The sequence below is a fragment of the Xenopus tropicalis genome, chromosome 10 (genome assembly GCF_000004195.4).
Source record: "Xenopus tropicalis strain Nigerian chromosome 10, UCB_Xtro_10.0, whole genome shotgun sequence".
NCBI lineage: Eukaryota > Metazoa > Chordata > Amphibia > Anura > Pipidae > Xenopus > Xenopus tropicalis.
The window spans coordinates 12,352,214-12,490,061 of NC_030686.2; the positions used below are offsets into that span (position 1 = coordinate 12,352,214).

The 137,848-nt window shown below is 42.2% G+C and overlaps 1 protein-coding gene across 3 annotated transcripts; it reads right to left on the minus strand.

The window, feature by feature from the left end:
- Positions 1-15,449: 15,449 nt before the first annotated feature.
- On the minus strand, positions 15,450-114,181 carry rims4 (regulating synaptic membrane exocytosis 4). Of its 3 annotated transcripts, XR_004220693.1 has the most exons (7): positions 113,763-114,181; positions 64,973-65,111; positions 32,817-32,929; positions 30,785-30,886; positions 24,092-24,231; positions 15,742-17,955; positions 15,450-15,550 (listed from the first exon to the last, which is right to left on the minus strand). XR_004220693.1 is itself a non-coding variant. In XM_031894810.1 (6 exons), the coding sequence occupies exons 1-6, from the start codon at positions 113,863-113,865 to the stop codon at positions 17,737-17,739; spliced, it is 813 nt and encodes a 270-aa protein (XP_031750670.1). In that variant the 5' UTR covers positions 113,866-114,181; the 3' UTR covers positions 15,450-17,736. The 3 variants fall into 3 exon arrangements, 2 of the variants coding, with proteins under 2 accessions (XP_031750670.1, XP_002938058.2); XM_031894810.1 differs by having other exon boundaries at positions 15,450-17,955; positions 64,973-65,108; XM_002938012.5 differs by having other exon boundaries at positions 15,450-17,955.
- Positions 114,182-137,848: the final 23,667 nt, after the last annotated feature.

The following is a 137,848-nucleotide window of genomic DNA, read 5'->3' on the forward strand; positions in this document are numbered from 1 at the left end:
ATGATCATTTAGATGTGATTAGCCAATCACAACACAAAATTAATTAAGTAAAAACAATTGGCAACCATTTAAAGAAAAAGCATGTGTTAGTAGCAGTATATATCCCTTTAGTATATAGTAGGATAGGTGATCTCAAAAAATGTCTGTATGTTATTTATTTATCATTGTTTACTTTTTATATTATTATTTTGTTATATATATAGTTTAATTTATTTTCCTATTTAGATCTCAATTTTACAAATAGTATATTTATGAAAATGTTTATTTGTTCATTATAGGAAAAGCTTGTTGATTTTAGAGTTTCTTATATTGTTTACTGAGTATAGTATATAACGACAATTTAGGTTATATAAATTGAAATACAATTTAAACATAACATGATACATCGTATTCAAAATTTAAGCCTTGCGGCTGTCTAGTATTGAGAAAGAAAATCCACTTTGTTTCTTTTTTTATAAGTGTATTAACAATGTTACCTCCTCTAGGATTTGGGAGGACCCTGTCAATACCTATAGCAGAAAAGTGTTGTAGAGATCTATTTGAACACTCATAGAAGTGTCTTGCTACTGGTGTATTAGATTTAGTATCCGTGATGTTCAGAACATGTTCACGGATTCTTTCTTTTAATCTTCTACTGGTCTGTCCTACGTATTGTTTCCCGCAATTTTTGCAAGTAAGAAGGTAAATCACATTTCTTGTATTGCAATTTATGAAGTGTTTGATTATATAAGTCTTATTTGTAGTTGTTGAAACAAATGTATCTGTTTTAGTCATAAATTTGCAAGTAATACATCTTTTTGCCCCACAGGTAAAGCATCCTTTTGTGGATAACCACGTTTTTTCTGGTACATTTTCTTGAATCATACTAGGTGACAATCTGTTTCCTATTGTTTCATTTCGCCTAGAGATAAATTTTATGCCATCATTCAAAATAGATCTAAAAATCGGGTCTGTCTTTAATATGGCTAAATTCTTGTCCACAATGTTTTTAATCTTATTGTATTGAGGACTATATGTAAGTACACATGACAAAGTATTGACGGTATCTTTAGTTTTTATTAAAGTAGATTGTGTATAATTTTCTGAAGGTTTATAGTCACTATCAGTAGATTTATACCTATTAAAGAGATGGTTTCTGTTTTTTGATGCTGCTCTTTTATATGCTGTATTGAGAATAGTAGGAGTATAACCTCTTTCTCTCAATCTTTTAAACAAATCTTTTGATTTTACTATGAAATCTTCTTCATCCGAGCATATTCTTCTTAATCTTAAAAATTGACTATATGGAATATTCTTAATTAAATGTTTAGGGTGATTAGATTTTGCATTCAAAATAGTGTTAGCTGAACACTGTTTTCGAAAGATGGTGGTCGTGATGTGTTTATTGTCCACAGATAGGTTTATATCTAAATAATTCAAAAAATCTTCATTAAATTCTGAGGTGAATTTCAAATTATACGTGTTAGTGTTAATAAAGGTGAGAAATTTCTCAAAGTGACCAAAGGTGCCTGACCATATAATAACAATATCATCTATGAAGCGTCCATAAAATTGGATATATTCATGGTACATGTTGTTATTATAGATATGTGTGTCTTCCCACCAACCTAAAAAGAGGTTTGCGTATGAGGGAGCAAATTTGGCTCCCATTGCCGTGCCTTGATTCTGTAAGTAATATTTCTTATTAAATAGGAAAAAATTGTGTGTCAACAAGAATTTAATAGCTTTTAGGATGAAGATTTTTAAGTTTTCATCTTATTTGAACCTCAATAAGTTTCTGACTGCACAGCGAGTTTGGGAGCTGCTAGCGAGTGTTGCATGTAAATTTAAGTGTATAGCAGGCGTTTAAAACAAAAAAGGCGTTTGAAACTTAAAAGGCACTATACAAGGGATTGCACTCGGGAGACTGTAAGTACCCAGTTGCAATATGAGTTGCAGTATGATTGCTGGTGTTACTCAGTGTGCATCTTGTCGCATGTATGTGGTCCTGGAGCAGCAGTTCCATGCAGCATTTACTTGTGAGAGATGCAGGTGGGTTTTCCTCTTGGAATCTGAGGTGCAGAATCTAAGGGGGGAACTGGCAGCACTGAGGGCAGCTGCAAACATGGGGGAGAACAGGAGGCTCACTGAGCAACCACTGGCAGGGGCCGGTGTAGTGGGGGGGGGAGAAGGGACAGTGGAGGTTAATGAGGGAGACAAATTTGTAACAGTTAAGAGGGGCAGTAGGGGACACAAGGGTAGGGGGGCTGGTTCAAAGCTTGTACAAACCAACAGATTTGCCGCGTTAGGTGAAGATGCTGGGGAAGGCAGCTCTGAGCTGGCGTGTATGGAGCAGGCTGACTCTCAGAGCACCCTGGGAGCCGGCACCTCTAATACAGGTGGGGGGAGTAGTGCTAGGAAGGGAAGGCAGGTTATAGTTGTAGGGGATTCAATTATTAGAAAGGTGGATAGGGTAATTTGTCGCAAAGACCCTACATGCCGAACTGTGTGTTGCTTGCCCGGTGCTAGGGTTCGGCATGTGGTGGAACGAGTGGACAGATTGTTGGGAGGGGCTGGGGAAGACCCGGCGGTCTTGGTACACATAGGTACCAATGACAAAGTTAGAGGAGGGGGGGAAGTCCTCAAGAACGATTTTAAAAAGCTAGGTGCGAAGTTGAGGGCGAGGACTTCCAAGGTAATTTTCTCAGAGATATTACCTGTGCCACGAGCAACATTAAGAAGGCAGCGGGAGCTTAGGGAGATTAATGCCCGGCTGAGAGATTGGTGCAGGGAGGAGGGCTTTGGGTTTCTCCAGAACTGGGCTGATTTCTCAATCGGCTACAGGCTCTTTGCCAGGGATGGGCTGCACCTCAATGATGATGGGGCAGCTGCTTTGGGGGAAAAGATGGCTAGAGGGTTGGAGGAGATTTTAAACTAGGAGTGGGGGGGGAGGGTGCAGCGGGAAATTCTGTGGTAGACAGGATAGATGAGGTAGTGGGCATAGTAAGGAAAATTGGGGGAGGAGACTTGCTTCGGGATACTGATAATGGCAGGGAGGCCCATAAGTTGTTTACACGTCATTCTCACGCCGGAACCAGTATTAAATGTATGTTTACCAATGCAAGGAGTCTGACTGGTAAAATGGGAGAGCTGGAGGTACTGGCGTTGGAGCGGAAATATGATGTGATTGGTGTTGCTGAAACTTGGTTGAATGAGTCTCATGACTGGGCTGTTAATATTGGGGGGTATACATTGTTTCGGAGGGACAGGGGCAATTGTCCTCCCCGAATCAGTCGTACTGGCTGATACATTATATAGCTTTAAGAAGGGGCTGGATGGATTCTTAGCAAGTGAGGGAATACACGGTTATGGGAGATAGCTCTTAGTACAAGTTGATACAGGGACTGGTCCGATTGCCATCTTGGAGTCAGGAAGGAATTTTTTCCCCTCTGAGGCAAATTAGAGAGGCTTCAGATGGGGTTTTTTGCCTTCCTCTGGATCAACTTGTAGTTAGGCAGGTTAGGTATAGGCATTATGGTTGAACTTGATGGACGTATGTCTTTTTTCAACCCAACTTACTATGTTACTATGTTACTGTAATGAGTAAGATGATATTTAACAGCCTCTATGCCCAGGGAGTGAGGAATACATGAGTATAGTGATACCACATCTATGGAGGCCCATTTATAGGTGCCCTTTTCCCATTTGAAATCTTTTAAAGTATGTATTAAATGACTACTATCTTTTAGATAACTTGGTAGTCTCAACACTAAAGGTTGTAGATACTATGGGTGAGATTTGACTTATACCCTTTTTCTTATGAGCATATGTATCCCCTTATTTTTTGTTCCAGTAATTATATCTTAGTTGGGATCAAGTACAGGTACTGTTTTATTATTACAGAGAAAAGGGAATCATATAACCATTAAATAAACCCAATAGGGCTGTTCTGCCCCCAATAAGGGGTAATTATATCTTAGTTGGGATCAAGTACAGGTACTGTTTTATTATTACAGAGAAAAGGGAATCATTTAACCATTAAATAAACCCAATAGGGCTGTTCTGCCCCAATAAGGGGTAATTATATCTTAGTTGGGATCAAGTACAGGTACTGTTTTATTATTACAGAGAAAAGGGAATCATTTTTAAAATTTAGAATTTTTGATTATAATGGAGTCTATTACCTTCATGTAATTTGGAGCTTTCTGGATAACGTGTTTCCATATAACGGATCTTATACCTGCACCTAATTTCTATGGGTTTATATTTAAGGCAGCTGCTGTTTTACTGTGAATATATTCATTTATAAAAGGCTCTTTTTTCCAGTGATGAAAATAAAATGTGCATCTGCTGAACACAGCGTCACTTGAGCAGAGAATACAGCAAGATTCCATCGTCAGGGGTTGCCTGGCAACTGATAACCTGGCACAAGGCATAGATAGTCAGCGAGGGCTAATAATATGAATAAACATTCAGTAAATCTCAATATTATTCCATATATTTAAGCCCCATTTAAATATACAGCAGAATCTAATAAAATATTTTGCTTCCAGATTCATGGAGGAATAAAAGTAAAGCATTGTCTTCTAATGTGGAACCTATTTTTGGCCTGTAGATGCAAGATCTCACAGTTCTGTAAGGGATATAGATAGACTGACAGATGGATAGATAGATAGATAGATAGATAGATAGATAGATAGATAGATAGATAGATAGACTGACAGATAGACTGACAGATAGATAGATAGACAGCCATATAGACAGATCAAATAGATAGACTGACAGAAAGATAGATGATAGACAGATGATAGATAGATAGATAGATATAGACTGACGATAGATAGATAGATAGATAGATAGATGATAAATAGATAGATAAACATATAGATAGATAGACAGACATATAGACAGATCAAAAAGATAGATAGATAGATAGATATAAAGATATATAGATAGATAGATAGACATATAGACAGATCAAATAGATAGATAGATAGATAGATAGATAGATAGATAGATAGATAGATGTAAAGATATATAGATAGATAGATAGATAGATAGATATAGATAGATAGATCAAATAGATAGATCAAATAGATAGATAGATACATATATAGATAGATAGATAGATAGATAGATGATAAATAGATAGATAAACATATAGATAGATAGACAGACATATAGACAGATCAAAAAGATAGATAGATAGATAGATAGATATAAAGATATATAGATAGATAGATAGACATATAGACAGATCAAATAGATAGATAGATAGATAGATAGATGTAAAGATATATATATATAGATAGATAGATCAAATAGATAGATCAAATAGATAGATAGATACATATATAGATAGATAGATAGATAGATATAAAGATACATAGATAGATAGATGATAGATAGATAGATAGATAGATCAAATAGATGATTGATAGATAGATAGATAGATAGATAGATAGATATAGATAGATAGATAGATAGATCAAATAGATAGATAGACAGACAGACAGACAGATAGATAGATAGACATATAGACAGATCAAATAGATGATAGATAGATAGATAAACATATAGATGGATAGATAGATAGATAGATAGATAAACATATAGATGGATAGATAGATAGATAGATAGATAGATAGATAGATAAACATATAGATGGATAGATAGATAGATAAACATATAGATGGATAGATAGATAAACATATAGATGGATCGATAGATAGACAGACAGACAGACAGACCAGTCCAACCCTGTGTAGGTAAGTTCACTTAGTAAGGGAACATAAAGACAATAAGCCCTGAAGATGACATGGACAGAAAATACTGGGGGAATAAACTTTCATCACAAAAAAATTGAATTCTTACTGTAAATCCCCTACCAAATCTAAATAAAAAGCCAACACTTTGTAGGAAAAAGTCTTTATTTTATTTTTGCAACTAGTATGAACAGTTCACCTCAAGATCGACAATAATTTCTGTATTTAATACATAGCTTCTGAAGTGAATCTACAGACAGTAAATAGTACATCGTGTGTCGTATCCCCATGTATACAAAGCGCAGCATCGAGCGAAATGTCCTGAATACTGCCGGCGGAACGTTAACATTGAACTACAGATTGATATGCACGGTACAATCTACTCTGAAGGCCGGAACTAGATCTACATGCACCTGACAATATTCATCGGTGGTTTGAAAAACAAAAAAAAAAGTCCCTTTGAAATAGTTCAAATGCCACTTTCTGTCAAAAAGTAGGAATTTTTTTCACATTTTTTTTTTAATTCAGAAAAAACGTTTTTTTTTTTTTTAAGGGCTACGTGAACGTTGTACTGTTTTATTTCATAATAAACTAAATATTAGTACAATTTTATAGATCTTGATTAAAAAAAAGGTGGCTTCAGAGTCACTTTTTCTAATGAAAATATTGAATTTTTTTTATTTAAATACAGTTTATTTTCTTTGGAACAAAGTCACTGACAGACAAAAACAGTATATATTTTTTAAAAAAAGCGTTTTCAAATATTATATGTGGCTTTTATAAAGTGTTTTGACCCCTGAGGCTCTTACAGATGGGGGTTAATGTATCTGGATATCACGGAGAGAGAAAAATAAAGTCAGATTTCATTGGTCGGTAATAGTAATGCTATTTACAATGTATATATATTTTCCAACAATCCAATGTAGTTTCATTGATTCAGACCAATGTATGGATTTGGGCTTTTTTAATGGATGAGATCCCAGAATCAACACATGGGGGGGTGATTTATCAACAGTCGAGTTTATTTTTTATCTCAAATCGAGTTTTTTTGAGTTATAGTTCGAAAACTCAAACGTCTGTGTATTTATTAAGTGCAAAAAACCCGAAAACTCGAATGTAAAAATTCGCCATCTTGCGTTTTCTATAGAAGTCAATGGGGGTTGTACAAAGCCGTATTCTTAAATGTGAATTTTTCGAGTCTTTAGAGCTCGTAAACGTGAAAAATTCGAGTTTTTCATTTGAACGGGTTTTCCTTATTAATAAATAAGCGACCATTCGATATGCGGGTTTATTCGTTTTAGAAAAATAAACTCGACTTCACAAACTCGAACATGAATAAATAAGCCCCGTGGTATCACTTATACCCAGCAGTGTTGGAGGAATGTTTAGAATGGCCGATCTATTATCAGATTAACCAAGAACAACCACTGGGGCATTAAGGAATACGACGCCATGCTCCTCTCTTTATATACATGTATACCAATGAAAGTCATCCGCCATCTTGCTTTCCCCTACCTATGGCCTTCCCCATTGCTAAAGTAGAAGATGATACTGATTTATGACTACTTTATCTATAAAGAACATCTCAGCAAAGGCTGCAGTCTGACTGCTGTGAGTGATATGTAACGTTCTACGCACAATGCAGGTCTAGGTGCCCATACTGTAAATAAAGCAAAGGGGAACCGTATCTAGTTCTACTGAAGTTCATTAAATCCTGACTATTGAATATAAAGTGCTTCCATGTTATATGAGATTTTACATTGATCAAGGGCCAAAATGGCATTTTTTCAAGTATTTATCGACACTCAGGATCTACAGATCCCAGAGAGACTGCTATTTTGAGCCTTGATAAATGCACAAGCCCTTGTTACTCGTTAGGTCTAATTTTAAGCTAATATTTCATGGCAGTTGGTTGGGTATGTACTGAGTTCATTTTAGCTTACAGATGTCCTTTTTCCCTTAATTCCATGGGCTAATGCTTCTGCCTCTCCAGGGTCGGACTGGGCCTCTGGGACACTGGGAAAATACCCGGTGGGCCAGGGCACTAGTGGGCCCCGATGGCCCAGACCCGATGCCTGTTGCTGCTTCCCTTGCCTCCCGATGTCCTTTCCTGATGCGTTTCACTTACACATGTTCAGGGGAGGACGTCGGGTGGGTAGTGGGGGCTCCTGCAGGGGGTTAAGGGGGGCAGCAGGGGCCCCTGTGGGTGATGCAGGTGATGCGGCCAGTGGGGGCACCTTGGGGGCTGTGGGGCCCCTGGGGCAACCCCTGTGCGTCTTCAGTTATCCAGTCAATCCAATATATGTTGGAATTTGGTCACAAGGGAGAGAAGTGGAAATTCAACACAAGGAAACTCTATATATATCCATCATATAAAATAAAACAGCCTCCCATACCAACTTGGAAGTGGCCTATTGACGTATGCAATAACAAGAAACACAGAAGCACTAAAAATACAGCTGCTTAAACAGCCAATCAAAACGAGCCTTCCAGGAGATCAACAATGCAGCCTGAGAATATGGAAGCCCTTCTCCTTCCAGTCTCAAACCTCGCTTTCTTTGAGCCTCAAACTGCGTGTTCTAGGCAACACTAAAATCTAGAACCTATGTATTTGCATTAAAAAAAGACTATAAAAAAACACATTCATGGGCAACTCATGGTGCAGTTAAAGAAGTAATAACTTTAAATTTACTGTAACTGGCCCCAGAAACTGTTGCTGATGCCAGTACAGCCAGATACATTAATTAATTAGCACTTATGCTGTATGTTCAGCCATACTGACATCTACTCAGGTAGCATATTGATAATTAATGGTTGGACTATCCTGCCAGAAGACCAGAAGATCTCCCAGTGGGCCCCAGCCAAAGACCATTTCCATCAGCCCTTTATTCCTACACAGTGTGTCTATATAGCATCTTCTACGTTTAACACTGTTTACACCTAATTGTTGTGAGGGTTTAAATGCCAGGTTTCCTGCTGAGCCCGAGCAAACCCAGTCCGACACCAACAATTAGAGCATCTTAGGTCTTTAAAGAGGCCTACAAAATGCTGAGCAGATTCAATGATCCATCATTTACGAGGACCATCTGCTTTGTCCCAAATGTTCACCAAGGAAGAGAGATGTTAACGTCACGCTAATTCCAAGTGACTCTTGCCTCATTAACGGTTTTCATTTTCTGCCAGTTAAAGTTTTCTTTTTTGTTTGAGCGTTGGAGAATAACTCCATACTCCAATACGACTGTCTCTAGTCCCTTCTTACCCCTTGCCTAGGAACGTGGGCAATTTGGATGCAGAATTCGAATCAGAATGATAGCAAGATACCTGATTTAGGGGAAATTGATTTTAACCTCTTTGTAGAAAAAATAGCTATGGCACTATGTTGGATGCAGGTATAGAAGCTATTTATGACTGTGTAAAAAAGATTATGAATAAGATAATAATAGGATAATAAGACTATAAATAAAGACTTATGGAAACGTTATAGTATCCCATTCATTTTTGGAAGAAGGAAAGTCATTTTGGCATTTTACGGCCAATAGATTCGCCACATTAGTGCCACCTAGAATGCTATATATATTCTGCAGAAAGCTTTACCATACCTGAGTAAAGAGCCCTAGAAGCTCCCTCTGTTTGTTTAAGATTGCAGTTGCCATTTTAGCTTGGTCTCAGTAGCTTTCGTGCTGCAGCTTTAGCTGCTGGTAGCTCAGATTACACAGAGTTGGAAGGGGGAGCAAATTCTGATGGGAGGGGGAGCACATTTTGATGAGAGGGGGAGAAGGGAGGGGAAGAGGGAGAGAGGAGAAAAATGAGCAGACACATTCCCCTGCCCTGAAGAATGCTTCTGAGAGAAGGAAATCTGACACTAAAGAACGTGTTCACAAAAGAAAAAAATAAATCCTGTGTTTCTTTTGATAGAGGACTATCAGGGTTTACTTAGTTTTTGCATTTCCTTCTCCTTTAAGCTACATGAGTAGCTAGTAGTGGACTGCTTAATGGAGGACTGGAGAAAATAATAAATGTTTATTTCATATGCCCAGCATTGGACTGGACACATAAGGGCCAATAAGACAGATATCAAGGGCTTGCTCTGACTAATAGAGCAGTATGTGCCAAATTACTGTATATAGGTGTTATTTAGGCCTATGGTGGAAACAAGGAAGGGCTTGATGGGAATGTTCTTTCTCTGGGATCCACTAGGAGCACTGCACTGATACCAGGGCAATGGAACTCTACCTGCCAACTTTTTAGTAGCCCAAATATCAGGGCAAACACTCTACAAAGGGTGACTTAGATGTTTTGGTTTGTTGAGCACTGGCGTCAGTGGCTGAATTCATGAACCTTTGCTCTAAAAGTGGAAAAATTACGCGGTACACGGGTCTTAATGGTTCCCCTAACAACGCTGGGTTCAACACGTTTCAAATGACCTTACAGAGAGCGAATATTCCTACCAAACAACAAGAGTAAAAACGAAGCCCGAGGTGAATCGTCAGGAAATCATGAGGTTGATTTACTCACATAGGAGCTAAATTGCACCTGGGGAGGTACGAAGATGTCACTGGTCGCCATGGGCAACTGCACTGATAACGTTTAGCTCCGATGTTAGGAAATGTAATGTTTTCATGCTCTGTATAAGTGTAAAGAAAATACATTCTGGTACCAATTAACACATTGGAACAAATATACGTGTGTCAGGTTAATGCATTGGTTGGAGCCCATCATGGAGAAAATGTCATGCCTTATTGCTTTATTAAACAACATGTCTGGGTTAAGCCCTTTAGTATCCAGAGAGGTTGACAAATCCCCTCGTGGAAATGGGGATAAAGTGATTCCGTGAAAAACTGCAAAAACATTTGTGGAGATACGAGACCCTGATTTACGTTTCAGGTCCATATGAGCATTTAACCATTTGCCATCTGGCGATGTAGAATCTACATTTCCGGGTCGGATTAACGTCTATGGGAAATAGCATCCAAAGCCGGCACGTAAAGGGATAAAGCCCCAACTGCCACACCATTTAAAAAGAAACTTTTTAAAAAAAAATTTAATCTCTGCCGTTCCAGAACGGAATGTGGCAGAAAAATCTGGCTTTGCAATACGGCAAGTAGGAATAAAGATAATTATTATTTATAAATAACCACATAGGGCACTAAAATAGCAAATCTAAGGTATCTAATTTCTCCTATTCTATCCCAGCATGCTTCAAAAATGCCATATCAACCGAGCCATAATAAATGTACATAGTGCGCAGGCTGCTGTATCGAAGCAATATGCCTAAGCCCTAACTGTCATCTCATTTTGGTACATAGAAGGATAAATACTTCAGTGCAAAAAAAGAAAAAAAAGAAGGAACATTTCAAAGACATTCAATGGAGAGAATAGAAAAATAAAACAACATAAAGTGCAATAAGAGTCTCATCTGCTGACACACAGTAACTCATATTTCATGCTAACATATGGGTCTAAGTGAGCATTTTGTGTTCAGCAATAAAACATATCCCGGTGCATTAAGACAATGGCTGCCAGATGCGCTTGCATTATTCAGGCGTTCAGGAGTTGGCAATTTTATATATTTATATATCAAAAAATATTTCAATATTGAAAGAATTGTGAATCGGATTAGGAGAGATTCTGTTTCCAAACAAAAGTGCCCAATCTACTTCATGGCGTTACAACCTTTTTTATAAACACGGCGCCTCTTTCATTAGTAAAAAATATTTATACTATTTTTTTTTATTAATATGGTATTTTCTGGTCCCTGTAGACCACATAGGTGTATCTTAATTACATCAATGTAATGGTTCATCCACAGGCTTAATGCAGTTAGCAAGATGAAGCCAATAGAACCTTCAAGAGAAGTTTCAACATCTCCAATAAGGTTATGCTATGGAAGGATTGGCTGACTGTAGCTCCATAGAGGCTACTGAAGTACAATCACCATCATTCTCACAGTTCAAAATGATGGGACTTGTAACGCTAGGAGAACTACTCAAGCACAAGGTGACTACCTCAACTCAACTGAAGAATCAGTTGGGGCATGTAACTATAGGAGAGCTACTCCACCACAAGGTGACGACCTCAACTCAACTCAAGGATCAGATGAAGCCACCAGAACATTGAAGAGAAGTTTCACCATCTCCAATAAGGTTATGCTATGGAAGAATTGGCTGATTTTATCTCCATAGAGGCTACTGAAGTACAATCACCATCATTCTCACGGTTAAAAATGCTGGGACTTGTAACTCTAGGAGAACTACTCCACCTCAAGGTGACTACCTCAACTCAAGGATCAGATGGAGCCACCAGAACATTCAAGAGAAGTTTCACCATCTCCAATAAGGTTATGCTATGGAAGGATTGGCTGACTGTAGCTCCATAGAGGCTACTGAAGTACAATCACCATCATTCTCACAGTTCAAAATGATGGGACTTGTAACTTTAGGAGAACTACTCAAGCACAAGGTGACTACCTCAACTCAACTGAAGAATCAGTTGGGGCATGTAACTATAGGAGAACTACTCCACCACAAGGTGACAACCTCAACTCAAGGAACAGATGGAGCCACCAAAACATTCAAGAGTAGTTTCACCATCTCCAATAAGGTTGTGCTATGGATGGATTGGCTCACTGTAGCTCCATAGAGGCTACTGAAGTACAATCACCATCATTCTCACAGCTAAAAATGCTGGGACTTGTAATTCTAGGAGAACTACTCAACCAGAAGATGACTACCTCCACTCAACTGAAGAATAAGATGGGGCATGTAACTATAGGAAAACTACTCCTGCTTGAAGGGAGTAGGGGTAGTAGGAAAACCTGCCTTTTGCAGTCTATGGTAGATGGATAGAGGAATGTCAGGGCGCAAGTTGGCTGACAAGTCTCCTAGACATAGTTACAGACAGGTTCAGGGTGACTGACCTCTATGTAGAGAGTCACAGCCAATCCAGAAGGCCACTCTGATGACCTACAAGTCGCCAAGTTGGTCATAAAGGGCTAGTATTATGTTTAGTGTCATGGCTATAACTGTTTGAGATATTTCACTAAACAGTCAGCTAATAATCAATTACGAGTCCCTCCTAAAACACTAACAATTCATTTTGGATTAAAGAATTTGCAGCAAAGTCAGTAATTTTAATGAAATGGAAAGGTTGACAGAATGGAGCCAACCCCCTGATTTCTGGATGTAGATCCTTCAAAACAGACTGGAAAATGTTTCAAACACCACATATTATAATAATATAATGTACAACATAAAACAGAGTGCAACAATAATTCAACTTTTTCACATGATGCCACAAGCTGTAACTACTACACTTGGCACGGCTCCATCAACACCGTGTTTGGCACATATTCTTTTCAATAAAATACCTATATATCACATTTTGTAGGCAATTGCCTTCTGGGATTATTCTGCTGTGGAAAGTTCTCGAGATGGTTGAACTAGGCTCGAACATACTCATCGCCCAAGTCTTGGCTCCAATGATTAAACAGGGAAAAGATAGAGGTTTCCTTTCTTAAATAGTTAAAGATCTATAAGAGAGACTCTATGCACCTCCAGTGGCAACTCATCGCCCAAGTCTTGGCTCCAATGATCAAACAGGGAAAAGATAGAGGTTTCCTTTCTTAAATCGTTAATGACCTATAAGAGAGACTCTATGCACCTCCAGTGGCAACTCATCGCCCAAGTCTTGGCTCCAATGATCAAACAGGGAAAAGATAGAGGTTTCATTTCTTAAATCATTAAAGACCTATAAGAGAGACCCTATGCACCTCCAGTGGCAACTCAGCGCCCAAGTCTTGGCTCCAATGATCAAACAGGGAAAAGATAGAGGTTTCCTTTCTTAAATCGTTAAAGATCTATAAGAGAGACTCTATGCACCTCCAGTGGCAACTCATCGCCCAAGTCTTGGCTCCAATGATCAAACAGGGAAAAGATAGAGGTTTCCTTTCTTAAATCGCTAAAGATCTATAAGAGAGACTCTATGCAGCTTCAATGGCAACTCATCGCCCAAGTCTTGGCTCCAATGATCAAACAGGGAAAAGATAGAGGTTTCATTTCTTAAATCATTAAAGACCTATAAGAGAGACACTATGCACCTCCAGTGGCAACTCATCGCCCAAGTCTTGGCTCCAATGATTAAACAGGGAAAAGATAGAGGTTTAATTTCTTAAATCATTAAAGACCTATAAGAGAGACTCTATGCACCTCCAGTGGCAACTCATCATCCAAGTCTTGGCTCCAATGATTAAACAGGGAAAAGATAGAGGTTTCCTTTCTTAAATCGTTAATGACCTATAAGAGAGACTCTATGCAGCTCCAGTGGCAACTCATTATATAAGAAGACAAGAAAATAATAGAATTTGAGCACTACATGTTCTAAGATATAAATACATGGTTCCACGTGTCTCATCATCTTGTTAGCCATGTAAGGGCATTGGAGTACAAAGGTAATTCTAAAATATGAATTTCATTCAATGTTCTACTTCTAAAGAACCTCCAAACGCCCTAGTATTCTGTATAATGGAAAGAAAGATTTTATTATGTGCTGAAAATGTGCATATTTACATATACACACGTGGGATCTGACATAACTTGACAGATACATTCTTCATAGCCAATCACAGAAGGGGCATTGTTGTCAAGAGAAAATGTTCAACCAGCTCCCACTCACATGAATAAATGCACATATACAGAGAAGTTATCTTGTGTGCACTGAGTTAATAACTTCTATATAAATATCTCTGTAAAAACAAAAAGTCAACATATAAATGATATATATTTGCTTTTAGGGGCATCTTATTCTTAATAAAAAAATAGTCTCTATCAGCTTAATGACTACCTTCTAGTTTCATGCATGTGTAATAGGCAAATACATCTACACATTCTCTATATTTCAATATTCTATCTGGTGTGAGTAGCACAGGCAATCAATACCGTTCTAACCTAGTCAGCTGGACTTGCTTATGCAATTTTCCTGCTGTCATTTGTGTTATTGGCCTAACATCCCTCGGAACAGCAGTAATTTATTGTAAATCTATGGCGAAATAGCAAAGATTTCTGGAAGCAATTGTTTCAGAGAAAGAAATCAGATGTAATAGTGTTGATACAATTAGCCCGATGAAGTTGTCGGAACGTTCACAAGAGGTTTAACCATCTCTGCTCTACCAGTAATAGTCTGCTATTGAAGGATAGGGAGCCGGTAGTTCCATTAAGGCTACTCTATTGTAAATCTATGATCTATCTAGATTTCTAGGTAGCTAGATTCCTGGAAGCAACTGTAATACAGAACAGAATCAGATGTAAAAGCTTTGATTCAGTTAGCTAGGTGAAACCACCAGAACGTTCAAGAGATGTTTCACCATCTATAATAAGGTTATGCTACTGAGGAATAGGCTGATTGTAGCGCTATAGAGGCTACTGGAATACAATCACCATCATTCTCACAGCTAAAGATAATGGGACTTGTATCTCTAGGACAAGGATCCCCAACCTTTTGTACCTGTGAGCCACATTCAAATGTAAAAAGAGTTGGAGAGCAACGCAAGCATTAATAATGTTCCTGGGATTACAAATAGAGGCTCTGATTGGTGATTTGGCAGTTCCTATGTGGACTGGCAGCCTACATGAGGCTCTTTTTGGCAGTACACCTGGTTTTTATGCAACCAAAACCTGCCCAAAAGCCAGAAATTCAAAAATAAACATCTGCTTGGGAGCAACATCCAAGGGACTGGTGAGCAACATGTTACTCTCTAGCCACTGTTTGGGGATCACTGACCTAGGAGAACTACTCAATCACAAGGTGACAACCTCAACTCAACTGAAGAATCAGAAGGAGCCACTAGAACATTCAATAGAAGTTTCACCATCTCCAATAAGGTTATGCTATAGAAGGATTGTAGCCCCATAGAGGCTACTGGAGTACAGTTCCCATCATTCTCACAGCTGAAGATACTGGGAGTTGTATCTCTAGGAGAACCACTCAACCACAAGGTGACAACCTCAACTCAACTGAAGAATCAGAAGGAGCCACTAGAACATTCAATAGAAGTTTCACCATCTCCAATAAGGTTATGCTATAGAAGGATTGTAGCTCCATAGAGGCTACTGGAGTACAGTTCCCATCATTCTCACAGCTGAAGATACTGGGAGTTGTATCTCTAGGAGAACTACTCAACCACAAGGTGACAACCTCAACTCAACTGAAGAACCAGAAGGAGCCACTAGAAAATTTAAGAGAAGTTTCACCAGCTCCAATAAGGTTATGCTATAGAAGGATTGTAGCTCCATAGAGGCTACTGGAGTACAGTTCCCATCATTCTCACAGCTGAAGATGCTGGGACTTGTATCTCTAGGAGAACTACTCAAGCACAAGCTGGTTGATAAAGATGACAACCTTGCACTCATGGCAACCTTGCTAATAGGTGAACTCAAGTATCCGAAACCTGAATCCTGATTAAATGACAATTAGAAACACATTATAACATGAAACATTTTGTTAAAGTTATGGATATCAAAGCATTCAGGGAGTTTAGCATAGTGCCAAAACCACATAGTCAAGTAAATAGAGTAGGATTCATGTCTATCAAACCATTAGGAACAGGAACATGTCAAATCACATTTTGTTGCACAAAAATTGATGCTAGAGAGAGATTGTAGTGCTTGTGCAAGGGCATCTACACACCTTATATAAGACTGAGACATTAAACTGAGCACATACAGAGAATAATAAACGCTCTGAAATATACACTCACCTATTTCTCCTATTCCTTTATACACAAACTATCATTTTGGTATTGGGTTTTTTTTTTTTTATTTATAAGTAGCAGCAAAAATATCAAACAAAGCTTTTTTTATCTATACATTTCCCTTGTGGAAGAAAATGCCTATAATGCAACTTGCCCCCTTCTATCAATGACCTCGGTGATGCGAGGACTGAAAAAATCTGATTATGTTATTCATGTGCACACACAGCAGAGAGAAATTATATTATGTTCTAAAACACGCTTTAAATATATATATATTCAAGATTTTCGGATAATTACATTTTTTTTTTCCTAATCGGCGATTCAAGTTTGTTTTTTTTTTTCACTATATAAATATTTAAACTTGTAACAAATCGAATGGGATCGTCTACAACACGGATCTATTCTAGAATTGGCACGTATCTCACTTGGGTGGGAAGAGACGTTGGTTACGGAACCCATTCACTGCTACTGGTACTGGAGTTCTACGGTAAAAACACTAGCGCTACTAGTATAGGTGTCTCCTAATGCTCACCTCATGCTCCGGAGTATTTCATAAAAGATTCTGCTGGTATACAATGGCTTAAATTCTATTGGTCAACAGCACTGGGTTAGCGCTTCCCTGATCAACGTACAGAACCTATTCTATTCTATGGACTATTCTAATTCAATGACGGTATAGGTTTACTCCCCACCCCCCCAAGTGATTTATCAACTGCATTAACCAAGTAGTAAAGACACTTCCTGGCAAGTTTGGCACAGTTTTCAAATCAATAAGATATATTCACTGTACAATAAATAAATAGCGCCCGCAGCAAAAGCGCCGCCGCTGGGATTCCCATTTTCCAGTTAAATCCTTTCCTTAGGCAATAGTTATAGGAATGTTTAAAAAGTTCTCAATAGAAAGCTATGAAAATACCTTCCTCTGCGATAAAAGATACCGTGACGTCTGCCGTTTCTCTATCTCAGATTTATGTTAATAGAAGACATCAAACGTGAGAATAGAGGTATTTGTATGATTTTTGTTTATAGACTCAGGGCACGGACCGAAGGTTACTTTCCTACGAAGGAATGAACCCCCCCTCTCTTTCTTATCCCCCCGCTCTCTCAATCCCTCTTGAAAGGTTGTTTGGTTACTTTCAATTTCCAGAAAAGCTGGTCAAACATGCAATATGTTCGAGGTCAGAGATCCAAACAAAACCTTGGTGGCGGCTTTTTAAAAAAAAAACACAAAGGTCATCTTGTTGACTATTAGGATCTCTCGCAGCAAGGTCCGACTGTGCTTTCCAAGGAAAGCTGCGAAGATTGGCGAAGAAGTGGGCCTGTGGATGGATCCACCATTGAGGAGGTCGGGAAAAGCTTGTACCAGCCAATAACCATGCTGGACAAATCCAGTTCTTCTAAAAGTATTCTTGACACTCCCATGAAATGCTTTCGCTCCATTCGGCCATAATTTCCCCATACCATCACCTATAAAAAACAATAAAATACATTAGTTAATGCACAGATAATTGTGAATGCTGACTGTGACTGACTAGTCATGTAAATGTTGCTCTGTGTCTTCAGGGCTGTTTTAATATACAGGTATAGGACCCATTATCCAGAATGCTCAGGACTAAGGGTATTCTGGATAAGGGGTCTTTCCGTAATTTGGATCTCCATACCTTAAGTCTACTAAAAAATTATTAATTAAAAACATTAATTAAACCCAATAGGATTGTTCTGCCCCCAATAAGGGGTAATTATATCTTAGTTGGGATCAAGTACAGGTACTGTTTTATTATTACAGAGAAAAGGCAATCATTTAACCATTAAATAAACCCAATAGGACTGTTCTGCCCCAATAAGGGGTAATTATATCTTAGTTGGGATCAAGTACAGGTACTGTTTTATTATTACAGAGAAAAGGGAATCATTTAACCATTAAATAAACCCAATAGGGCTGTTCTGCCCCCAATAAGGGGTAATTATATCTTAGTTGGGATCAAGTACAGGTACTGTTTTATTATTACAGAGAAAAGGGAATCATTTAACCATTAAATAAACCCAATAGGGCTGTTCTGCCCCCAATAAGGGGTAATTATATCTTAGTTGGGATCAAGTACAGGTACTGTTTTATTATTACAGAGAAAAGGGAATCATTTAACCATTAAATAAACCCAATAGGGCTGTTCTGCCCCCAATAAGGGGTAATTATATCTTAGTTGGGATCAAGTACAGGTACTGTTTTATTATTACAGAGAAAAGGGAATCATTTAACCATTAAATAAACCCAATAGGGCTGTTCTGCCCCAATAAGGGGTAATTATATCTTAGTTGGGATCAAGTACAGGTACTGTTTTATTATTACAGAGAAAAAGGAAATCAGTTTTAAAATTCTGAATTATTTGATTAAAATGAAGTCTATGGGAGACAGGCTTTCCGTAATTCGGAGCTTTCTGGATAATGGGTTTCTGGATAAGGGATCCCATACCTGTATAAGCAATAATGGAATATGCTGGGGGTAGCACCACCAGACTTTCCATATGGAATAACTTTTGAGAAGTAATTTTAATTACTTTGTCATCTTGGTATATGGTATCTTTACTGCAGAAGGTGGTGTCCTCATTTTGTCATTATAGTTTATCTTCTCTCATGGTTATTAGTCCATGGCGGCACACTTGGGCATCAGTAAGCACAGGTCATTGCTTCACTGCCTGCATTATTATACGGAACTTCACCTGATTAGTTCTATCATAGTTCTATCTTGGGGCACAAAGAAATCTTTGCTCTGTGCCCACTGGTACCAATAAGCAGCCCTTTATGTCTTTAAGCCAAAGGTTCTCAACATGTGGGTTGCGACCCCTTTGGGATTCAAACAAGCCTTTCACAGGGGTCGCCTAAGACCATCGGAAAACATGCATTTCCGACGGTCTTAGGAATAATTTTATGGTTGGGGGTCACCACAACATGAGGAACTGTATTAAAGGGTCAGCATTAGGAAGGTTGAGAACCACTTCTTTAAGCTCTCTCCGTGCACCCTAATTTGTAACCCCCTCTCTTTGTCGCTTCCTTTAGTTCTAAAGGGACATTGACTTGTTTCTAAAAATCATCATTATGCCATTACCAGGACCATATCTCCTGGGGTTCCCATTTTTCTTCCTGAATACCCTATTTTGTGAGACAGCTGTCCAAATTGTAGGCTCAGTTCACTTAAGGAACACTGAAGGTCAGGTTGGTGCACAGCAATAGCGCTCCCTAATGGATTGTTTCAGAAATTTTAAAAGGGCCATACCACCAAAAATAGGTTGTCCTAAGAATGATATCCTGACCGTAACCCTTTAAAATCACTTCTTCAGTGCTTCCACTAAAATTGCTTCCACTAAAATCAGACAGCAGATTAGTAAAGGAATGTATAAATGGAAACATATTTGGTGAATAAAAGTCATAACTGAAATAAATATTTGTAAAGCTCTATGTTTGCACGGCATTTTGGAGGAAGCAGAAAGAGGGCAGCACCTTGGGGCCCTCTGGGGTGCCCCAAGCTGGTACAATGTTCATAAGTGTAAGCTTGGGAGTGCAAGGGAATGTAGGCCACTGGGGAGCCCATAGGTTCTAGAGTACTCAATGTGGGACACTCTTACTCCACAGAAATTAATTGAGAGTGAGAGATGTTATCCATCCTACATATGCATTAAAAGGAAAGGTATCAGTGTCCCTTTAAAACCTGTAGCACTGCGGTACACAAGAACCTTGGATGAACCACTTGAGGCCTTCACAGCAAGGCCGGGCTTCAACCGAGGTTGTGCCAACAGCTACAGTGATGTAAGTGAAGCTCTGTAAGTTCTAGAACAGAATGTGATGGGCTAATTGCTTTCTGTGGAATGCGGTTTCAAATAAAATTATACACTGCTCCAAGTAAATGGGCCTGGCAGCCAACCGGGTCTGCAGATAAATGTATAGGAAGACGTATCTAACGGCGAGCTGGCAGCCGTCCACCAAATCAATAGGCACTTTTGAGAATCTCACTTATGTTTTATTATAGAAAAGGCGCTAGGCTCTCATCGACTCCTTTGTGCCGCGCAGATAATATAGCCTGGCGTGAAAGCTCTGATTCCTGCATCCATTTAATTTAGGATCTGCGGCAGCGAACGTGATGGATTTATCCGAACGTGCTGTTCTTTATTAACCATATTCAGTGTCTGGAAGTTCCAGGGTAAATAGAAATTCAGGTGAAGATACTGTCAGTTCTGGCTCATCAATTACAGAGGAAAAAATCGTGGAAATGGAAGCAAATTACACCCTGAATTTCCGCCAAACCACCTCCCAACATTTTGTATTATTGCAGCAAATTAAAAAAGATCTTTTTTTCTGAACAAAAAATGGCATACTGAAACACTAATTGAGGTCAAATGGAAAATGATAATTAGTAATGGGCTTATTTTAGCTTATCCTATTTCCATGTAATTAACTCTTTCCACATGTAACGCTGTAACTCTTTCCCTAACTGTGCCAGTTCTTTAAATATATCTCTTCTTTGCCCTTTAATATTCCCTTGTGCGTGGTGCTTGGATGCCGTGCCAAGTTATTAATGTGGAATAAATTCTGTTCATAGGCATCAGTAGCGCCAGAATCCACCAGCTACATTAGTCAGCAGAGCGTTAGTCAATACCAGGCCCGGACTGGCAATCTGTGGGTTCTGACAAATGCCAGAGGGGCTGCTGTAAGATGCCATAGGCAGTCAGTATTTATTGGGCTGGGGGGGCTGTTTGTGCCTCTGGGTACTGGGAATGCCAGGGGGGCTGTAAGGTGCCACAGACAGTCACTATTTATTGGGCTGGGGGGGGGCTGTTTGTACCTCTGGGTACTGGGAATGCCAGGGGGGCTGTAAGGTGCCACAGACAGTCACTATTTATTGGGCTGGGGGGGCTGTTTGTGCCTCTGGGTACTGGGAATGCCAGGGGGGCTGTAAGGTGCCATAGACAGTCACTATTTATTGGGCTGGGGGGGGGGCTGTTTGTGCCTCTGGGTACTGGGAATGCCAGGGGGGCTGTAAGGTGCCACAGACAGTCACTATTTATTGGGCTGGGGGGGGGGGCTGTTTGTGCCTCTGGGTACTGGGAATGCCAGGGGGGCTGTAAGGTGCCACAGACAGTCACTATTTATTGGGCTGGGGGGGCTGTTTGTGCCTCTGGGTACTGGGAATGCCAGGGGGGCTGTAAGGTGCCACAGACAGTCACTATTTATTGGGCTGGGGGGGGGGGCTGTTTGTGCCTCTGGGTACTGGGAATGCCAGGGGGGCTGTAAGGTGCCACAGACAGTCACTATTTATTGGGCTGGGGGGCTGTTTGTGCCTCTGGGTACTGGGAATGCCAGGGGGGCTGTAAGGTGCCACAGACAGTCACTATTTATTGGGCTGGGGGGCTGTTTGTGCCTCTGGGTACTGGGAATGCCAGGGGGGCTGTAAGGTGCCACAGACAGTCACTATTTATTGGGCTGGGGGGGCTGTTTGTGCCTCTGGGTACTGGGAATGCCAGGGGGGCTGTAAGGTGCCATAGACAGTCACTATTTATTGGGCTGGGGGGGGCTGTTTGTGCCTCTGGGTACTGGGAATGCCAGGGGGGCTGTAAGGTGCCACAGACAGTCACTATTTATTGGGCTGGGGGGGCTGTTTGTGCCTCTGGGTACTGGGAATGCCAGGGGGGCTGTAAGGTGCCACAGACAGTCACTATTTATTGGGCTGGGGGGGCTGTTTGTGCCTCTGGGTACTGGGAATGCCAGGGGGGCTGTAAGGTGCCACAGACAGTCACTATTTATTGGGCTGGGGGGGCTGTTTGTGCCTCTGGGTACTGGGAATGCCAGAGGGGCTGCTGTAAGGTGCCACAGACAGTCACTATTTATTGGGCTGGGGGGGGCTGTTTGTGCCTCTGGGTACTGGGAATGCCAGGGGGGCTGTAAGGTGCCACAGACAGTCACTATTTATTGGGCTGGGGGGGCTGTTTGTGCCTCTGGGTACTGGGAATGCCAGGGGGGCTGTAAGGTGCCATAGACAGTCACTATTTATTGGGCTGGTGGGGGGCTGTTTGTGCCTCTGGGTACTGGGAATGCCAGGGGGGCTGTAAGGTGCCACAGACAGTCACTATTTATTGGGCTGGGGGGGCTGTTTGTGCCTCTGGGTACTGGGAATGCCAGGGGGGCTGTAAGATGCCACATACAGTCACTATTTATTGGGCTGGGGGGGCTGTTTGTGCCTCTGGGTACTGGGAATGCCAGGGGGGCTGTAAGGTGCCACAGACAGTCACTATTTATTGGGCTGGGGGGGCTGTTTGTGCCTCTGGGTACTGGGAATGCCAGGGGGGCTGTAAGATGCCACAGATAGTCACTATTTATTGGGCTGGGGGGGCTGTTTGTGCCTCTGGGTACTGGGAATGCCAGGGGGGCTGTAAGGTGCCATAGACAGTCACTATTTATTGGGCTGGGGGGGCTGTTTGTGCCTCTGGGTACTGGGAATGCCAGGGGGGCTGTAAGGTGCCACAGACAGTCACTATTTATTGGGCTGGGGGGCTGTTTGTGCCTCTGGGTACTGGGAATGCCAGGGGGGCTGTAAGATGCCATAGACAGTCACTATTTATTGGGCTGGGGGGGGCTGTTTGTGCCTCTGGGTACTGGGAATGCCAGGGGGGCTGGAAGGTGCCACAGACAGTCACTATTTATTGGGCTGGGGGGGCTGTTTGTGCCTCTGGGTACTGGGAATGCCAGGGGGGCTGTAAGGTGCCACAGATAGTCACTATTTATTGGGCTGGGGGGCTGTTTGGGCCTCTGGGTACTGGGAATCCCTGGGCCTATGTTCAATCCTAGTCCAGACCTGGTCAGTAGAGCATTGAGCACTAATTTGAAGCTGTTCCTGTGGGTGCAAGTTCTTCAGCAGCCACTCTCTATTGCACCAAAGCAATAAGCTCCTAGAATTGAGGCTAACTCATTTGGTTCTGCACCCTTAGGGGGTTATGTAATGAAAGGCACTAAGTTTGCCCAGGAGCTGTAACCCATAGCAACCAATCAGCAGGTAGCATTAGTCACCTGTTTAAAAGCAAACATCTTATTGGTTGCTATGTGTTACTGCTACTGGGCAAATTTAGGGGGAGATTTACTAATCCACGAACGGTCCGAAGGCGTCCGAATGCGTTTTTTCGTAATGTTTGGTATTATTGTGACTTTTTCGTCGCCGTCGGGACTTTTTTGTATGTCCCGTGATTTTTTCGCCGCCGTTGCGACTTTTTCGTATATTTTTCGTGACTTTTTCGGCGCCGTCACGAAAAAATCGGATTGTTTTTTCCACCGTTTACTATCGCTCAATACGGAAAAATCACGGCGGCGACGAAATAGTCGCACAAAATACGATAAAGTCGCGACGGCGGCGAAAAAGTCGCGACAAATATGAAAAATTTTTACGGCGCTGAAAAAGTCGATTTTTTCCCTTTCGGGATTCGGATTTGTGGATTAGTAAATCTGCCCCTTAGTGTCTTATTACATATGGGGGTCAATGCTTCTTCGTTAATCCCTGGCAGGGTACTCAAGCAATATACATACACACAATACATATAAATGTAATATATATAATTGCACCTACCTGTAGTACTTTTCCTTGCGGGCTCTCTGTAAATAGAAGCACCTGATTATATAGCGGGTCTAATGATTTGCGGGCAACTTTTGTCTTCTTCTTTGCGATGCACACTCCATTCTCTAACAGGTAGACTTTTATATAAGCAGCTAGGAGACAAAAGAGAGTAGCGGATATACGTATTGATAGTATTCATTCCACTATATTTACACTGCACATACAGTCTTTTCTAGAATGCCCCATTTATTTATGTCACTTTATTCTAATAAAGTTCACATCATTTCTTAGTTCCTAGGAAGTTCAAGTTCTTAGTTATTTTTCTATTTTGTCTCTGCCCAGCCTGGAATTTCAGCTGGAGTTTGGCTGCTATGAGTTAGTGACCTAAATAACCCAGAGCTACTCTGAATAAGAGGTGGGATGTCTTTAAAGGGGAACTCCGGCTTCCAAACCAAAATTTGTTAAAGAGCCCCACACAACACAGAAACCCCTAATATCCCTATCATTATAATCTGTTCCTTCAAACAGTAGGAATAAATACCATTTTTATATGCTGAAATCCAGCTGCAAAACAGCTCTTCTCTTTCTGCATCATTTGAAATCCTGGCAGGGGAGGAGGGACTAAAACATTGATGTTACAAATTGTAACAACTTCTCCACAGCTTACAGACATGCAGGAACTACATAAACCATAATGCACTGCAATGGGATGTTCCTTTCCTTATTCCTCACGTGTGCAGCAGGGAATTGTGGGATTGGGAGGATGCAGGCTGAAGGCAGGTTGAGGACAGGCGACTACTGTTACTTTACGGTAGCCAGCCAGATCAGCAGGAGTGCCACAGGGGTGCACAGCACTAAATGATCCTGTACTTGTGGAATTCTCTTTCTGAATTGATAGTACCAGCAGATGCACAAAGTCATTTCAAGGAAGGGTTTTGCCTTTTTAGCAAGGGAGAAAATAAATAGATTGTAAGCTCTGCTCAGCTTTACCTCTTGTACTGATTACCAGTATACATTCATTCATTGTACAGCACTGCAGAATATGTAGGTGCTTTATAAATACATGTTAAGAATAGACAGTAACTGAAATTAACTCTCAGAGGCTGATTTACTGATTTTCAAATTTGATTATATTATTCCTTATCCTACATATCCTCTCCTCCATCCCCTGGGCCATCGCTGCTAAGGGATGACATGCATTTTTCCCCAACCAACATCATCGTTTGAGATGGAACAATCTCAATCTGGACCTCAAGAAAAGTTCACCATAAGCGAGGGGGTAGTTCACCCTAACTAGGGGTAGTTCACCCTAACTAGGGGGCACATTTACTAACCCACGAATGGGCCGAATGCGTCCGATTGCGTTTTTTTCGTAATGATCGGTAATTTTGCGATTTTTTTTTGGCGTCTTTACGATTTTTGCGTAAAAACGCAAGTTTTTTGTAGCCATTACGAAAGTTGCGCAAAGGCGCGACTTTGCGCGCAAGTGTTAACGCTACGAAAAAATCGCGACTTTGCGCAACTTTCGTAATGGCTATGAAAAACTCGCGTTTTTACGCAAAAATCATAAAGACGCCGGAAAACTCGCGTTTTTACGCAAAAATCGTAAAGACGCCGAAAAACTCGCGGTTTTACGCAAAAATCGTAAAGACGCTGAAAAAATCGCAAAAAATACGAAAAAGTCGCAAAATGTTCGTTTCCAATCGGAATTTTTCCAATTCGGATTCGAAATCGTGTCTTAGTAAATCAGCCCCTAGGTGTTGTTCACCCTAACTAGGGGTTGTTCACCCTAACTAGGGGTTGTTCACCCTAACTAGGGGTAGTTCACCCTAACTAGGGGTAGTTCACCCTAACTAGGGGTTGTTCACCCTAACTAGGGGTTGTTCACCCTAACTAGGGGTAGTTCACCCTAACTAGGGGTAGTTCACCCTAACTAGGGGTTGTTCACCCTAACTAGGGGTTGTTCACCCTAACTAGGGGTAGTTCACCCTAACTAGGGGTAGTTCACCCTAACTAGGGGTAGTTCACCCTAACTTTTAGTATGTTGTAGAGCGTCCTGTTTTCAGCAACTTTTTGATGGGCTTTTTTAATTAATTTTTTATTGTTTCTGAATTATTTGCCTTCTTGTGACTCATTCCAGCTTTCAAATGGGGGTCACTGACCCCGGCAGCCGAGAAACTATTGCTCTGCGAGGCTACAATTTTATTGTTATTGTTAGTTTTTATTCCTTATCTTTCCATTCAGGTCCTCTCTTATTCATGTACCAGTCTCCTGTTCACTACTGTCGGGTTGATAGGGTAACTTGGACTCTAGCAGCCTAATTGGAGAGATGTTGACCAAAATACAAAATAATAAAAAAAAAAAAAAAACTCAAAATAAAAAATGAAGGCCAGCTACAAATTATATCACTGCCTGCATGACGCTGAATGTTAATTCACAGGTCAACTATCCCATACAGTGCCCAACATCTCAGTCACGGGTTTGCTGGGACACATTAGCCACCTATGCATTGAGGTAGGTCTAAACTTGCTTTAAAAAATTTTTTTTATCCATTATCTCTGATATCTTTGGATATTGAACTAGGCCAGTGATCCCCAACCAGTGGCTCAGGGGCAACATGTTGCTCCCCAACCCCTTGGATGTTGCTCCCAGTGGCCTCAAAGTAGGTACTTATTTTTGAATTTCTGGCTTGGAGGCAAGTTTAGGTGCATAAAATGCCATAACAGAGCCTCTTGAAGGCTGCAGTCCACATTGAGGCTACCAAATAGCCAATCGTAGCTCTTATTTGGCACCCCGGGACTTTTGTTAAGGTTGGGTTCCCCTGCCCTAGATGAAACATCACTACAAGGCGGACATCTGCTCATTCACATCCATTTATTTGAAGAAGATTTTAAAAACAGCCGCAGCCTGCGCCCAATTTCCAATAATTCTACTGAGACGAAGCCCAAAGCTCCGTAATCTCCTGCGCGACGGATCTTGGCGAGCAGTTAAATCTTAATGAATAATTTATTCTCCTGCTTCGGTTTCTGCTCCGGAGGAGACCTTACGAGAGGCCTGATTATTAAAATGCGCAAGTCGGATGTCTCGGCGCATACAGTTTTACGCACTTGTTCATTTCATTTTAATTGCTTTTATATTACAGTTGGGTTATTTATTCAATAAACGCAATCATTTAGGTCTCTGGCCAACGGGTGAATTACAAGAGAGGGGGAATAGGAAACTGCCTACAGAGCCCCATTAATGCCCTCTCTCATAGCAACGACCCCTGTCCCCTAAATGGATCAGCGTTTGCTTCAATCCAGGTCAGGCTGTTGCCTGCAATCAATACTGATAAAGTCATCTGTCAGTGCCTATGAGCCTCCGAGCCTTCATCATGATGGAAAGCAGCAGATTTGCCCGTGCCAGTAAAGGTTTACCTACAAGGAAATTCTGACAGAATCAAATATATTTATTGATACGAATAGATCTGGCGTGACTTGGCTTCCTTTAGACATGGCACAACAAACGAATGGAATCATCGTAATGGTAGGATCCAGCCAATCACAACGGCCTGTTTCCTGTAATTGATATACAGAATAAAGAACGTCTATTGTAAAACAGAAGAATAGCTGAAGTCACCAAGGAGTTCTGTGACCTTTTATTAAAGACACAAGGCCACAGGGAGGGGAATGCCAGGGCTTATATTTGGCATTATTGGTCACATGACAGAAGTGACATTACAAAGGATATGTGTTACAGATTATTTGTGGCTTTTATGCATTATTTGCATTATTATTACTTGCCGCTGGCAATCACGTAAAGGCCTCAAGTGTAGGATTTAGAACTTTTAGACCTTCTTACCCCACCCCAATCTGTACAGGGCATGCCTTTCTATTTATCTGTCCAACCCTCCCACCCTGGGACATTTTGAGAGACTGGTAAAGAAGAACTATCAACCTTCCCATAATCTGTTGGAATTCACCTTTATTTATACCCCTAGTTGGGACTAAGCAAGGGAAGTGGCTTGGTCATAATGGGACTTGGCCTGGACATAATGGAAGGGGCCTGGGTATAGCAGGAAAGCCAAAAACATCTGAGATTTTGATCTTGGGCGATTAATATAACATTATAAAAGGTCATCTTGAAAGCATTCTGGAAACACTAAACTACTAAATTAACCACTACAAGTACAAACCTTCATTATTATTGGAGTGCCCTGTTTTAATCCTTGATAGACATATGAGAGGTTTATTCAGGTAACTACCTACAATGAGCACCCGATCTTTTCTAAAATTGGGTGTGCCATCTGCACACGTTAGAATACTGTAGCCGACCATGGCAAGCGAGCTCACTATCCGGCTAGTGATTTTGGTGAAGATTTAGGGGTTCTTTAAAGGGGCTTGTTAATGATTGTTATTATTAGTTGCATTGTACCCCCTCGTTTGTCAATACATTTTTAAAACAACAACAGAGGAACCAGGTAAAGTGACTCTCCCCCCTCCCCCCCAAGCAGGGATGTGAGACAGTGGCCTGCTGTGCCTGGGTGGCTAAAGGCAGCATAATCACCGTATCATTTCAAGTGGCCTTGAGCAAGATATCATGCAGAGCACACGTGCCGGATCTGCACAGGAGATTTGAATATAATAAATAGGTGATTATCTTAAGGCCCATGAATGAAGCATTTTCTATAAAAAGCCTCCTCATCCTCAGTGAATGGTTTTCTAGATAAGGCTCAGATGTGCCTCTCTAGCTGTTGGTGGATTACAGTCCCCTCTTGGGTTGCCGCTTTTTGTCAATGTTCTTACCAGCCAGCGTGTGAGGGGGGGGGGGCAATTATGTCAGGGTGGGGTTGTGATGCGAATGAGGGTGGGGCATGACATCGGTGGCCCATGGGTAGATGTGGAGCAAGGTGGGTTAGAAATGGAGCTGGGACAAGGGATAGGAGGTGGGACATGGGATAGGAGCTGGGACATGGGATAGGAGGTGGGACATGGGATAGGAGGTGGGACAAGGGATAGGAGGTGGGACATGGGATAGGAGCTGGGACATGGGATAGGAGCTGGGACATGGGATAGGAGCTGGGACATGGGATAGGAGCTGGGACATGGGATAGGAGGTGGGACATGGGATAGGAGGTGGGACAAGGGATAGGAGGTGGGACATGGGATAGGAGGTGGGACATGGGATAGGAGCTGGGACAAGGGATAGGAGGTGGGACATGGGATAGGAGGTGGGACATGGGATAGGAGGTGGGACATGGGATAGGAGCTGGGACAAGGGATAGGAGGTGGGACATGGGATAGGAGCTGGGACAAGGGATAGGAGGTGGGACATGGGATAGGAGGTGGGACATGGGATAGGAGCTGGGACAAGGGATAGGAGGTGGGACATGGGATAGGAGCTGGGACAAGGGATAGGAGGTGGGACATGGGATAGGAGGTGGGACATGGGATAGGAGCTGGGACAAGGGATAGGAGGTGGGACATGAGATAGGAGGTGGGACATGGGATAGGAGGTGGGACAAGGGATAGGAGGTGGGACATGGGATAGGAGGTGGGATATGGGATAGGAGCTGGGACAAGGGATAGGAGGTGGGACATGGGATAGGAGCTGGGACAAGGGATAGGAGGTGGGACATGGGATAGGAGGTGGGACATGGGATAGGAGCTGGGACAAGGGATAGGAGGTGGGACATGGGATAGGAGGTGGGACATGGGATAGGAGGTGGGACAAGGGATAGGAGGTGGGACACGGGATAGGAGCTGGGACATGGGATAGGAGCTGGGACAAAGGATAGGAGGTGGGACATGGGATAGGAGGTGGGACATGGGATAGGAGCTGGGACAAAGGATAGGAGGTGGGACATGGGATAAGAGGTGGGACATGGGATAGGAGCTGGGACAAAGGATAGGAGGTGGGACATGGGATAGGAGGTGGGACATGGGATAGGAGCTGGGACAAAGGATAGGAGGTGGGACATGGGATAGGAGGTGGGACAAGGGATAGGAGGTAGGACGAGGCAGATCAGAGGAGGACCGGGAGCAGAGGACAAGTTATTAGAAATTTACCAGCAACTACATTGCTGGCCCTGGCTAGTATTTTACTGGTTAGGCTGGGAAAATACCGGCTGGTTGGAAACTCTAGTTCCCATAAGCCTCGGAAGGAAAGTTTTGACTGTGGAACAAAGTGGTCTGACAATTTGGGGCTTCAAAGTTAAAGCTAAGGGGTAATTTACTTGAATTACTTGGAGCACTGGATTAAATGTCCTGTTTTCTACATTTTCTTTTATGTCACACAAATCGGTAGAGAGCCATGAATGCCGATTCTATATAAATATGTTCCAATTTTCACTTAAATGGCTGCCCCCATAGTGACACAGTAGCGTACGTGTATAAACTGCAGTAGCACTTCTGAGCCAAACACACGGGGAACAGTAAATTATATATAAATGCAAACAAACAATTTAATTTTTTTAGCAGTTACTGGTTGAGATAGTTATCATATTTGGGATTATGTAATAAAAGGTACTAAGTTTGCCCAGGAGCAGTAACCTATAGCAACCAATCAGCAGGTAGAATTTACTGGTCACTTGTTTAAAAGCAAACATCTAATTGGTTGCTATGGGTTACTGCTCCTGGGCAAACTTAGTGCCTTTTTATGACATAAGGATCAAAAATATACAGTGAAATAAAAGATCACAGAGCATCAGGCTGGCTAATCATGTACCTGGAGGAGTTTTAGATCCCGCCTTTGCCGTTAAACCTCGTGCCTGGATAATTTCCACTTCAAGTTGTCCATTTCTGTCTAATAAACCAATCTCAACATCCCCTGAAACAAAGAAGTATCAGTAAATTATTTGTTTTTAAATGTTTCTTTATCATACATTTGTTCTGAAGGAGAACTTACCTCCCTCCTCTTAATACCTCTATTTATTGAAGGAATATAAGCTAAAATACTAATAGCTAGTGAGAGATCCCTGTATGGGGAACAATGGGCTCTGGCTACAGACCAAGGCATGCATGGTAAGGCAGTTTAGTCAGACAAGAGCTAAAAAAAGTGTATAGTGTGTGTAGTTAAGAGTATAGAGAGAATAAAGAAATACTGTCCCTAAGATGGTGGCCTCCACAGAGGCCATGCCTGACAACATGGTGCCTGTTCCACAAGTGCCACTCTTTGGGCAAATATAGGCAGCAAATGGGGCTGGACTATTTAATATTGCTAATAATGAAAAACTATATGGGGGGGTTAGTTCTTCTTTGATCAAAGAATGTTCATGTATGCAGTAAACTCTTTGGCAACAAGTGAATCTCAATCTGATTTGAACACCCAAGCGCTGGGCTGATTTATTCAAGCCAATAATAAGATCATACTGCTGGCCTAGGAACACATATCAGCACATAAATGCAGTTGTTGCACAATGGGGGTCCATAGGCCTGCAGTGGGATCCAAATGTTGGCCTGAATGGCATGATTCTCAAACATGCCCCCCCAGGGGCCCCACATAAGGCTGCTGGCTCGAGAGGCAGAGATGTTCAGCTTATTGGCCCATGTATTGGGCACTTGGAAGGGTAGATTTGAAAATCCCACTGGGCAAGGGCCACATTGGCCCATGTATGGCCACCTTTAGAACATGACAAGTAAAAAAAAAAATATTATTACCAACTGCTTCTGTAGACTGAAGATCTGAAGTAAAGCTCCCCATACACAGGGCGATAGTAGCTGCCGATATCGGTCCCTCGGACTGATTCAACAGCTTATCGGCCCGTGTAGGGGCAGAAACGAGGGGCCTGCCCAACTGATATCTGGCCTGAAATTGGCCAGATATCGATCGGCCAGGTTAGAAAATTCAGACGGATCGGGGACTGCATCGGCTCTTTGATGCGGTCCCTGAATGGACTGCCCCATTGCCGCCAATATAATTTGATCCTTTGGCCCCAGGGCTCCCCAATATCGCCCACCCGTAGGTGGGGATATCGGGTGAAGATCCGCTCGCTTGGCGATCTCAACATGTATGGGGACCTTAAGGCTCCTAGGGAATCTGCTACCTAACCCTACACTATCTTTTACTCTACATTTGTTATCAGGCGGGCAGGGATGGATTTACTTGTATAAAGATCACTTTTATTCTCTCCTAGTGTAAAGGTCACTTCTACCCTTCTATGTTCTCTTTCACTCCTTCATCTAATGGACATTCTCCTTTAGCTTTAAGATTGAATGTTATTGTCATTGTAAGTAGTCTTCTGCTGGCCGTTATGATATATTTATATAGCATGCCAAAATCCTACTCTAAAAAAGACCTGAAGTGCATAGTCTTAGATTTTTACTGATTTTATTCGAATCACATTGCATAGGTTTTATATTCAGAATTTACAACCATAACGTCTTTTGGTTTGCCAAAATCAGTGCTTTTGATAACATTATCGATTTGTTCCTGTTTATTTTGTACAAAACAATAGAAGCAGACCTCTTTATAAATCCTTTACACAAAACATGAGCATTTCCATAATCGAGTCATTCTTCCCAAATGCCCATAATTAGAGGGGGCAGTGAGTAATGGTAAAACTTACTTAAAAGTGGGCAGAGTTTGGCAGTGCCAAGTTTAATTGGCATTCCCAATGCAGAATGTAGAAACAGAAGGCAGAAATCTGAAGGCAGTTAGCTTCCAGCAACCACTGACTGTTGGTGATTTCAGGGCAGCCAGAGTGGCACTGTACCACACCATTATCTATCAAAAAAATGGAGCACACTCCACCACTTACCCATTGATGTAGTTGCTAACGTTTGCCGGCCAACAAACTGAGCTGGACCCATGCCTGATAGGAAGTCCCCAAACTGGCCATCCGATGCCAAGCACATCCCACTGTAGTTTAAGCTGTAAAAGAGATAAAATAAAATTGTTTTTACATAAAACTAATGCAACTGATGTCCATAGTTACTGTAATTATATCTAGTGATCTAGAGGCTTGTTATTGGCCATGATCTCCTAAAACATTTCAAGATATCTACATATCTACCCCATGGGATTGAAATTAATTGAACTACGTGTGCTGCACAGAGGCTCGCAGCAATTCAGAAAGTTCAGGGTGTGAGGGTGCAAAATGCATAATGGTTGGGCCCATCTTTTGCCCTGTAGCACGCCTAGCACTTTGCAAATGACACCTTTAGTTTATGGTTGCAATGGACCACCGTCTACTGTATATCACTGATCCTCAACCAGTGGTTGCTCACCAACTCCTTGGATGTTGCTCCCAGTGGTCGCAAAGCAATAACTTATTATAGAATTCCTGACTTGTTGTCAAATTTTAGTTGCATAAACTGATAAACAGAGCCTCCGGCAGGCTGCCAGTCCACATAGGGACTACCAAATAGCCTATCACAGCCCATATTTGGTACCCCCAGGTACATTTTTCATGCTTTTGTTGCTCCCTACTCCTTTTATTTTTAATAGTGGCTCACAGGTAAAAAAGTTTGGGGACCCCTGCTCTATACGGACATTCTAACTAGAAATTGGGTAAAGTTTAAGGCGGCACTGAAATTTTGCTCACATACAGTGTAATGGGGACCTCTCCCCTCTGCTCCGTATATAAGTTTAAATGAGTGCATGGATGCGCACAGGGGGCACAAATGGACACGGCCTCAGGGTACCCCGATAACAAATCCGTCGCTGTCGAGATGATTGGAATGTGGCTTGAGTAGACCAGGGAACACGGAAATATCCTGATTATTCAGAGGGGAATGTTGGCAAGCACGCTGCACATTTTGGAAGAAGTTTATGATTTCATGAGAAATTAATAAGGAACAATTATTCCAGACACTGCCCATATGTAGCTCTGGCAGAGGTGTAGGTGTTCGGCTGGTTCTCAGGAGACACCCTCTTCCTTCCTAGCAGACACCTGCTGGCTGCCCAAACATATGGGCCCCACTGTTGATCAGCATAGCATATGCACAACGGCGCCTTCCTCCATTTATCTGCGCTTTCACTGCAGCTGTGCAGCAGATTTCCCTAATGAGCGCAGCACCGAGCGGAATAATGGGAATAGGAGACGTGTTGGATGACAAATCGCATGGCACGGTGCATTTTTTATTCCACAGACTGCCCCCTCCCAGGAATCATGGTGACTTTCATACACTACAAGACAGTAAGGATGAATAATAAATTCTTTTTGTCACATACGGCGTGTATATGGGCATACGCCCAAAGGGAAAGAGGTGGTAGAGACTTCAAAACTGCCTTAGGGCATTTACAAACATTCTTTTTTTTTGTCACGATTCATATTTTTTTTAACAAAAATACATGTTTTTTTCACCATTTATTATGTGACAAATCCAAAAGAAAAGATACACCATCTAAAAGCGGTCGATATCATGTAGAAGTCAATGGCAGATGTCCCTTTTTGCAACTAGAAAAGATATTTCTTTGCTTCATGGTTTTAGAGGTTTTTCATGGTTTTTTAACGATTGCATTTGTGCGACAATACAAAAAGGTTGCGGTTTTTCCACGTCTCTTTTTGTTTGTGCTTTTTTCAATACGGATCTTTTAATAAATGTCTAAATAAAAATACTCTAAAACCATGAAAATCAGAATGATAATCAATCTGTCCCAATAAGTTCCACCTTACAAAATATTTGGAAAAAAAACTAGGACCAAATGTACAACTAGACTGATCATTTCAGGACTGAACAAGTGGTGAGTTGCACTTTTATCCTCTATCGGGTTGTTCTGTACTGACAACACTCTGTTACCTTCCCAATAGATATGTCTAATAGGAATATTAAGAACTATAGGACTCATTTATGTCTGTAAGCGCAGTGGGCAACTTGTGCTTTTCCTTGCAGTTAGTTGTGCATAACACCATTTTTATTAAAGATACTTGAGGCAAAACACACTCCTTGGTCTCGATATAGTTGTGCTTGGCACCAGTAGGGTTGCCACCTAGTTGGTATTTTACTGGCCTAGCTGGAAAATTGCCAGCTAGGGCCAGTGCTGTTATTAAAAATTTACTGGCAATATGTCTGCTGGTAAATATGTAAGGGTGGCAACACTACCCTCTCTCAACTCTCTCTGAGGCAAATCACCCCCATTTATATAGAGATCTTTATATAGAGGCCAGTATCTGCCCTGCCCATTTCCCTGCTCCACCTGCCCATTTCCCCACCCATCCGCCCATTTCTCCTCCCCATCCATCCATTCCCATGCCTAGTTTGCCCATTTCCCTGCCCCAAATGATGACACTGCCTGCCTCCCCAACCAGTCAGTAATAAAAGGAAAGAAGGTAGCAACCCTAGGTGCAGCTCCCTCCTTCCTGCATTCCGGTCCAACTGTTGATGCAGGGAAGCTGACCAAGCAGAAATTCCATGGTTCCCTATGAACCGTGTCAGTAGTCATTGCTTTTGCGCCAAAAGAATAGAGTGCGCTTATCACTCGCACACTGATCACAGATATAATGCCAGTGAATGCCATCTAAAGCATGGCTTGATGTCACTAAGGCAGTGATCCCCAACCAGTGGCTCGTGAATAACATGTTGCTCCCCAACCCCTTGGATGTTCCTCCCATGGGCCTCAAAGTAGGTGCTCATTTTTAAAATTCTGACTTGTTTTTGGTTTGTACTGACAAACAGAGCCTCCTGTAGGCTGCCAGTTCACACTGGGTACCAAATAGCCAATCACAGCCCCTACTGGTCACCACCTAGTTGCTCCCCAACTTATTTTTACATATTTAAATGTTGTTCACAGGTAAAAAAGATTGGGGACCCGTGCACTAGGGGTTTAGCCAGCCAAACAGGGCAATATATGGCATTTTCCAATTATTCATTACTCAGCCTGTAGGTCTAATCAGTCTAATTGCTCATTGGTTGATATGGCTTATGGCACAGGACGAAATGCCCAATTGTTAGTAAATGAACACGAATTGTATTATCCTATGGTAATAAAATAAAAACCAGTTGGATTAGTGCACGAGGGATATAACCAAGCACAGGTCACACAATGCAGAGCGCTCGGCATGCCACCTACGTTCTGTCTGGCTTCATTTCATGCCGCCTTGCGTTAGAGATGTGTCATCAATAAAACCCTATTTACGTAAGTAGTCTGTTAAAGAGGGGCAATACAAATTACAGAAAAACCACTTGATTGGCAAATACTAATTAGCCGGACACGATTGGCAGGCTGCTTAGCAGAACACTTAGCGGCTCTCGGGGAGCGCACAAGTGTCAAGTGTTAAGATGTGTCTTAATCAGGGCCAAATTAATAGCCCCGGCGCTTGGCGTATATCCCAATCTTGTCAGCAAAAAGTACATAGTTCGGCCATCAGTGGAATGATTTGCTGAAGGGATGACGACTGGAGCATAGGATATAAGCTGTGCTTCCTACTTGCAGTGCCACAATACAGAGCTACAATATCAAAAAAAAATTGCAAATGTTCCAGATTCAGTATGGTTGGATAAAAATGGAACTCTTCACAAAAGATTTGGCCTAGTCTGGTGTGAATATATATATAGTAGTAACACGGAAAGAGACCAAAGATGGTGATACAGCAATGCCCACTATACCTCTCCAAATTATCTATTTAGTATCTAGTATAGTGCCAGTAGCAACACCATAGTATATACCCCTTCCCCAGACATCAATTTACTAGAGGGGTACCAATACCTGGCAAGGAGAATATTGCATCTAGTTCATTTCAGGAACCCGAGGTCCTATCCTGGGTTTTACTGGTGCAATAGATGGATCAGCAGTGAGCACACCCCCCGGAGCAGCAAATAACATATAGCAATAAATGGCACATAGCAGTGGTTCCCAAAGCGTTGGGCTGGCCCCTATGGAGAATTCCAATTCATCCCCATACACCTGGAATTCACAGCTTGAAGTTTAGTTAGGGTAAGATGAATGCTCCTATCAAAGGTTAGACACCCAAAAGGGACAACCACTACCATAGGGAATGGTATTTGATACACTTTCTGCTGTCTATTAATGAGACCAGTAAAGGCAAACTAAAGCTAAATGGAGGCTATAAATGCTGTAAAATATGTGTTGGTTCTGTACCAGCCCAAGGCAACCCCAGCCCTTTAGCAGGGAAGTTCTTTGCCCCCCAAAGATGCCCCAGTAGCCCCCCATCTTCTTTTCTGCTGATTCCCTGCCCATGCTCTGTGCTGCTGGCACTTACCTGAGCTTAGGGGCCCACTCACATTATACTGTATATATGGAATATAAATGTCACATTATAAGGATTAGTAATTAATTCAGATTCTCATTACACGGCAGCTCAGAAACCAGTGCAATTTGCAGCAGAATTTAATATTCAGCCCTGTAGCATCAGCATCTATGACATATGAACCTCATTTTCTGCTTGACAGTTTGTGACGTCCCCTAAGCTTAACTTTCCAACAGCTGCTCAGAGCTCACTGAGCATGTGCAGTGTCACTGACAAAATCCAATCCAACAAAATCCAAGATTTATTAGTTTTATAGAGATAATGAACCAAAATGCAGAGGCAGTATGTTAAGTACAGGTATGGGATCCATTATCTGGAAACATGTTATCCAGAAAGTTCTGAATTATGGAAGGGCCATCTCCCATAGACACCATTTTAAAGGACAACTATACCCCCAAAATGAATACTTAATCATCAGATAGTTTATATTATGTTATGTGGTCTATTAAAGAATCTTGCCAAACTGGAATATACCTGTATATATATCAGTAAATATTGTCCTTTTACATCCTTTTCCTTGAGCCGCCATTTAGTGATGGGCTGTGTGCTCCCTCAGAGATCAGCTGACAGGAAGTGATGCAGCTCTAACTGTAACAGGAAATAGTGTGGGAGCAAAAGACAGAATTATGTCCATTCATTGGCTGATGGGGCCTAGCATGTATGTGTGCCTTGGTTTGTTTGTGTGCACCATGAATCGTATGATCCCAGGGGGTGGCCCTTAATTCTTAAAATGGCAGTTTTCTATTTAGGATTACCCAATGGCACATTCTACCCCAGCTAAGATATAATTAATCCTTATAGGAGACAAAACAATGCTATTGGGTTTATTTCATGTTTAAATTATTTTTTAGTAGTTCTATGATATAAAGATCCAAATTACAGAAAGATCCCTTATCCAGAAAACGCCAGGTCCCAAGCATTCTGGATAATTGATCCCATACCTGTATATAAAAACACAGCATTTCTAGCCATATTAAATTTTAGGGTTTAGTTCTCCTTTAGGGGCCTTATTATTTTTTCATTCTTTATTTATATAGTGCAGAAAAAATTGTAATGTACAGCAATGAGACTGCAGACTACAACGCTATACCATATGGAGAAACACACAGGCAAATAAAATCTATATCCAAATAGCACAAACTCTATATATAAATGCAACGTTATATTTTATACCCGGAAAATACAGAAACAATAGTTATGTAGCGGCAGTTCCAATAAAACACTATTTATGTGGCAGTTAGGGTACGAGCAGCGAATAGAGATTTAGGGCTCACTAATTATTTCCCATTGTTGTTCGTGGAAAATAAAGTCCCCCGTGAAGTGCGCGTGTGACATGCGGAACATGCAAGGACGCAGCATGGGAAATCAAAATTAGCAATACTTATACAAAGCCAGCTCCCACCCCTCCCACCCAACCAGACAGCAGAATGACTGGTTGCCATGGAGATAAAAATGTCCACAAGAGGATGACGGTTAGCAATACAGCAGCGCTCAAAATGTGTGCCAGACGCACAAAAGGCGCCCAGGATGGGGGAGATTGGAGGGAAACGAATTCGCCACCGGGCTCCCAGTACAATTGCTTTAAGAGGGATTTGTGAACAATAGGGCACGCCTGAGAGTTGCAAAAATAAATATGGAGACGCCGGTGAATATGTGCCAACCGTGGGCCGCGCTGGCAAGGAATGAAAATATCAACAATAACGGTGTCACAGAAAACGTATTTCCTGGGCTGCCCATGGCGGGCTGTGAGAAGGAAATATACTAAGTAGGGCTTATAGTCGGTTTATTTAGCAGTATCAGGGGAGCAGGAAGGCTCAGAAGAATACAGCTATGGGATCCAGAATGCCCGGGAACTGGCCTGTATTTAGCCAAAGGGGTATTGCCATATTGTGGAAGTTCCCATGCACTCATGGAGAATAGAAAGCCTAAGGGCAGTGGCACAAGGGGAGATTAGTCGCCCGCAATAAATCTTCACTACCGCCGGTGTTCAATCTCCCCAAAATGCCATCCCACCGGCAAGAATGAAAATTACCTCTACTTTGGGCAACTTCAGAAAACCGAAGCGATGGGTATGACATTCCATTGGCGATTTACATTCTAGCCGGTGAGATGCATTTCAGGGAGATTAGTCGCCTTCGGTATCAAGTATTTATCTCCCCATGTGCCACTGCCCTAAGGGCGGGCGACTAATCTCCCTGAAATGCCATCCCACCGGCTAGAATGTAAATCGCCGGTGGCATGCCATACGTGGCGATTTGCCAAAGTCTCAGAAGTTGCCATGAGAGGAAACTTCTGCGATTTTGGGAAAATGCGGCACCACGTATGCCATCCCACCGGCGATTTACATTCTTGACGGTGGGATGGCATTTCGGGGAGATTAGTCACTCATGACAAGGGAGATTTGTCACGGGCGACTAATCTCCCCGTCTGTCACAGCCCTAAGCGTGAAGACACACAGAGCTACTTAGTAGCAACTATTTGTCACAGCTACAAAATGCCAAAAAATACCCTGCCATAGACAATACTGAGATTTGCCTCTGCTAAAACACACAGAGACAATTATCAGTAAATGATCAGTATTGTCTATTTTAGTAGCCGTGACAAGTAGCTGCTATGTGTCTTCACCCTTAAGGTCATAAATAGTGTATTTTCCTTTAGCAGGGACGTAACTATGTTCCATTTTCTTTGTACTCCTCACTTTTATGTTAGAGACTTGGAGTAGACTTGGCTTGGATAGAGTGGGAAGTAACACAAACAAAGGCAACTTCTCCCTTCTATGGCCCTGCGCGGGTGGGGGTTGAAAGGCTGTGGCAGGGCCTTTACTCCATTTTATTTTATTCAATATTATTTATTTATTTTGTTCCTTTTTTTTTCCTCTTTATCTTCTCCTGTTGTATCCATGTTGTCAGCCATTGTCTACATGACAATATGTATCTTGTAATTTTTGTTAAAAAGCTTTAATATGAAAAATTCAACTGATTAAAAAAAACCAAAAATATTGAATTGAAAAAATGGCTTTATTTTGCCTGGAACATCCCCCATTGACTTCTAAATATTTTTCTATTCAGCTCCTCTCCTATTCATGTACCAGTCTCTCATTCAAACCCCTCCCTGGTTGCTAATTTGGACCCTAGTAACCAGACAGCTGCTGAAATACCAAACTCGAGAGCTGCTGAACAGAAAGTAAAATAACTAAAAAAACCCACAAATAATAAAAAATTAAGACCAATTCCAAATTGTCTCAGAATATTACTCTCGACATCATACTAAAAGTAAACTCAAAGGTGAACCAATTTTTAAACCAAATTCGAATTGTGTGTTTGACCATTTTACATGTGTCGGGGGCAGGATACTAATTCAGCCACGGACTGGAGGTCACTTATACACCAACCACATGCAGTAACATAGTAAGTTGGGTTGAAAAAAGACATACGTCCATCACGTTCAACCATAATGCCTATATATAACCTGCCTAACTGCTAGTTGATCCAGAGGAAGGCAAAAAACCCCATCTGAAGCCTCTCTAATTTGCTGCAGAGGGGAAAAAATTCCTTCCTGACTCCAAGATGGCAATCGGACCAGTCCCTGGATCAACTTGTACTGAGAGCTATCACCCATAACCCTGTATTCCCTCACTTGTACTGAGAGCTATCCCCCATACCCCTGTATTCCCTCACTTGTACTGAGAGCTATCTCCCCTACCCCTGTATTCCCTCACTTGTACTGAGAGCTATCTCCCATACCCCTGTATTCCCTCACTTGTACTGAGAGCTATCTCCCCTACCCCTGTATTCCCTCACTTGTACTGAGAGCTATCTCCCCTACCCCTGTATTCCCTCACTTGTACTGAGAGCTATCTCCCCTACCCCTGTATTCCCTCACTTGTACTGAGAGCTATCCCCCCTACCCCTGTATTCCCTCACTTGTACTGAGAGCTATCTCCCCTACCCCTGTATTCCCTCACTTGTACTGAGAGCTATCTCCCCTACCCCTGTATTCCCTCACTTGTACTGAGAGCTATCTCCCCTACCCCTGTATTCCCTCACTTGTACTGAGAGCTATCCCCCCTACCCCTGTATTCCCTCACTTGTACTGAGAGCTATCTCCCCTACCCCTGTATTCCCTCACTTGTACTGAGAGCTATCTCCCATACCCCTGTATTCCCTCACTTGTACTGAGAGCTATCTCCCCTACCCCTGTATTCCCTCACTTGTACTGAGAGCTATCTCCCCTACCCCTGTATTCCCTCACTTGTACTGAGAGCTATCTCCCCTACCCCTGTATTCCCTCACTTGTACTGAGAGCTATCTCCCCTACCCCTGTATTCCCTCACTTGTACTGAGAGCTATCCCCCCTACCCCTGTATTCCCTCACTTGTACTGAGAGCTATCCCCCCTACCCCTGTATTCCCTCACTTGTACTGAGAGCTATCCCCCCTACCCCTGTATTCCCTCACTTGTACTGAGAGCTATCCCCCCTACCCCTGTATTCCCTCACTTGTACTGAGAGCTATCTCCCCTACCCCTGTATTCCCTCACTTGTACTGAGAGCTATCCCCCCTACCCCTGTATTCCCTCACTTGTACTGAGAGCTATCCCCCCTACCCCTGTATTCCCTCACTTGTACTGAGAGCTATCTCCCCTACCCCTGTATTCCCTCACTTGTACTGAGAGCTATCCCCCCTACCCCTGTATTCCCTCACTTGTACTGAGAGCTATCTCCCCTACCCCTGTATTCCCTCACTTGTACTGAGAGCTATCTCCCCTACCCCTGTATTCCCTCACTTGTACTGAGAGCTATCTCCCCTACCCCTGTATTCCCTCACTTGTACTGAGAGCTATCCCCCCTACCCCTGTATTCCCTCACTTGTACTGAGAGCTATCTCCCCTACCCCTGTATTCCCTCACTTGTACTGAGAGCTATCTCCCCTACCCCTGTATTCCCTCACTTGTACTGAGAGCTATCTCCCCTACCCCTGTATTCCCTCACTTGTACTGAGAGCTATCTCCCATACCCCTGTATTCCCTCACTTGTACTGAGAGCTATCTCCCATACCCCTGTATTCCCTCACTTGTACTGAGAGCTATCTCCCATACCCCTGTATTCCCTCACTTGTACTGAGAGCTATCCCCCCTACCCCTGTATTCCCTCACTTGTACTGAGAGCTATCTCCCCTACCCCTGTATTCCCTCACTTGTACTGAGAGCTATCTCCCCTACCCCTGTATTCCCTCACTTGTACTGAGAGCTATCCCCCCTACCCCTGTATTCCCTCACTTGTACTGAGAGCTATCCCCCCTACCCCTGTATTCCCTCACTTGTACTGAGAGCTATCTCCCCTACCCCTGTATTCCCTCACTTGTACTGAGAGCTATCTCCCATAACCCTGTATTCCCTCACTTGTACTGAGAGCTATCTCCCCTACCCCTGTATTCCCTCACTTGTACTGAGAGCTATCTCCCATAACCCTGTATTCCCTCACTTGCTAAGAAGCTGGGGGGGCAGCTGTATAATAAAAATCCACGGGCTTCTCAGCTTCAGCAATGGAACATCAATATTTACTTTACCCCAACTCTAAACGTGTAGCGCTGCCGTACAGTTTGTGCCAGTAACCTTTTATTTGATCTTTCGCAGAGATTCCGACTTGGATTTATTCTCAGGACGTTGCTTTTATTAATGTTCCCCCCTTAGCTTTTCTCTCCGTGACTTGTACCAGCAATTAGAAGCTCCATCAGATCCACCGCTTGTTAGACATTTCAGTGCTGTGAATAAATACCATATCAATGTCTATAAATGTATACTGTGATTAAGTGCCCTGAATTCCACATAATAGAAAGGACACTGAAGGCTCTCCTCTCCAGATAAATAATTAGATAATAGCGTTAAACAGACCCCTTTGCCAATAAAGCCTTTGCCTGGCCGGTCAGTAGGTAACAATAACATCCTGGATTCAGTGGGACAATCTAAACTAGTGAGCCAGCCAATAACTGCACTTTGTTTAGACAACTTGTTGAAGGTCAGGAGAAGATATATAAACTGTACTGTCTGCATAGGGAGCCATGTACAGAAGCAATATGAATTCACAGATAGGGTTGCGACCAAGCTGGTATGTGACCAGTCTAGCCAACAAATTGCCAGCTAGGGCTGATGCCAGTATAACAAATTTACTGGCATAATATATCTGCCGGTAACTTTGTAAGGGCAGCAACACTTCCTATGAATCCCTCCCTTCCCTTACCCTCTCCAAGGTGATTGTCCCCCTTTTTAACTAAAAGCATGCCTCTGCCCTGCCCATTTTCCACCCAGCCCACCCATTTCCCTGCCCACCTATTTCCCCACCCCATTATGTCACCAAGCCGCCCTAAATTATCATCACTGCCCGCCCCCCATGATATCATACAGATATGGTCTCAGAACGGAATCTTAGCCAACAGTAGGTATCACCAAAAAATTTAACTGCAGAGACGGCATTTAGTCTAAAACAATGCCAAAAATCTTATTGTTACCAACCTTTTCAGTACCACAGGCCACAAATCCAGTGTAAATCATGTTAAGGATCATTGGGAGGGTAATAGAAAATGTGCACCAGGTCTAGTAATCCATAACAACCAATCAGATATTTGCTATTAAGCAGGATATTGATACCTGCTACCTGCTGATTGGTTGCTACCTGTTATCAGAGGCCCGGGCCGGACTGGGGGGTGCAGGGCCCACCAGGGCTCCTGCCGGCCGCGTCTCCTGACCCCCCCCCGCAGGGTCCCCCAACCGACGTCCTCCCCTGAATGCGTTAATTTAACATGTCAGGGGAGGAACGGTCGGGCAGAGGGAGCTCCGGCAAGGGTTGGGTCTGCCCAGTCTGACCCTGTCAGAGCCATACAACCATGCCACCTTTAATTACGCTAATCTGGATGACTATGAAGGTTTCCAGAGGCATTTGGTGGTTTCTAGTTCAATGTGAGCTGAAGGAAGCAGTCTTTACATCTCTGATAGACTCCTTTTATTTATAAATGCAATTATTTCCTATATTATAGGTCATGGTTAGAAGCTGGTAGGTGCCATTAAACCATGGATTCTACCGGAAAATTTCTACCTTGGAAAACTGTGGCTGCCAATAAGAACCTCGATTCTACAATGTAAAACTCAATATTCAAGTTGGAAATATCTTCCATTTCACTGGCTCCCGTACCTGTACTTAAATACGTGGCCTATTTTCCGTTCTATTTTTACACCTCCAGCAAAATTTGATAAATCATCTAGTGTCACTTGGTTCTACAAATAGGAACTAATTTATTTTGTATTTATGTAAGGGTTGTTAAATATAGGAGCTAATACATCACTCCTGTCACTTCTGCTGAGTTCACATCTCTCTTGCCCTCGCCGTTCTCATTTCTATACCCAAGGCAGAAGACAATTAAGGTATATATCAGTGCGGGTAAGGAGGCTGCACACACATACTTATATATATCCATCCAGAATTAAAGATTTGTGCGTCAACTTCAATTACGCACTGGGATAAAAGCTCCCATCTGAGAGAGATTTAGGTTTCTCCAAGTCAGTATTGAATGGGATGTGTGATGGGTGGATGAAGAGTTTGTGTGCAACCTCGGCACAATGGATCCTGCTGACTGAAGGCTTTTTATTGCTGCCTGGCTGGCAAGTTCTCTAGAAGTTTCCACAAAGGGTTTTAAGGAAAATCTCAGAGGCTGCAATTCCGTCATGGAAATAAGAATTGTTTTGACATTTGCTAAATTGCCAATCGTCCCCTAAAAATCAACATAAATATCCATCATTAGTCTTAAAATGCCATAGTGGGCAGAGTTGTGGGTCTTGTAGGCCTGTCCCTCTTCCCCAATCCCTTTCTCTCCCATTTCTATTCTACTCTTCTCTTTATCTCTTTATCTAAATGTCTCCTTCCTCCCTTCATTTTCCCAGCCTGCTTCCCACTCTTCTCTCCCGTCCTTGCTCCCTTAGTGTTGATTTATGAAGCAAGTTGTGAAATCCACATTAAAAAACAATCTATATCAGCAAATTAAACACAAGTTGTGCTGGCACTTTGACAGTGGCAGTTTGGTTGGGAAATGCATCCTTTCTGCCACACAAATGCTCAGAAATGGCAGAATTATACAATTATTTAGGTAAAAATCAGTTGTGTGTAGGCACAACACACAAATAAAACCCTGGTAGTAACAACTCAATCTTTGCTCTGTGTACTTGGCACTTGGTACCTTAGTCTGCAAGGGGAATGCAACTGGCAATGAGGGCCACAGGGCAAGTATAAAGGAGTAAGTAATGTAAGTAATGGCGGAAGCACCTTTGTTAAAGCAATACTGCCGCAATCCTATGAAACCCATTGGCAGTGGCATAACTATAGAGGAAGCAGACCCCGTGGTTGCAGGGACATGGCAGGGGGCTCAAACTGCAGGGTCTGTTTCCTATGGGCTGATGGCAAGTTTTGGTTGAATAAAAACAAGATGTACAGGTATGGGATCCCTTATCTGGAAACCCGTAATCCAGAAAGCTCCGAATTACGGAAAGCCCATCTCCCATAGACTCCCTTTTAATCAAATAATTCAGAATTTTAAAATGGATTTTCTTTTTCTCTGTAATAATAAAACATTACCTGTACTTGATCCCAACTAAGATATAATTACCCCTTATTGGGGGCAGAACAGCCCTATTGGGTTTATTTAATGGTTAAATGATTCCCTTTTCTCTGTAATAATAAAACAGTACCTGTACTTGATCCCAACTAAGATATAATTACCCCTTATTGGGGCAGAACAGCCCTATTGGGTTTATTTCATGGTTAAATGATTCCCTTTTCTCTGTAATAATAAAACAGTACCTGTACTTGATCCCAACTAAGATATAATTACCCCTTATTGGGGGCAGATCAACCTTATGGGGTTTAATTACTATTTTATTGATTTTTTGGTAGACTTTATGTAAGGAGATCCAAATTATGGAAAGACCCTAATCCAGAAGATTTTTTTTTTGGGGGGGGGGGCACTGGACAAAGGTTGGATCTGCAAGAGGTACTTGAGCTAATGAAGCTCCATAACCACTGCCTTGGGTGTTGCTAAAGTGAATGCCAAAGTTTTGAATTTGACCAAATATAAAAATCTTCATTTGTTCTTATAAAGAACCATCAGCCTTCTAATTTGCAGATTAAGGAGTAAGCAGATTTGGATTAATGAAGCAGAACGTTTCCCATATTTGTCTATAACTCAGATCCTGTGGCGAAAACGCTGACCTTTCACTGCCTGGTGGGTAACAATTAAAGAAACCCCATGGGAAGGACTTGTTTAATCAAAACCATAAGATTCTGCTGAATCCGAGGCTTGGAAAAAGCAAAAACAATCTTGGGATTGAGTTAAACCTAGTTTGGTGCAGGAATTTCAGAGTTAAAGCTGGTTCTGCTTATCTGCCAAACTCAATAGGATTGTTTTTCATGCAATAAAATTAAATAAATTCTGAATTATTTGATTAAAATTGAGTCTATGGGAGACGGGCTTTCCGTAATTCGGAGCTTTCTGGATAATGGGATTCTGGATAAGGGATCCCATACCTGTATATACATACATACATTTCCATCAGTCCTTGCCCCAGCAGTGCTTACAGCTGCCCATATATATAGCAATTTCATGTAATTATTGGTGTGTTTATGGTGGCCCATACAGACTAATATCTATGTACTATGGATATTGGTTGGTTTTCAAATAGGGCAGGTTGGAAAATGTCATCTGCCTGTGTTTGGCAACTTATGCTACATCAGCAAATGATGAAGCAATTATGTCTCCTCTTCTACTGTTCTGATCACTTGTGCTCCTTGCACTGCAGTTGGAACAACAAAAAAGTTTTCCCGAGTGTGGGGATCTGAATACCCTAAAAGAAACTACTTTTAATAGAGATATGTTTAGTACATACATGGAGACATCTAGAGAGACAGCTCAAGCTCCAATCCTCTTCAAACCTAGATGGTCACCTTGGGAGTCAATAGGAAATGAAATTCATTGCAGACTAGATCCTTCAGGTTTGGTAAAAACTTGGTAGTACAGGTATGGGACCTATTATCAGAATGCTCGGGACCTGGGGTTTTCTGGATAAGGGATCTTTCCATAATTTGGATCTCCATAACTTATGTCTGCTAAAAATCATTTAAATACTAAATAAACCCAATAGGCTTGTTTTTCCTCCAGTAAGGATTAATTATATCTTAGTTGGGATCAAGTACAGGTACTGTTTTATTATTACAGAGAAAAGGGAATCATTTAACCATTAAATAAACCCAATAGGGCTGTTCTGCCCCCAATAAGGGGTAATTATATCTTAGTTGGGATCAAGTACAGGTACTGTTTTATTATTACAGAGAAAAGGGAATCATTTTTAAAAATTAGAATTATTTGCATATAATGGAGTCTATGGGAGATGGCCTTTCTGTAATTCCGAACTTTCTGGATAAGGGGTTTCCGGATAAGGGATCCCATACCTGTATAACTGTAACGTGAATGGAGTCTTGGCTCAGAGGGGACCATTTCTTTGTGCCGAGTCTGGCCACATGAGTACAGGGGCTGGACACGCACATATAAAGAGACCATTTGTTAAGCACTAATGTGTCTTGCTTCTAGCAACAAGATATCAGTAAATAAATAAAGCCCTTTAACTTTATCAAGGGTTTTTTGGTTAAAGACTGATAGACCCACATGAAAGGAAAGTTAGGAGAACTGAGCAAAAAAATAAAGAGACATTTGAAAGGGGACATATAGGATAAATGCAAGAAATTCTGGTGCAAATTCATATAGAGAAAGAAAAAACATTATTTTAACACTCAATACAGTTTCCTCCTGTACCTCCAGCACAACAGCACGTGGATCATTATCCTACTATTCTCTAAAAGCTACCTGTTGTGCCGCTCTGATAAAAAACATTCCCCCAAAATGGTTTCCGTGGCCCCCAGTGCTCTGCCCATTGCTGGCCGCTTCCCCGGGCTGTTGAGGAGAGCTGGCACATTTAGCACTTTCAATGCTTTCCGGTGAAGCACAGAGAGAGCAAGATACGTGTTTTCAATAGAAACGACTTGGCGACAGGCTGACTGGCTATAAAGCAGCCTCTGAGAAGCTTTTACCCTGCATCGAGATTAAAACACAGCAGGTGGCAATGAGCAATTTAAACAAACATTAAATAGAACTCCGGCCGTTGCGGAACACCGAGGCCTGCCCGGCAGCACAGGGAACATAACTGGAAGTCCTGTTTAAATGTTGACCGTCCTTTATGGATCTAAGTAGCACAGTAATAGGGCACTTAGCCAAAGAGAAAGCGTCGGGCACGTATCGGTTTGACCCACAATAAACACTACTTTAGCCTAATTCTATTCAGCGCCCAGGAACAGGTCTCACTAATATACACTTCTAGCCCAATAACCAGGCTCAAAGTCATAAAAAGTTGTGGTCGCATCAAATCAGGTGAAGTTACGTCCAAATGGGCGCAACAAAAAAAGATACAGGGGACAAAAAACGCACGACAAACACGTTTTGCTGATTTTTTTTACAAATTTTCTGCTCGTTTTGCGAATTTTACGGCGAAGCAAAATGGGACAGATTCGCTCATCACTAATCTAAATTAAGGAGAACTATAGTTTAACAGAAAAGTAGCCTAGAAATGTTGTACAGGTATGGGACCCATTATACAGAGTGCTCAGGACCAGGGGTTTTCCGGATAAGGGGTCTTTCCAAAATTCTCCTACCTTAAGTCTGCTAAAAAAAAATATTTAAAGTAATTAAACCCAATAGACTGTTTGGCTCCAGTAAGGGTTAATTATATCTTAGTTGGGATCGAGTACAGGTACTGTTTTATTATTACAGAGAAAAGAGAATCATTTAACCATGAAATAAACCCAATAGGGCTGTTCTGCCCCCAATAAGGGGTAATTATATCTTAGTTGGGATCAAGTACAGGTACTGTTTTATTATTACAGAGAAAAGGGAATCATTTAACCATTAAATAAACCCAATAGGACTGTTCTGCCCCCAATAAGGGGTAATTATATCTTAGTTGGGATCAAGTACAGGTACTGTTTTATTATTACAGAGAAAAGGGAATCATTTAACCATTAAATAAACCCAATAGGGCTGTTCTGCCCCCAATAAGGGGTAATTATATCTTAGTTGGGATCAAGTACAGGTACTGTTTTATTATTACAGAGAAAAGGGAATCATTTAACCATTAAATAAACCCAATAGGGCTGGTCTGCCCCAATAAGGGGTAATTATATCTTAGTTGGGATCAAGTACAGGTACTGTTTTATTATTACATAGAAAAGGGAATCATTTTTAAAATTGTGAATTATTTGATTAACATGGAGCCTATGGGAGATGGCTTTTCTGTAATTCTTTCTAGATAATGGGTTTCCGGATAAGGGGTCCGATACCTGTACATTATGGTTTTTGAGTTCCGTACCAGCCCAAGGCAATCACTGCATTTAAGCAGGGGAGATCTGTGCCCCCAAAGATGCCCCATTAGCTCCCCATCTTCTTTCTTCAATTCCACATGCTCTGGGCTTCAAATTTTTTTGCAGCAAATTTTTTTACCAGTGGCGAAATGCAGAATTTCTCAGCAAATCCATGCCTGGAGAAAAATGTCCCTCATCACTACTCCGAACAAAATCCAAGAAGGTGAGCTTCTGGGACAACTTTATTGATCATTACTGATATAGATTTGCTGAACCTTTAGGCTGGCCCAGTATATTCAGTATATAAAATATGTAAAATCTGCATTTCTAGAGATTCTATGGTACCTAACAGTGTAGCAGAACATCTCACATACACAGTAGTACAGTGTGACACCACAATACACACACACTAACAGCCCAACATTATACACAATGTGCCATTAGTATTCAGCTCTGCATTCTGTTAGAATACCTTGTAACAGCTATGACATTCCTCTACTGAAATCAATTAGAACCCGTAATTACCAGTTTTGCTGAGGATCAAGTAGTTATCTTCTTTAATGAGGAGAGAATACAGTTTCATTGCAAATGTACGTAATTAAGGCTACAGCGCCTTACAGATAATTGGAAATGGCAATAGTGTGCCTTACACCGCATGGAGGTACAAGTGCTTTGGGCAGCACAATATCTGGGTGACCTGACACCCCCCCCCCTTATTGGGGCAGAACAGCCCTATTGGGTTTATTTAATGGTTAAACGATTCCCTTTTCTCTGTAATAATAAAACAGTACCTGTACTTGATCCCAACTAAGATATAATTACCCCTTATTGGGGCAGAACAGCCCTATTGGGTTTATTTAATGGTTAAATGATTCCCTTTTCTCTGTAATAATAAAACAGTACCTGTACTTGATCCCAACTAAGATATAATTACCCCTTATTGGGGCAGAACAGCCCTATTGGGTTTATTTCATGGTTAAATGATTCCCTTTTCTCTGTAATAATAAAACAGTACCTGTACTTGATCCCAACTAAGATATAATTACCCCTTATTGGGGCAGAACAGCCCTATTGGGTTTATTTCATGGTTAAATGATTCCCTTTTCTCTGTAATAATAAAACAGTACCTGTACTTGATCCCAACTAAGATATAATTACCCCTTATTGGGGGCAGAACAGCCCTATTGGGTTTATTTCATGGTTAAATGATTCCCTTTTCTCTGTAATAATAAAACAGTACCTGTACTTGATCCCAACTAAGATATAATTACCCCTTATTGGGGCAGAACAGACCTATTGGGTTTATTTCATGGTTAAATGATTCCCTTTTCTCTGTAATAATAAAACAGTACCTGTAATTGATCCCAACTAAGATATAATTACCCCTTATTGGGGCAGAACCAAAGGGTAAACACATGGTTTGTGGGCCAACCCATGCATCACTAAGGTATGGCCAGCGAGGAGCAGAGGGACATGTATTGGCTAGAAGTACAGGAATTTGGCTAGTTGTACACTTGGCAAATAAATTGCCCACAGGCAGTGGTCCAAAGTGCTCTGGGACTTAATAGAAGCCAGTTCCTTATTGAAGACATAAAGCACAATATTTAGCCCTGCTCCTCCCCCAGAGCCCACAAATGATACCTTCCCTGGCTCACTGACAAATCATTGGTGTATCTGTATATAAATTCAGAAAATACTTGTTATTAAATACTATTCATTATCTGTATCTGGCATAATTATACTTCATCTAACAAAAACGATTCTTACACTGTGTCTAATGAATGACCTCTCAGGTCAGTATTGTTTGGATATTGAGTTAATTAGTATTGCTAGCTCAAGCAACTAATTGAATTATATCAAAGAATGCTTTGTAGATAGAAAAACTAATCATTCCTCATGATTATAATTAGAAACCAACATCCTGCCTAACATTGCATGACGGGTCATTTAGATTTGGCCCCTCAGGTCTGTGGTTGGATCTTTCTGTAGTTCTTTCTGAGAACAAGGATGGAACTTCTTTAGCTTCAAGTTGCACATCACATAGTAATTTACACCTCATTCAGTATCAACCCATTAACTAATGTTCTCATGTGTTTCCTGACTGTCAAATAGCCCTGACTACTCAGTGCAGACGGATCATGTTGCCTTTCTCCCCTCTCAGTCCAGACTGACAGAAAGCACCACCAGAAGTAGGATCAAGTGTAGTATTTGTTCTTATCTGTTGGGGTAGACACAAACCCAACTAGTGGGATGTGGAGGCACTTGACCCTCTGGCCATAAGCTTTGCAAGTCTGGGGTGTCAGATGAACACGGGGGGTTCAGTCACCATGAGCACTGGCACCTCACACACTTGGTCACTTTCATACACATTTTTTGCTTTTTTACCCAGACCATTTGGCACTGGGATCAATATTTTTTTATAATTTGGCCAATAGGCTGAGGCTATACACAAACACACTTTTTATTAGCTTTTAGCTAGCTTTCTTTTGAACTCCTATTGGAGTCACCCTGGCACTTTTTCCCATTTTTTAGCACTTAGAAGATGGGGTGCAATAACCTTCGGGTAATGCACTGATCTAGGCAGGAGAGATGTTTGGCTATTTGGCCAGTGTTGGACTGGCCAACCAGGATACCAGGAAAACTCCTGGTGGGCCCAGGTGTCAGTGGGCCCTCCTGCTCCTGATAATTTGGCCTGCTTCATGGTCATTCCCTATTTCTGAATGGGAACAAAGAGGAGAAATAGATGGAAGAATAGATACTACCATGTAAATAAAACAGACTGGGAGAATAAAGAGGTTGGGTGAGGAAAGGAGGAAAAATAGTCTAGAGAGTGGGCCTGTGGTCTAAGGTTTTCTGGTGGGCCCCTGAGGTCCCAGTCCGACATTGCATTAGGCTCCTCCTCCCCCTTGGACCTGGCCCTACCGTGGGCTCAGAAAATGTTGAGACTTCTTTGGAGGTATAAATGTGTTTCCGCCCCCCCCCATATAACTTTGGGCTGGAGGGGGAAGAATAAAGGGACTCCCCATAGCCTTGTGGCTAAGGGGTGTCTAAGGATCCTTGCCACCTGGGGGCCTTTTGGCCAGAGAGGTTGGAGACAAAGGGGTCTGCACTAGTCTTCAGATGAATGCAGGCCTGAAGATGCAAGATCATTTTGAGCCTTTTGGCTTGGTGATCTGGAGCTTTAACACACTTAGCCCTATAAAAAAAGCTATAAAGCTATATATAAAGTTATTGCACCCTTTCTGCACCGTGTGTCTATTTTTCACTTTATTCAATAAAAAAAATTGAATACATTCAAATGAATACATTTCACCTTTATGAATTACGCATTGAGTCAATTTTCGTGCATGGGCAATGAACTAACGTACTATTAATTTGGCTTCTCGGTGATTATTTACATTCTTTGTGTTAATATGGAATATGGAAAAGTCAGAAAGTGCACAGTCCAGTCTTATGAGCTTTAATTAGCTCCAGTTGGAGTAGTATGTTACAAAATGGCTTTGGAAAGGTCTATATCTTTATGTCCTAGGTAATGTACTTGGTACAAGTAGTATGTGCACTAATAGGAACAAATTTACCCATTGCCCCCGGCACACATAGCCCTTTAACCAGTTAGGCCTTTAATGACACTTCTGGATCAAGGCACAGAGCTCACAGGCATTAAGAGGGACTTAATTCCTGCCCAAACCAGGCATTAAAAATGCTTTATGACCTGTTGAACTTCTTACTTTGTGAGGCTCATTGCCATGTTTTTAGCAAAGAACTGATGTATTTTAGAGGTCTGGAAATTGCCACACACCAGCTATAGCAGGGCTGCCCAACTGGTGCCCCTTGGGATGTGGTCCTCAGTGGCACCAGCAGTAACCAGAAACTGCTATTATCCTGGCTTCTGCTTTAAAAACCCAGTGGGTAAGTTTTAGTCTATAGCAGGGATCCCCAACCTTTCTTACTCGTGAGCCACAGTCAAATGTAAAAAGACTTGGAGAGCAACACAAGCGCCATAAAAGTTCATGGAGGAGCCAAATAAGGGCTGTGATTGGCTATTAGGGGCCTCTATGCACCCTATCAGCTTACAGGGGGCTTTATTTGGTAGTAAATCTTGTTTTTATTCAACCAAAACTTTCCCCCAAGTCAGGAATTCAAAAATAACTCCCTGGTTTGGGGGCACTGAGAGCAACATCCAAGGGGTTGGGGAGCAACATGTTGCCCCTGAGCCACTGGTTGGGGATCACTGGCCTATAGGATAAACCCATGTAAATGGGCTTTTTTGGAATTCATTCCCAGAATTCCATTGTTTATTTGTATCTGTATGAGGCAGTCTACTCAACCCTAAGGATTTGTTTTTGTATAGGGAGAAAGGGTGAGAGGGAATTAAAGAGGATAATAAAAAAGCATAAAGCATAAAGTATAAAGACAGGAGATAAGAGGTTGACAAGACAGAGAGTGGCTGTTTCTATGCCTCCCACACGCTAGCAAAGAGGAAAGAGTGGGGGATGTGATTAAACAAAGGGGCTATGAAGGAAAGCAGAAGAGACAAGAGAAGGTTTGGGCAGCAGAACATATCGACCCACTAAGCCAGTACTAATAGTGAGGGGGGGGAATGGGATAGAACAGGAGACAAGGAAGGGGTGGGAAGAAACAAAGAAAATAAAATAGTGCAGATTTGTAGGGGATTGTGGGAAGAGACAGACAAGAAACAAAGGGAAAAAAAGAGAGAAAAGTGAAAGAGGAAATGGCAGAGCAGAAGGGAAAGTTATACTGACACAAACAAAACCACAAAGTGATGGAACAAGAGAGAAACGGGAAACAGTGGATCAAAGGAAAAGAAGGAAAGAAGTATAGTAGGAACAGGTGAGAAACAAGCAACTGCGGCTAGAGAGAAGCAAGAGAATATAAAAAGGAGAGTGAGATAAAGGGGAGAGATTTAGATTTGTTTGTACCTATTCTAGACAGTGTACAAGACTTCTCTTAAAACTTTAGTAGGGCTATGTAGGGCTAAGTATAAATACACAGGGAGTAAGTGCCATGTGGTATGAGACACAGTGGGAAGGAGGTCCCTGCCCCATAGAGCTTACAGTCTAAGTGGTTCGGTAACATACAGGCACAAATTGAAAGGTAAGAGTGCACGAGAAGGTAGCATCTGAGTTTAATCTTAAAGAGAGTGGGTGAGTGTTCCCTACGGAGGGATTCAGGGATAGAGTTCCAGAGGTAAGGAGCAGCGAGATAGAAAGGTTTACAGAATGCTTACAAAATGGATAGATACAGGTGATGGTCACTATTTATTAAAGGTGGCCATAGCGTGGTCGCCAAGCGAGCGGATCTTCTCCCGATATCCCCACCTACGGGTGGGCGATATTGGGAAAATGTAGGCTAATTTGATCGTTTGGCCCTGGGGAGCAATGGGCGCAGTCGGTTTGGGGACCGCATCAACGAGCTGATCCAAATAAATCCAATTTCAGGCCAGATATCGGTCGGGCAGACCCCTCGTTTCTGCCCCTACACAGGCCGATAAGCTGCAAAGGTCCAATATCGGCAGCTACAATTGGCCCGTGTATGGGGACCTTTATAGGGATCTTAGGTCTGATGTGTATTAACTCTGTAATTGGCTGTAATTGTGTCGTTGCTGTGTCAGATAATAATACTAATAACAACACTGCTTCCTTCATCTGTCTGTCAGTATAATAAGCCTATAAGAGCAGTTCCCCTCTACTTTAATGTTACAGCGGATCCATGAATTTCAGACTATCTTTAGTCTTTTTTCTGAGAAACAAAATGTCATGCATTAATGAGATTCAAAAAAGATTTTACATTCTTCTCGGAACGTGTCTTAAGCATAATAAATTTGAGTTGCGGGTGCATAAAGAAATCACATCACACAGATCTGAAGAACATTATTTCTATTACTGAATTAATAAATCACTTTTAAAAAAAAAAAAAAAAAATTTCTTTCCTGCTGAAAAGCAGCAAAAATACAGAACAAATGTTAAGGGAAATGTACCGTATTTATAGAAAGATTTCTGTACTTGGTGCAAGTCGCTCCATTTTCGAGCACAGAGACCTGGGGCTGAATACATTGATGCCTACATGGGGCACAGCTGTATTCGTGAGTGGTGGGAGGCAGAGGCAAGTAGGCAACGTGGCAAGAAGAGCTACATCCTTGGAACTACATGTCTGCTTATCCAACATCTCATTCCCAAACCAGTGGGATTAATATGACATTGGTCTTCCCTTTGCTGCTATAACAGCATCTACTCTTCTGGGAAGGCTTTCACTAGACCAGTGATCCCCAACCAGTGGCTCCTGAACAACATGTTACTCACCACCCCTTTGGATGTTGCTCCCAGTGGCTTCAAAGTAGGAGCCATTTTTAAATTTTTGGCTTGGATGCAAGTTTTGGAAGCTCAGAGACACAGTTTTACTCCAAGCAGAGCCTCCTGCAGGCCAGCAGTCCACATGGGGCTACCACATAGCCAATCACAGCCCTTATTTGGCATCCCCAAAAAACTTTTTTCATGCTTGTGTGGCTCATCAACATATTTTACATCTGAGTGTTACTCATGAGTAAAAAAGGTTGGGGATCCCTGCACTAGACAATGGAAAAATTGTTGGTGGGATTTCAGCCACAAGAGCGTTAAGCTAGCCATACATGCACCGATAATATCGTACAAAACCTCATTTCGTACGATATTCGGTGCATGTATGGCAAGTCGGCGAGTCGACAGATATCGCAGGAGGCCAGGTCAAAAGATTTTGAACGGGCGCCATAGAAAGCGGCTGAGCAAAATCTGCCGTCAGGGCTGAATCGGCAGAAGGAGGTAGAAATCCTATTGTTTCTACCTCCTTATCTGCTGTTTCAGCCCTGAAGGTTAGTGGCGGATCTGACGATCTGACCATCGGTCGCACGAAAGATCGCAGATCGCCACGTGTGTGGCCACCTTTAGTGAGACTGGGAACTGACGTTGAAGATAAGGTCTGGCTTGGAGTTATCATTCCAACCCATCCCACAGGTGTCGTAGTTGGGTTGAGATCAGACCAGTCAAGTTCTTCCACTCCCATTTTGCAAACCCTTTGCCCAAACTGCTGCCACAAGGTAGGAAGCACAGCATTGCCAGGGTAATATAACGTTATGCCTGAATCAGCATGGCTGTGGTTTAATTAGCCAATTTCATTAATCAGATGGGGTGTCTACACACTTTTGCTCATACAGTGTACATCTCTTAGACATAAAGTACGAATAAATTGTATAAAGGCCACATCAAAAGTGGGGTGAGAACATTTTGAAACAGTCGAAGAGCAATGATTCTATTCTCTGGGAGAGCACCAGAAGGGTGTCTGTTAATGTAGACAAATAGTATGCAGTGATTGGCTTCTGGTTTTCTCAATAATTTCATTATACTGAATGGTGATCATTCATGCCATGCAGCTGATATATAAGTTCTCACACAGTAAAACCCAAATAAAAGAGTCTTTCCAAAAGCAATTCTCGCCAGAAATATAGCTTTCTAAATCAACAAATGTAGCCGAGCGATGCCGGGATAAAAACCAAAAGGTCATATCAAACTAAAATGTATTGAACCAAACTGCCCAAAAGCAAGTCAATCAGCAGCCTCCCCATTGGATGAACCACCCCCTCGGATCAATTCCAGTCATTACAACTTGGATTCCTTCATTTATTATTTTAGCAGTTCACAGATTTAAATTCTATTTCTGTCAGGGAAGACAAAATAGTCTCATTTACAATTAAATCTTCTGTTTGGCTCTTTTATTAAACTCATTTACTTTCCACCTTAATATGTTTGATAATTGTTTTCCGATCGAAAAATTTCCAGCAACGCCTGGGGCTGTACTTGAACGTAATGGGCTCGGCCTCTAAAAGTGCGGGGACTTCATTTATTTCTTACATGCAAATTACCTTTTTATTTACAGACATGGATTATTAGTTTTCTGGCCTGGGGGATAATGATGAGGAAAATGACATTTATTTCGGGCTGCACAACAACCTCAGTCCTGGGTGGCTGTTGGATATTCAGGTGGATGTTCATCCAGCAGAACTGGCCCATGTTCTGTGACCAAAGATCCCAAATGGCAGGAACAACCACAGAGAATTGGGTTTGTTTTAACGGATTGGGAAACTGATTTTTTATTGAGAATATTACAGAGGTAATACAGGTATGGGATCCCTTATCCGGAAACCCATTATCCAGAAAGCTCCGAATTACGGAAAGCCAGTCTCCCATAGACTCCATTTTAATCAAATAATACAGGATTTTAAAACTGATTTCCTTTTTCTCTGTAGTAATAAAACAGTACCTGTACTTGATCCCAACTAAGATATAATTACCCCTTATTGGGGCAGAACAGCCCTATTGGGTTTATTTAATGGTTAAATGATTCCCTTTTCTCTGTAATAATAAAACAGTACCTGTACTTGATCCCAACTAAGATATAATTACCCCTTATTGGGGGCAGAACAGCCCTATTGGGTTTATTTAATGGTTAAATGATTCCCTTTTCTCTGTAATAATAAAACAGTACCTGTACTTGATCCCAACTAAGATATAATTACCCCTTATTGGGGCAGAACAGCCCTATTGGGTTTATTTAATGGTTAAATGATTCCCTTTTCTCTGTAATAATAAAACAGTACCTGTACTTGATCCCAACTAAGATATAATTACCCCTTATTGGGGCAGAACAGCCCTATTGGGTTTATTTAATGGTTAAATGATTCCCTTTTCTCTGTAATAATAAAACAGTACCTGTACTTGATCCCAACTAAGATATAATTACCCCTTATTGGGGGCAGAACAGCCCTATTGGGTTTATTTAATGGTTAAATGATTCCCTTTTCTCTGTAATAATAAAACAGTACCTGTACTTGATCCCAACTAAGATATAAATAATCCTTATTGGATGCAAAACAATCCTATTCGGTTTAATTAATGTTTTATTGATTTTTTTAGTAGACTTAAGGTATGGAGATCCAAATTATGGAAAGACCCCTTATCCGGAAAACCCTTGGTCCTGAGCATTCTGGATAATGCATCCTATACCTGTATATGTAAATTCTTCAACAGTGGCTGGAAGCTTGGCACCACTGCTGATCCAACAAAGACTTGACCCAAACTATGTTTGATTAATGCTTTGTATTAACCCCACCCCTTAGGGCCTAGTAGACTCTACGACTTTTGGGTTTAATTAATGTTTATACAACTTTTTAGTAGACTTAAGGTATGGAGATCCAGATTATGGAAAGATCCCTTATAGTGATGGGCAAAATGTTTCGCAAGGCATGGATTCGCGGATGAAAAAATTCGCTGCGGAAAAATTCGCCGAGCATCCAAAAATTGCCGCGGGACAAAAGAATAGCGGCAGGTGATGAAATAATAGCCGTGCGGCGACAAAAGAATAGCCGCGCGACAAATTTTTTTGACGCGCGACATTTTCGCCTTTTCGCGAATTTTTCGGCAAAGCTAAACGGACAGATTCGCTCATCACTAATCCCTTATTCAGAAAATCCCAGGTCCCGAGCATTCTAACAGGTCTGATACATGGGGCATTACAGACTGTCATTTCTCTGTGAAGAACTGCCGCAGGAAAAATAAATGACCCCCCCCGGGGCATTATATATTGATTTGGTACTATATTTGTGCTTCCGTGTGTTCTGGGATAAATGCCATTAACACTGAATTTATATTGTCATGTGTTTTGGGATACTATACTGTATATTAAACGGAGACTACAATAATTCTGCAAGGGGTATTGGGGTATTACACATGGAATTGACCCAGGGATACAATGAAAGAATCGATGTTAAAAAGTGTCTTTAATGAGTCTCCCCAAAAACTAAACTCACCATATTTTTACTGTGGTATCAGTGGATTTAAACACTTGGTTAGGCCCATATTTCATCAAGGCGTGAAGCCCACCTCCCTCTCAGCTCTTCTCACCAGGGCTCTCCATAAAGAAGAAAGAGCAAATACGTTGTCTTGCTTTAAAATTTATTGCTAAATACTATTACAGTTTGCCATGGTGATTTCAATTTCCCCTGTAACAGGGCTCCAAAATCAGGTGAAAATGAATTTTGTGCGTTTATTGGCTAAAGTAAAGGTAATGCTTGTTTATTATACAGCTTCGTTGCATGTTTGCGTCCTTCCTTATTTCTCTATGGAGTTAAATAACCTAGAAATGGAATTAACATCAGATTTGCTGCCCGTATATTAAGGTTTTAGCCTAATTAGTCTATTATGCGCTAAGAAAAGAAAAGTAATGAGTATATATATGAAAAAATAATAATTGCAAATATAATTATAGTGCCAGCTCCCTGGGGCACAAGACACGTGTGCTTTTCATGCCCTTGTGCTTGTGATGATGAGGAATATACAACATGACATTGAAGTATCCATCCACCTGTCTGTTCAGCGTCCCATTCCTAAACCAAGGTGATTAATAGCAATTTAATCAAGTTAATATCCTGCCTTTGCTGCTATAACAGCCTCTAGCCTTCTGGGAAGGCTTCCATTAGACGTTGGTGGGATGTGCATTCATTCAATCACAGAAGGTTGGGCACTGATGATGGGGATCAGGGCATCTGTATTCCAGTCCATCCCTTAGCGGTTCTGTTGGGTTGAAGCCAGGACTTGTGCCAGTGCCTTGACTCCCATCTCAGCAAACCCAACTACTTTTTGGTAGAGTTTTCTGCCAGTTTGTAACTCATCTGAGTCAACTTAGAAGCAAAACTGGGGTTTATTTATTAATACTGGGCTAAATTGCACCTTGGCAGTAATACATACAAATCAATCAATCAGTATTTTGCCTTTCATTGTTCTGCCTGCAGCTGGCTGAAATAATCACTGATTGGCTGCTATAGGTTCTATGTATTCCCTTGATAACCAGTATGTTATTAATTACGGAAGTGGAACAAATTAAAGAGCTGTAGGCACCAACCCTGAAGCGCCAACACTCATTTACTGAAACATGAACGGCAGATTAATGTAAGGTCCAAAACACCTTCTGGCAGGAAAGCTGTTTTTTCAATAAATGAACATACAATCCAATATGATAATCACTGAACCGATTCACCACCCGGTGTATCAGTCCTACAAGACTATGGGGCCCATTCATTAAACCATGATTTTCTTTTCTAATTTATAGAGGTTTTCATAATGTCCATGATAATTTCGTTAAAATTCCACAAATTTTTCGTGGTTTTCGCTAACTTCTAACTATGACCATTTCGGAATTCATTCGAGCTTTGGTATTGTGACTCTCTTTTGGCCAGGTTGGATCTGTAAAGTGTCATTGAGCCCTATGGGAGACTTTCCTTGGGCCAGGTTGGAGCTGCAGAGTACCATTGAGCCCTATGGGAGGCTTTCCTTGGGCCGGGTTGGAGCTGCAGAGTGCCATTGAGCCCTATGGGAGGCTTTCCTTGGGCCGGGTTGGAGCTGCAGAGTACCATTGAGCCCTATGGGAGGCTTTCCTTGGGCCTGGTTGGAGCTGCAGAGTGCCATTGAGCCCTATGGGAGACTTTCCTTGGGCCGGGTTGGAGCTGCAGAGTGCCATTGAGCCCTATGGGAGACTTTCCTTGGGCCGGGTTGGAGCTGCAGAGTGCCATTGAGCCCTATGGGAGACTTTCCTTGGGCCGGGTTGGAGCTGCAGAGTGCCATTGAGCCCTATGGGAGACTTTCCTTGGGCCAGGTTGGAGCTGCAGAGTGCCATTGAGCCCTATGGGAGACTTTCCTTGGGCCGGGTTGGAGCTGCAGAGTGCCATTGAGCCCTATGGGAGGCTTTCCTTGGGCCGGGTTGGAGCTGCAGAGTGCCATTGAGCCCTATGGGAGGCTTCCAAAATCATACACTGAAGGTTTCAAAGCCAGAAAGGTTTTCGCGCCCTTTACGAATGTTTGGATCCGCAAAAAATTTGTGACTTTCGGAACGCAACCACGATATTTTCGTATGACCAACACCCTATGTTTACAAATTGGACCATTTTGACCCAAAAGCAGATAAGATGCTGCCCTGTTTTGTTGAATACCTTTATCCATTATTCCCAATACCACATACTGTAGCACCCGCAATATACTGTACAACCTGCTGGCTGGAGTGTACCTCCACTCATTATCCACTTATAAACAATATCTCAACAGAATAAAGTAATTGAGTGGGGTAAGAACCACGAAACGTCCTCTGATTCAGATATGCACCTTGTTTTAGTTAATAAGTTTTGATGGCATTTCACATTAACTATGGGTATAAATTGCACCATAAAAAGGTTCTATAATGTCGGAGGGATGCCTTCCTTCCAGTTCAGGAGTAGAGTTTCCCTAGGTAACAATAAGAGTTATGTAGCTGTAGCTTTAGTATAGGCGTATGCATTATTGTATGCAGGAATAGGAAGGAATGGAGCATATTTTGCTTCACTGTATCTAAATGATCTGTAATTAAATTTATTGTTCAATCCCAGACCTGTTGGCCCCGTGGCATCATTGTGTTGGGCTCTTGGGATCATTTTTCCAATCCTATTGGCACTGTTTTAATTGTCTACCATGAAACAAGTGTATATATTACAATGTAAATTTGTGAAAGGGCAGGCCCCCCCGTCCTGGTGGGGGTTTTGAAGCACTGACCGGCTCTACCTTGTCCCCAGATGAATAAGAGAATCATATCAGCCTTTTTAATTGTTTCACCCCATGGCCTAGTAAATATGCTGCTGTGTTAAGGCTCATTAAGCCCTGATTCTTCAAAGGTTGCAAACAGTGTAGCAGCAAATCCATACGGACATCAATAAATCTATAGGGAGCATCTCCAAGCAATCAACCTCCATTGATCCGGGGTATATTCAACTAAGACTCACAAACGCTCTTCCAATCTAGAAGATAGAAGGCAATTCATAGAAATCCTCAGCTCTGCACAAATGTTTCGCACACAGAACTGCTTCTCTGCCTCAATGCCCGGCAGCTTAAGGCGGCAGTTGGCAAAAGCGACTAATGTGAAATGACATATTATTGGCTCGTGTCACAGTGTAGCGTAATGGCAGGGTTGTGGCAGTCATTAGCACACACAACTGTCGGTATACTCAGGTCACCCAATGGCCAGCCAATGGTGTTCTTCAAATGCTCAATGGTACAGATTTGACAATGGACTTTATCCACTAAACTTTTCTATATTTTAACCCTTTCAAGCCCCCAGCTCCAATGCTGCTAAAACGGACCCTGTATTTGTATTAGGTGGTGGAAGGCCCTCTAAAACACTTATACATGGGGCCAAAGAGTGATAATATACTTAGGCACCATGTATACTTGCTGTCGATTGGCTCCTGCTGCACAGAGAAGACAAAGAAGACCAATGACTAGTTTCATTTTGACAGTTTCAGAGCTGGGGTGCCTGGGACAGGGCAAACTACCCTATGAAGACAGTAGGGACGATGACCTTTATGGAAATAAATACCAGCTTTCCTATATCTGCTCTATTACTAACATTGGGATTAAGCATCATTTTTACCAGCCAGGCTGGTGAAATACTGGCCAGCTGGCAACCCTAAAAAAGAGTTTTATAACATTCTTATATTTAAAGGGGAACTCCACCCAAACACAACGTGAGCTTTTTGTACCAAATGGAATCTAACCCCTACTTTACAAAATCAAAATTTCCATCATCTTTTGTGCCAATGTGGGCCTGCCTGGCACCCAGCCCTGCAATTGAAAAGCCACTTTTCAGGCCCAGTCCATTACCAGCCTTGACTTCGCTAAATGAATTCTGAAAATTTTGGCAAAAACCCAATAGAATGCAAAAAAAATTATTCTAGAGAGAGATTGTTTCATTTCCAAAGAGGAATCAGTGTTTAATGACTAATTTGTAGCCTTCATCTCATTGTGATTCCTCAGCTATAGAATTCGCTAAGACAAACCCGGGCAGGGTATTTTATCACACGGAATATCGGGTGGCTTTTTTTCATTCATTTGTATAAATGGTGGCACGATGTATCAGTGCGTACAAGCTTCTGCTTCAGTCCCATATTACAGATGAGTCAATTTATAGAGCAGATGTCTCCGTCGTGAAGAAATTGTAATTAACAATGGTGTATAAAAAACACCCAGCGTACAGAATACTCTTATTAAAGCCCCAATCTATTTTTATTTGCTGAACAACAGGTGCATTGTGTTGTGTGCATTTGGCTCACATGAAACAACCACATACACTGCTCAAACATGGCCAGACTCGTATTGGTTCATTTTGTACATACTGGGGCTCATTTATTAACACTGGGCAAATTGCACCTGGGCAGTAAACCATGTCGACCAATTACTGTGGGTTTGCTCAGCCAGCCGTTGGGATCAAGCATCATTTTTATTAGCCAGGCTGATAAAATACCAGCCAGGTGGCAACCCTACCTGAATCAGAAGTTCCCTACTGTGAGTCTAGCCCCATGGTGGTACTTGGAGCAGTGGCTCAGCCTAAAGCACAGTTACCATACCTGGGGTTAAGGCTGAGCCACTGCTCCAAGTACCATGGGGATAATGGCAATTCGCTCTCCTATATATACACCTACTTCATGGTCAGTTAGGGTGAGATTTGTGATGGATATGTGTCAGGACTGCTAAGGGTTCAAACCCTGATTTGTATGGGGATGTGTTGCTCCTCTATCCTCATTGGTGGCTTTTTGGGCACATCTTTGTTAACAGTTCTGATAAGTTTCACTGTACTTACTCTTTTCTCAACATCTCTGATTGCACCCATATTCTCCTATATCTTTACCCATTTAAGCTAAAGGGGGTCTTGATCAAGGTTGGACCTTTAAAGCCATAGCTCAAAAAATGTTTGACCTTCAATAGGGGTTGAACTGGCACACAAAGGGCTGATCCTTCTAATAATAAATGGATGCCTTTGGCATCAAGTTGATATGCAAAGACTGAAGTAGAAGAACTTGACTGGTTTGCACTGGTCCCTGAATTAAACCCAACTGAACAGGTGAGATGAACTGGATGGCCAACTGGGAGCAAGGCCTGATCCCCTGTTTAAAGAATTGAGCTACTCCATTAGTTTAATTCTTAATCTGGTAATGGGCTGGCAAGTGAAAATTGCATCAGCATTTGTTTATTGGACCAATAGACTTAATCACTCCCTGATCTGCTTATCTGGCCAATTGCTGGCTGTCTGGATTATTGGCTATTGAGATCTGCTTGATCCATCTGTGTGCTTCACATGTATCACAACTGTAAGTAAGATGTCATCTTAATAAAATAGATGTTATATTGACTTACTTTCCTTCAGACCCATAGCTGTTCATACTGTCTTCTATAGATTCGTGGCTTGCTTGGCGCACCGTCCGGCTTGGCATCTCAACAGCCAGACCCGTCTCTGTACTGCGTTGGATGGCACCTTTCAGCTTGCGCCCATCTTCTAGGGAGAAAAAAGTTCTGGTTATAATATAAACCATATCTCAATGTTATCTGGGTCTGTTCTCATTAATGAGAATATGTTTTTCTATCACCAGGTTAAAACTGACAACTGTGTTCTATCTCAAGAAATTCTCTTGTGTTGATTTGCTCCTTGTTTGTTCCTTGTTTCAAGAATGTTTTTCAAACTGCGAGTGGGGGGGTCACAGGCTGGACTCCCCGACCTGTGAACAATTATTAAAGAAGAAGATATGCTACTTTTACTTACATGGTCCATTACATCGAGCCCCTGCTCCTCCCTCGAACCCCATACAGTTTCTGCAACTTATTTGTCAACTTGGCTCCGTTGGAAGTTACATGGCCAAGATGGTGGCCACAATGAACATTGACAATCTCTGCATTCTTTTTCATTGGTTCAGGGGCAGAATGTGATTTTTTGGAAAACTATGCCATTCAGAGGAACAATGTAATGGCCAAATTAAGGGTTTAGGATGGTTTAAGAAAGTGAAAACATGTCCAGGGCAGCAGGGGAACCTGACAGAAAGGGCTGTTGACATCCACCTTGCATTCAAAAAGACTTCTGAGAAGCTGGAATGGTCTAAGTGAGAAGAAAAGGTGTGTAGAATTACAAAAAGATGATAATATTTCCTTTTTGCTGTCATCAACATTTCCCCCCATTAGTGGCCTAACCTCTGCACCCGATCCTAAAGCAGCCCTAGTGAGTCTTAAATGTCTAAGCAAATGAATTATATAAGGCATAAGGTTCTCCATTCTCCTAATATTCATTCTTAAGATATTGGAAGCCACCAAAGAGTTCCATTACTATTTAACAATGCCTTCATACAGGTCATGGAACTCTGAGGTGACTTTATCATATGCAGTGACATCACCATGTACCAGTTATAACTTATGACATCACTAAAGCCTATTTATTTATTTATTAGGACATATTTTACAGCTTGTGCATATTCTTGGAACATTAGTAGGACGCTTTGTCCTGTTTCTCTTTATACCTTCTCTCAAACACTTCCATTATGTGCTGATGCCGGTAGCGGATAAACAAAAGAATGTTTATTTCAGTGGGGACCTGGATGCTACATGGGAAATAAGAAAAAAGCAATCAATAGCAAGAGCGGAACCCATAATAGAAGCAGAAAAGCAGCTCGCAAGGAGAACATAAAAAGGGTAGCAAGACTTCCAGCGAGGCTCGGCAGCAGAATGGCCCAGTTATGTCACGCTCTGCTATTTATAACTCACTTGAAACAAAAATTGGTTGGAGCTGGGATTTAAAATATACATGAACCTTGCTGCAGAAAGGAAGGATGTAGCAGGCAGCAAGATGGAATGCGGCTTGCCACTTCTGTACAACCTAAATGGAAGGGTAGTAATGGAGTCACAAAGTTATCAGAGCCAGTGTCGCTACCAGAGAGATTATTACATGGGGGTAAATACAGGCCGAAATTCCACCCCAACTCTGTCTGGTTGTGCCTTAGGGTTTTTACCCGCTGTCCAGTTTAAAACTGCCTTAAGTCTAAAAACTGGGCAGGCCTGTCCCCTGATTGATGCATGATTTGCCCAATCACAAGCCGCCACATCAGAGCCCTGTCCACCGACATTATTTGCCCACCCTTTTACATCATTGGCTTACATTATATGTTACTGGCTCCTGTTTTGAAGCTGGATTTCAGCATATAAAATAGTATTTATTTATACTTTTTAAAGGAATAATAATATTAGGGGTTTCTGTGTTGTGTGGGACTTTTTAACAAATTTTGGTTAGGAAGTTGGAGTTCCCCTTTAATATAAGCTGCATGCAACACACACTAAGGAAGAACCCAATGGGTTCCACCAACAGCTATTTAGGCCACTTTCTCAGGAGACTTCTAAGGGAACACAGCTCACCCCAAATGTATGCACTTGAGAACCTCTGCTTGCAGATTATTTAAGCTAGGGTAATAACTTAAGGTGGCCATACACGGGCCGATTGTAGCTGCTGATATCAGTCCCTTAGACAGATTCGGCAGCTTATTGGCCTGTGTAGGGGCAGGAATGAGGGGCCTGCCTGACCGATATCTGGCCTGAAATTGGCCGGATATCGACCAGGCAGGTTAAAAGATTTAGTCAGATCGGGGACCGTATTGGCTCGTTGATGCGGTCCCCGAACCAATTGCCCCATTGCCGCCATTATAATCGAATTAGCCTACATTTTCCCCGATATCGTCCACCCGTAGGTGGAGATATCGGGAGAAGATCCGCTCACTTGGTGACCTCGCCAAGCGAGCGGATCTTCGTGTGTATGGCCAGCTTTACTTGCACTTGAAGCCCAAGCTGATTCCTTAATAACCATCCTAAAGTCACTACATACAATATCTAATGCTCACTGTGATCTGGTAACATGGTCAGTCCTGGGCCCTGTGTGTCCATTGTACCTACTCTAGCCACACTTATAGAAAAGATGGGCTTCTAAAAGTTTCTAGAAGTCTCTCCTGATTGGGTCATTAAAATGATGCTAGCCTATACATGTTTCCATTCCAGTTGCCAGTCCTTCCTGACTAACTATGTAACTATATTCACAGACTCCTATTCAATGCGGTTTAAAGTGAACTAGGTCCTTTGTTCATGTTAATTAGAGAGGACTTTTATTTTTTGGACCAGACCACAAGGTGCAAACTAAAAAGACTGTTTCCTGTCCCAGAGGCAAAGGTTAAGGTCTCATTATTAATTAGTAAGATATTAAAAACTTATAGTGTCCATCCAAATTTCACGGGAGGCCTATTTCTACATAAGGATCTACAACGTCCACCCAACGTCCTCCCCCGAGCGCGTATATTTAACACGTCAGGGGAGGAGCGTTCGGGCAGGGGGAGCGCCGGCAAGGGTCGGGTCTGGGCCGCCGGGGCCAACTAGAGCCGGGGCCCACTGGGATTTTTCCCGGGGGCCCGGCAGCCCAGTCCGACCCTGAGGATCTAGACACATATCCTCCATTCCTCTTCTAGTTCTTCCAATTACAGTTTTATCCATGGAGAAAATGTACAAAAAAATCTATAATGATAATTTCTGCAGACACCGGTAACCTGAATTACAACATTTGGTTGCAATATTCCATCTCATATGGATGAAAAATTGTCAATTGCTCCTCTGGGGGAGGTCTGGATGTTGGCTACTCTTGTGGGGGAGAAAAGGTTGAGAATTGCTCCTCGTAGTTCTCTCTTGGCATTGTTTTTATTAAAAAGAAATGATGGAATGGCTTTTCCAAGCAATTACAATTTACCAACAGAAAGGCAGCACTTATACTGTCTTAAGGTGGCCACACACGTGGCGATCTGCGATCTTTCGTGTGACCATTGGTTGCACGAAAGATTGTTCAATCCACCACTAACATTCAGGGCTGAAACAGCAGATAAGGAGGTAGAAACAATAGGATTTCTACCTCCTTCTCCCGATTCAGCCCTGACGGCAGATTTTGCTCAGGCGCCTTCTATGGTGCCCGATCAAAATCTTTTGACCTGCCCTATCAGCGAGTCAACCGATATCAGCAGCCTCCTGCGATACCGGTCGACTCGCCATACACGCACCGAATATCGTACGAAACGAGGTTTCGTCCGATATTATCGGTGCGTGTATGGCCAGCGTTATACTGCCTGATGGGGAAGGGACTCTGTTGTAAGGGGGAGGGGCAGTAATACAATAGAGGTGGGGATTGGGCAGATTGGGTCAGTCCTATCATATCAGGTAGAGCTGGCTGTGATGGTATTGGGGCAGATTAGGGGTGATGGGGATTTCAAATTTACTGTATATCACTGGTAAATGAATAATAGTGGCCTCAGTCATAGTTGGTGATTTAATGGCTACACTGGTGAAATACCAGCCAAATGGTTACCCTATTTACAAGTGGTCACATAATTGTGCTTTAAGCAAAATAAATGTTAAGATCCTTTTAAATGAAGTCTACTTTATCATGTTAAGGTGATTATGCAAACTATTTAGTAAAAATGACTTTTCCTATAATGACGGGCAAGCTTTACGTTCCATAGCTGTCACAGTTAATGTATAGGTCAAACAGGCTTCTATGTAATGTGCAAATCCAGAGTATAATTTCCCCCCTAAAGTGATTAAAATCGGAATTTGATGGATGTTGGGAGAAAGGGCATTTTAGGGTAATTGACTGAGATATTTTAATGCATTGAGGAGTGAATAAATCAACAACACATCATTTGCTAATGCAATATTGTACCTGGGGATGGTTCAGTGAGTAGCAATGTCCCCATCTGAACAGATGGCTCCCACCAATCGCCCATTGATCTATATTACTGGGAAACGTAAAGACACTGGGGAACTTCCATGGCTCAACCAGTTCCCGGCACGTGGGAGGGTCAGTTCTCATTACACACATAAGGGACCGGGATAACGAAGACTTTATTTCACTTGAAACTAGAAATATAGATTTTTTTTTTTGCAAGGTTGTAGGGATTAATAAAAGAAAGCAGGTGTTGACAGTGATGTAGAATTCCCCTGAGTTGCCAACATAGTACATCCCTAGCAGAGAAATGATATATTATTGCGGCACTCTCTAACCCTTTGTGTTCTGGAGTCGGATTGTGAGTTGCCGATCCCTCACTGGGTGACCATGACAGGTGGGTGCAGTTAAAATAGCACGATGGTCAATTGCAAGGACCTGTTCCATGTAACATCAGTGGGTTTTTAGTAGGACCTACTGGTAAATAAAACATTAGTGAGGTTATTATATGATCCCCTTATATATTTATACATAGTTATCATGTCACCCCTTAAGCGCCTCTTCTCCAGTATAAACAAACCCAACCTGGCCAGTCTTTCCTCATAACTGAGACTTTCCATACCCTTTACCAGCTTAGTTGCCCTTCTCTGGACCCTCTCTAACTCAATAATGTCCCGTTTGAGCACTGGAGACCAAAACTGAACAGCATATTCTAGATGGGGCATTTGTATGTTGCCATTTGCCCTTTTTTCATCCCTGCAGGACAAATATTGGGGCTGGGGACTGGTTTCCTTGGTAGACTACTTTTAGGTTTGTATTGGGCTTCATGAACTTGAATCCTTCATTGGGTCAGTCCTATATATCTGGTTTGTAGGCTGATAGGTGCCTGTATGTCAGTAGGGATGCACTTAATCCACTTTTTTGGGTTCGGCACCCACCCAGTAGGATTCGGATTCGGTTTGGCCGGGACCACAGATCCAACCACAACCGAATCCTTAAAAATAGCCGGGATCCTGCTGAATCCCGAACCGAATCCGGGACTCGGTGCATCCCTAGTTTTTAGACTTGGGGGGGGGGTTAGGCTTCCCTTTACCTGTCTAATATTTGGTTCCCCTGATGGGTGAATTTTTTTTCCAAAAAGAAACACTGGCCCAAGGTGCAATTTAATTCACTAGGGGAGTTCATAAAATGTTGGCACCCCAGAGAATTAGTCTTTCCAATTTCCCTGAAGGACAAACTCAGAGAAACTCATTCCCCTAATACACCGGCCCGCAGAAGGCACTGACTCACGAGACAAAGCCAACTCATCATCATAAGACAACACACACTTATGTGAAGCACAAAACAGATGGGTTGAGGAAAATATGCCTAATTTATCCCTAGGCTTTGGATCGGCTCCATTGAAAAGCAGGCAATTATAATCCTCCCTTGGTGTTTAACAGCTATTAAATAATAGTTGCTCAACTTGCACAAGAAAGCACATCTTCTCTCTACAGTTTTGGTCATTGATTTTAATAGTTCTGGAATTTGAGGCACAAATTGTCTTTATAAATAGGTGAGAAATGTACTAACCCATGGAATTCCTTTGCCACTGCACGCGACAGATTAACTCACTGTTTAGTACATCGGCCCCTTAGACACATCTGCATGGGCTTTATGCATCAAAGGACAAGGAGCTCACAACCCCCTTAATATAGTACATCTACAAACTAATGGGAGCATTGCAGTTCTGACTTTAAGATGCCCTTTATAGGAAAACTATTACCCCGGAATAAATACATAACCAGGGTTGGGCTGGACCGCCAGGGTACCAGGAAAATACCCAGTGGGCCCCGGCGGCCCAGACCGATGCCTGCAGGGCGCTCCACGCATCGCTGTTCAGAAGGGGAGCAGGAGGCGTGTCCAGAAGGGGAGCAGGGGGCGTGTTCAGAAGGGGAACAGGAGGCGTGTTCAGAAGGGAAGCAGGGGGCGTGTTCAGAAGGGGAGCAGGGGGCGTGTTCAGAAGGGGTGCAGGGGGCGTGTTCAGAAGGGGAGCAGGGGGCATGTTCAGAAGGGGAACAGGAGGCGTGTTCAGAAGGGGAGCAGGGGGCGTGTTCAGAAGGGGAGCAGGAGCGTGTTCAGAAGGGGAACAGGAGGCGTGTTCAGAAGGGGAGCAGGGGGGATGTTCAGAAGGGGAGCAGGGGGTGTGTTCAGAAGGGGAACAGGGGGCGTGTTCAGAAAGGGAGCAGGGGGCATTTTCAGAAGGGGAACAGGAGGCGTGTTCAGAAGGGGAACAGGAGGCGTGTTCAGAAGGGGAGCAGGGGGTGTGTTCAGAAGGGGAACAGGAGGCGTGTTCAGAAGGGGAGCAGGGGGAATGTTCAGAAGGGGAACAGGAGGGGTGTTCAGAAGGAGAGCAGGGGGTGTGTTCAGAAGGGGAGCAGGGGGTGTGTTCAGAAGCAGAGCAGGGGGTGTGTTCAGAAAGGGAACAGGAGGCGTGTTCAGAAGGAGAGCAGGGGGTGTGTTCAGAAGGGGAGCATGTTCAGGGTTTTATGCAATATTGTTTGGGGGTATAGTTTGTTTGGGGGTATAGTTTTCCTTTAATGGTGCAGTTTGTTTCTCTAAAATGCACAGATAACACTTGCTCTGCAGTTTTTGAAGGAGGTGGGACTTTCACTTTTGCTGTGAGTTTTAATGGGTAGAAAGATGCTCCTTCCATCAGACCTTAGCACAGATCCCATCCCTTTGGTCCTAGGGAGGGGATATTTGTCCTTTATGTTTCATAGCCTAAGCTCAGTCTTGTAAACATGTTAAAAGGAAAATATTCCCCCTTCTTTGATATGAGCTAAGTGAGCTGACTGGGTGCTTAGGCAGAAAATGAGCACAAACACTATATGAAACAAATATAAATACATTTTTTACAGATATACCTAATTCCACAGACTGAGAAAAAAGCTCGATATTCTGACTGTGCTCGCAGGGATCATTTCCCCACACAGTTCTATGTACCCTGTAAAGTGGCGGATTCTTGGATTCAAGTCCCTTATTGCCACAGTGGAGCACTCACTATGGAAAGCAGGGGGACATCACAGAGAACATCACTTCTCAATGGAACAAGGTGAAGGAGAGGATGCATGTAATGGTGAGCCGAGAGGGTTGGGGAAATGTTCCCTGTGTCATCTTTGGAAAAAATAATAACACCTATTTGTATAAAAAAATCACATAGCATCTCCTATAGTTCAGCTGATTTCATTTGGTAGCAAAAGTTCCCCTTTAAAACAGGATGATACAATAATCATTGCCATTAAAACCCCAGTGCTTTATGGTACCCAGAGAGCTGAAGGTGGGGGTATTATTGTCCTTTCTAATGCAATGAATTGGGAAGGGGATTAAACCTCTGTCTTTAAATTGGATCCCAACAAGGTCATGGATTCGGCTATGAATAATAACAGAGGAAACTGCTCATTTCCTTCACTTTGCAGGAAAGTAAGAGAAATAACATTATTGTGCCGATGGTTAAGAAAGTATCTTATTGGCAAGTATGGAAGAACACTGCTTTATAAATCCAAGTCCCAGCTGCCAGTACAAATGACTTGCGTGCTTTCATGATGTTCCCCGTGACATATTGCTCAGCAGGATCATTCCCATGAGCCACAAAGAGACGCTGAATTGTGGCAACCTGCCTCTTCATGCAGTGGGGGCCGACTCTTGATATATAAAGGCCCCAATTTGGCACGTCTAAACATTCACAACCAACCTACACCCCTAAATGAAGATATCAGTCAGCCAAAATCTTTGAAAATACGTGCTGTGCCAGTGGCACGAGCTGCTGTGACAGGCTGCAGATGGAAATCCTCCTACAGAGGATGGTAGGGACATTAACCTGAACGGAATACTGCTTCCTCATCCCCAAGCTGAACAGACCCACACAACAGATGTGCTGCAGATATTGCCTTCTACGTCTTTCTTCTTTTTCGTTTATAAGGAACACCTTGAAGATGGAATTTATTGAAAAATAAATATATGTATCGTTTAATCATTTGCTGTGGAAAAATCGGATATGCGTTTCTGGTCGTCTCCTCCGCTCCTCTCAGAGCCTCCATCTTTTTACCCCATCCACACCCACTGCGCTCTCTTGTCTTAAACCTTTCTATCTTGCTTATCTCTGGAACTCTATCCTTGAATACCTCCGTAGGGAACACTCACTCACTCTCTTTAAGATAAAACTCAGACTGTACCTTCTGGAGCACTAAAACATTATTTTGCCCAGTCCTGCGCTTAAGGGCAAATGCCCATACCTGGTGCACTCTTACCTTCCAGTTTGTGCCTGTATGTTACCCAACCACTCAGACTGAAAGCTCTACGGGGCAGGGACCTCCTCCCTACTGTGTCTCATACCACATGGCACTTACTCCCTGTGTATTTATACTTATTTATTTATAAATAAAGTTAAAAATACATACAAACAAATATATTCTTAAAGTGAAAGTAAAGAGGGAAAAGCCAAGATATCTAGATATGTATTTCTCTGAATAATGTTAACATTAGCATTCTGCATGGTAAGGCTTTCCATGGAATATTATTTGCTTCTGGTAAAAGAATATCCATACTGCTATTGGCAAGTACGAAATTATGTATATATATATATAAAGCAGGAGGAAAACAACAATCTGCCAGAAACTCTTCTAGAGATGCAAAATGGGTTTGGCACTGGATAGAAAGCCAAATCAAGTTTTTATTGTTACCATGGGACTGCAAACCAACAGGGGACTGTAAATCAATTTGGCATACATTCACACATCTCCTATGGCTTTAGAAACCTCAGAAGTTTTTGGATTCCCATGGAGTTCTAAACCATTATTATTATTAACATTTATTTATAAAGTGCCAACATATTCCGCAGCGCTGTACAAACCATGGGGGGGGGCTTCCTAAAGTCCTTTGTTATAATCTGCCATCAGGGCCGCTGCTGGCCAAATGGGTGCCCTAAGTAGAAATTTACTTTTGTGCCCCCTCCCCCAAATATTACGGAAGTAAAAATAAAATAATAAAAAAAAACACCTACTATAGGGGCCCCACACACAGTGCCCCCAATATCCCCCATAGACAATGCCCCCATAGTAAGTGCCCCCAATAGCCCCCATAGACAATGCCCCCATAGTAAGTGCCCCCTATTGCCCCCATAGATTGATTGAACTATCTGTGACAGCGGGATGCGCTATAATAACCGGCAGGACAGTGTTGGGGGGTATGTTATAATATATAAAAACAATTTTTTTGAGCAGCTGGGATGGTGCCCCCCGGGGAGTTGGTGCCCTATGCAGACTGCGTACTCTGCTTATAGGGAGCGGCGGCCCTGTCTGCCATGGTAAGAAGCCCATGTTACTGCATGTTTACAAGTTCAGAAAGACAAATTGAACTATGATGGCTGTCTCCTTCATAAATAATGCCAATGGCTGGATGATTTACCCGAGATCGGTTTGCTTGGTCAGCTTAATATGGTGAGGTTGAAGTTATTAGCCTTTCTGTATAATGCATAAACACACATGCCTTCCAAACCAGAGATTTTCCATTCCTTACTTGGATCAACTATATCAGGAACCAATTAAAGGAAAATGATTCTCCCAGAAAGGATAATTAACCAACTTATGTCATATTAAGTGGCTTATAAAAGAATCTTACCAAATCGGAATATATATATATCAGTAAATATTGCCCTTTTACATCCTTTCCCTTGAGCCGCCATTTTATGTTGGTCTGTGTGCTCCCTCAGAGATCAGCTGACAGGAAGAAATGCAGCTCTAAGTGTAACAGGAAGTAGTGTGGGAGAAAAAGGCAGAACTCTGCCCATTCATTGGCTGATGGGGCCTAGCATGTATGTGTGCCTTGGCTTGTTTGTGTGCACTGTGAATCCTATGATCCCAGGGGGCGGCCCTTAGTACTTAATATGGCAGTTTTCTATTTAGGATTAACCAATAGCACACACTACTAAAAAAGTATATTTTTATGAAAATGGTTTATTTAGATGAAGCAGGGTTTTACACATGAGCTGTTTATGCAATATATTTTTATAGAGACCGACATTGTGCGGGGATATAGTTTTCCATGAATTCATTAGGTTATTTTTGGAGTATGGGAGGAAATCCATGCAACATGAGGGGGATATATAAACTCAATACATGATAGTGATTAGGGCCTCAGCACTGCAAGGCAGTAAAGCAAACTACCGTGCCGCCCATTTATCTATTCTATATTTATCTCTCTCTCTCAAAATGTAAATGTCGGCCTGCTGAATTATAAACTATTTGTATTACCATTCTCATTATTGGGCGGCGGTGAGAAACAGACATGGGGCATAAACTCTATGTTCTTTTAATTTCCATTTGGATAACAGAACTCCCTCTGAAGAGCTTCTTCTGTGTAAAAGTCCTATTATTAGCTGAATCAGAAAGCATTTCCTGTCTGAAGTCACATCCCAGGACCCCACTATCATTATTCCGATAATACCGGCTATTATTATAGAGAATTGCTTTGCGCTGTATCATAATACCCCAGCTGATTCCAGCAAGTCATAATCGGGCTCCTTTGTTTATTACGTAGATAACGCTGCAGTTGACTTTTCCCAAGCTTAAAAATAGCAAGCTGCCATTTTAGGAGAAATCTAAAGCTTCGGAATAAACCACAATAAATCATTTTTACCAGCGCTGTGTAGCAGTACATCATAGTTAAATGAATAAAAATGTCTTGTTTTACTAATTCTTTAATAAAGGCTATGGTCATTAAAATCAAAGTTGTATGCATATACTGTATATATGGATACTATTGGTATGGATGTATTAGAGCAGGGGATCCCCAACCTTTCTTGCTCGTGAGCCACAGTCAAATGTAAAAAGACTTGGGGAGCAACACAAGCACAATAAAAGTTCATGGAGGAGCCAAATAAGGGCTGTGATTGGCTATTAGGGAGCCTCTATGCACCCTATCAGCTTACAGGGGGCTTTATTTGGTAGGAAATCTTGTTTTTATTCAACCAAAACTTGCCCCCAAGTCAGGAATTCAAAGATAACTCCCTGGTTTGGGGGCACTGAGAGCAACATCCAAGGGGTTGGGGAGCAACATGTTCCCCCCGAGCCACTGGTTGGGGATCACTGTATTAGAACATAATGCTTCGGTGGTTCAGGGCAGCAGGGGTAGCAGATCAGGTTGCAGCTTAGGTTCTTGCAGGATGGGTCTGGTTGTGTGTCAAACCAGGTAAAAATGCAAGTTTGGACATTGGCAGAGGTCACTTAATGTGATTTGCACAGGTCTCTATCCCTTATTGAGTGCTACCAACAATGACTATAGCATACTATACTTTATGAGCCACAGATGTAAAAAGTGTTGGTGAGCCACACAAGCATGAAAAAAGTTATTTGGGGAAGCCAAATAAGGACTGTGATTGGCTATTTGGTAGCCCCATGGGGACTGCTGGCCTGCAGGAGGCTCTGCTTGGAGTAGATATCACAAGATATACCCAAACACACTGTCACCATAACTTGTCCTATGCGCAGATCAAGCCAATCCATGTTCATCGGGTACTAGAATAAAAGTTATCCTGTTTATTGTGGCAGCAGTGCAGGCAAATACAACCTTTGGATGTGGTATTTCAATCTTCCTTTATTTTGAATCAATAAGAATGAAAAGAGGTAAAATAACCCAAAAGTTGTATTTGCGTGCACTTCACTGCAATAACACGGGTAACCTTATCTTTCTACTATCAGTGAGCATTTTGCTTTCTGACAAATTATCACACCCCCCCCCAGTAGGTGCCTCAATAGAACATTTGTTTTAAAATCGTTTAGGCTTAAGCACCACCCCCAAGCCAAGATGTCAACTCAATATGCACCCTACACTAATAGACTAACAACCAATCCATACCTCTAATAAACGATCTGGTGTAGAGGGACCTATTAAGGTGTGCCAACCTTAGGGAGCACCCTGCACAAGGTCAGCTTAGGTCTGCTTGGTGTGCCCACTGTATGACTGGGTAAAAAAATATAGAAATCCTTGTACGTCTAAATATTGTGGCCAATGCACACTGGGAACTGTATGTTGTGCATTTGGTGACATGATCCAAATGAGGCCGTTGTGAGCTAATACATTTTACTCAATCTCTAAAGAAATAACATGGCAAGAACACAAGCACTTTGATGTAGTAATCACTTCAGTGAATGTATGTGCCGAGTTGATATGGAATTCAGTCATTTGAATAAAAAAAAAACATAGATTGATAATAAAATATGGGCTATAATGGATATTTGATTCACTGCAGCTGAAAGAGCACCCAGAGAGAATATGGCTGTAATGGTAGATAGGGAGGAGTGTTGCCCCCTTGGGTACAAAGAGAGCTTAATTTAGATAACTAAATGTTATAAATAATATGTTAGCCCAATACATCAAGCCCCTAAGCTAACACAAGCTCAAGGAGAATGCTAGATAGAATGAATAACTTCTGTGTCCAAGATGGAACATTGTTTGCCAGCAAAACTGCATTGACAGAAGCACTAATACATTTGGGTATGCTTGTCTAATATTAACAGACATATGTAATTATATAAAAGCACTGATTTGATGTAAAAGTAGCTGAATCTTGGGCTTGATTACGACCATAGCAAGAGTTTGTGTGGGAAATACTATGGAGCAGTTGTGGCTTTGGCATATTACCCATTAACAGATATGAGCACATTCACACCTAATACAGGTCCTCCTTAAATATCTGAGTATTTAAAATCCCCAGAAAAAGACTTGCCCCAAACTCTTCTATCTGCAACAGGAAATTAATGAACCTCTTCATTAACACAAGGGTTTCTATATTATACCCCCAAAAATAACTTGTGTGTTGTCTTACATCTTTATGACTTCAGCCTTATCATTAAATCCCAATCCAATGTCTAAAGGAGTCCATACATGGGCATATTTAGGCTGCCGATTCGAGTCTTTTAGACCATTTCAGGAGCTTATCTGCCCATGTATGGGGCCCCACGATGGGCCTCCCTGATCGATATCTGGTTGAATATCAGCCAGGTGTCAATCGGGCAGGTTTGATTTTCCTGGCAGATTGGGGACTGAACCGGCCCGTGGGCTCCTATGCCATTCATTGTAATACAATTGTTTTGCCCTAGAGCCAAACAATTACATTAGCCAGATATCGCCCACTATAGGTAGGCATATCGAGAGAGGATCTGCTTGTTTGGTGTCCTTGCCAAATGAGCAAATCTTAACGTATATGGCCACCTTTACTTTATACTGGGTCTAATGTAACATATGATACACCTATTCTTCTTCTATTTACCCTAGCCCTTCAGTAAATCATATATTCTGCAAAAATTGTGTAAAAACCAGAAATGTAAAATCCGGTAAATGCATTATGCAATATTGCCCCTTTACTTTTCCCCAACATGGCGGGTAGGGAGTTATTTGTACTGTTTCCTTTAGTCGCAGTATCTGATCTTGCCATTGATTTTCCTCCTTCTTCTACCTGTCAGTTTAGGAACTGACTTTACTGATGAGCGTTGCAGTAATGTGATCCCTACTGAGCCAGCTGGTTTCCTATATCTTATACTTTGTGCTGTTATGTTATGGCTGTAAATCTATTATGGCACTCAGTTACAAAAAGTGGGCTCCTGGCAATGCAGAAAGGCAACAACCTCAGTGTGGATAGGGGAAAGGTCCAGAACTTGGCTGCTGGAGATGTTGGGGAAACTGATTGGACATCTCTGCCCAAACACTCACATTTGGATTAATGGTGTGTTGGGAGAGCTGGGGGTAGTATGAATTTGGTTAGGATAACCAGGTTAACTTCTGTCTCTTTAAAGGGGACATTATTGAAATATAAAAGATCCAGAGGAGCAATTAAGCAGATAAAGAGTATGGCAAGTCAGGATGGGATTGTCAACACTGGAATTATGATGATACTTTTTCCCCATCAGGGACCTTCCTCCTCATCATTTAGAAGCCAAGTAGGAATTATTTGGGCAACCATCTCAACTTTATTTTGATCCAAAGTTTTCCACCCTGCCTAAAAGACATTATATAACATTTACTGCTCCAATGAAGCTTACATGCTAAGATCTTTATCACATTAGATTTAACTTCACCAGTAGACAGTTACCCAATCTGTATGTTTTTGGAGTGTGGAAGGAAACACAGAGGCTTCCTATGTAGATATGGGGAGAACATACACACACAGATGGAATCAAACCTACAACCCCAGGGCTGCAAGGCAGTAATTCTACCCACTGCACAACCATGCTGCCCAACTAAATAACATGGAATCTACATTTACCCCAATGGGCTGTTCTGATGATGGAGGCCACAGCAAATGCCCCTTTTGCCAGGCCTTAAACCAGCCTGCCCTGGAGAGACATAGTATGGCCATAAGAGCTATACTGATACATATATTAGAGGTGCCCTACATTTGTGCAGCTGAACCACTAACTGCACACCTTGCTGCCTGACAGACTATAAATGGCTATAAATATAGAACTGTGAGATCGCAACTAAGCACGTGAATGATGCTATAAATTGCTTCAACACTAAAGCATTCTTCACCTTTTTGGAAAGAAAGATCCAAAGGCTGAAAGAAAAAAAAATATATATAAGAAAACAGGTTTGGGCCTCTTTAAAGGTGTTTTATAGGAATCAGACAGGCCAAATGTTTCCTTATCATCTCCAATAGCTGCCTATTGAGTTATAATTCCCTTTATAAGAAACTAGCTGGGGTGATGTGATTGATGGACAGGCTGTGATGGGTTTGTTTATACAGAGATCAACTTAGTGGATTGGTGATTTGTTTTGCAAGTGCTCGTACGAATCAGGATATAAAATGTGAATGGTTTTTACCCTGTTTAGTGCAATAAATAACAAAAAATATATATTTCTTAATTGAAATAATAGGCTAAAATCATGTTCAGCTAATGTTGAAAAGGAGGATATACTGCCCCTTTCAGCAAAATTCAGTAGGAACAGCCCCTCCATCTGCTTATAGCTGGAACTGACACCAATAACCAATGCCATCACAGGTATGCCACTATACTAAGCACAATGCAGCAAGAACAGTTAAGTTAACAGAGATATCATAAAACTGTGCTAGCACAGCTGGTTTTTGAACAGTTTTGGGTTATGACCCCGTATGAGATTCAATATTTGTTTCCCATTTTCTTCATAACTTAAGGTCCCCATACACGGGCCAATTGTAGCTGCCGATATGGGTCCCTTAGACCGATTCGGCAGCATATCAGCCTGTGTAGGGGAACAAATGACGGGCCTGCCCGACCAACATCTAGCCTGAAATCTGACAGATATTGATCAGGCAGGTTAAAAAATTGATTTGGATCGGGACCGCATTGGCTCGTTGATGCGGTCCCCGATTGCACCTATTACCGGTGTTCTAATTCGACCGAATTAGCCTGAATTCACCCGATATCGCCCACCCGTAGGTGGAGATATCGGAACAAGATCCGCTCGCTTGGCGACTTCGCCAGGCGAGCATATCTAACCGTGTGGCCACATATAGTCACAGATACATGTAATTTCAGCCATTTTTTCCGTATTTTTAAATAACCTTCAAGCTTCCAGTAATATCCCAACTCTCACCCTTAATGTCCTTCAGACTAGGCTTCCAGGCCCTGGGGGTACCACTATACTAAGCTCATCTAACTGTGTACAGTATAGACAATAGTGACCCTTTAATCCTGCTTGAGCCAATCTGTATGACTCTTTAGATCAGGAACAAAAGTGTTGTCTTGTGTCCAAAAATATTTATGAAAGAAGTAAATAAGAAAGTCAACAAACAGAAAACTAACTGGCATGCTTTAGAGACCCTAGGGCAGAACAAGAGTAACAGAAATGGATCACAGTCAGTACATTAATCATATTGAGGCCATACAACATGCAAGGACATGACATATGCGATACAGGCAAACGGATGATGGCAGACCCACTTTCACCGAATGCTGAAGATTCTGGCTGGTCGCTGTCACTAGGAATCTGCCTTAAAGCTTTATGACTAAATTGCCCTTTTAAACATTCCCCGTTCCACAGGCACATTCAGCAGTAAGACCGGCTGCACAGCCTTTATCACTTTCTCTCCAAACACAAAAATATGATGATGTCTAAGCCATAAAGGTAACGATTACTGAGCAGTTCCCCTGTCTCTGTGGATTGGTGCAGTAAATAAATCTGCCGGCCTATGCATCATTCATTGACTTCCAAGCTACAGTCCACCTACTGCCTCTTGTTCAGAGCCATCAACCATTCTAAGAGAGCGGTGGGGATGGAGAGTATTTCATCTGAGCAAGACGTAAATGGAGAGGAAGCCGGTGCAAGTGCACAGCCAGCAAATTAGAGATAATCGCAGTAGATGTTAATGAGTCTTTCAGATGAAGAGTAACTGATTCTGCTTTGTGGAACAATGGTTCTGATGCTAAAGGTCCCCATACATGGGCTGATTCTAGCTGCCAATATCGGTCCCTTAGACCGATTCGGCAGCTTATCTGCCCATGTAGGGGCACTACCGACGGGTCTGCCAGACCGATATCTGGCCTGAAATCGGCCAGATATCGATCGGGCAGATTAAAAAATCTATTCGGACCGACTTTGCCTGTGCCCTGGGGCCAAACGATCGAATTAGCCTGGATTCTCCCGATATTGGCCACCCGTAGGTGGGGGATATCGGGAGAAGATCCGCTCGCTTGGCGATGAAGGTATATGGGCACCTTAAGAGTATATCTAGAACTACCATAACTAGGACTGCCATAAAGCATGTACCAAACATCAAGCAAAAAAGTAATGAGTAGCAGAGATACAATACTGTAAACAGTAGCAGTTGAAATAAAAGGAGTCTGGGGACACCTACATGCCACCCCGATTACCGCACTGAATACTGAGTGTTGCAGGCACTCACTACTGGGCAGGGTACAAAGTAGAAAAAATGGAGACTGGTCCCTGTTTTTCACATTCTTCTTCACAGTTTGTAAATGACCCCCTAGGTTGTTTGCTCAGAAATCCAGGCATAGGGTTTCAAAAAATGTTTAAATGCATTAAAGCAAGAGAGTAAGAGATAAGTTGTGGATAAATCCAGGGACTGGCCTGACATTTTGAAGTCATTGAATGCATTTTATACCCATTGTAGGCTTTATACCCATCGTACACCCAACCTTCCTGGATTAACTTCATCTACAATGTAACTATGTAACTCTAATTAGGGTGAGATTTTGAGACTTTGCTACACTAGATAATTCTGAAAACACCAGCTTGAAGATCAGTTAGGTTGAGCTTTGAGGTGCTAACCTAGATAATCTTGGCCAACTTGAGTTAAATTGTATACATACAGTATCTCGTCATCAGTCCAAGGGGCCATGACCAAATGTTGGACCACAGGTTTGCAGACTTTTTATATTCAAGCCCTTTTTGAGGTCCAATATTTGGCCACACTTCCCACAGCTAATAACAAGGTGAACATACTACTGCTACATCAGGGCAAAAGCATCTGGGATAGCAAATATGTGTTAAATATCAACCTACGTGAACTTCAGGATTATTCACTTGCCTTCGGAATGGATATTTTCCACCCACTGCCCCAGAGGCCAGCCCTTAGTTTGGGAACCATTCCCTGGTTAGACTGATGTCTACTGTCATTTATGAAATATCTACTTATCTGTTTTACTTTTGAGATCCATTCGGTGTACAGAAAACAAAGTCACCATTGAGTGCATTCAAAGTTAGATCTCTTTTAGCCACAGTAGTCAGAATATAAGGCACCTGGCTTTGTTTATTATTTTATACATGGCCCACTGCATGGTGGGATGTTGAAGAACCGCACCTGCTTGAAACCATCTGCTTTATTTGCGTATATATCAGCCACTACTTAACCTCAGACCTGTACACCTGCGCTTTATTCAGCACATTTATCTATTACTGAGGGACCAGTCCGTGACCAACCCCCAGCTTTGGGGCCAACCCAGCCAATGCTATTCTACTGTATCTATGTTTCATCTTTAAGAAAGACACAAAGATAGAGATAGATTAGATAGATAGATAGAAAATAGAGATAGATGATAGATAGATAGATGATAGATAGATGATAGATAGAGATAGATAGATAGATAGATATATAGATGATTGATAGATAGATACATACATAGATAGATAGATAGAGATACCAATAGATAAGAAGCAGATAGGCAGATGTATATTTTTTCTTAAAGATATATTACTATGTGATACCTACACCTTATTAAATGGTTACACCATTGTGCATGATAGCTACTCTGTGAGTACATAAGTACAAACCTTCTAAATATAAAGCTTCTGCATTATGAAATTGTTTTTAATCTCAGTGGTACTCATGATCACCTTAATAGCCTAGAGGAAAATCACCTTTATTGGGCTGAGTCTGTGGGTATGTGTCATGTACCTGGTCGTCCGCCTAAGGTAGGCGCGCGTCCGATCGCCGGTGCATGTTCTGGCGCCCGCATTGACGCCGGCGTGCGTCTTAGTGCCAGCGTGCGTCCTGACGCCGGCGTGCGTCTTGACGCCGGCGTGCGTTCTGACGCCGGCGCATGCGCTCAAAAGGACGCCAAAGGCCTACTAGCATTGCGAAGTGATCATTTCCTTGTGAAAGACGCCAAGCTTGTTTCTGTTGATTGCCTATTTTGATTCTCTGACCCGGCCTGACTCTCGATCCTGAAACCTGCTGCCTGTACCGACCTCTCGCCTGTCCGACCTCGCTTTTGCCTTCCGATTTTATTCTGACGTTCCGGTTCGGCACTCCTGCCACTCCTCCACTTGGTTCAAGTCCTGTTCCATCCTCAGTGGCTGTGTTCCTTAGTGGGAGGTGTAGGAGAGGTCCTTCCTCTACGAGTTCTTCCAGTGACGCTTCCGACTAGTTCTGACAGTATGTTGGAATGTGTTGTCTTTTGAACCTGTAATCATTACAGCACCTCCATTTATATTCCATTGCATCAAGTGACTCTCAGTAGGGACCCTTTACATGTATAGTTTCACACCACTGAACACTTGAAAGCAGCTTTGGCTTAATCCTAATGGGGACTGTCTGTGCCAATGCTAATTCTAAATCAGATTGGAACATGTAAAGAATCCTTATTGTGCTAAATGCTATATCATTTGGGCATGAAAAGGGATAAACTAGCACATTATTATTATTAATAAAGAAACTTAACAAGCTGGATGTATAAAAATAGAACAGTAATTCCTAAACTGAGGGGCGGCCCAACCCTGGGGGGATTAGCTTGGAACAACGGCACGGGGGTAGGGGGCTCAGCCTGAAGGCAAGTTAGGGTGAGAACTGGGAATGTTAAAATACCTCTTAAAAACCCAACTTGAGGTCAGGTAGGGTAAGACTTAGGGTAAATATGCATTTGCTGTCCTAGATATCTTTGAAACCAAAAATATTATATCTTGATATTTTATTCTATCTATACATGAGCTATGGGGAGCTCTGACCAAGAGTTGACAGCCACTGAGGGAATAGAGGGAATTTAGTAAGCAATTCTGCAACAAGAAACATTTGCAATTTGGAATAGAGCCTACAGGGGGCAGGCAATTCACCCCCTGACCCTGCAGTCTGCACCTTGCACTGAGCTTTGAAAGTGCTTGCTAAATGAGCACAATGGGGCACACTTTTGCACCCCTTAGTACTCTTTCACTTCTAGTAAATGACACCTCATGTAATAAACCATATTATTTGTGCACAGTAACAATTGCACTTTGACCATATTTTCTCCATTAAAGGAAAACTATACCCCCAGAATGAATACTTAACCAACAGATAGTTTATATGATATTAAGTGGCCTATTAAAGAATCTCCCCAAACTGGAATATATATATATCAGTAAATATTGCCCTTTTACAGCTTTTACCTTGAGCCGCCATTTAGTGATGGGCTGTGTGCTCCCTCAGAGATCAGCTGACAGGAAATAATGCAGCTCTAACTGTAACAGGAAGTAGTGTGGGAGTGAAAGACAGAACCTTTTTCATTGGCTGGATGATTCCAAGGGGCAGTCCCTAGTGTTTAAAATGGCAATTTTCTATTTAGGATATATATATATATATATAGATAGATATATATATAGATATATATATATATATATATGTGTTATACTTTTATTGAGAATGACATTATTCGGGGGTATAGTTTTCTTTTAATGCTATTTCTTACATTCCATTCTATATGTAAGTAAATAAGTTGGTGCTGCACCCCTGTAACCAAACCCTTGATGTCATGTGACTTTAAAAACCAAGACAAATGTTGTTCATAGATAAAGCTCTTGGGGTTTTTATTGGTTCTGCTACTCAAACTACAGTATTTTGCAACCCATGCAATAATATCATTCTTCTCTTATTGAGTAAAACGAGGCAGATCTCGTGTCTAAAGCAGTGCTGCAGCCAAGCATAACGAGTTGCTTAATTAGACATGAACTTTAACAGTCCACAAGATAATCTGGGCACCGGGGGCATTACCAGCAAAATCTATGAATGAGAATTAAGGGGACATTCAACCAACATTTTCTTTACATTTTTCTTTGTATTTATTTAATGGATATATTGATAGCAGAATTAATAACTGCTTCCCATAGGTTTTAAAAAAAACAAAAGATGCCTAGGAACGTGGGCAAACACAAATAAACCCGAATCTGGGCAGGCAATAAAGCAATAGCCAAATGGGGGGGTACCCTATTGATTAAAGCTCCCCACGAAGGCTAAAGGTGGCCATATATGTTAAGATCCGCTCGCCTTGCGAGGTCGCCAAGCAAGCGGATCTTCTCCCGATATCCCCACCTATGGGTGTGAGCGATATAAAAAAAATGTAGGCTAATTTGATTGTTTGGCCCTGAGGCCAAAATATCGAATTAAACGGGAGCAATGGGCGCAGTCGGTTCGAACCCATGCGGTCCCCAATCCAACTAAATCTTTAAACCTACCCGATTGATATCTGCCCAATTTCAGGCTAGATATAGGTTGGGCAGGCCCCTTGTTCCTGCCCCTACACGGGCCGATAAACTGCCAAATCGGTCTAAGGGACCAATATCAGCAGCTACAATCGGCAACAAAATGCAAATATGTTTAAATAAGTACATTCCAGTTCAGCTTAAGCCAATGAGATAGCCCCTTTCCCCCAGTTCAATGCAGTATGCAGGCTAGCTTATTTTTCATATATATATTGGGGGTTTCAGTTTCATTGTTAACTGCCAGAGTATAGCCTTCTTCATCTCCACCCAGTGCCTTTCCCCTTACAAGATGCCACCAATGACTGTGGAGCCCAGTAAGGAATGACCAAATGTCACTGGAGTAAGCCCGACTAAGAATGGTGGAAACAGCAGAAAATTCCCTGTATGTTTTGTCTTAGCCTGTACAAAAAGATAACAAGATTCTCTTGGTCATATACTACCTGCAGGGCACAACAGAGGCTTGTTTACTATACAGGCACTCGAAGGCCTGGGCCTAGGGCGGCAGATTTAGGGGATAAATAACATTTTCAGGAGAAAAAAGCCCCTTCCCCTGCTGCTAGATTTGATAGGATAGTATCCAGCAGCAGGGTAAGGGGTGTCACGTGCAGCCATGTTGCTTTTTGAAGTCACTTCCAGAGTTGTCATTGTACATGCACCGATAGGCACTCAGGGGCCCGATGCCTAGAGCTGCAGTGGACCAGAATATGATGCTGGGCCAGAATGCATAAAATAGGCACCATACTTTTTGTACTTTTCCCCCAGCAGGTCAAAGAATTGGCACAGGTCTCTGCACTCGGAGATATATGTTTGGCCCCATGACTACAACACTGCCTGAATCTGGCTTTGCTGTATTCATGGAGGGGCAAGAGGGTAAAAGCATGTAGGCGTCCCATTAACTTGTGTGTCATTTAGACCAACCGCTGGGCCGCGGACTGGTGCCAGGACGTGGACTGCATGTGATTGGGCCGTCGGCGTTCCCCGGAGCAGCAAGCGTCAACCAATTCAAGACGTAAAACGAACGCGCCTGTGAATCTGTGCCTGCAATTTGTGCTGCACCCGCACCCACGCGTCCCCCCCCCCTGGTCCGGTCCGTGGAAAAATTTTCCTGGTAGTAACCGGTCCGTGGCGCCCCAAAAAGGTTGGGGATCCCTGATTTAGACGGACAGCAAGACCCTGGGCACAAACCCTTTTTAAATGAGCACTATGGGGCGCACCATGGACCCTTTAGTGCTCTTGGGCTTGTGTGTGGGGTATCAGTAAATAACCCCTTATGTTTGCAGGTAGGTAGGTAGGTAGGTATTCCCCTACATACTGAACTCTGCTTATAAACATTAGGCAGTCAAGTGGCCCTCTGTGGATTGTAAATTCCATCCATCTAAACAAACAAAAATATAGAAAATATAAAGCCATGTAAGCTGCCCACATGTCTAGGTTACACAGCACAGGGTGCAGAACCGTGTTTTTTCCCCTTCGTATTTCATCCATTGGGTTTCACATTTGCAGTTAAACATGAAATTTCCCTTCTCTGAATCTGAAATGCTGCTTTAACATATTCATTAACAAAAGCAATGGCAAATTATGCAAAGATTATTATTTCCTCCTGGAAGGAAAAGCCACAAAGCCAAGGCCCCCTTTACTGGCACGTTTCTAATGCGTTAGCATCTTGTGGAAATTGCCTTTTTTCCCAAACAAAATAACTCATCGAATAAATTATCATACCTAACGGAATAACGCACAAGATTGTAGCCCATTTCTATTCAAGATAAAGAGCCAAATGGCAGCTCTCCAGCATTTTATTTTAGTAAAAGAAACAGATGATTAGAAAATAAGAAGTGTTAATAGCAATGAAACCTGTTTTAGACCCCAATCCCCCCCCTCCAATAAAAAACAAATTACGCTGTAGCATACTACATACAGTATAAACAGTAGCTGCCTAAGAGTGAAGAAAGCATGGAGCTACTAGTAGCAGCTACTTGTCACAGCTACAGAAATAGACGATTCGGATCATTCACTGATAATTGTCTCTATTTGTGTTGTAGCAGAGGCAACTCTCAGTATTGTCTATGGCAGGGGATTAGTAATGGGCGAAATGTTTCGCCAGGCATGGATTTGCGGCAAATTTCCGCGTTTTGCCATTGGCAGATTATTTCGCGAAACGGATGAAAAAATGTGCTGCGGAAAAATTAGTCGTGCGTCAAAAAATTGTCGCGGGCGTCAAAAGAATAGCCGTGGGCGGTGAAAGAATAGCTCTGCGACAATTGGGGGCAGAACAGTCCTATTGGGTTTATTTCATGGTTAAATGATTCCCTTTTCTCTGTAATAATAAAACAGTACCTGTACTTGATCCCAACTAAGATATAATTACCCCTTATTGGGGCAGAACAGCCCTATTGGGTTTATTTCATGGTTAAATGATTCCCTTTTCTCTGTAATAATAAAACAGTACCTGTACTTGATCCCAACTAAGATATAATTACCCCTTATTGGGGCAGAACAGCCCTATTGGGTTTATTTCATGGTTAAATGATTCCCTTTTCTCTGTAATAATAAAACAGTACCTGTACTTGATCCCAACTAAGATATAATTACCCCTTATTGGGGGCAGAACAGCCCTATTGGGTTTATTTCATGGTTAAATGATTCCCTTTTCTCTGTAATAATAAAACAGTACCTGTTCTTGATCCCAACTAAGACATAATTACCCCTTATTGGGGCAGAACAGCCCTATTGGGTTTATTTAATGGTTAAATGATTCCCTTTTCTCTGTAATAATAAAACAGTACCTGTACTTGATCCCAACTAAGATATAATTACCCCTTATTGGGGGCAGAACAGCCCTATTTGGTTTATTTCATGTTTAAATGATTTTTTATTACGATTAAGGTATGGAGATCCAAATTATGGAACAATCCTTTATCTGGAAACCCCAGGTTCTGGATGACAGGTCCCATACCTGTGTATGTATATTGCTGAATTCAAGATGAGTAAAGAGTTTATAAAGAAGGATAATGGCCGTCTGGTTTTCCCTGCATACGGTTCAGCACCCTATAGGCCGGCCAAGATTATTTCATTGCTTAGTTTGTAGCCAAATCAACTGTTAAAGTAAGTATTGTGATCCAGCTAAATTGGGCCCTTATCAATATGTGATTTGCTCTCTAATTTACATTTGGTTAATGCATTCTGGGCCTTCACAGTGCTCCTCAAGGCAAGTTAATCAATAGTGACATCAATGGTTTGACATGCACATTGGATCATCCTGACACACCGCAAGATTAAAAGTAATTGTTCCTGGTAACCAGCGCCGTGTAGCCATGTAGAACTGCTGGCTATGAGGGTTTGGGCTAGCTGCACTAATCCCAAGGTGCCATTATTTAAGTCCTTGAAATATATTACAGAGCATACAACTCCCTGTGGAGCTACATCCCACTACCTGGTCCCAGGCACGTATCTATCAGGCTTTGATTTTTGCTTTCTGCTTTGCTGACAGAAGGTGGATTTAGTACTTTAAAGGTATTTTGTTTGATTCACCAGAATGTATGAGACTTGTTTACATTTTCAAAAGGATACGATACGATGTATGTGATGTTCCAACACAAGAGAGAATCTCCTAAAGGTAGCTTTTCCTTTCCTCTGCCTAGAGAATCAAACGCTAATATATAACTTTGATATCTGGAGCAGAATTGAACCTTGAAGGTTCATAAATCTGCCCCTTTCAGGCCCATTTATGAAAAAAGTTGTTTTCTCTAAAACCACAAATGCCAAGTGATTTATTAAAATGGCCTTTTAAAAAAGCACAATAATAAAACAGTACCTGTACTTGATCCCAACTAAAATATAATTACCCCTTATTGGGGGCAGAACAGCCCTATTGGGTTTATTTAATGGTTAAATGATTCCCTTTTCTCTGTAATAATAAAACAGTACCTGTACTTGATCCCAACTAAGATATAATTACCCCTTATTGGGGCAGAACAGCCCTATTGGGTTTATTTCATGGTTAAATGATTCCCTTTTCTCTGTAATAATAAAACAGTACCTGTACTTGATCCCAACTAAGATATAATTACCCCTTATTGGGGCAGAACAGCCCTATTGGGTTTATTTAATGGTTAAATGATTCCCTTTTCTCTGTAATAATAAAACAGTACCTGTACTTGATCCCAACTAAGATATAATTAATTCTTATTGGAGCCAAACAAATCCTATTGGGTTTAATTACTGTTTAAATAATTGTACAGGTATAGGACCCGTTATCCAGAATGCTCGAGACCAAGGGTATTCCGAATAAGGGGTCTTTCCGAAATTTGGATCTCCATTCCTTAAGTCTTCTAAAAAATCAATAAAACATTAATTAAACCCAATAGGATTGTTTTCCCTCCAATAAAGATTATTTATATTTTAGTTGGGATCAAGTACAGGTACTGTTTTATTATTACAGAGAAAAGAGAATCATTTAACCATGAAATAAACCCAATAGGGCTGTTCTGCCCCCAATAAGGGGTAATTATATCTTAGTTGGGATCAAGTACAGGTACTGTTTTATTATTACAGAGAAAAGGGAATCATTTAACCATGAAATAAACCCAATAGGGCTGTTCTGCCCCCAATAAGGGGTAATTATATCTTAGTTGGGATCAAGTACAGGTACTGTTTTATTATTACAGAGAAAAGAGAATCATTTAACCATGAAATAAACCCAATAGGGTTGTTCTGCCCCAATAAGGGGTAATTACTGTATATCTTAGTTGGGATCAAGTACAGGTACTGTTTTATTATTACAGAGAAAAGGAAATCATTTAACCATGAAATAAACCCAATAGGGCTGTTCTGCCCCCAATAAGGGGTAATTATATCTTAGTTGGGATCAAGTACAGGTACTGTTTTATTACTACAGAAAAAAAAGAAATCCGTTTTAAAATTCTAAATTATTTGATTAAAATGGAGTCTATGGGAAATGGGCTTTCCGTAATTCGGAGCTTTCTGGATAATGGGTTTCCAGATAATACCTGTATAAGCAAATTTAAGATAGGAGATCCAAATAACAGAAAGACCCCAGGTCCCCAGGACCCAAGCATTCTGGATAAGGGGTCCCATACCTGTATATATCTATATATATTTATTGTATGAAGGATTGGAATTGGAAAATCTCTGCTTCAAGGTTTTGTTTTCATTTCGGCCCTTGTCACTCAGATTCCGGCTGGCATTGCCCCCAGTGCCACTATGATGACTATGGCACGCTTTATATAGATGCTTCACTAAGTGCCATCCAGTAATCATCCAGCAGTTATCTGCCCAATTTAGCTTCTATGTGCCTCTGCGATCTATTTTAATCTTTCCCAATTTTCTTCTGACTTGAACAAGCTCGGACAAGCGCTGGTAATTTCCATTTCATTATCTGCTCAGCAGCTGCTACCGGACTGGGGCAGACGGTTCCAATCCAGAGAGCAGAAAGTGGGTCATGTGGCTCCGCTGCCGGCACAAAACTGTCATCTATATAAACGACCCCCTACCCTAACCCCAAATGCCCCGCGATGGAGGCCTTGAAATTTTACTGATATGTGTTTGTTCTTATAACAGCCCCCCCCCCCAAACCAACCAATAAATAGGAGTTTCAAAGTTGTACCCTCCTCCCAAGCCTATATGAGATATAGATCTTATGGTTTTTTGTTTTTTAATTTATATATTGAATGTATAACTACCATAGCTACAGAAAGGGGATATGTTGAAGGGCCCTGTATCAATCTAATTTATGATAAGCAATTCTGATAACACTCTACCGGGTCCCATTCAAGTCTGGACCGTGATTCAAAATTGTCCCTGGAATTCAAGTTGTAAGAGGCCCAAACAGCCCCCCAGCGGCCCAATAAATAGTGACTGTCTGTGGCACCTTACAGCCCCCCTGGCATTCCCAGTACCCAGAGGCCCAAACAGCCCCCCAGCAGCCCAATAAATAGCGACTGTCTATGGCATCTTACAGCCCCCCTGGCATTCCCAGTACCCAGAGGCCCAAACAGCCCCCCCCCCAGCCCAATAAATAGTGACTGTCTGTGGCACCTTACAGCCCCCCTGGCATTCCCAGTACCCAGAGGCCCAAACAGCCCCCCAGCAGCCCAATAAATAGCGACTGTCTATGGCACCTTACAGCCCCCCTTGCATTCCCAGTACCCAGAGGCCCAAACAGCCCCCCCAGCCCAATAAATAGTGACTGTCTATGGCATCTTACAGCAGCCCCTCTGGCATTTGCCAGAACCCACAGATTGCCAATCCGGGCCTGGCTCCATCCCACCTCTTCCCACACTAACAAGAAGTCATACTATTCACAGCCTGCAGAAAACATTTAATCAAGGGTTTTGCTACTTAGAAGCACCTAATAGCTGAGAAAATTTGCCCAAATGACTCCTAGACCTAGAATGGGGTCAGATTGGCATGGGAACAGGTTGCTTTTTGGCCACCGCCGTGGGAAGGAAGACAGGGTGATTGGGCGCAGCATTGGGCATTGCACAGCTATTCTGGTAGAACACAAAGTGATCAAGTGATTCACTGATTCAGTGGAAGAAAAGGGTAAATCAGACCATCTTAATGAGTCAATCCAGTCCTACAGAATCAGCCCGGCAGTGTCTATGTTTCAGCATCTCGTAATTGCAGCGGTGATTCAAACACTGACACAGCAGCATCACAACTGCACTTTAAATGCTAAATTAATCAGAACTGTACAGAAACACTGCAAATGATCATGGCCGCGGATACATACACTACCCGGATACATACACTACCTGGATACATACACTAAACGGATACATACACTACCCGGATACATACACTACCCGGATACATACACTAAACGGATACATACACTACCCGGATACATACACTACCTGGATACATACACTAAACGGATACATACACTACCTGGATACATACACTAAACGGATACATACACTACCCGGATACATACACTAAACGGATACATACACTACCCGGATACATACACTAAACGGATACATACACTAAACGGATACATACACTACCCGGATACATACACTAAACGGATACATACACTACCCGGATACATACACTACACCACGGATACATACACTACCCGGATACATACACTACCCGGATACATACACTACCCGGATACATACACTACCCGGATACATACACTACCCGGATACATACACTACCCGGATACATACACTACCCGGATACATACACTACCTGGATACATACACTAAACGGATACATACACTACCCGGATACATACACTAAACGGATACATACACTAAACGGATACATACACTACCCGGATACATACACTAAACGGATACATACACTACCCGGATACATACACTACACCACGGATACATACACTACCCGGATACATACACTACCCGGATACATACACTACCCGGATACATACACTACCCGGATACATACACTACCCGGATACATACACTACCCGGATACATACACTACCCGGATACATACACTACCCGGATACATACACTAAACGGATACATACACTAAACGGATACATACACTACACCACGGATACATACACTACCCGGATACATACACTACCCGGATACATACACTACCCGGATACATACACTACCCGGATACATACACTACCCGGATACATACACTAAACGGATACATACACTAAACGGATACATACACTACCCGGATACATACACTACCCGGATACATACACTACCCGGATACATACACTACCCGGATACATACACTACCCGGATACATACACTAAACGGATACATACACTACCCGGATACATACACTACACCACGGATACATAGACTACCCGGATACATACACTACACGGATACATACACTACACGGATACATAGACTACCCGGATACATACACTAAACGGATACATAGACTACCCGGATACATACACTACATGGATACATACACTACCCGGATACATACACTACCCGGATACATACACTACACGGATACATACACTACACGGATACATACACTACACGGATACATACACTAAACGGATACATAGACTACCCGGATACATACACTACACGGATACATACACTACCCGGATACATACACTACCCGGATACATAGACTACCCGGAGACATACACTACCCGGATACATACACTACCCGGATACATACACTAAATGGATACATACACTACCCGGATACATACACTACACGGATACATAGACTACCCGGATACATACACTACACGGATACATACACTACCCGGATACATACACTACCCGGATACATACACTACCCGGATACATACACTACCCGGATACATACACTACCCGGATACATACACTACCCGGATACATACACTACCCGGATACATAGACTACCCGGATACATACACTACCCGGATACATACACTACCCGGATACATACACTAAATGGATACATACACTACCCGGATACATACACTACACGGATACATACACTACCCGGATACATACACTACATGGATACATACACTACCCGGATACATACACTAAATGGATACATACACTACCCGGATACATACACTACGCGGATACATACACTACCCGGGTACATACACTACCCGGGTACATACACTACACAGATACATACACTACACGGATACATACACTACACGGATACATACACTACACGGATATATACACTACCCGGATACATACACTACCCGGATACATACACTACATGGATACATACACTACACGGATACATACACTACACGGATATATACACTACCCGGATACATACACTACCCGGATACATACACTACACGGATACATACACTACACGGATACATACACTACACGGATACATACACTACCCGGATACATACACTACCCGGATATATACACTACCCGGATACATACACTACCCGGATACATACACTACCCGGATACATACACTACCCGGATACATACACTACCCGGATATATACACTACCCGGGTACATACACTACCCGGGTACATACACTACACAGATACATACACTACACGGATACATACACTACACGGATACATACACTACACGGATATATACACTACCCGGATACATACACTACCCGGATACATACACTACATGGATACATACACTACCCGGATACATACACTACACGGATACATACACTACCCGGATACATACACTACATGGATACATACACTACCCGGATACATACACTACATGGATACATACACTACCCGGATACATACACTACACGGATACATACACTACCCGGATACATACACTACATGGATACATACACTACCCGGATACATACACTACATGGATACATACACTACCCGGATACATACACTACACGGATACATACACTACCCGGATACATACACTACACGGATACATACACTACACAACCGTGTTAGTGGGGGAGGCACCAGGTGTATAAGTAGTTTTACGATCTTTGTTTTAGACTACTAAACTCCAAAAATTCTCTTCTCGCAGCGACTTTTCCTTGCAACTTTTTTTTAGTTAATATTAGACATTTGGAAAAATGAGTTTAGTCGAATTTGAAAATAAAAAAAATGAGAAATTATGGAGTTTTAGTAAAGCTGCCCCATGTCAAAAGATATCAAATTCAGTTTTATTATGAAAACCTGTAGACAAAAGTACCCTAAGAAATATCAGCTCCTGGCTAACACACAGTATATACCCAGGGGCAATTAGAGTGAGATGGGTCAAGATCTAAGATCTGAGTGCCTTTGGGAATGACAATGGCCAAATCTGTATTTGTCATTGTTGCCAATTGTTTTAATACTGGGGATATCTCTAATTAAGAAAGGGTTGTTCAGCCTGTTGGCACTTGGTTTTCTCCTTTTTCTTCTAGCACCTACTTTCATGGGAAATGTCACCTGGCTTTGTTTTATCCATCCTTCCTTGCCTATTCACTCATGCTCAGTGGCATGATCAACAGCCAAAATGCAATGGAGTCCATACATTCTCTATGGGGTAAGTTTGGCTCCTCCTCTCTCCCCTAGTGCAAGCCTCATTATTAGCTCTGTGTATAACACTTTTCTATTCTTTAACTGTATCACATCCCCAAATCAGCACTTCTTTCTCTTAAGTCTCGGATATATCTTTATCCATATGCCTTTATCCCACAGAGACTAGTGTAACCTGCAGCTAATAGCTGATCTTTTACCAGTACAAACAAGGCTAGCATTGCCTCCCCACTCCCACAATGCGGATCCACTCCTGGATCTCCATTATGCACTCCAAGTCCTACTTGTCATGATCAAGACACTTCATACAACTTCACCTCTACATGAACAGACATGATCTCTCCTCATGTTCTTCAATATACTCTCTGCCCCTCTCAAAACTATCTCCATTTAAAGGAAAACTATACCCCCAAACAATGTAGGTCTCTATAAAAACATATCACATAAAACAGCTCATATGTAAAACCCTGCTCCATCTAAATAAACCATTTTCATATATATATACATATTTTTAGTAGTATGTGCCATTGGGTAATCCTAAATAGAAAACTGCCATTATAAATAGATACTAAGGGCCTTTTAAATACTAAGGACTGAGTTTTCAGCTTCAACCTGAGACAAAAACTTTTCCGCCTTCCTTCATATCCAAGACAAAATGTGATCTCTTTGGTTCATCTATGGCACATTGGCATGTTATACCGCAATCCTCTTATTCCTATTCAAGTTGTCAGCGCACACAGTAAGACTAAACACTCCATGTAAAGCAATGTGCAACGTGCAGGCACCTCTGTGGTTTCAAGTGGCCCCAGTGCGATAGTCTGAGAGAATGGATTATAAACTGAGATTGGATTATAAACTCCATTGGGACAAGGGCTGATGTAAATGATTAAACATCTCCGTTAAGCAATGTATAATGTGCTGACACTATCTAAATAAGGGTAATAATGATCTTGAGGTTGTTATTGCAGTGGTGGAGGAAAGGATGCCGCAGTGCTACCTCTCTAAGGATCGTGGCACGTGGTTCTACGTTGCTGCAGTTCGAGTCAATTACAAGAGCAAGATCATTATTATACTTACATATATACCATCGCCATGTTATTCATTCACTGATTATAGATATCAGTCCCTGCCCCAGAGGAGCTTGCATTCCCATCTCCCTAGCACAGGACACACTAGGGCAGGCCCAGACTGGCAATCTGTGGGTTCTGGTAAATGCCAGAGGGGCTGCTGTAAGATGCCATTGACAGTCACATTTTATTGTTCATATGGGGGGGCTGTGTATTTGAAATGCCAGGGCCTATTTTTACTCCTAGTCTGGACCTGCACTAGGGTCACCTACAACCAATCAACCTAGGAGTATATTTTCAGAGAGCTCAGCACTTCTTTCTCCCATCTACAATTTCTCCATAAACCTTTATCCATCTATTGTAAGCTCTTAGTCAGAGACCTTACTCTTCTTGTACTCAACTGGTACTACCAATATGAAGTTGCTAGCATTGATAGGGGAGGGGGAACTGGACAGTGATGGGCGGGGTGATGACATTAAGACAGAGGCATCCCTAGACCAAGCCAGGGCCCCCCTGGAAAAATATCTTCAGAGGGGCCCAGTGCTCAACGCAAGTATTACCCGCCCCTCCTGTTCCATACACACCCTCCCTCCCCATCCACCCACCCCTCACATCCCCCTCCCCACAAACTCCTCATGTTACATCTCCCCACCTAACCCTCCCTCACATCCCCCATCCCTGCCTGCTAGCTCTCAGGTAGGAGATTATTATTATTAACATTTATTTATAAAGCGCCAACATATTCCGCAGCGCTGTACAATAAGTGGGTTTTTATACATTGGACATACAGGGGCCAATTTACTAATCCACGAACGGATCGAAAGCGTCTGAATGTGTTTTTTTTGTAATGATCGGTATTTTTCATTGCCATCGCGACTTTTTCGTAGCCGTTACGACTTGCGGGAATTGTCGCGACTTTTTCGTAGCCGTCGCGAAAAAATCGGAAAGGCTTGCCTGCCGTTTACTAGCACTCAATACGAAAAAGTCGCGACAATTCGCTCAAGTCGTAACGGCTACGAAAAAAAGCGCAAAAAATACGAATTCGGATTCGTGGATTAGTAAATCAGCCCCACAGAGTAACATATAAAGCAATCAATAAACGATACAAGAGGTCAAGAGAGCCCTGAGATCAGTGGGGAGATCCTGGTCCCCCGGGCCCCCCTGCATTCGCAAGGTTTGCTTCCTTTATAGTTATACCATAGCACAAAGGGGTGGGTTCAAGCCAATCAGGTGAAGATAGAGAGTAGCTGAGTAGAGTTAAAGGCCAATCTGGAAGCAGGACTGAGCGCAGGATTGAGGGTGTAAAAACAGATAATTACAAATTTACGAGCAAATACATTGCTGGTATATTTGTAACACCAACCCTGTCCTTCGCTGTTATATTGGGACTAGATAGGGACCTTAGATTGTAAGCTCTTCTGTAACAGGAACTGATGTATGAAATGTCATGGTCTATCAAACATTTCTGATATATGAATAAAGGATAATATTATGTTACTATACAATTACTACTAACTACGGCCAAGCTAAATTCAAGGACAAATATTTCTGATATATAAATAAAGGATAATATTATGTTACTATACAATTACTACTAACTACGGCCAAGCTAAATTCAATGACAAATATTTCTGATATATAAATAAAGGATAATATTATGTTACTATACAATTACTACTAACTACGGCCAAGCTAAATTCAAGGACAAATATTTCTGATATATAAATAAAGGATAATATTATGTTACTATACAATTACTACTAACTACGGCCAAGCTAAATTCAATGGCAGACCATTACACAGCAATATAGTGCTACATTTTTATATTCTGTAAGACCGACCCCTTTCAAGAGAACATTTCCATCTACACAAAAGATAAAATGGTTTTCCCAAATGACTTGAATGAAACAGGTGTGATATACTCCATGTTTACCATATAAATCTATATAAAAATGGCATAATACCGCCGTCCAAAAACATTTAGTGCTGAAGTCGGAGCGATTACAACAAGTGCTCAGAAATGAAAGAGAAACAGATTTAAAATGGGATTTATCTCGGTGACTTCCATTGAACACTTGAATTTCTTAGAAATGATTGCCGTGAAAGCGGATGTTCCGTATAGTGACGTTCATCCCTACAGGGCACGTGGGCAGCGGGGCAATTTCCATGTTTTTAAAGCCTATAAAGCAGCAACACTGCAGTCATTATGTGAATGGCAGCACTGATTCTTATGGAACGCATAAGGAATAATGATACAGCGCGGCCCCGGCAGAATCACCATGGCAACGCAGACACGCTGACCTATATATGCGAAATAGCACTCCTGCGTTCTTGGGGGCCCATTTACCAAGGTGTGAAAAATGCACCTGTTTGGGGTTTTTTTTTTATTAATCCCATTTCTCCAACAGCAAACGGGGAGGCCCATTGATCAACATTCTAATTTTCATGGTTTTAGTGGTTTTGTTAAACCACGATTAAACTCACTTTCTCCAAAAGCACGAATGTTAAGTGATTTATTAAAACAGCCTTTTAAAAAAGGACGAAAAAGAAAAAAAAAACTCGGTAAAAATGTGAAAACCACAATTTTTTTGGCGTTTTGCAATTAATAGAGCGTCTGAAAAATACAAATACAGGTATGGGGTCCCTTATCCGGAAACCCATTATCCAGAAAGCTCCGAATTACGGAAAGCCCGTCTCCCATAGACTCCATTTTAATCAAATAATTCAGAATTTTAAAACTGATTTCCTTTTCTCTGTAGTAATAAAACAGTACCTGTACTTGATCCCAACTAAGATATAATTACCCCTTATTGGGGGCAGAACAGTCCTATTGGGTTTATTTAATGGTTAAATGATTCCCTTTTCTCTAATAATAAAACAGTACCTGTAATTGATCCCAACTAAGATATAATTACCCCTTATTGGGGGCAGAACAGCCCTATTGGGTTTATTTAATGGTTAAATGATTCCCTTTTCTCTAATAATAAAACAGTACCTGTAATTGATCCCAACTAAGATATAATTACCCCTTATTGGGGGCAGAACAGTCCTATTGGGTTTATTTAATGGTTAAATGATTCCCTTTTCTCTAATAATAAAACAGTACCTGTAATTGATCCCAACTAAGATATAAATAATCCTTATTGGAGGTAAAACCATCCCATTGGGTTTAATTAATGTTTTACTGATTTTTTAGTAGACTTAAGGTATGGGGATCCGAATTATGGAAAGACCCCTTATCCAGAATACCCTTGGTCCTGAGCATTCTGGATAACAGGTCCTATACCTGTACCTCTAATACCATGAAGCAAAAGAGGGTCTTTCAGTGGAAACAGGACAGCGGCCCATTGACGTCTACATGACCTCAACAGGTTTTAGATGGCGTGGTGTTATTTTCTGATTTTTCACTGTTTCGACCCATTATAAATGGTGAAAAAAAATGTTTTTTTTGTTCTGTGCAAAAATATGTATTTTTTTTGCACAAAAAAACACAAATCTTGAAAAAAAGGAATACAAATGTTATTAAATGCTCCCCTGTGTGCCTATCACCTTTTTTCCCAGGTGGCTACAGTCATTACGGCCATGTGACTTGGCAGAACAATGGGAAAGGAGCAATATAACGGCTGCCTGACACTTATATTGCTAAACATGCTCCCATGCTCCCTTGTGCAGATATGGGACCCTTGTGGTAGATATGGGAATTGCACTCAATAATAAAACACCCAAGTCTGGCTCAGCCAAGTCATGACTCCTCCAGTTACATGGGAGTAGGAGAAACAATAGCTTATCTGAAAGCAGTTCCATTGAGAAGTGCTGGCTCTTTCTGAAAGCTCAGAATCAGACACTATGACCTGAGATGACGCCTACATACTGGGTCGGACTGGGGGGTTTAGGGCCCCGCAACCGCTAAAATGCCCCACCGGCCGCATACTCCACCGTGCCCCCACCACCCGCCCAACATCCTCCCCTCCTGGGGAGGACACCATCGGCTGGGGAAGCAGGGATTGGGTCTGGGCCGCAGGAGCCCACCAGGGCTGGGGCCCACTGACCTAGTCCGACCCTGCCTTCACACCAATGTTACAGCCAACAAAAAATACCTTTAATGGTACAAGAATAAAATTTTAAACAGTAGAGTGAATCATTTGCAATTTACACAGTGTAATTAAGTAATACCTATACCATAACATCTCTTCCAGGATAGTCCTGTTACTTCTATAGTAGTCTCTTAGCTATCTAAGTGCAATGTGGACCCTGCCATCCACAATAACCTTCACAGGTTAGATTTACTATATGGTTGTCATGGTCACTGACCCAAGAACCAAAAAACACCTGATGCGCTGTGAGGCTACATTCTTATTGTTATCTTTTTTTTTTATAGATGCTGTCTCTTATTCTTCTTCCTCTCTGACGTCTTAAACATTTCCTGGTTGCTAGGGTAAGTGGGATTCCGGCAACCAGAAAGCCACTGTAATCCCAAACTGGAGGGCTACAGAGCAAAAAGTTAATTTTAAACCGACAAAAATAAACTATGAAGACCAGCTGCAAACTGTCTCAGAATACACAACCATTGGTCAGTGCTCAGAACTCCTGGGAAGGGTGGGTAAAATAGCAGTGGGGTGCTCTGTTCATTTTTGCCCCAGGCCAGGGCATTTTTTCCCAAAAGGTTTAGATTCACTGGAGGTAACTAACATGTTGGCACCTCCTCAGTAAATCCACCTTTTCTTGTCTCAGCTTTTAGCTGTCTCTGTTTTGCTAGTACTACCCTGAACTGTGGTCCTAAAAAGAGGCAGGCACAATTGACAAGTGGGTGTGGTCAGGGGGGGGTCAATCAGTTGCCTGGCAACATGAAACTGACTGTGGTTTTGCAGACTGAATGTGCGCTGACTGATAAGCAGCTTCAATGTCTGTTTATGGAAAATGTCTTATTCCAAAGCTTGGGGTGGGGGGGCCCATTAACTTGGTTATGCCCCTGATCTGACCATTGCCTTTCTACCATTTCTGGCACTGCACTATCATGCCATTGATTTTTATTTTCCTAGCAGCTTGGCGTTTTTCTAAACATTTCACCTCAATTCCGGCTGACAGTTGCACTGACTCCTAGCTGCAGTAACTGGCGTCTCTCCGCAGAAGACAGCTCAGTCCTTTCGCCAACGGATAAATGTACAAAGCACTTTAAAATATTTAGACAAGGTTTTAAAGAGACGTCTTGCAATGGCGCAATATCAAAAGGTGTTACGACTTGGAAGCAAACAGAAAAATGCGCCACGGATGTGTCATATCCTGCAGCAGATGCAAAGGGACGGGAATGGCAGTTACAGCAGAAAATGTACAGATATTTTGGTTATTTCTATGAAATGCTGGATTTATTTGAAACTGAAGGAACCAACGAGAGCAGCTGGCAATATCCTTTATGTAACCTATCCTTATTCCTGCTGCGTATAGATCTTTGGCAAGTACAATATGTGCAGAACATGGAACAAGCAGTTCCCACTAACTTTATTTATGCCAAGTAAGCAAACGCATTAAAGGAGAACTAGAGCTTAGCCAAAGCGCTGCTACACACTACACAAAGCTTATGAATTTGGCACCTATCTGCTCTGCCCATTATCCTTCACCATTAAAAGCCACTTCTGCCCATGCATGGGCTACATGGAGCACAGATTTCACTACCACGTCTGAAGAAAGGTTTCATTGTCATGAAATACAAAGCTGGGGATTTGGAGTAGAAATGTCTTAAATCCCTTGCCAATCCTTTACCTGTATAGTAGCCACCTGGGAGCATTCAGCGCTTGTTGGGTGATTGTTTCCTGTCAATGTCAATGGTCAGGTCACTATACTGTAGGGTTGCCACCTAAATTTACAAAGCACTTCTGGGCCAAAAGGAGAGGGTGCCCAAAAGAAGTATAGTAGCCTACCTTAAATGCATAGGGCCCCCCCAAAAAAAATTCTCAAAGGGGCCTGACGCACACTACCATCCAGCATACCATCTCCCACAGCAAAAGCAAACGGGTGGCAACGTCTGAAGCAGCTGGGGAGGGGTAATTTCCATACAGCAGACCCCCATTATTCTGGATCTCTTGGACCCTGGGGTCTGCTCTATGGTAGTTATGCCAATGGTGCCCAAGGCAAGCCCCCTGCCACCCCCAATTGCCCCCCATTGACTCGTCAACCCCCCCACCTCCGCTCAATTAAGGCATCAAACATCAGCATCAACCCCTCTTTCCCCCACGTATGACAACTGGTACCAGAACTCCATGCTCGATGGTAGGACCAGAGCTAGAGAAAGGCTAGAGCTAGGGGTAGGCAGCCACCCCCAATTGCCCTCCCATTCACTAGTCAACCCCCCTACCCCCACTCAACAATGGCATCAATAGTCAGCACCAACCCCTCTTTCCCCTACATATGACAACTTGTACCAGAACTCCATGCTCGATGGTAGGACCAGAGCTAGAGAAAGGCTAGAGCTAGTGGTAGGCAGCCACCCCCAACTGCCCCCCCATTCAGTTGTCAACGCTCCCACCCCCGCTCAACAATGGCATCATTTGTCAGCACCAACTCCTCTTTCCCCCACGTATGACAACTTTTACCAGAACTCCATGCTTGATGGTAGGACCAGAGCTAGAGAAAGGCTAGAGCTAGTGGTAGGCAGCCACCCCCAACTGCCCCCCCCATCCAGTCGTCAACCACCCCACCCCCACTCAACAATGGCATCAATCTTCAGCACCAACTCCTCTTTCCCCCACGTATGACAACTTGTACCAGAACTCCATGCTTGATGGTAGGACCAGAGCTAGAGAAAGGCTAGAGCTAGTGGTAGGCAGCCACCCCCAATTGCCCCCCATTCAGTTGTCAACCCCTGCTCAACAGTGGCATCAATCGTTAGCACCAAACCCTCTTTCCCCCACGTATGACAACTTGTACCAGAACTCCATGCTCGATGGTAGGACCAGAGTTAGAGAAAGGCTAGAGCTAGGGGTAGGCAGCCACCCCCAATTGCCCCCCCCCTCATTCACTCATCAACGCCCCCCCCCCCACTCAACAATGGCATCAATCGTCAGCAAAAACCCCTCTTTCCCCTACGTATAACAACTTGTACCAGAACTCCATGCTCGATGGTAGGACCAGAGTTAGAGAAAGACTAGAGCTAGGGGTTGGCAGCCAGAACAGGGATGTAACTAGAGCCCCCCACTATTGCACCCTAGGTTCTGCCTACCCCCCAGTTAAAGCTCTGGAGCAAAACAATGCTGGTGGACAGGACCATAAGGCCAACATCAGCAATAGTATGCTCCAAAGCACTTACCATATTTTTCAGACAAAAAGTTAATTGTATGAATAACATCTGACACAGAGGCAGACCATTTATTAGATAACTGACTTCTGATCCCTTTGGCTACAACCCTTCCCATGGGGTATAAGTGTGGATAGAAGGGCAGGTTTAACTGGTGTAGGGGAGAACTAGGAAGGGGCCCTATATCAAATTTTGACCAATAGGCATCTTGCTACTCCCCTAACTGCTTTGCTTATTCTACAATAGTTTCTAATGTTGCAACTGAACGGCTCCTGCTGTTAACGAGGAAAAGACAGCATGGGGCACCGGCAAAAATCTACATTGCAAAACGTAAATCATATAATCTGTCACTGATAGACGGTAAGCTTAACGGAGCATACAATGCATCTACTAACCTAAAAAATGTAATAAAATAGCAACTCATAAATCATATATACAGTTTCCCTTTAAGTATATACAGACATCATGGCACCACTCAGCAGTGACAATTGGGGCTGCCACCCTGGCTGAGATGAAGCGACTTCCTGCGATATTACTTCAGTGTCTTCAAGAGAGTCATTTAGTCAGCTGTCATGGCAACTCGGAGGTTATTATTGATATCTATATTCCAGATATTGAGTGCCGGTCCTCCAACAGCGAGCAGCTGTATCTGCGCTTAAAATGGAAAATGGGCCTCCCTTGTTGGTAGTGTACATTTCCCTTTTTAATTATACGGAGAAATATAATTTAATATGCTCAGGCAACATTAAACTCCCTGCTCGGATCCCCACGTTGCAGGGAAACAGCCTTCCGCCGCTGAATCAGAAAGACATGGCTAGGTTCTATTGCTTCTCGGCCATAATAAATAAAACGCCAGTACCCCTCATCTATGTGCCACTATAACGCACTTATGTTTTCTTAAGGTGGAATTGTTTCATTGCCCGGGATGATTAATACTTTGAACTGTGGTTTTCAGCTACATTTTGTAATTAGGGTGATACAGTATATAAAAGGCGAGTGGCTGTTATAATGTACAGTGCAAAAGCAGTAGACACACCCCAAAGGCCCATTGATATCATTATAATGTACATTTAATTCCCTTTCTCCTTCTGCAGCATTCAGACTTGCCACAAACGGCTATTACATTCCTGTGCCTCGGATGACCCTGTGGCCACTCAGATGGTTCCCCCACACATCTGGCACAGAGCATGTACAGTATTCCATGCCAAGGACTTTTATATGTACCCATCATGCCATGTCTTTCAATTCAAGGTGCCTTATACAGGGCCGGATTTCTATCCGGTGCGCCCCGAGGCCGCCCCTGTGGGAGTCCCCCATGCGCAAACGCGCACCCCAGTGCGCATGCGCAAACGCGCCCCCAGTGCGCATGCGCAAAGCGCCAGCTCCTCATTGCGCATGCGCGAACGCTCTTTTTAACTCCCATACGGAGCAGTGGGGAGAGGTCCCGACTGCTCCGTATGGGAGCAAAATTTAAAAATGTTCTTGCGGCGGGGCGGCATGCCGCCCCTAAACTTCTGCCGCCCTAGGCCCGGGCCTTTGTGGCCTCTCCACAAATCCGGGCCTGGCCTTATAGCTTGGCAAGGTGCTCCCTTTAGCATGTTAAGTGATAGGAAACCTTTAAGCATTTAGTTCTCCTTTAATAGAGTTTCTATTTTTCATATGAGTGGGACCAGTGTCAGACTATATCTACAGTTAGTACTAGTGGTTGTGTTTATAGTTTGTGTATGTGGGTGTATAGATTGGTGGGTGTGGGTTAGGTGTGCTGGGTTTACTTGGAGGGGTTGAACTTGATGGTCTTTTTTCAACCCTATGTAACTATGTAACTATAAGACTGGCCCAGCAGGCTACCAGGAAAACTCCCAGTAGGCACCGGTGTCAATGGGCACCTACCCAACCATTGGGCCTTGTTTGCCTATACATTCCTATTCCCCATTTCTCTATAAGATCCAATTGCAGAATTAGGAATGATAGATGAGAGTGTGTATAGAGAAGGCACTAGGAGAACTCAGTAGGTGAGTGACAAAAGGAAGATAAGTAGTTTGGAGAGTGGGCCTGTTTTATGGGGAGCCCCCGACACCCAAGTGCAACACTGATCTTGTATTTAGAATATCTACAAACCTCAACCAAATTATGATATAAATATTTGGCCTTGCAAAGCAACATATACTTAGAATGACAGAAGTAACTTATACCTTTTAGGCGCAATGCAAAATACTCCTGAACGCAGACCCCCCTCCGCCCCCAGTTACAAGGCACAATTTAAAGCAGCCACACTCAGGGTAATAAAAGCTGCCAACTCGTATGGTGCCGCTGGTCCTGCCCAACTGATACCTGGCTAGAAACCTGACAGATACTGACCGTGTTGATGCACATTCCAACAGCCTGAATAGCGACAAGTATGATCAATCCTTGGCCAAATATCAAGTCAATATTGCCCACCTCGCCAAACAATCAGATCTAACCATGTATGGCCTGCTAAAGCCAGTCCTTTACTTGATTGTAATTCCCTCCAGGGCTTGTCTATTCCCTATCGAGGTCATCCCTCGTTAAATGTAAGGAGATGCCAACCTTAGCCCTCTATGAAACAGTGCCCCTAGTGTCCAAGATAGCATGAGAATTGCATAACCCTTGCCTGACTTTACAAAGCAATAACCTTTCTATGATGTTCCTCCCATACATCCCACTGCCCCTACTCAAAGCAATCCTTGCCAGTTACTACCATGAATCTTTACCATTCACATTCTGCCCGAATCTCAAGGAGTCCGGAGCAGATATTAGCAGTTAAGTCACAAGGATTTGTCTGCATTTCGCCCCTGTGTTGTAAACCTTAGCACAACAGCATTGTAACATAGTAAGTTAGTTTGAAAAAAGACACACATCCATCAAGTTCAACCTTAACGCCTATATATAACCTGCCTAACTGCTAGATGATCCAGAGGAAGGCAAAAACCCCAAACCCATGCTGAAAGCATTCTGATGAAATGACATTGTAGTGGGAAGTTGGTGCAATCTTTCATTTATATGTATGTTAAACAGAATAGAAAAGTAAAGGGGTCCTAGAACGATTTACCTGTGGGGGGCTAGTAGGGTATAGAATCTGACATAAATATGTCTATAGCAGTCTTACTAAAATTTGTAATTTCTGGAAGCCCTCCAGTTGGCCATCATTGGCCTAGGGCAGTGCTGTCCAATTTATTACATCTAGTGGGCAGATTAGAATGATGGTGTGATACAATGTAGTCTATGGAACCCTAGGGCACACTGGGGGCAGTAAAAATTCTTTTGCAGGGCCACAACTAACCCCTGGGCTTCCAGTTGGACAGCCCTGGCCTTGAAATGGTGTCAAGGGCATATGAAGGTTGAGCAGTAAGTAGGGTAGGGCAAGCTTGAATACATGGAGCAACTGGATCAAGTTGAGGGTCTCCTGGTACCATGCAGATAACTGAACCTTGGCTTATTAATAGGTCAGAAGCAGATAAGTCCGTTCTTTGTTTCAAGAACCCACATTTGGACCAATGACCAAAAAAAGTGCAAGTGCCAAAAAATATAAATGAATTAAATCAGATAAGAAAGTGCATGGGATTTGATCCTATAGACACCCTATGGGAAATGTATATAGGGAATAACAGCTGTGATATACAGAACTCAAGGAAGAGTTCCCTGGTTATGAGGCCAAAGGGCGAGTCTTTCTATTCCCAGGTTTGCAAGCTTATTCCCCATTTATTTATATTTTACAGCAGGGGTGCATTATCCCTTATAATAAAAATAGGCTTCAGCAAATCATGTGAGCAGAGCGGCCCCACAATGCCCCTATTATTATAACTAAATCACTAAGCCCTGCGGATGAGAATATTTATAGGTTACTCGGGATTCTGACTATTATAGGAATAAAAACTCATACATTTCTAGCTTGCCTACAGAATCAATATCAGTATATTATAAAGTATATATGAGAAAAACACATGAAAAAGCGGAAAAACAGCAACTACTGGAATGACAGCGAATACACAGCCTGCAATCAATATCCCGTTAGCTTGGTGTGACTACAAATATAGTTATTGCATTGGACGCAATCCGTATATATCAGGAATGTCACATTTGCGTTTAGTATTTATAGTCTATGATTTCATTATTACATAGATCCTTTCGGCAATCTGCTTGTTCAGGCTCACCTAGGCCAAATGGGCCTCATTTACAAATCCTACGGACGCAACAGGGGCACGACCATTGGTGTGAATTCATTAGGGTGCCAGCCAGTCAGAACGAGAAAACAACTGAATTTTTTCACTGAATACTGAAATCTGTATCTATAGTCTGTGCTTTTCTGGTGCTACTGAAACAATGTAGCAGAAGCCACCAGAGTAGCAGACCTGGAGGAAAGAAAGGAACATCAGCTACACTGTTTCAAGAGTCAGAAACAGCAAGTACTGCCCTCTGCTACATTGTTTCAAGAGTCGGAAACAGCAAGGCATAAGCAAGTACTGCCCTCTGCTAAATTGTTTCAAGAGTCAGAAACAGCAAGGCATAAATAAGTACTGCCCTCTGCTACATTATTTCTAGAGTCCGAAACAGCAGGGCATAATCAAGTACTGCCCTCTGCTACATTGTTTCTAGAGTCGGAAACAACAAGGCATAAATAAGTACTGCCCTCTGCTACATTGTTTCAAGAGTCAGAAACAGCAAGGCATAAGCAAGTACTGCCCTCTGCTACATTGTTTCAAGAGTCAGAAACAGCAAGGCATAAGCAAGTACTGCCCTCTGCTACATTGTTTCCAGAATCGGAAACAGCAAGGCATAAATAAGTACTGCTCTCTGCTACATTGTTTCAAGAGTCAGAAACAGCAAGGCATAAGCACTGCCCTCTGCTACATTGTTTCCAGAATCGGAAACAGCAAGGCATAAATAAGTACTGCTCTCTGCTACATTGTTTCAAGAGTCAGAAACAGCAAGGCATAAGCACTGCCCTCTGCTACATTGTTTCCAGAATCGGAAACAGCAAGGCATAAATAAGTACTGCTCTCTGCTACATTGTTTCAAGAGTCAGAAACAGCAAGGCATAAGCAAGTACTGCCCTCTGCTACATTGTTTCCAGAATCGGAAACAGCAAGGCATAAATAAGTACTGCTCTCTGCTACATTGTTTCCAGAGTCGGAAACAGCAAGGCATAAGCAAGTACTGCCCTCTGCTACATTGTTTCCAGAATCGGAAACAGCAAGGCATAAATAAGTACCGCTCTCTGCTACATTGTTTCCAGAGTCGGAAACAGCAAGGCATAAGCAAGTACTGCCCTCTGCTACATTGTTTCAAGAGTCAGAAACAGCAAGGCATAAGCAAGTACTGCCCTCTGCTACATTGTTTCCAGAATCGGAAACAGCAAGGCATAAATAAGTACTGCTCTCTGCTACATTGTTTCAAGAGTCAGAAACAGCAAGGCATAAGCAAGTACTGCCCTCTGCTACATTGTTTCCAGAATCGGAAACAGCAAGGCATAAATAAGTACTGCTCTCTGCTACATTGTTTCCAGAGTCGGAAACAGCAAGGCATAAGCAAGTACTGCCCTCTGCTACATTGTTTCCAGAATCGGAAACAGCAAGGCATAAATAAGTACTGCTCTCTGCTACATTGTTTCCAGAGTCGGAAACAGCAAGGCATAAGCACTGCCCTCAGCTTCTTTGTGTGACCCCTCTGACACTAAAGGAAGACTAACAAGATGCTGAAGGGCACTGCCAACCTGACGGCCCCACTGTGAGCCCATACAGCAGTGACTCCATGCTGTTCCCGGTACTTGCTGTGTGTAGCCAGGGTAATTGACATATGCTCACCCTACAGCTGACACACTTCCACTGCCAACAGCTATCAAGCAACAAAGGCGCGGGGGGGGTGAAAAATACATGCTGGTTTTTTATTGGATGCGGTACCGGTTCTGATCCATAATTCCATCAGTTCTAAAAAAGATGTGCAACTCCAGATTTAGACACAAAGGTGAGATTGCCATTTACAGCCTCCCAGATGCAGTCTCCCTTAGGGGCTAGTTCTGGTTCTGATTTAGGGCAAGTACGTTGCTGTTCTACATCAGAGCAAAAGTTAACCCTTTATGCCGGTTTAACCCTGCCAGTTCTGAAGATACAATTGACTGCTCGACACAATATTGTGTCAGCAGAACTCTCCAGCCTATGGGTATGGTATAACACCAGCAGATAGGACAGAAGGTTGGGGGAACAATGATATGTTATGGTTACCCTCTTACCCTACTGTTACCCTCTTACCCTACTGTTACCCTCTTACCCTACTGGTACCCTCTTACCCTACTGTTACCCTCTTACCCTACTTTTACCCTCTTACCCTACTGTTACCCTCTTACCCTACTGGTACCCTCTTACCCTACTGTTACCCTCTTACCCTACTGTTACCCTCTTACCCTACTGGTACCCTCTTACCCTACTGTTACCCTCTTACCCTACTTTTACCCTCTTACCCTACTGTTACCCTCTTACCCTACTGTTACCCTCTTACCATACTGTTACCCTCTTACCCTACTGGTACCCTCTTACCCTACTGTTACCCTCTTACCCTACTGTTACCCTCTTACCATACTGTTACCCTCTTACCCTACTGTTACCCTCTTACCATACTGTTACCCTCTTACCCTACTGGTACCCTCTTACCCTACTGTTACCCTCTTACCCTACTGGTACCCTCTTACCCTAATGTTACCCTCTTACCCTACTGGTACCCTCTTACCCTACTGTTACCCTCTTACCCTACTGGTACCCTCTTACCCTACTGTTACCCTCTTACCCTACTGTCACCCTCTTACCCTACTGGCACCCTCTTACCCTACTGGTACCCTCTTACCCTACTGGTACCCTCTTACCCTACTGGTACCCTCTTACCCTACTGTTACCCTCTTACCCTACTGGTACCCTCTTACCCTACTGTTACCCTCTTACCCTACTGTTACCCTCTTACCCTACTGGTACCCTCTTAACCTACTGGCATCATCTTACCCTACTGTTACCCTCTTACCCTACTGTTACCCTCTTACCCTACTGGTACCCTCTTACCCTACTGGCACCATCTTACCCTACTGGCACCATCTTACCCAACTGGTACCCCCTTACCCTACTGTTACCCTCTTACCCTACTGGTACCATCTTACCCTACTGGCATCATCTTACCCTACTGTTACCCTCTTACCCTACTGGTACCCTCTTACCCTACTGGTACCCTCTTACCCTACTGGCACCCTCTTACCCTACTGGCACCATCTTACCCTACTGGTACCATCTTACCCTACTGTTACCCTCTTACCCTACTGGTACCCTCTTACCCTACCCTCTTACCCTACTGGCACCATCTTACCCTACTGGCACCACCTTTTCCTACTGTACGTGCCATTCCCATGCCAAGGCAGTGGCCCCTATAAGTGCCCCTCTAAGGGCAGCTCTAGCCCCACACTGGCAGACGTTACATAATAACCTGAATGCCCATTTTGTAATTATTATCTTATACAATGGGGCGTTTATAGCCAGTTGTAGACAAATGCCAATTAATTACAGTGACAGAACAATCGATAAGCAAAATGTGAGTGGTTAAACCTTCAATACAGGATTATATTGGACTCCAGCAAATTAAGGACCCCCTCCTGATTTTATTATCCAAAAAACAGTGATATTAAAATCCTTGTGGTACCCCCCCCCCCCCAGAAGTAGATGTGCTGCCTTCTGAAAGCCAGAGATTTTCAGGGCCCGTCACTATATAGATCCCCATCCAGCTAAGGAATCAATGGCCTGTCATTAGCTGCCATAGCTGAGCATTGACATCCTCATTTCTGTAAAATCCCATTTTCTGTTTCTGAGACTCGCCAAAGGGTTTAGGCTGGGAATTTATTTGTGCTGATGCCTGGAAGGAGTCCACTTGGCTTAAGCCTAATTGAAACACTCCCAAGCTTGTATCCCATATATCTGACACTATTGCCTTTTTGCTGCTATTTGTTGGAAGAAGGTGTCATCTGTGCATGGAAAAAATGATTTGGGCAGACATGATCTACATGATTTAATATATATTTAATTGTTGAAGTGTAATAAATAATAGGCTGGAGATAAATTGGTCTGTGGAGCATCTTCTATGATGTTGTCCAAGGTTTAAAGAACTGTATGATTGACCAGACAGCCGTCTGTTACTGAGCCGTATAGTTAGGTGCCTCGCATAGAGAAGATCAAGTACTTAAGGAACAGAAATGCTCATTTAGGTGGTCAGTCAACTGGTCGGAGCCAATGACTCTCCCATGACTTTTATATGACACCCATCCTAATTGACTTCAATGAATGGGCGATTACTAAAATAGTTAGACCTGCATGTTGAAATAAAATATATGATGGAATACAGATATTAATTGCTGTGGTTTACAGAACAAGAAGAACCTTAGTAGAGAAGGAGCATAACGTTGGATCTTGCAGCCAATGTAGAAGCTGACAAGAACATGATTTATGAGTCTAGAACAGACCCTCCAACTGTGCCCATGACATTGAACATCGTATGGTGGATCTGCTAATTAAACTTGGCTGAAGAGCTTATTTAGGGTTAGTGCTTCCTGCCATGGACCTATACAGGTATGGGACCTACTGTACAAAAGCCTGTTATCCAGAAAACTCCAAATTACGGAAAGGTCATCTCCCATAGACTCCATTTTAATGAAATGATTCACATTTCCTTTTTCTGTGTTGATCCCAACTAAGATATAATTAATCCTTTTTGGAGCCAAAACAATCCAATTAATAATATTTTAGTAGACTTAAGGTATGGAGATCCAAAGGAGTCCAAGCACTCAGGTATAACATCTCCTCTGCTGGATCATACCACTCAAGGGGGGTGGGGGGTCCTTACAGACATGGGGGGGTTATAATCAGAATGAATGGAAAAACGTTGCCACTGCTTATGGCCAGGGATGTGCCTGTAGGTAGCCATTTCGCAATATATTCTAAACTGATAAACATATAAGGAAGAACCAAGCTCCTTTCAAGGGTTCAGACTGAAGCCCCCCGGCTGCTGAATAACAGACCCCACAAAGACTTGCAACCAACACACAGATAAGGTTCTTACCCCCATCATCTTCATCAAAGGAGTTCATGCAGGGAAAATAGACGGCCAGAGCCTCGAAGGAGGCAGACAGACTAATCCTGCTCTGGGACCTCTCCATGAACATGCCCGGGGTGCCCCCAGGCTCTGAGTGGGGCTTGGGCAGTTTGGCTGCCCCATTTTTCACTCGGAGCACGGCACGGGGCGTCTTGGCAGCTGGTGTGGCTTCCCAAAGAGAAAGAAAATGTCCTTATGCCTTGCTGCCCCCTAAGAACAAGTGTATCCCCAGAACAGAGCACAGACTCCCCGTGTAGCTGTTGCATTGACAGGAGTCAGTAATGGAAGCTTCTCCTGGGTACCGAGAGTGCCAGTGCCACCGGGGAGCGATGCTGAATGGAACCGATCTCCTCGCTCTCTCCCTTTCCACTCAGCTCACTCTTCATTCACAGCAGAGCAGACAGGAGGAGGGAGCTGAATGAAGTCATTATGAGGGTGTATGCTAGCCAATCAGAACTTCTGTCAGGCAGATAAGAGGCGTGGCCTATGCTACTCCTGTCAGGAAGGATGCTCAACTTCAGGGCTTCTTGCTAAATGTAGAGCTGACAGGTGCTCTGGCCAAGGGGAGTGAATGAGCAGGGGGCAAACAGGCAGTACCAGCGTCAACACGCTGATAGGGCTCATCACTAAGGGGTATATTTATCATGCTGTGTAAAAAGAGTGAAGCATTACCGGTGTAAAAAGTGGAGTGAAACATTAACGTCGATGTTGCCCAGAGCAACCAATCAGCAATTAGATTTCAACAGTTAGAAAACCAAAGCAAAGGACTGATTGGCTGCTATCACCAGTACTGTTTCACTCCACTTTATACTCAGCATGATAAATATACCCCTAGGCGTGCCACGGGCATAGCTGTCCCGGGAGCGGCACAATTTTGGCCCCTGGTTTTTATGATTTCCCCCTGCAATGTTTTGATTAAAGTTGTGCACTCAGCTTACTTGGTATAAAATCAGTGTTGGCACCAGTGTAAGCACGCCAATGTAAGCACGCCAGTGTAAGCACGCCAGCGTAAGTACGCCAGCGAAAGCATGCCAGCGTAAGTACGCCAGCGTAAGTACGCCAGTGTAAGCACGCCAGCGTAAGTACACCAGCGTAAGCACGCCAGTGTAAGTACGCTAGTGTAAGTACGCCAGTGTAAGCACGCCAGTGTCAGCACGCCAGTGTAAGCATGGCAGTATAAGTACGCCAGTGTAAGCACGCCAGTGTAAGTACGCCAGTGTAAGCACGCCAGTGTAGGTATCAGGTGGGGTACGTGGAACACCACATGCAGCAGGTTGCCCGGCAGCCATAGAGAAACGTAGGCAAATGTTGCTGCAGGCTGTGCCCTTATGCCCAGGCAATGTTGCCCTTGTGCGTTGGTCCCCAATGGCTTTAAACACACAGGCAGCAAGGGAGTCATTTAGACAGAGTGAGAGCGGGTGGTTTGGAAAGGAAGGGGTGCCTTTTCTGCTGAATGGAGGTCCCAGAGCCAACTTTGAACAGAGCCGGTGGTGGGTAGAAGGGGGGCTGGAGGATAATACTTATAGTTCTCTCTGTCAGACCCTGCTGCATGGAGCTCTGGGACCACTGGCTGGGCCTGCGAAAGAGAGAGGGGGGGGGGAGTGCAAGTGTCGGGGGAGGGGGGATTCTGCCTTTGCTGAGACAGTCACAGCCCTTGTGTCAGCCTGAAGCATGCTGCTCTGGGCCCAAAGCCCACTTAACGCAAGCGAGAGAGAGAGAGTGAGAGAGGGACAGAGAGTGAGTGAGGGACAGAGAGGGAGAGAGGGACAGAGAAAGAGTGGCTGCATGTGGGGGGTGGGGGGGAGATCTGGAGTGAACTGTGTAGCACTAATGCTCTGACTGTCTGACTGCTGCACTGAGCTGCTGCTGCTGCCTGGTCAGAGCCGGACTTAAGTTCCAAGGCAGACTGAGGAGGGGGATATGGTCCCAATGCTCCCCTATGTCCATTCTGAAGGCAGTGCTGCCCCCTTTAGCAGTTTAGCATTACATCTCCCAGCACCATTTGGCATTCTTTTATATAAGGTATTGGATCCCTTATCTGGAAATCCATTATACAGAAAACTCCAAATTATAGGACGGTCCTTTTCTATAGAGTCCGTGATATGAAAATAATTCTAATTTTTGAAAAATGATTCCCCTTTTATCTACTATAATAAAACAGTAGTTTGTACATGATGGTAACTAAGCTGCATTAATTTATAGTATATTGGTTAGGGATGCAACGAATCCCGGATTCGGCCAAATCCTGGTGTCTAGGATGGCACGGGGGGGGGGGCTAAATATAGCCCAGTCTATAAGCAATTTGCATTCAAGTGAATTGAAGGCATCAGGGGCTATTTTGGCACTTTATCATTAAACAGGTAGATATTTGTTGCCCTCTGTTGTTTATTTAGTTCACAAGTTAATTGACTTTGTTTTGCTTCCTAGATGATTAGAGCTGAAGTTAAAATGGCAGCAGTTTCAATAATTGCAAATGTTCCATTCATTCTGGCAGACTAGGAAGTAACTGAGAGAGCTGCAGTTGAGCTGCTTGTGATATCGAATCTGCATGAGACTGAGTGCAGGGAGAACAGTATGTTATTCTGGGGGCTGTAAAAAGTCATTTTGAAGAAAGAAAGAAAAAAACAGTTTACATATTCTTTAATAAAACCAAAACTCTGTGATGAAAGAATAAGGGATTCTGCCAACATGTGATTTTCATGTTGAAATCTTTTGCTGGTTGGTTGATTGGGAGGGGTTTTGTGTTTTTAAATACTGTGTGTACCATTTAGGCGTAAAACATGTACAGCCATAGACTGTGGGGTTTGTATACTTCAAATTATACTATAATAAAAAAAAATTGTATTTTCTTTTTAATTTCAGAGCGTGGAAGACTTTCTGCAGTAGTGGAACATGTCTCCATAAGGTGGCTGAGTCTAGAACAAGCCATATCTAGCGTTTTGCTGAAATATGAACAATCTTTTCATAGTAATAATTAAAATAACTTCTTTCACGTTTCCAAAACCCTATGATGGAGGCGCTGCTTGTTCTGCTGAATGTCGGCAACTGTATGCAGTTATTCCATTATTAGACAAAATTCTATCTGACATGTTATTAAAGCTACGCGGAAGGGTTCTTGACATTAAGACAAAGCAGTAGGACCAGAAAGGATTGACTACAAAGATCCTCAAGCGGTTAGAAAAACTGACGAGCAAGGTGTCGGATTTTCCACTACATTTCTTATAAAAATAACAGAGGGAGGCATGGATATCAGTAAAATGAATCAGTTCTACACAGGGGATTGATCCTTTTATGCGGAGGCATTGCAGTGTAAGCCTGGAGTTAAATGGAGATGCTTTGACCCAGGAAACGCTCTGCTCACCATATAAATCAATAAACATGCGACTCTTAATCTCTGGGTATGAAGTGCAGGAAGGATGTTGCTGAGCTACAACTCTCAGGGTGATTACATCAACTGGGGGCCAGTGGTTCTTTAAAACAAATACTGTAGCTATAGTAAAGTGATTCAGCATTTACTCGTTGAGTATTTACTCAGCATTAACCACTTCCTAGAAGCATTTACCCATCAGGGGTTAATAATTGAATAGCGCATTTAGTCAACTAGGAAGCACCCAATCCTCAGTATCAGGCCTCCAAATGTAACCTATGTGAGTTACAGTAGTCCTAGGGGGCATCCCTTACCAGCTCCTTACTCCGGGTAGGTGGCGGGTGGCAAAGTCACAGGCAGCAGGCAGTGATGTCATAGGAGTGGGCTGATGACATCATGGGGTGGGGCTATGACATGGAAATTGGAGATTGGCCAATGGCAGAAAGTCCTGCCCACTTTTACTAATCTGAAAAAACGGCAGCCAGTTTTAACCCAGACAGCCCAACCGAAATCCAGGTCAAAACTGGACAGTTGGCATCCCTAAATAGTCTCTACGTCTGTACACTTGTGTCCCTATACTGAGAGTAATACCTCCTTCTAATTCTCTTCGGTGGAGCTCAGGCTGCTCAATAAACACCCTGATCCTATCTCTTCCTCCTGGAATAAGATATTACATAACTATCCTCACACTAACTTTACCTACTGGACTTACCTCCACCCCGGCCCTAACCTGCGCCCAACTTCCATGAAGGTGGAATTCAAAGAAAGAGGCAGAGCACATGATATCTTCCACTTTTATAGAATAGAACTATGACCTCTACTGGCCACTTACTGACTCAAGAACCCTCATATGGAGAGCGCCATGTCAGAATGAAAGCTGCCTCATACCTAAGGCAGGACATCTCAGTAGCAGGAGTGTTTGAACACTAAGGGGCACATTCATTCAAGTACCACAGGTCTGATTACAAAAAATTTGTATTTTTTTTTTAAGTTTACAACTTTTGCATATTTTCTGCAATATTTTCATTAATTTGCGTGACTTTTTCGTACGTTGCGACAATTTGCATGACATCTTGTGCGACAAAATCGTATTTGTTGCGCCGAGTACGAAAGTTTCGGATTCATTCAAGCTTCGGTATGGTGACTTTCCTTGGGCCGGGTTGGAGCTGCAGAGTGCCATTGAGCCCTATGGGAGACTTTCCTTGGGCCGGGTTGGAGCTGCAGAGTGCCATTGAGCCCTATGGGAGACTTTCCTTGGGCCGGGTTGGAGCTGCAGAGTGCCATTGAGCCCTATGGGAGACTTTCCTTGGGCCGGGATGGAGCTGCAGAGTGCCATTGAGCCCTATGGGAGACTTTCCTTGGGCCGGGTTGGAGCTGCAGAGTGCCATTGAGCCCTATGGGAGACTTTCCTTGGGCCGGGTTGGAGCTGCAGAGTGCCATTGAGCCCTATGGGAGACTTTCCTTGGGCCGGGTTGGAGCTGCAGAGTGCCATTGAGCCCTATGGTAGACTTTCCTTGGGCCGGGTTGGAGCTGCAGAGTGCCATTGAGCCCTATGGTAGACTTTCCTTGGGCCGGGTTGGAGCTGCAGAGTGCCATTGAGCCCTATGGGAGACTTTCCTTGGGCCGGGTTGGAGCTGCAGAGTGCCATTGAGCCCTATGGGAGACTTTCCTTGGGCCGGGTTGGAGCTGCAGAGTGCCATTGAGCCCTATGGGAGACTTTCCTTGGGCCGGGTTGGAGCTGCAGAGTGCCATTGAGCCCTATGGGAGACTTTCCTTGGGCCGGGTTGGAGCTGCAGAGTGCCATTGAGCCCTATGGGAGACTTTCCTTGGGCCGGGTTGGAGCTGCAGAGTGCCATTGAGCCCTATGGGAGACTTTCCTTGGGCCGGGTTGGAGCTGCAGAGTGCCATTGAGCCCTATGGGAGACTTTCCTTGGGCCGGGTTGGAGCTGCAGAGTGCCATTGAGCCCTATGGGAGACTTTCCTTGGGCCGGGTTGGAGCTGCAGAGTGCCATTGAGCCCTATGGGAGGCTTTCCTTGGGCCAGGTTGGAGCTGCAGAGTGCAATTGAGCCCTATGGGAGACTTTCCTTGGGCCGGGTTGGAGCTGCAGAGTGCCATTGAGCCCTATGGGAGACTTTCCTTGGGCCGGGTTGGAGCTGCAGAGTGCCATTGAGCCCTATGGGAGACTTTCCTTGGGCCGGTTGGAGCTGCAGAGTGCCATTGAGCCCTATGGGAGGCTTTCCTTGGGCCAGGTTGGAGCTGCAGAGTGCAATTGAGCCCTATGGGAGACTTTCCTTGGGCCGGGTTGGAGCTGCAGAGTGCCATTGAGCCCTATGGGAGACTTTCCTTGGGCCGGGTTAGAGCTGCAGAGTGCCATTGAGCCCTATGGGAGGCTTTCCTTGGGCCGGGTTGGAGCTGCAGAGTGCCATTGAGCCCTATGGGAGACTTTCCTTGGGCCGGGTTGGAGCTGCAGAGTGCAATTGAGCCCTATGGGAGACTTTCCTTGGGCCGGGTTGGAGCTGCAGAGTGCCATTGAGCCCTATGGGAGGCTTTCCTTGGGCCGGGTTGGAGCTGCAGAGTGCCATTGAGCCCTATGGGAGACTTTCCTTGGGCCGGGTTGGAGTTGCAGAGTGCCATTGAGCCCTATGGGAGACTTTCCTTGGGCCGGGTTGGAGCTGCAGAGTGCCATTGAGTCCTATGGGAGGCTTTAAAAATCATGCACAGAAGGATCAAAGTCAGAAAGGTTTTCCCATTGTTAACATTCGTTTGGATACAAAAATGTAATGACTAAATTTCGGAACTTTCGAATCGTAAGTACAAAGTTTTGACTTTTCCAATCATCAGAAATGATCGGATTTTGTGATTCGGATTCATATTTTAATGAATGTGCCCCTAAGTAGAGCAAATTAAGAGGCATTGCAGCCGCCAGGGTTAGCATATGCATAACTGCCTTACATGTTATTTACGTCGTGGCTTTTTTGTGTTATTGCGAACATCAACATCCCACATTAGTTTATTGTGTGTCCCCGTTCTACACCGAGCCATTATCAGTGCACTGCGTGAGAGGCTTTCTACTTCAGTTTATCATCAAAAGCCGCACAAAATCCAATAGATATTTTTTTTTAAATGAGGGAGGTTATAATCAGATATCGTGCTGAGATTCCAGCTGCCCAATTCTGTTCTGCAATAAACAACGAACCCCCCCCCTCCACCAATCTGCGCTTGTATTAATAAACTGAACAATGCTGTTATCAAACATATGTCAGGCTTTCCAAAATAATCCTCTGGGCCTTTAAATCAGAGCCCCCCCACCCACCGTGTGCTTCAGGTTATTATGGGTCTGTTACAAGCTAGAAATAAAATGCAGCAACACTGTATACAATAAAACAGGCTTCCTGTGTCTAATCTGAAAAGCAAACATTAAAATAGGTATATTGATTTCAGTTTATTTGGCAAGAATGACAGATTTTGCTACAGTTTGCCAGAAAGAGTTTTTGCTCTGTGGGATCTTTTTAAGTCTCTCTCTTTTACCAACTTATTAATATGACCCTAGAAAATCCCATCCGGAGAGTGGCGGAATTTCTCTCCAGGGACCGTTGGCGTGCTCAATGCACTCTTCAGCGCCATTGTTTTGCCTTGTGCCATCACTTATTTTATAAAATAAAACCTGCATATATAAAAAGTTTGAAGTGCCTGCAATTAAAAAAAAACTAGTGATGTGTGAGTCCGAAACATATGGGTTTACCCATGGATTGGTGGGTTCGCACTGACCAATTACCAACTGGAAAAGGGTCATGGGCGGGTAGCAAACCAACCATATTTACCTCCAACCCAGCCACTCTCCAACCTCTCAGCGCTCTAACACTAATACTCATGGGACAAATGTGTTTATATACAGTACTTGGGCATGCCCTCTCTAGAGTTAGGGGTGGGTTGTGATGTTATTTTGGGGGCGAGGATATGATGCAAGAGGAAGGGAAATGGGTGGGCTGGGTGGGAAAAAGGTGAATGGGGCCAGGAAATGGGCAAGGTTATAGGCGGAGCAGAAGTGGGCCAATAGTTATAAAGGGTGATCAGTGAGAGTATCAGAAAAGAAAGGGATTTATAGGCCATTACAAACATACCGGCAAGTACATTGGCCCTAGCTGGTGATTTATCGGCTAGACTGGTCAAATACTGGCCAGGTGGGGACCCCAGCCCCCTAAGAGAAGGGGCAGGTGCAGGTACATAAGCTTTTGCAGTTCAGTGTATAAATGAAAATAGACAAAATAGACAGACTGCGCAAAATAAAAAAATGTTTTCAATATAATTAGTTAGGCAAACACGTACAGTAATCTATAAAGGCTGGAGTGGGCAGATGTCTAACATAATAGCCAGAACTCTACTTCCTGCTTTACAGAGTTGTGACATTTAAGGCTGATGCCACACCAGGCGTAGGGCTGATTTTTTCGGCAAGCGGAAAAACGCTTGCCGAAAATTCAGCCCTACGCCTGCTACTTGTGCCTGCACCCGAATGAATGGGATACGCTCGGGTGAAGGCACAAGTAGCCGATATACGCATGAAAACGCGAGACTTTGCATTCTCTCGCGTTTTCATGCGTATATCGGCTACTTGTGCCTTCACCCGAGCGTATCCCATTCATTCGGGTGCAGGCACAAGTAGCAGGCGTAGGGCTGAATTTTCGGCAAGCGTTTTTCCGCTTGCCGAAAAAATCAGCCCTACGCCTGGTGTGGCATCAGCCTTAGGCCAGAAAGGGACTGCCGTGCTTCAGATTAGGTCAGTAGGCAGGTTTGGGGGAACCAGAGGCAGGCTGGGGGTGGAACAACCAGGGATTACAGATTAACCAGCAGGTACGATAAATTTGCAATTCCCTTTCTGGCCTTGCCTTGTATTTTACTGGCTAGGCTGGTGAAATGGTATTAACACAATTTTACACTTGTTTTTAATATCTAGAAATCAATCATCCAGGTTTTTTAAAAATACAAGCATTCCCAAGCATTCTGCGTAAAAGATCCTATACATGTATAGTTTTATATATGCCTATTTGTTCCACCCCTTACCCCCCCACCGTCTATGATTCAATACCTTGGATTGAAGATTTGGATAGATACATAAACAAATATATATTGTTGTTATATATACATATATATTGCTGTCAGACATGTTGATCTATCGGCATTTAGGCTAATGCCACACAGGGGAAAACTAATGTCAGATTTAGGGCTGATTTTCAGCCTTTCCACGGTCTCTGATCAGTCCCGTGTGGCATTAGCCTTACAGGAATTTGGGCTACCGACATATATCGGCAACGTGACATATATATTGTTTTTGGTATGTAAACCCAAAAACAAAAGTTTGCCTAATGCATGAAAAGGCCATTGTAAGCATCTTCCCAATATACATTCATGAAAAATGCATGTAGAATGACATTTTCTTTCATTAGGCAAAAATGAAGTTTTAAATCATCTTCTATTCAAAGTGAAACAACTTTCCTGACCTTTCCAAACCCCGCTCTGCATTATGTATCGCATCCATTTACCAGCATGTCCCCTCCTAGCATGGTGCACAGAGAAAATGCTGAATGTACTGGAATCACAATATTAAATGCAGCAGCTCTGGGGTGGAAATTTACAGAGTTATTTTCCCATAATAATTCAGCATATTTTTTTTTTTTACTTTATTTGTACAATTGCATTTACTGAGAAAATATCACTTCAGTGTTTATTGCTTTAAAGTGAGTCAAACACAATTTTGCAAATGCAGCATTTGTTGCATATCCCAAAATAAAATGAAGATGCGGCGTTATTGCTTACGTTTATCCGGGATGGAAAGCTGCACGATTTATCTGGAAGGGAGGGGTTCATTTACCACTCACAATGCAGTGTGCAAAGTGCCAAATAAAAGTCAGTACTCAACCACTTTTCTTGCACATTGCACACTGTGTGGTGCTTTACAGGTCCAGACTGGGACTCAAAATAGGCCCTGACATTCCAAGTACACAGAGGCCCAAACAGCCCCCCAGCAGCCCAATAAATAGTGATTGTCTATGGCATCTTACAGCAGCCCCTCTGGCATTTGCCTGAACCCACAGATTGCCAGTCTGGGCCTGGTTCCTTACCTGTATTGCTTCTGACCCCTCTGCTCCTTTTCATATAAACAAGTTAGAGAGTGCCAAGTGGAACAGCCTCCCCAACCTTTTATACCCATGAGCCACATTCAAATGGTAAAAGTGTTGGGGAGCAACACAAACACAGAAAAAGTTCCTGTGGGTGCATATAAAGGCTATAATTGGCTATTTGGTAGCCCCTATGTGGACTGGCAGCTCTGTTTGGATTTACATTGGATTTTTATGCAACCAAAGCTTGCCTCCAAGCCAGAAATTTAAAAATAAGCACCTGCTTTGAGGCCACTGGGAGCAACATCCAAGGGGTTGGGGAGCAACATGTTGCTCACAAACCACTGGTTGGGGATTACTGGTCTAGGGTCTGTCCTTACTGCCTGTACTGGGGTGCAGTAAGCAACCATTTTTTTTAAATCTCCCTGCGTGCATTTTTTATTTTGTTTCTCTATTACAAGCAGCTGAACAGCGGTTCTTTTAGCTACTTCCTTGTCTAGCAGGAAGCCACTCAACCTTTTGCTTTCTGAGGCCTCTTTCCCTTTCTGACTTTGATGACCTTAAAGAGGTGCCTACTGCACATGCCTGATTTTATTGGAGCAGAGGCAGCGAGCATGCCCAGTAGGCACCTCTTTGAGGTCAGAAAGAGAAGGAGTGCTTATAAAGCAAAAGAGGCAGAGCGACACAAGGCACTTACACCCTGGGGTAAAGTAAATTGGCCTTTGGCTTTGGCCTAAAGGTGGAATATATTGTTCAGTCATTGGAGCATGATTATGTATATTAAATGAAAAGTAAAGGTTACAAGTCTGAGGAGTGCCAATATGATGTGAACCTCATATTCAGTCAAATGGTCTGACCAACGTCACCCTGTTAAAAATGATGATGCAATGTGTTTTCGATATTAGATTTTTTTTTTTTAAATAAAATAAGCGCACATTTGAGTTGGTGAGTTTTTGCTAATTAAAAAAAACTTGAAAAATTCATAGATTTCAATTTTAATAGATAATCCCCTAAGGCAGGGATCCCCAACCTTTTTTTTACTTGTCAGCCACACTCAGATGTAAAAAGTGTTGGGGATGCAATATAAGGGCTGTGATTGGCTATTTGGTAGCCCCATGTGGGCTGCTGGCCTGCAGGAGGCTCTGCTTGGAGCAGGGGCGGGCCAAGCCAACCGGGCGCCCTAGGCAACCCGGTCGACCAACTCCGCCCACCCCCCCGCCCCCCCGAACGGCGCATGCGCGCCAATGCACAGGAGGAGGTGCAGGGGGGCGGGGCGGTTAGTCGGTCCTTGCCTCCGCCGCTAATGACAAGCGGCAGAGGCAATGACAAATTAGCACTAGTGGTAGGCAGGAGAGGCTCCAGCCTGGCGCCCCTAAATCGTTGCGCCCTAGGCAGCTGCCTCTTCTGCCTACCCCTAGTTCTGGCCCTGGCTTGGAGTAAAACTGTGTCTCTGGGCTTCCCAAACTTGCCTCCAAGCCAGAAATGTAAAAATGGCACCTACTTGAGGCCACTGGGAGCAGCATCAAAGGGGTTGGTGAGCAACATGTTGCCCCATAGCCACTGGTTGGGGATCACCCTAAGGAGTCAGATTTACTCAGGCCAGGTTCCTGCCGAAAAATTTATGAATGTTTACATACACGTCTTGTTGCAATTATAAAAAGTTCACTAAACTGTAATTTTTAGGTTTTATTAGTTTTTACTTTATAGTATTTGAGAAATACATTGTTTATTCACGGTGCTTCCTCAACCTAAATTTGCTTCCTACTGCAAACTAACAAGCCAAGCTGTGTGTTAAGCTGGCCATACATGGGCAGATCCGCTCGCATTACAATGTCGCCAAGCGAGCGGATCTTCACCCGATATCCCCACCTACGGGTGGGTGATATCGGGGAGGCATGTAGGCGAATTTGATCGTTTGGCCCTGGGGCCAAATGATCGAATTCTACACGCGGCAATGGGGCAGTTGGTTCGGGGACCGCATCAACGAGCTGATGTGGTCCCCGATCCGACTGTATTTCTAACCTGGCCGATCGATATCTGGCCAATTTCAGGCCAGATATTGGTCAGCCAGGCCCCTCGGTTCTGCCCCTGCATGGTCCGATAAGCTGCCGAGTCGGTCCAAGGGACCGATATCGGCAGCTATAATCGGCCCGTGTATGGGGACCTTTAGCAGTGCTTTGTATTATGCTGAGATCAGCCAGTAAGATTAGGGGAAATGTGTCAGTGGCTCACAGCAAGAGTGTGTTGGTTGCTGTTGCAAACAAGTTAGGTTGCAGAACTCACAAAAAAAAACTGTTTCCATATAATAGTTAACTTCTCATTTAATTACAAAAATATATCTAGATGCCTCCACCAAGGTGGTTTTCCCTGAAAAATACAAGGGTTCATATGGCAAATAATCCTTCACATGATAAATGAAGGTATAAAAATCCACCCATGAGGCTCCTCTTTCATATCCAGATCTCCACACAAAAGCATCTAGATGAATAACGCAAGTCCCACAGGTTCTTTTTGATTTTAAGAGATAAAATAAGGTATTACATGAAAGTCAGCAGCTATAGAGGACAATACGGAGAAACAGAAAGTCTATTAGTTCCTTGATTGGAGTATTTGGGAAACAAAAGCTGTCAGTAAATAACATTGGGTTGACTGGGTACATTAAGAGAATTCTTAGGGGCAGATTTACTCAAACTCATTTCATTTTTTCTTTTAAAAGAATGTAAATAAATTAATTTTAGCCGAATCAGAAAAAAAAAAAAAAATCTGGTCATTAGTAAATGGCCCCCTTAGTGTCCATTGCATTTTTGTTGGAGGAGATTGCAGATGATATCATAGTTAAAGGATAACTATACCCCTGTGCAATGTAGGTATCAATAAAAATATATTTTTTATAAAACAGCTCATATATAAAACTCTGCTGCATCTAAATAAACTATTTTCATAAAAATACACTTTTTTAGTAGTACAGGTATCGGACCCCTTATCCGGAAACCCGTTATCCAGAAAGCTCCGAATTACGGAAAGCACATCTCCCATAGACTCCATTATAAGCAAATAATTCAGAAATGTAAAACTGATTTCCTTTTTTTATGTAATAATAAAACAGTACCTTGTAATTGATCCCAACTAAGATATAAATAATCCTTATTGGATGCAAAACAATCCTATTGGGTTTATTTAATGTTTTATTGATTTTTTAGTAGACTTAAGGTATGGAGATCCAAATTATAAGACCCCTTATCCGGAATACCCTTGGTCCCGAGCATTCTGGATAATGGGTCCTATACCTGTATGTGCCATTGGGCAATTCTAAATGGAAAACTTCCGTTTTAAGTACTAAGGGCCGCCCCCTGGGATCATGTGATTCACGGTGCACAAACACACCAAGGGCACATATACATGTTAGGCCCCATCAACCAATGAATGGACCAATTTCTGTCTTTTACTCCCACACTACTTCCTGTTACAGTTAGAGCTGCATCACTTCCTGTCAGGTGATCTCTGAGGGAGCACACAGCCCATCACAAAATGGCGGCTCAAGGGAAGACATATAAAAGGGCAATATTTACTGATATATATATATATTACAGTTTGGTAAAATTCTTTAGTAAGTCACTTAATATGATATAAACTCTGTTAGTTAAGTATTCATTCTGGGGTATAATTTTCCTTTAATGGGTATAACTGAGTGATTAGTGACCTGGTCAATGTAGATTATTCTCTGAATTCACATGCAACCATGGAGTCATCCTTCATCATCCTTTGCTTACTACTGACTGGCATCATTCATTATGGTTGGTTTAGTGGTACAGGTATAGGTATAGGACCCGTTATCCAGAATGCCTGGGACCGAGGGTATTCCGGATAAGGCGTCTTTCCAAAATTTGGATCTCCATAGTCTAATAATTCTGAACTATTTGATTAAAAAGGAGTCTATGGGAGGTGGGCTTTCCGTAATTCGGAGCTTTCTGGATAACTGGTTTCCATATAAGGGATCCCATACCTGTATATTGTGTGAGTATAAAGAGATGCTAGATATCCATGATAATGTGGATATAGGTAATTACATGGGTTTACAGGGACTCTCTTTACAAGTACAGGTATGGGATCCCTTATCCGGAAACCCATTATCCAGAAAGTTCCAAATTATGGAAAAACCATCTCCCATAGACTCCATTATAAGCAAATAATTATAATTTTTATAAATGATTTCCTTTTTCTCTGTAATAATAAAACAGTACCTGTACTTGATCCCAACTAAGATATAATTACCCCTTATTGGGGGCAGAACAGCCCTATTGGGTTTATTTCATGGTTAAATGATTCCCTTTTCTCTGTAATAATAAAACAGTACCTGTACTTGATCCCAACTAAGATATAATTACCCCTTATTGGGGCAGAACAGCCCTATTGGGTTTATTTAATGGTTAAATGATTCCCTTTTCTCTGTAATAATAAAACAGTACCTGTACTTGATCCAAACTAAGATAAAAATACTCCTTATTGGAGGCAAAACAAGCCTATTGGGTTTATTCAATATTTGAATGTTTTTTATTAGACTTAAGTTATGGAGATCCAAATTACGGAAAGGTCCCTTATCCGGAAAACCCCAGGTCCCGAGCATTCTGGATAACAGGTCCTATACCTGTAATAGGTTAAAAAAGGACACTGAGATTAGCAGTAATGGAGAAAAAAATAAATGTGTAAAAAACTGAATTTGAGCTAAAAGCCACACAATGAGGCATATTCCAAACATATATTATATCCAATAAAGAAGAGTCTCCTAGGTTTCCAGCTGTTACCCGGCTGCGTATCCCAGCATGCACCAGCATATAATAAGCAATTCTATAAATGTTATTGTATTAATGCAAGATCTGGAGACCCAAGGTGAAGAACAGTGACATAAAATCTATGAAATGTGAAATAAACCTTCTAGGTTCCCAAGCATTATCGCCTTTTCCTCTCGCACCAAGGGCTATGGGTATTATGGCTTCTTCCTATTGGCCCAAAAGAAGCTTATAATAATTCTGCTTCCGCGCAGATTGACAATGACCCAGTGGCACACTGAGAGCAAACAGTCCCATGTATTATGTAATACAAACGTATCGATAAAAAGCATGCATTCCATTAATAATAACTCTATTAATAATAGATTTCTGGGTCTTCAATTGTTTTCGATTTTCTTGTGTCACAGGGTCATTTCGCTGCATTACTTCCAAATTCAAAACATTTTTCAAGCAGTGAGAAAGGCTTCATTGGATTTTCATTAGACTGTGAGTAAAGAGGTCAGTAGAGCACCCTCTTCTATGGGTCTTCGGTTGGTAAGACCTGATGGAGAGGCTGGATAGGAAGCCTTCAGAGAACAATGACTATAAGTGTTATATTTGTTCATGATGCATGTATAATATTACTGTCAAAATAAAGTAACCTGTATCTCTAAGGAGATATACTCATGGAGACAGGATAGGAAAGTCTCTATCATCAATATATTTGCTTTTCTATCTATTTATCTATCTATCTATCTATCATCTATTTATTTATCTATCTATCTATCATCTATTTATCTATCTATCATCATCTATCTATTCATCTATCTATCATCTATTTATCTATCATCTATCTATCTATCATCTATTTATCTATCATCTATCTATCTATCATCTATCTATATATCTATCTATCTGTTATCTATCTATCATCTATTTATCTATCTATCTATCATCTATCTATCATCTATTTATCTATCTATCTATCATCATCATATATCTATTCATCTATCTTTCATCTATTTATCTATCATCTATCTATCATCTATTTATCTATCTATCTATAATCTATCTATTCTATAAGTGTTATATTTGTTCATGATGCATATATAATATTACTGTCAAAATAAAGTAACCTGTATCTCTAGGGAGATATACTCATGAAGACAGGATAGGAAAGTCTCTATCATCAATATATTTGCTTTTCTATCTATTTATCTATCTATCTATCTATCATCTATTTATTTATATATCTATCTATCTATGTATCTATCTATGTATGTATGTATCTATCTATCTATCAATCATCTATTTATCTATCTATCATCATCTATCTATTCATCTATCTATCATCTATTTATCTATCATCTATCTATCTATCATCTTTTAATCTATCATCTATCTATCTATCTATCTATCTATCTATCTATCTATCTATCTATCTATCTATCTATCTATCATCTATCTATCTATCTATCTGTTATCTATCTATCATCTATTTATCTATCTATCTATCTATCATCTATTTATCTATCTATCTATCTATCATCATCATCTATCTATTCATCTATCTATCATCTATTTATCTATCTATCATCTATTTATCTATCTATCTATAATCTATCTATTCTATAAGTGTTATATTTGTTCATGATGCATATATAATATTACTGTCAAAATAAAGTAACCTGTATCTCTAGGGAGATATACTCATGCAGACAGGATAGGAAAGTCTCTATCATCAATATATTTGCTTTTCTATCTATTTATCTATCTATCTATCTATCTATCTATCATCTATCTATCATCTATTTATCTATCTATCTATGTATCTATCTATCATCTATTTATATATCTATCATCATCTATCTATTCATCTATCTATCATCTATTTATCTATCTATCTATGTATCTATCTATCTATCTATCTATCATCTATCTATCTATCTATCATTATCATCTATCTATTCATCTATCTATCATCTATTTATCTATCATCTATCTATCATCTATTTATCTATCTATCATCATCTATCTATTCATCTATCTATCTATCATCTATTTATCTATCTATCTATAATCTATCTATTCTATAAGTGTTATATTTGTTCATGATGCATATATAATATTACTGTCAAAATAAAGTAACCTGTATCTCTAGGGAGATATACTCATGCAGACAGGATAGGAAAGTCTCTATCATCAATATATTTGCTTTTCTATCTATTTATCTATCTATCTATCTATCTATCTATCTATCTATCATCTATCTATCATCTATTTATCTATCTATCTATGTATCTATCTATCATCTATTTATATATCTATCATCATCTATCTATTCATCTATCTATCATCTATTTATCTATCATCTATTTATCTATCTATCTATGTATCTATCTATCTATCTATCTATCTATCATCTATCTATCTATCTATCATTATCATCTATCTATTCATCTATCTATCATCTATTTATCTATCATCTATCTATCATCTATTTATCTATCTATCATCATCTATCTATTCATCTATCTATCTATCATCTATTTATCTATCTATCTATAATCTATCTATTCTATAAGTGTTATATTTGTTCATGATGCATATATAATATTGCTGTCAAAATAAAGTAACCTGTATCTCTAAGGAGATATACTCATGGAGACAGGATAGGAAAGTCTCTATCACCAATATATTTGTTTCTCTATCTATCTATCTATCTATCTATCTATCTATCTATCTATCATCTATTTATCTATCTATCTATCTATCTATCTATCTATCATCTATCTATCTATCTATCCATCTATCAATCTATCTATCTATCTATTCATCCATCTATCTATCTATCTATCTATCTATCTATCTATCTATCTATCTATCTATCTATCTATCTATCATCTATCTATCTATCTATCTATCTATCATCACCTATCTATCTAGTATCTATCTATCTATCTATCTATCTATCTATCTAGCTACCACCTGTGCCATCTGTATAACCATTTTATGTGTTCATTGTTGCCTACAGAAATACAAGCAAAATAACTTTTCATATTTCAGTAGACCCTATGGAGGCAAAATTATATATCACTTAAATACATTTATTGGCATGAAATACTTATAATGGTGGCAATATATATATCTATAATGACAGGCTGCATGTTTTTCCACACAAATAGGAGTCATGAGTCATGATGCAGTAAGGGTTGATAAAAGCTTCTTTATTCCAATTTTATTTCAAGGTTTTAATGTGTGAGAGCTGTTATATTAAGGTATGGAACATTAGCTCAGCTGTGTGGTACTAACAGTACAAACAGCAACTTTTTTATTATTTTATTGTCATCTTATTATTGATCTGAATGCAAATAATTGCTCACATGAGGAAAAAAGTTTAAAGCAAGAGATAGGATTGTGCTTTTTGTTTAATCATAGGCTACCCAAAGGGGTCCCACGGTAACAATGATATAAAGGGGTGTATTTATTAACACTGGAGACATACATCACCCATAGCAACCAATGAAATTTTTGCTTTTGTTTTCTAACCTGCAGGTGACCCTTCAAATCTAATTACTAATTGGTTGCTATGGGCAACATCACTGGTGATGTTGGTCTCCAATGTTAAGAAATATGCCCCTAAGTGTAGTTGTTTTTTTTTACAGTCAACCAGTGATGAATCTGGGTTCAAGTGCCATGGCCAACAGAAGGTTCAGCCTACAATTATCTGACCAGTCAGTTGGTTTTAATTATCGGCGGGATAACCATGTCCAGCCAATATCCCATTGAAGCGCAAAATGCTATTGACAAGGCCAGTCCAGTCTTGGACCATATGGTGACCATTTCCAGCCAACATCCTATTGTAGCATAAGGTGCCACTGACAAGACCAGTCTAGTCTTCCGGACCATGTCCAGCCATGTAGTGTACATTTTCAGCCAATGTCCCATTGTAGTGCAAAATGCCACTGACAAGACCAGTCCAGTCTTCTGGACAATGTGGTGGCCATGTCCAGCCATGTGGTGTACATTTTCAGCCAATGTCCCATTGCTGTGCAAAGTTCCACTGACAAGGCCAGTGCGGTCTTCTGGACCATGTCCAGCCATGTGGTGTACATTTCCAGCCAATGTCCATTGTTGTGCAAAGTACCACTGACAAGGCCAGTCCAGTCTTCTGGACCATGTCCAGCCATGTGGTTTACATTTCCAGCCAATGTCCCATTGTAGTGCAAAGTGCCACTGACAAGGCCAGTCCAGTCTTCTGGACCATGTCCAGCCATGTGGTTTACATTTCCAGCCAATGTCCCATTGTAGTGCAAAGTGCCACTGACAAGGCCAGTCCAGTCTTTTGGACCATGTCCAGCCATGTGGTGTACATTTCCGGCTGTAACATCTCACTATAGCACAAAGTGCTACTGACAAGACCAGTCTAGTCTTCTAGACCATGTGGTGACCATATTCAGTAATACGGTGACCATATCCAGCCATGTGGTGAACATGTCCAGTCAAAATATCATTGTAATGAAAGTTCCACTGACAAGACCAGTCCAGTCCTCTCTGTTGTCCATCCACCTCCCAACTTTTTGCACCCTGGTTACCACAACTTTTGCTCAATGACCATTATGTATGTAATACTTTAGTAATACAAAGGAGCCCCGTTCAATAGAATCCTACAGCTCAACTGATTTCTGACTACTTGGAAGCCAGTGACGTGCCCCTTGTCACAGGCCTGTGGTAATTCACTACTCCCGAGACCTTTTGGTTCTGGTCCTAATGTACTAAAAGCAGTAGTTCTTGGAGGAGCTCGGAGCATGGCACATTCTGTGCGAGAGACAAGCTCTTAAGTGCTGCTCAGAAATTTCCGGCACAGTGTGCGCTCTGTCTAAATTATGGGTATTATCTGTTCTGAAGCTGTCAAATTACATACCTTTGACATATGAGAAATGTAAATGTGATCAAATATAATTATGGCCAATAAGGAAATGCAGACATTGCTATTAGATAGAAGGGGCTCATCCTCAACTGAATTTATCTAACAGCTCTTGAGAGATTTATAATTAGATTTGCCGCTTGTAGACTGCCCTCCATGTTACCCTGGCTGACTGTGGCCTGAGGAGACACGTATGCATACATTTTTTTTTCAATGTTAAGGCTTAGATTAGAAGCTTTGGGTGACATTTTATATTCTAGAAAGCAGCATAGAATTTGTTGTAATGTAAGCAGCATGCCATAGAAACATAAGGTGGACTGGCGCTCAAAACCTTCAGGCCAAAGTATAAAAGTAAAATTGTATTCAGATAACATGTCCACAAAAAGCCAGGCGCGTTTCATGCCTCAGGGCACTGAATCATAGATGGAGCATAGATTAGGTATATGATGCCCTGAACACACAAAGCGCGTTAGGCTTTTTGTCTGTTCGTTTCGGCACGTTTACATTTTAGATCCAATCGTTCAGCCCTCATCTTTTAACTATTGACAGGGACAGACTTGGCCAGCAGGACACCAGGAAAAAACCCAGTGGGCCCTACTGAGACACGAGCCCCACATGTCCTCCCCCATCGCTGCTCCACTGCCCTCCACCCCCCCCCCGACCGTGGCAAAAGTAAATATAAGGTGCTCTCTTAGGGGGAGGAGCTGGCAGTAGGGGAGAGGGTGGGCAATGGGGGCCCCAGAGGGGGTGTTTGGGCCCTTGGGGTAGCAGCCCTGGAAGGCCTGGACTGGCCCCAGTCCGACCCTGACTATTGATATAGTTAAACAGGTTTTTTACCTTTATACTGCATAACATCTTTGATGTTTTAACTGACTATAGAAATTGGCAGAGCTCCCCATGCTCATTAGCACAGCAGGGTGGTAGAATGTATATTATTATCTCTGACTTATTTAATGCTATTGGTAATTGTGTCACATGTTATTGCCAGTTTATTGCTACATTTAGGCTGATCTGTTCCTGGGAAGCCTACAATGGCTTTAAGTCCCTTGATGCCCTCTTTTATACCTGCTGAGAGCACAGCCCTCCGAGGTTCATCGGGACAATAAAACGTGGTTTTCATTTTAGTACATCTGTTTTCGTACACGCTGTTCCTAGTTCAGTGCTCCGATAAATGACAAAACGCAGAAGCTGACACGGGTCCAGATGTCGAGAAGGATTACTAGTTTGTTTAAGGCACAATAAGGCCCAAACAGATGTCAACATTTCCGAGCAGACATTTACGATTTACGGGAGGGATAAAGTCACCCAAATAAAACACTTTTTGTAATGCCTGGTTGCCATGTTGTGTATGGCAGAAGTTTGGCTTCATAGCTCAGTTTGGTGAGCTTTTGCTTTTTAGTAACTTCATTCTAAGTTAACTGTAAGGTATTAGATATATAGGCGCAAATAGCTTTATATCATCACAATATAGGTGCAAATAGCTTTATATCATCACAATATAGGTGCAAATCGCTTTATATCATCACAATATAGGTGCAAATCGCTTTATATCATCACAATATAGGTGCAAATCGCTTTATATCATCACAATATAGGTGCAAATAGCTTTATATCATCACAATATAGGTGCAAATCGCTTTATATCATCACAATATAGGTGCAAATAGCTTTATATCATCACAATATAGGTGCAAGTAGCTTTATATCATCACAATATAGGTGCAAATAGCTTTTAACCACAAGTCCTCATGCTGTGGCCTACAAGAAAGGGGTGCCTGATCTTTATTGGAATGATAACTTATAACATGCTTTTATAAAGCACTAATGCGTTCTGCAGCAAAGTACAGGTATGGGATCCCTTATCCGGAAACCCGTTATCCAGAAACCTCCGAATTACGGAAAGCCCATCTCCCATAGACTCCATTTTAATCAAATAATTTAGAATTTTAAAACTGATTTCCTTTTTCTCTGTAGTAATAAAACAGTGCCTTGTAATTGTTCCCAAATAAGATATAAATAATCCTTATTGGATGCAAAACAATCCTATTGGGTTTAATTAATGTTTTAGTTATTTTTTAGTAGACTTAAGGTATGGAGATCCAAATTACGGAAAGACCCTTTATCCGGAATACCCTTGGTCCCGAACATTCTGGATAATGGGTCCTATACCTGTACAATAAATGGGTGTATACTTTGATTACAGATTACATACAAAATAAAGTCCATAAAAGATAAGACCCTGCTTAAAAGAGATTACACTTTAAAAGTAATAAGGGGGTATTAAACACAAGGTTTGGGATGGGCAAGAGCCGTTGATGTGGCATTGTGCATTGCCTTTAGCATATTAGGGCTCATTTATGTCAGCAAGTGGAGGTTAATGCACAACTCACTGCAGCGGGAAGTGCGGCAGTGCAACTGCTCTTGTGGATGGAAATGATCCCTATAGTGTACCCTGAAGCTACTTTAGATGAAATTCAATTCTCTAAAGATATTTCTCTAAAGATAGCTGACAAACAAGAAGAGATGTAAGTTAAGCGATCTGGGATAAGATCGGGATAAGAGAGATAGATCTGAGTATTTTTGAGATATGGGTGGTATTGGAAACCATATGAAGGGAGGAATTATAGAGAGAAAATAATAATGGGCCCAGAACAAAGTCTTGAAGATTTTTTTTTTTTTTTCAAAAAAGGACTGACGACTTAGTTTTTTGTTTGGGTAGGAAAGATTAAATAGATAGATAGAAACGTCTGGAAGGAATGGGATTGAGGGGGCAGGTGGTAACATGTGAGGGATTTCAGTCACAGGGAAGTCTCACAGGGACACCCAAGAGACGGGGAGTGTGGGTGGAGGGAGGCAGATGACTAGGAGGAATTTGTTGTATGATGCCATTTCTGTGTCAGTGCTTATCGCACTTTAGTGAATCAACCCTCGTGTCTGAACAGGATTCACGGCAGAGGTGCTCAACAAGTGTATCTTTTGAGACTTTTGGTTAGAGCTAATGTATTTAGTCCATTCAAGTTTATCTACTGAATGGTAGTGTGTTGGGGGAATCCTTAATGGAGAAGGATCTAGGGGTTTTTGTTGATAACAAGTTGTCTAATTCCAGGCAGTGTCATTCTGTGGCTACTAAAGCAAATAAAGTGCTGTCTTGTATAAAAAAGGGCATTGACTCAAGGGATGAAAACATAATTTTGCCTCTTTATAGGCCCCTGGTAAGGCCTCACCTTGAGTATGCGGTGCAGTTTTGGGCTCCAGTCCTTAAGAAGGATATTAATGAGCTGGAGAGAGTGCAGAGACTGCAACTAAACTGGTAAAGGGGACGGAAGATTTAAACAATGAGGTTTGACTGTCGAGGTTGGGGTTGTTTTCTCTGGAAAAGAGGCGCTTGCGAGGGGACATGATTACTCTGTACAAGTACATTAGAGGGGATTATAGGCAGATAGGGGGTGTTCTTTTTTCCCATAAAAACAATAAGCGCACCAGACGTCACCCCTATAGATTAGAGGAACGGAGCTTCCATTTGAAGCAACGTAGGGGGTTCCTCACGGTGAGGGCAGTGAGGTTGGGGAATGCCCTTCCTAGAGATGTGGTAATGGCAGATTCTGTTAATGCCTATAAGAGGGGCCTGGATGAGTTCTTGAACAATCAGAATATCCAAGGCTATTGTGATACTAATATCTACAGTTAGTATCAGTGGTTGTATATATAGTTTATGTATGTGAGTGTATAAATTGGTAGGTGTGGGTTGTGTGTGCTGGGTTTACTTGGATGGGTTGAACTTGATGGACTCTGGTCTTTTTTCAACCCTATGTAACTATGTAACTAAGTGGTGAGTATGCTATAGTGACAAAGGTAACTGAATTAGGACAGGAGATATCCTCTTTAAATATCCTAGAAGGGAGCCATGACATGAAATACTGACCTGGGGCATAACCAGGGGCATCATCCATAAAGGAATACTCCAAGCATAGCAGAAAGAGCCCCTACAATGTAGTCAAACCTGTACAAAGAGATTCTATAAGAAAGGAAATATGATAAAAGGTGCAGTGCAAAGTCCATGTTATAAGTCAGTTTATGACTCCTCTGGTTTTAATATACTAATGTATTTTCCATACTGATTAAAAGAACAAACCATCCAAGGCATTTCATCACTGCCCAAGCTCAGCAATGTTAAAGCTGTATGAAGCTGGTGTCTGCTTTTGGGAACAAACCAAAGAACTACTGGCTAGGAAGCTGTTGTGCGACCCTATTGGCCACCCAAGCCTGTCACTGCCAACATGAGTGAGGATATTGCTCAGGTTTGGGTCTAAATCTATAACTAAGCTGAAGCCATTGGGGCTTTTTATTTTATTTATTAAAATAACTACAAACATTCCTAAAGTTTCAGCAAAAGACATCAAATTAAATCAATAAGGTTCCATTGAACTTATTTCAGTTAGGTGTTGGCTGAAACTGACAGGTGTAAGACACCGCTTGTCATCAACATACAATGCCGCTTTGACATCTTTACTCCGGGGGTTTCACAACAGTTCACGCTCCCAGTCATGTACTTTGAAGGATTAACCCCTTCATCAATGAGAATCATGGTACCATTGTGATTGGATCATACCTTCTTACATCTGTCAGTTTCAGCCAACACCTAACTGAACAAGTTCAATTGAACCACTGTGATTGGATTGGGTTTAAATGCCAGGGAATTCCCTACCAGTCATTTGAAGTGAAGAAGCCACTTGGATAAGTGGTGAAACGTTTTCAAGGAAAAAACTCAGATACAGGTATCGGACCCCTTATCCGGAAACCCATTATCCATTTTAATAAAATAATTTACATTTTTATAAATGATTTCCTTTTTCTTTGTAATAATAAAACAGTACCTGTA

Coding starts and splice junctions, on each gene's coding strand:
- rims4 (XM_002938012.5), bottom strand. CDS start 113,865: ATGTTCATGGAGAGGTCCCAGAGCAGGATTAGTCTGTCTGCCTCCTTC. Junction 24,232..30,784: donor GGGATCTAAAACTCCTCCAG/GTACATGATTAG, acceptor TTTGTCTCCTAG/CTGCTTATATAAAAGTCTAC. Junction 17,956..24,091: donor CGCAAGGAAAAGTACTACAG/GTAGGTGCAATT, acceptor TGTTTTTTATAG/GTGATGGTATGGGGAAATTA.